General features: G+C 45.6%; 4 protein-coding genes across 7 annotated transcripts in view; 2 read left to right on the top strand and 2 right to left on the bottom strand.

Moving 5' to 3' along the window:
- Positions 1–24,777: 24,777 nt before the first annotated feature.
- On the top strand, positions 24,778–77,110 carry LOC310803191 (plexin-A2-like; the record flags this gene model as incomplete). The annotated part of the gene is made up of 31 exons (XM_083667880.1): positions 24,778–26,004; positions 27,776–27,958; positions 36,373–36,507; positions 41,583–41,683; positions 44,501–44,624; positions 45,002–45,155; positions 45,405–45,501; positions 46,463–46,577; positions 56,696–56,896; positions 58,159–58,255; positions 58,800–58,999; positions 60,496–60,647; positions 61,762–61,879; positions 62,368–62,504; positions 63,269–63,436; positions 65,212–65,305; positions 65,761–66,003; positions 67,087–67,230; positions 67,715–67,949; positions 68,534–68,676; positions 68,894–69,162; positions 70,569–70,635; positions 71,299–71,445; positions 72,231–72,390; positions 72,841–72,944; positions 74,419–74,515; positions 75,015–75,208; positions 75,455–75,624; positions 75,977–76,189; positions 76,411–76,561; positions 77,015–77,110. 31 exons carry the CDS (start codon positions 24,778–24,780, stop codon positions 77,108–77,110), a joined length of 5,736 nt encoding a protein of 1,911 aa, XP_083524006.1.
- An 11,967-nt stretch (positions 77,111–89,077) lies between these two features.
- Positions 89,078–107,127, top strand: LOC310804026 (hematopoietic progenitor cell antigen CD34; the record flags this gene model as incomplete). The annotated part of the gene is made up of 8 exons (XM_083669085.1): positions 89,078–89,165; positions 100,762–100,881; positions 101,001–101,248; positions 101,542–101,622; positions 103,962–104,082; positions 104,220–104,272; positions 105,214–105,366; positions 106,939–107,127. The coding sequence occupies 8 exons, from the start codon at positions 89,078–89,080 to the stop codon at positions 107,125–107,127; spliced, it is 1,053 nt and encodes a 350-aa protein (XP_083525211.1).
- A 20,787-nt stretch (positions 107,128–127,914) lies between these two features.
- Positions 127,915–132,820, bottom strand: LOC310803221 (complement decay-accelerating factor). 3 transcript variants are annotated; one of them, XM_083667916.1, is made up of 11 exons: positions 132,694–132,820; positions 132,319–132,504; positions 132,125–132,227; positions 131,926–131,999; positions 131,121–131,306; positions 129,939–130,070; positions 129,782–129,814; positions 129,653–129,694; positions 129,494–129,542; positions 128,296–128,382; positions 127,915–128,100 (listed from the first exon to the last, which is right to left on the bottom strand). In XM_083667916.1, the coding sequence occupies exons 1-10, from the start codon at positions 132,776–132,778 to the stop codon at positions 128,319–128,321; spliced, it is 954 nt and encodes a 317-aa protein (XP_083524042.1). In that variant the 5' UTR covers positions 132,779–132,820; the 3' UTR covers positions 127,915–128,100; positions 128,296–128,318. The 3 variants fall into 3 exon arrangements, with proteins under 3 accessions (XP_083524042.1, XP_083524043.1, XP_083524044.1); XM_083667917.1 differs by lacking the exon at positions 128,296–128,382; XM_083667918.1 differs by lacking the exons at positions 128,296–128,382; positions 129,494–129,542.
- A 7,116-nt stretch (positions 132,821–139,936) lies between these two features.
- LOC310803942 (membrane-associated guanylate kinase, WW and PDZ domain-containing protein 3-like) overlaps positions 139,937–144,179 on the bottom strand; it is a 103,584-nt gene continuing 99,341 nt past the window's right edge. For both annotated transcript variants that reach the window (XM_083668937.1, XM_083668938.1), the window contains exon 22: positions 139,937–144,179. This exon is cut by the window's right edge and continues 1,260 nt beyond it. The gene's annotated coding sequence lies outside the window, so the exon portion shown is untranslated.

The raw sequence follows: 144,179 nt of genomic DNA, 5'->3' as shown, positions 1-144,179 counted from the left end.
ATCCCAACATTCTGAAATTGGCAGTTGGGTTTCGAATGTTCCCACTAACCAAATGTCAACTGTACACTGACTCAACATTGACCACCACACAACAACTGCCTAGGGTCATAGTGGTGTACAGTTCCAGGAAACGAGTTGAGACTCCCCACCACTAACTCAACATTGACCAACACAACAGTTGCCGAGGACCCTCCAGGATCACCTTTAGGTAGTTATTGGAATCTCTCCTCTGTTGTGTTCTTCAGTCCAACAAACTCCCCACAGATAGGGCCATCTAATTATGTTGAGATTGTTACCATGAGGACAATAAGACAACAGGGTACTGGAGATTGAACCACTCCTTTTGGCGAGCATCTCTCTCTCTCTCTCTCTCTCTCTCTCTCTCTCTCTCTCTCTCTCTCTCTCTCTCTCTTTCTCTTTCTCTCCCTCCCTCCCTCCCTCTCTCTCTCTCTCTCTCTTTGTAAACAGAGTGGTGTGTAAATGGTATATTGTTTCAGGTTATACAATGAAATAACATTCAATGTGGTTGTGTTTTTTCTGTACCATTGGACTGTATGTGATGAGACTGTGTCATATCTTTGCAGTTCCAAAACGTTGCCATGGTGTTGCTGTGAATGTTAATCCTGCTCTGTGTCTGTCTCATTGATCAGCAGCCACCACAGTGATCCTACAAACAGATGAGTCTATACATTATTCAACACCGGGACTAGCGAGCCTTTAAAACCTACAGCAGGCAGTTGCCTCATCATTAATCTAATCTCTATTACATCACACTCTTAGGTTTACGTCAGGGGAGGCTGGTGGTGGTAGAAATCGGAGGACAGGTTCATGGTAACATGATCTTAAACCATTCCTGTACACCACTCCTCATTCCATTCCATGCATTACAATGCGCCCGTCCTCATTACAATTTCTACCTCCACCAGCCTGTTTTTTCTATTGGCCATTGGTCTGTAACGCCAAATAGTTCCTTCCATTACCAATGGAGCATGTTGCCAGGCAGCCGGTTGTTAGTCCAATATAAAAAATCTATATTGGGAAGTTTGACCAGCAAGCTATAAGGAACTTGTCGAAGCTCATTAACACCACTAGGTACAATTGTATTTGCCCTGGTTATGGCCGTTATCTTCTATTATGACATGTTGCCTATGTGTCACAACTATCTATAGCATCACACTACACAGAACCTTCACCACTGTTAGAATCTATTATTGTGTGGCAGTGTGAGTGTGGCTCAGTTCAGTACTGTATCTGCCCTGTCAAAGGCAATTATCCTCCAGCTAGACAGCACTTTCCAATGTGATAAAGATGTTTGAATATACCTCACATGGGTCGAAATCCCTACACTGTCAAATAACAGGGAGTCAGACAAACTCCTAACATATCTCTGAACCCATCTTATCTCTCACTAAAAAGTTGTACACCAAAAGTAGCTACAATGCATCATTTCAGACAGCGTTTTCCAGAATAAGGTACATGTTCAATACCACAAATGGTTTAAAATCCCAAAGCTGCCAAAAACCAGCTAAGAGTCAAACAAACCCCCAGACACATCAGGCACAAGTTGTGCACCAATGCGAAAATACTGTTCCACTGCATCTATGCAATAAAAAAAAACTGTTCAGTTTGAGGCAACATGATATGAATAGCATTACCACATGGAAATAAGTAATGACATGTTGCTTAGGTGTCATATCATCTAACATCAACCCCTTGCTGTGAAAAAATGCTACTCCATGCAATAGTACAGTACATTAGGAAAAGGTTACAAATAGGCTAATTTGTAGCTCTGACAGTGCTAGCGTTAGCGATGGGAAGCCTAATAGCTTCTGCAGCCTCGGTTCAGTGACCACTGTGATGAGAACTCCCCAGCAGGAAGAAGGTATAGGCCAGTTTCCACTGTATACCTTTGACAAATTAAAAACAGAAAACCTTTGACATTTATCATGCTAGGCGAACAGCAAAGGTCACTGCTGTTGTTGTTCCTTCCAATATCGGCTCTCATCCCCTCTAGACATGTTGTGTTGTGATAGCTTACTGCAGCAGCCAGGGAGCCATGACTCCAGGACAAACATATCACCACTATTTGAATGTGTGCTGCACTGTGCATACAACAAGGTTGACATAGAGATGAAAGATATATAGAGATGATGAGATCAAGAGGGGTCACAGGGATTGTAATGAGAAAGCAATACTGTAAAGTACAGTATACCGCAAAAATCAACGTGCTCATAACATCAACATCATAACATACTTTGAACAAGGCCTTCATGTTGTGCAAGTGAATGATCATCATAATCATGTATTTCTCAGGTTGCTTTATTCTCTGTGGTCTGTCTCTTTGTTAAGACAACTGCAATCGTTAACATAACATCTACATGTATAATTAATTAGAATACATACAGCATGTACTATTTATGAATCATTTATTATCCTAATCAATAACTTGATCTCTTGACTAATTATTTGTTATCACAATGTATGTGCTAATAACAGAAAACTGTGATTGTTGGCTTGCTAAGCAGATGAGCACGAAGGCAGCAGGTTTTGAGAGAGGATGTTTCTGTACAATGCATGAACAGTAAATGGAGGAGGTAAACAAAGTAATTTGTGATTTTATTGCCATATATCACTCCATGTCGTAAACACTGACAACGCATAATGCCGGCAGAGCATGACCGTCTCATTTAAATGTTAATATCATTCCCATTATTCATTACTCAATGTGGTCTCTGGCATTTTCTGTTCATCTAAGTAATATCTTACATGACAAGCCAATTTACAGCAGGCGATGCCCAAATTACTCAAGCACTGGAATGCTCACACTATGATGTACAGTACTCTCCATTCCGTCCCCAAGTCATAGTCAAAGTGATTCACATTCAGCACAGTATGTTTAATCTGTTCATTTGAATCACTAACGTCAGATTTGCAATATGACTTTTCCTTCTGAAGAACTGTGAAGGCCAGGATTTGAACCCTGGTCTCCCATGTGGAAGACACAAGCATCGACCATGAGGCCAAAAGGACAACCTCACAGTCCAAGGGTGACACAAATCATCTCCGCTACACAACTATAAAACCATTGAGCAGCTAATCACCACACCTAGAGAGTGCTTCTGAGACCCAGCATTAGACCAGTATGGGAGTCAACACAAACAGGGCGAGAAGCCAGTAAAATCCTTGGTGACAAATGCCTCTGACAGATGACATCTTTGAGAAGACAGAGATGTGCTGATATTAATGCTGGTATAAATGCTGGTATGAAGCTGGTATCTGTGTGACCTTTCCAGGAATCACCAGAGCACGGTGTGTCAGCTGTCACTGAGAGACACTGAGCTGAAGCTGCTGGTGGAGGTAGGAAATAGAGGACAGGCTCACGTGTTTGATACCATTCCTCATTCCGCTCCATGCACTACAATGAGCCCGTCCTCCGACTTCTACCTCCACCAGCCTCCCCTGACTCTAGAGAGGCCTCTGTCGTTCTGGGAGACAGACGGTAACTCCGACCCCTAGTGCCCCTATCTCCTCCATCTGACATGGGTACTGTATAACCAGCGACAGTAGCCTAATGATCCTCCCTGTTCTCATTAATGCATTGACATGGCTCCCTGTCGGGCGGCTGGCAGGTGTCCTAACCTTTGATGAGGTTTTGGATGATCTCAGCACAGAGCGTAAAGGGATTAGTTGACTCATGAAAGCCATTGTAGAGGAACAGCTGCATCAGAGGGCTGATCATTGTGTAGGTAGGGGATATGAACGAGGAAGGAACAAGCACCAGCACGAGGAGGGTGGCAGCGCGGAGAGGATTAATCTGACGTTAATGCGAATTTGCCTCATATGCTTAACAACAGCACACGTTGTATTATAGTTTGTCTCAGAGACAGGCTAGCTATTTCAAACCAGTTCCTTGTAAGTAACCTGCCCTAGGACCAAGGCCTCCATTAGCCAAAGGCTGAAGTAAAAGTAATCTAAGGCCAAAATGGTAATTTGGGTTAAAACCCTCCGGCTTTGAAACATCTTGGTGATGAAAGAATCATTTACTTAAAAGGCACCACACTGTGAGCAAGGCAACAACAAGCCTTCATACCGGGCTGCAGCCAAGGACTTCTACATGTCATACATATATTCATATGATGCCAACTTCATCGGCAGAAAAGGTACAAGTCTGAGGAAAGAGGACAGAGGAACTTCAAGGACCAAGTCTAGCAACAACAAAAAAGCAACCTTAGAAACTGTGTTGCAAAGTTTAAATAGCTGGCAAGTGGGGTTTAAAAATTTGTCTAATGGCTCCAAAGCAGAACAAAATGAAAAAATGCCTTTAATGACATCCAACACAAAACGCTGTTTTTCTCCCCCGGCAGATAGTTTCTCCCTAAAGGGAGGTTTTTAAAAATTCATGACAGCGATGCCTCTATGTTTCTCCCCCCATCGCCCTCCATATCTGGCGTCCTCCAGACACTCACCTCTGGAGAGATTGTGTTTTGAATGACAGATGAGAGGAAATGATTCATTAAACAGTGCCTAAGTCAAGTCAAGTCAAGTCCAAAGTTTATTGGTCATATGCACAGGATACAGTTGTAAAAATGAAATGCTTACTTTTGCATCTCAACAGTGAAAAGCTTACATTTCCGCTCAACAGAGTGTATGTGCATGTGTGTGTGTGTGCGTGTGTGCGTGCGTGTGTGCTTGTGTGTGGCCAGGCTGTTGCCAGGCTGTTCCCAGGTGCCTTGGTGATCAGATGCTTGATAATGTAACATTCTCCTCTGGCTAAGGGAGGAAGCTGTTAATAGGCCTGTCAATGGCGGCAAGCAGATCTCAACCCCATTCCTAGTTTATCATCCCTCCCCCCATCCCTCCATTCATCCCTCCATCCCTCCCTCCAGGTGGTAGCAAACACAAGCTGGCCGTCTTTGAAAAAGCAGGTGTCCTGTTCTCAGAGAATATCTGGTCATCCGTGCAGCCTAATTCAAGCATCAATCCAGGGCAAGGCGTAGACATGTTGGTGTGAAGAGCAAACAGGCCTGTCAGGACTGTAATTATTTGCTTGAGGAGGAAATATGTGTTTATTCCCAAGAGGGATTTTCTTTGTGCATGTGTAGGCTATCATCAAACCAATTGTGTAGAGGGAAACATTCTTTATGAAAACAGTTTTCAGTCCTGTGGACATATTATATCAGAGCTAACCGAAGGGGAAGTTATATGGCCAACATGGTGAACTGTCCATGGTGCTGAAATGGACCAGAACTGTGACCATCGCTCATGTTAGAAAAAGCACTTCTCTCTTCTCTTCTCTCTCTCTCTCTCTCTCTCTCTCTCTCTCCCCCTCCCTCTCCCTCTCTCTCTCTCCCCCTCTCTCTTGCTCTCTCTCTCTGTCTAGGCACGGACTCAAAGCTATGGAGCTATGGAGTCAAAATGTGATGTGAGACAGAGGCTCAAGGTGAAAGATGACAGACAGAAATCCAATCAGAGCCATATTCCGGAGAGGCTCCAGAGTGGCATTATGACAACGTACAGGTATGAATGCTTTACATAGCAGGCTCATCAGAGGTCTTGGTCACGCTCCCTTTCACATTGTACAAAATCACAATCTCCCACAACCTTCCCTGCTTTCAGATTTCTGTGGGCGACCTTTGGTACATTTGTAATGGAAAGGGAGATGGAGATTAGAGGAGCCTTTATAGAGGCTAGAACTATACATACATGGTAGAACGCCTCCTTCCTTCCAATATCCTTTCAACCAGAACATCCAGTCTCATCTCCGCGCTAGCATCCAGCCTCACATTTCACCATTTAAACCAGAGCACTGACCCTCACATTTCACCATTTAAACCAGAGCACTGACCCTCACATTTCACCATTTAAACCAGAGCACCCAGCCTCATCTTTCACTATATCTTTCAACCTCACATGTTACAAACACACACGGGTGCTGTTCACAAAAAGTACAGCTATTTTCTTTTATCCAAAAGGCAAGATGCAAATGAGCTCCAGTAAATAAGGTCAAACATATTCAAGTTTCTCCTCAAGCCTTCTTTCAAAAGGTTTAGATGTTGGTGTGTGATGAGACTACATCTGAAAGACTACATGAAACACATGACATGTGGCGTCTTTTTCAACATATGAACTGAATAGATAAAAGCTCAAGTTCAAGCCAAGTCTATCTGTATTATCCCATCGGGAAATCAATGCCACAAAAGTACATACAGTACAAAGATATTTAAAACATACTCAATAGATCTGGGATCTTTTCTTAAGCCTCTAATATGAAATAAACAGACCAAAAATGTATGCAATGGGCAGGACACCAAAACCATTTGGCATGTGAACACATCCTGCTCTCCAGGATGTGGAGATGTGCTGACTCCACTACTCTGGTCTGGCCCACCTGTTCACCAAGGGAATGACCTCCAGCCCCAGGTAGGGGTTTGGTCTGGTCCACCTGTTCACCAGGTAGGGAACCACAGCAGGACTGGTCTGTTCTGGGCCACCTGTTCACCTGGAGAATGACCTCTGGGTCAGGTAAGGAACAGTCACAGCAGGACAACTCTGGTCTGGCCAACCTGTTCACCAGGGGAATGACCTCTAGGTCAAGTAGGGAACAGTCACAGCAGGACAACTCTGGTCTGGCCAACCTGTTCACCTGGGGAATGACCTCCAGCTCCATTGGTCTGGCCCACCTGGCCCACTTGGGGAATGTAGAGGTCAGGTAGGGTTGGGTCACAGCAGGATGATCATGGCCCAAACCCAGCTTATGAAGATAGACAGAGGAGGAGAAGAAAAACGTGTGAAGAGAGGATAGAAATGGAGGTGAGGCAAAAAGCGAGTTGAGAAAGTTAAACCGACAAAAATATGTGTTTCGAATAATCTGTCAGGATCCTGATAGATTCAGGACTCAGACTCATTCAACCTGAGCTCAAATCGAGCCACGCCATTCTCAAAGTATTCTTGGTACACTTAGCCTGTGTTCAGCTATCCCCAAGATTTGGTGCATTCATGCAGTACCGTGGCAGGGGTTTGAATGTGAGGAAGAGAACACTGAGGCCGTTACTCTCTCCATTCATAAACATTAAACACAGCATGCATCTGCTGTCTCATTAGACTCCTCTACATCTTTGTTGTTTCTTCTCCCGACCACCAAATGTCAGCAAATGTCATCTGTTGAAAATGCATGAGTGATGGGGGAGAGCGCTGTGTTTGCATATCACATCCACACACAATTGGTTCTCTCTCTCTCTCTCTCTCTCTCTCTCTCTCTCTCTCTCTCTCTCTCTCTCTCTCTCTCTCTCTTTGTCTTGGTCGCTCTCTCTCTCTCTCTCTTTGTCTTGGTCGCTCTCTCTCTCTCTCTCTCTCTCTCTCTCTCTCCCTCTTTGTCTTGGTCGCTCTCTCTCTCTCTCTCTCTCTCTCTCTCTCTCTCTCTCTCTCTCTCACACACACACACTCACACACACACACACACACACACAAATTGCTTCCCCCTCTCTGAGTGAGGGTCACAGCCCCTGCAAATGGCTCCATACTCCCCGACGGGGATAATAACTTGAAGATGAATTTGATGCTGAAACCTGGGAGGGTAAATAGATGAACAGACTTCCATTACACACTGCTATAATTCAACATGATATGTTCATACAGTACAACAGTACTATATGGAGAGTGTCACCCTCCCACGCAATGCATTCAAACTATTACAACTATTACAAGTTTACCCACAAAGTGCCTTCACGCGTTATCATCTTTAGCAGGCCAAATCCTTGAACTGTATTATTGTAAATGTTAATGGCAATGTACAGCGTGTTCTCTATGTGCTGGATGTACAGTATATACAAGTTATGTTTCTGGTTTTCTCTCATTTTACCCTCCAGCTGGAGATCTCTGTGTCCCACCAGACAGCCTAATACATTTTTTAATATTACATGTTGCTTTAAATAATGCAAACCAAAAAACTACATTGCACATTCGAACTTGGCTTCACAACACTGACCGCTGGACGATCGTTTTCCAAACTGAGAGTACAAGTACTTATTTCTTCCTTTTCCTAAATGTTGTAAGTTGATCATTGTTAATTCAGTTAAGAAGCCTGCAGTAAATTCATTTCCAAGTCTAAGCACTTATGAATGACCAGAGATAATTGTTATCCAGCACATGTCTCATTATAATCCATAGATGATGGATGGGAAGTGAATGAAGTATGAAACTCATTCAGGGGTGTGGGTGTGTGTGTGTGTGAGAGCGCTTGTGTGTGTGTGTGTGTGTGTGTGTGTGTGTGTGTGTGTGTGTGTGTGTGTGTGTGTATGTGTGTGTGTGTGTGTGTGTGTACGTGTGTGTGTGAGAGCGCTTGTGTGTGTGTGAGAGCGCTTGTGTGTGTGTGTGTGTGTGTGTGTGTGTGTGTGTGTGTGTGTATGTGTGTGTTCAGGAGTTCATACAAGGTCTTCCTCTCAGTCTTATTCCGCTCCTAGTGAGCTGTAACAGGCACGCGGGCGTTCTAACAGGATTTGGTTGCTATTCTTCTATCTATTATGACAGCTTGATTGGACCAGCAGTCTGTTCATTACTACACCATTTGCATGCATTTCCCTCTGCTATTTTCTACAGTGTTGTGTTGTTAATGGTAATTTTCCATGCGGTAGATTGCATCTAAATGTTCTATCCTGGCTCTGTCTGTGAAAGAGGCCCCAAGCAAAGGCATAATGGCAGTAATGAACACATCTGAACAACGTTGTGTATGGCAGACACATCATCATCATCGTAACTGGTATGGCCTCCATGATTGCTTTGCCGAGTAACTGATTACTGATTACAATCCGTGATGAAGATGTTAACATATCGTTATAACGCGTTCTCTCATCCTTTGAGCACGATGATGATCTCCCAGATGCCATGATTGCTGTGGTGGTTTCTGATTTGGTGCGAGAATGCCTCTGGACAGACCCTAATGGCTTTCTAATGATGGTCAAATCAGGCACCGCATCTGTTTCGATCATGTGGTAATTTCAAAGGTTCACAGATTTAAAAAAGGTCTAGCCAGAGGTTCCTAGAGGATAATAAAAATAGATGCATATACAGTACCAGTCAAAGGTTTGGACACACATTCTCATTCAATGGTTTTTTTTATTATTTTCTACATTGTAGATTAATATTGAAGACATCAAAACTATGAAGGAACACATACGGAATTATGTAGTAAACAAAAAAGTGTTAAACAAACCAGAATATGTTTTATATTTTAGATTCTTCAAAGTAGCCACCTTTTGCTTTGATGACAGCTTTGCACACTCTTGGCAAGTTTGTGTCCAAACTTTTGAGTGGTACTGTACATATACATAGCAGTGGAGGCTGGTGGAGGTAGAATTACAATAACCCCGTCCTCTGATTTCTACCTCCACCAGCCTCCCCTGACAGAGTGACTGGGTAAGTGCTAATCCTGAATCTAATGGTTCTCAACGGCCAGCGGACAAAACTGACATTTCTCTCCTATATCCCACTACACTATATCTAGTGAATGCTGGTGGAGGGAGAGATTGCAGGACTGGCTCATTGTAATGCACGTGTTTGATGATACCATTCCACATTCTATTCCATGGATTACAATGAGCCCGTCCTCCGATTTCTACCCCCACCAGCCTCCACTGATTATACCGCTCAACACCCAGTAAGCCAGTTGCTCTGAGGAACTACAAGTTCATGCCGGAGTTGTTCCTGTATCTTCCTTCCACTCATTCCCTCTTCTGACACATCAGTGTTTTTCCAGGGTCCGATACTGTGTGTGTTTTCCTGTGTAATTGGGACTCATGACCGTCTCCCCTCAGGTGGGCTCGTTGGGGAGTACCTGACATCTGCCCAGGCCGGGGGGAGCCTGCTGGCGCTAGCTGGCCACCCCAGAGCAGCTCAGCCCCTAACAGGTATCAGGGCTGACATCTCCGCCCGCCAACCACGGGATAATGAGGAGCCAACAGCTGGTGGATGGGCCATGCTCTCTCCCCTCAGGAACACTGTCAAAAACGCCTTTGGAGCTTTTCAGCAATGTAAGCAGTTTCCCTGGAGGAAGTCAACTCTGCATTTGACTTTGAGGGGCATCTAGGACAGGCTACTATACTGTCTGTTTTGTAGAGACAGGATTCATTTTCTAACACACTGTGATTGAATCCTATGTTCACAATATTGTCTTAGTTTTCATTCGTATGGCTCTGTGTCTGCAGAGGAAAGCTGTAATCTAGAAGTATTCCATTTTCCACAATATTGGCCTGCAGTATAGACCTACGGTAAAAACCTCCTTCTCAAAATGAGGGATTTTCTGCATTTTTTTTTTCTGTTGTTTTATTTTCGACTTTCTGCTTTGCCTGACTTTAAGGAATACGGAAAAATGAGGGAGGCTAGCCAAATGAAGCAACCTTCAGTCTGCGGATGAATGAGACCAGAATAGTGTGGTTGCAGCAATTAACCGATAGATGTCAGTGTTTATAAGGGAAATTATATATTGCACTGGTCATACTATAGGCTACTAAAACTAATAACAAAGAAAATATAAAACAGTTAATCGTTTTTCATCAGAGCTGGGATCTTAAAATAATATATGTATATTCCCTTTCCCTGCTTAAAAATCATACTTACTTTAATAAAAGACACCCACATTGCAGAGCAGAGCATGGGATAACATAAAAAAAAGTATTCCCCTTAATAGACTAATATAATGATACAACGCAATGAGTAGCCTAAACACAGCGAGGAGCCAATAGATACCGATGTCGCAGTGGTCGTGGAGTGACTTTTTGATAGATGTCCACTCCACTGTCCAAGAAAAAAAGATTGGAATGAGCTCACGCCAAAGGATGACGCGATGGAGGCTGGCTTTAAACCGCACATTGTACGTGAGCTGCAAGTGAACTGATGCGACTTCATGTACCACCGGCACCCGAACGGGAGAGACTCTCTTATGGCAACCAGAGAAAATGTTCAGTCTTCAAATAGCGGCACTAGTTGGACACATCATTTGTTGATCATAGGTAAAATTGATTACCCTTATCTAAATGCGTGGACTGTAAGAGCTTAATTATATGAGAATCAATTAACGGCTTAACCTCAACGTTTCCCGCGGCATATTGGCATAGCTTGCCTCACAGTTGATTGTGCCACCATATATTTAGACCGGGACGTGGGACATTTACCAATCTCAAAGAGAGAACGGGCTCTGAATGCAGCGTGTAGGTTGTCCGTTCACACATCATGACTGAGCCTTTCTCCAGCTCAAGGTGAGTGCCCCATCACATTATTGCGGAGCATGATAGCGAACAGAATGGCAAAGTTGGGTTATTACTTTGCGCGCTCAGGACGCAGCAAAATACTCTAGGTGCGAGTTTTACGCGTATACGTGTGGAAATACAGAGATTGTAATTGTCTTAATGCAAAATGCATATTCAATATGTATGCTGAATTTAATCAGACCTATTGAAAAAATCTGAAACGAAGTCATGCTGAATTCTATTGCATTGATGGTTTCTCTTATCTAGTTTGTCACCCACGCAGAGACCAATTAACTGATAGGGACTATTGCATGTCGACTGATTACGCTCCAGGCTCCAGCTTCATGATTTCTTTATATTTGCGATACAGGATGTCAGATACGTATAGGAAGCAGAGATATGATATCTCTCCATTTGTCGTGATGCAAGATCATGAACAGACGTGTCACCAAGCTAAGACGTCTGTCAATATTGCCTTATGTGGCAGTGGCGCATTATCACTGGTGATAGACAGGTGTCAGCGATTCTGGGTAATCTACCAGACCCAGAAGACCCATTCATCAGACCTCTCATGGTCAGAAATCTATTACATTATTTGTTCCCACATCCTCACAGGAATATATGTGCACTGTATCTATCCATCAGCTGAGCCAAAAACAGCTGTGAAGACTGTAGACAGTTAATCCTATTGAGAGGTGTTTGCCCATCGCTTACACTGTAGCCAGTGGAAGCTGGTGGAGGTAGAAATCAGAGGATGGGCTCATTGTAATGCATGGAATGGAATGAGGAATCCATGTGTTTGATACCATTCCTCCTTCCCATTCCATGCATCACAATGAGCCCGTCCTCTGATTTCTACCTCCACCAGCCCCCTTTGACTGTAGCATCCCAACCCCATAGAGATCTATATATCCAACCCCATAGCCCATAGAGATCTATCTATCTATCTATCTGTGCCACAGTCTGGCTCCATCACTGAGAGAGGGAGAGAGTGGAACCCATTGGACTGATAATAAGACTCCAAGCGCAAAACTGTGAGGAACTGGAGCCTCTGAAGAGCTAAGCTAGTACATGCAGCTGCAGTGCCAACTGCCTAAACTGACAATGCTGTTGACCACCAAGCTCATCTTTGTTCTGCTCTGTCTGTGGTGATTGGGGACTGGGGGGGGGGGGGGTGTTGGGTGGGTCGGGGGTCGGGGGGGGGGGGCGGATTTGATTCTGGGCATTTGACTCTGTCTCACTCATGCAGACCAGATGAACCCTACTCTGTGCTCTCTGCTCTGTCTGCTCTCCTGCTTATCTGGCCGGCCAGTTGGACTGGCTTTTGTTCAGATGGTCCCACAAGAGCTGTTAATGCTGTTCAAAGAGAGGGAGATTGGTCTCTCTCTCTCTCTCTTGGTCTCACAGTTGGTTCTCTCTCTCTCCCTCTCTCCCTTTCTCTCTCTTTATCCCTCTCCCTCTTCCTCTCCCTCTCTCTCCCTCTCCCCCCCCCCCCCTCTCTCTCTCTCTCTCACATTATTGCTGATGACGCCTTTGGTTAATTGGAGGCTACAGTACATTCAGCAGCATTGTTCAACATCTATAGTCTATTGACCCTGATGCTGATAAATGGCAAATGCTGATATTTGTGTTAAGCCACGACTTAATTTCTTTTGATTCAACGTCAAAGCACTGGCTGATGCGATCTCTCCTGAAGGTCCAGCCCATGCCCCTCTCATGCAGGGATTATAGCCTTATACTGTAGAGATTACTGCGTATCAGATAAAGGGATCTCATAGCCTACTGTATGCAGTATCTCCAGTATCTCTCCAACAGAATGCTAGGGAGAGATCTCCTCAGCCACTGGTGACATATGCTGTTGTTGTGTGTTCCTAATACTGTATCATCAGGGGCAATATGGGTCATCTTCAAAGCCCTGCCCTCGTAGTTGCAGTAATAAGTCCGGCAAATGAGTGTATGTAAGACAATTACACGGTGTGTGACACAGCAGCGCGCTACCCAGAGCTGGAGACTTCCACCCCCCCCCCCTCCGTTGCCCACGGAGACACTGATTAAACACGACTGCTCAGATGCTACAGCCTGAGGATGAGGCCCCCCAATGAGTGTGTGTGTGTGTGTGTGTGTGTGTGTGTGTGTGTGTATGTGTGTGTGTGTATTATGTGCCTATGTATGTGTTTGTGTGTGTGTGTGTGTTTGTATGTGTGTGTGTGTGTGTGTGTGTGTGTGTGTGTGTACGTGCTTATGTGTGTGTGTGTGTGTGCTTGTGTGTGTGTGTGTGTGTGTGCGTGTGTGTGTGTACGTGCTTATGTGTGTGGTGTGTGTGTGTATGTGTGTGTGTGGAGTGTACGTGCGTGCTTATGTGTGTGTGCGTGCATGCGCAAGAGATACACAGACAATGAGAGACAAAGAGAGTATAAAATAGTCAAACTGAGAGGGATCGAGAGAAAAAAAACAAAAAACACTGGCCTCTAGCTGTTGTCCTTCCTCTCCTCTCCTCTCCTCTCCTCTGTCCTTCCTCGAGCACCTGTTTATTTTCTAGCGTAGAAGAGCCAGAGGGAGGTAGAGGTAGAGGTAGAGGGAGGTAGAGAGACTGTACGTTCAGAGCAGTGTGGTGAGAGAGGGAGGAGACATCCAGGAAGGGGACAGGGAGCTCACCTACCAGATGGCTCCTTTGGCAAGGACCCGCAGGTAGTGATTGCTATCTCACAATATGGCACGGTGCCTCCAGACTCTTAACACCATTGTTAAATGCCGCTGTCACAGTGCTACTGGTTGTTGTCCTACGCCGAGCTGGGTGCTTTGTTCATTTGTATTCCCTGGCACTTTCCGTGATTGGCACAGAATGAGATGGATGGATGGATGGATGCGAGCCATTGGAAATGGATGACAGAGAGGCGTTTTAGACAGGAGGTGAGATGTCCAGCTGGAGGAATGAGAGAAGACCTCAGGGGAGGCTGGTGGAGGTGGAAATCGGGGGACGAGCTCTTTGCACGTGTTTGATACCGTTCCTCATTCCATTCTATGCATTACAATGATATCATTTCTACCTCCACCAGCCTCCCCTGTTATAACTACAGTATGGATTTGTTAATGGGACCATAAACAGCCATATTAGAATAGAGATAAAGAGATATATACAACATACTTTAGTACAGTAGAAGAGTAGCTTAATGTTTGTGTTCCTTACACAGTTCTAGTAACTTGGGGCTTGGTGAAGTTTTGGGCTAGTAACTTAGGGCTTGGTGAAGTTTAGGGCTAGTAACTTAGGGCTTGGAGCTGAGTTTCAAAGAAGGTGGCTGTTAGGAGCAGGACAGACCCTGCAGAGCCTGGGGAGAAGCTAAGCTGTATGATCAGGTGCTTGTATTTGCACAGCTCTGCTCTGGGGGTCTCCTCTTCCCCCCCCACCCCCCCGGCTTTATTTACCTTGGGGATTAAATGAGAAATGGGTGTCGGAGCAGCCAGCGGCTACTCGGGGGTGGGAAGTTGTGCAATAGTACAAACCTGTGTTGTCTCTCCTCCTCTTTCCTGTTTTCTTTTTTGTGTTTCTTTCTCTTTCTCTCTCTCTCTCTTTATCCCTCTCCCTCTTCCCCTCTCTCCCTCTCCCTCTCTCTCTCTCTCTCTCTCTTTCTCTCTCTCTCTCTCTCTCTCTCTTTCTCGCGGCTCCCAGTGATTTGTCAGTAGTGAAGGTAGCAGCTGTTGTGTTTGCGTTGTAATTTCTTTGATGGTAATTATTTGTGCCAGCTACCTCCATAGTTGGCACAGACATACACCGCCATACGGACCAGAGGAGGAAAGCTGAGGAAAACACACACACTTGTTCTGAATCAGTTGTTGTTGGCTTTGTGTGTGTGTGTGTTCCCGTGTGTGTGTGTGTGTGTGTGTATGCGTGTGCGCGTGTGGGCGGGCGGGCGTGGACGTGGGCGTGTGTGTGTCTGGTGTATGTGTTTGCATGTGTGCGTGCATGTGTGTGTGTGTGTCTGTTCCAGTGTGTGTGTTCCACTGTGTGTGTTTGATTATTTTTCCCTTGTATACTTGGGAGTCTACTGTCTATCAGAAAGATACGCGGGGAAGTGCAGAACTAAATGATTGATGCTGACAAAGCCTACACAGTATTGCCTACCACTGTAACTGAGTTTGACTGAGCTGAATATAGTCGTCCTAGAGGGACTGTCTCCGTAGCTGTTTGATGTTGTGGGATATACAGAAAAAAACCACTCAGGCAATAGAAAGTAGCAGTAGAAACATTGTAACAAGACAAGTAACCATCTGGGCTGAATATCATACAGCGAGCAAGTGAATGAGTGAGCTGTAAAAACATTATCAAACAGAACTCTATACATACTGTAAATGTTCCTTCCTCTCCCTCTCCTTCTCCCTCTCCCTCTGTTTTTTCTTCTCCTTCTCCCTCTCTCTCCTTCTATTTTTTCTTCTCCATCTCCCTCTCCCTCTCCGTCTTCCCCTTCATTTCCCTATCCCTCTCCTTATCCCTCTTCCCCTCCCCCTCTCCCCCTCTCCCCCTCTCCCCCACTCCCTCTCCGCCTCTACATCTCCCTATCCCTGTCCCTCTCCTAACCTATATCGGAGCTGAGAGCTCACATTTCACTGGCCCTATTCCCCACGGAACACTTCCTAGCCTCGATCTCTCTCTCTTGTTTCTTCTCCTTGTAACGTCTCGTCCTGTTCCTTAGTTTATGTTTGTCTTTGTTTCATGTTATTCATTTATTGTTTCCTGTTTTGTGTTCCTCACCTTGTCTCTCGTTTCAGACACTTCACCACCTGCCCTTGTGTGTTTCCCACCTGTGTAATTGTCGACCCCGCCCTGATTGGCTTCACCTGTTCCTCATCATCCTTCCCTGTGTATTTAGTCTGTGTGTTCCCCTGTCTCTGTGCTAGTTCGTCTTTGTACCTTTGTGTCATATGTCCCAGCATTTCCTAGTGAGAAGTATTCTGACTTTGCCTTTTTGCCTACCCCTTTTCGGATTATCTGCCTGCCTTTTTGAACTGCCTACCTGTGTACCGAACCTTTCTGAAAGTAAAGACTATTCTATTGGATTTAACTTTTTGTCTCTGAGTCGTGCGTTTGAGTCCTTTGCCTGAGTACTCCTGCCATTACACTCCTAGTTACTTAAGTGTCAGTACCGCGGGGGGGCGGGGGGGGATTGTGGGGTGTGAGGGTGTTGTAGCGTGCCGTTGAGCACACAGACACACACTCTGTGGCTACAGCAGAACAGGGTAGAGTCTTCTCCCAGTCTTCTCCTCTGAACACTGAATTATAGAACACCTGGTATTGCACTTGGGCAGCAAGGGTTTTCATCAGCGCGATGGAGGTCACTGTGAGACTGTCCCCTCCATCCGTCCTCATCACATATGCAACATGAGAGTCGGAGAGAGTCCGTCAGAGAGCTTTCTTTCTTGAGGTCGCCATTAGCCCGGATGGAGAGAGAGAGAAAGAGAGGTTTTTTTTAGTAGACCCACGTTTCAATGTATGGAAGATGGTGGGAGAAGAAAAGGAAACAGATGGGTGGATGAATTCGGAATGTGGCACGATGGGGATGCTTTTTATTTGCAGAGCCAGCCTGTATGCGAACCAGTGTGAAAGCAATTTCAGATATCTCACAGTGCATTAATGCAATGCTTTGTTAGAGGTCACTGATAGTGGTTTGGCAATATGCTTGAGGAGGTTTTTCTCCCCCCACTGGCATATTGGTTACCCTATCCGGTGGCGGTTATGACCGGAACATTCTAGAATGATATAGTGTTGTTTTATGGTTCCCCCGTGGACATCCTGTGTGTGTGTGTGACCCACCGTCTACCGTCAGGCTTGCTGCTTGGCTTGAGAGTTTCTAAAGCTTGCAATCACTGAATTGATCCATAAACTGAACAATTGATATGGAACAAATAAAACATTCCATTATAATAATTGTTTTCAATGTCAAACAGTCTTTCCAATGTCAAAGGAAGGAAAGCAAATGAAACATGGAGCGAATGGTCAGTACATGGTGGAATCTACTGCTAGGATCTTAGTGATAATATGAAATGGTTTAAATGAACATTAGTAGTCATGTGGGGTCTGAATGTGTGTGTGTGTGTGTGGGGGGACGGGGGACGACGACAGTAAACCCCAGTACCAATAGCTTTAGGCTCCCCTCCTCTCCAACGAGGCCACAAACAAAACTAACACAGTGGACTAATCACATAACCAATGCTCTTACAACAAACCCCACAGGTCCCTCGTAATTAAATATGACATTCTATTAAAAGTCATCCTTAATAAAATCGGCATTTTCATGTCCTAATTCCTCCCTCCCTCCCTCCCCCCGTCAGTGTAGGTACCAGTGTCAGCCTCCGGCTCTGGCTCTCTCGCTCCACTCACCCCCCCCCCCCCCCCCCCCCCTCACCCCCATCTCTACGCTCTACGTTTGACCTACTTCTGTCTCTGGTACATTGTAAACAGATCTACTAATTGCCTTCACTTATTCATCTGGAAGTCAAGTTCTGTTGGGCCTGGCTTCCTCCCAGCTCATTCATGTGGAACGTGTATGTTTCTCCCCCCTGCCCCCCGCCCCCCAACGACCTCCGTCGTCCGTGTGGCTTTGTCGCAGACTCCCAGGACAAAGGCATCCCATCCGGCAGCTTTGTGGTTTATGAGCGATGATGAGATAAGTGTGAACAGCAATGTCCCGTTGTGCAAAAAGAATCTATAACTCTGGCACGTTACAGTGTTCATCAGCAAAGCGGCATGTAAAACAGCACAGTCATCGTGGCCCACAGGCTTTAGAAGTCATTTCAGGAGATGTGTGGGCTCTGTAAAGTGACATTGCCTCAACGGAGTCAAATCTAAGACACTGCTAATCTCCTCTTACAACAGTGGAGTGAGGGAACATTGTTGATCAATTACTTCACAAACAGTCCCGTCCCCGACGGCTCCATGCTGCGTTCTTATTGCTCCTGTTCAGCCTGAACCAAATCAAACCAGACCAACTGTTATCAGGCCATCTGAGGAGATGACAGGGCTCTGTTGTTGACTCAGTGTGAGAACAGTAATGTCTCCTGCAGCCTGGGAGATATCGTGTCACAGTTCACTGACTGTCTCTAATCCCACACATGTCTTAAACCGCGTCCAGATACAACCGCCGAGAGAAAGAAAAGGAGTTTTTTTTCTCTTTTTCTGAACTACCCAGTTTTAAAACATCTCCTGTCGGCTGTTGTCGTCTCCGAGATTCAGAGCCGGAGCTGTGACAGCAAATCTGTTAACAGTTTGTTAGCTTGTTATAACTAGCCTTGGGACAAGTTGGATTACTAAGCTAACAAGCTAAGCAAAAGTTTGTTGTTGTTTCTTTTAGGGAAATTCGACATATTCTACAGTTGTGATCAGAACTGTGTAGCTGCGTTTTATCACAATGCTCTACAACTGGACAGTTTGGTCTTGCCTCCTTTGGCTTTAAACCACAGGACCACGGCAGGGGAGGTAGGTGGAGGCAGAAATACACATGTGTTTGATACCATTCCTCATTCCATTCCATGCATTACAATGAGCCCGTCTTCCGATTTCTGCCTCCACCAGCCTCTCCTGGGCCACAGCTATAAAGCACCATAAGCAGTCTACATTATGTGCAGTGAGGGGGAGAAGGAGGCCTATATTTTTGATGGTCATGTTAGATCTTCTATGGTGAATACATACAAGGGTCAAACTTAATATAAAACGTACTCCTCTGTCCCTGCTAACCAATAAAACACTCTCAATGAGACGCTATATCAGCTGTGACTCAGACACACACACACACACACACACACACACACACACACACACACACACACACAGCCTCATGAATGATTTCTTAAACTGAGTCAGAAGGTCACGTCGTACATGGTGGCCTGTCTTTTAAGCGTTGTGATTGGTGCACACAGAAGCGTGTCGAACCCAGGGGTATGTGTGTGTGTGTGTGTGTGCGTGTGTGTGTGTGTGTGTGTGTGTGTGTGTGTGTGTGTGTGAGTGTGAATAAGTCACGTCTGGGAAGCAGCAGCATACAGCGGTAGCGTGTCTGACTGGCGAGGCAGTGTATTCAGCAGGGATGGCTACACAGGCCTAAGGGAGGAGAAGAGAGGAGAGGGGAGGAGAGGAGGAGCAGAAAGAGAGTAGAGGATAAGGGAGGAGGAGGAGAGGGAACATGAGAAGAGGGGAGGAGAGGACATAAGAAGAAATGAGAGGAGAGGAGAGGAGAGGAGAGGGGAGAAGAGTGGAGGGGAGGGGAGGAGAGGAGGGGAGAGGGGAGGAGAGGTGACTCTGGCTCTATAATCCAGGGTAAACACTGAGCAGCATGACTTGCCTCAGACGTGACCCAAGCCAGAGGAACCGAAATGGATGGGCTGCTGCTGCCTGCTGCCTGCTGCTTCCTGCTTTCTCTCTCTCTCTCTCTCTCTCTCTCTCTCTCACACACACACACACGCACGCACGCACTCACGCACGCACGCACGCACGCACGCACGCACGCACACACACACACACACACACACACACACACACACACACACATTCACAGGAACAGACACGCACGCGCACGCACACGCACGCACACACACACACACACACACATACACACACATTGTGACTCCCCCCAGAGGGTTTTGTTGGACTTATGATATTTGCGCTCAATCCTATTGTTTCACTGGAATTGAAGGCTTAGCGATCATCATTTTTATGCAGACACAGGCACAACACCTGAGGCGTGACTAAGATTGGAATGCAAATGACACAGAGGTTCATAACACCAAAGTTTGTTAGACGATTTGGATTGGAATGATTTACAAGAAAAGAGTGGATTTCTCAACCCAGTGAACACGGCTTGTCTCAAGGTGGTCCAACATGATACGGTAAACTGGGAGCTTAATATAGAGTTTGAAATGGGATGTGCTCCTCGGGGGATAAAGATTATTAGTGACAATCCATTTGCTTGGGCAACCTGATAATGGAATTTACTCTGCATGTACAACAATTAAACGCTGCACAGAGTCAGGCCAGATTACCCTGCAGCCATCATAAAACAGAGCCACGGAACGCATACACACACACACACACACACACACACACACACACACACACACACAGACACACAGACACACACACACACACACACACACACACACACCACACACACCACACACACACACACACACACACACACACACACACACACACACACACACACACCTCTGAACCATGTTACACTGCCTTAAGATTTCACTGTTCATTTTTTATCTTACTTCAAAGGCCAAATGAATAAAGCACATTATTGTATTAGCATGGGAACCAGCGTTTTCAGGGAGAGCGCATTTAATATCTTTGTTGAAATCAAAGGAGCTGGATAAAGAAGCTGGCTGTGCATGGTATAGGTGCTAATGCATCTCTGCTGCCTGCCTCTCTGTCTCTCCCTCACAGGGCTACTCTATGGCATCTACTCCTCATGCTTCTATTGCACAGAGCACAGAACAGAGCATCACCATGAGGAACACATACTGAGGAAGAAATAGAGAGTTTATTCTGATATTCTTTCTTAGATCCACACTGTACAACTTTTTGCTGGGAAATGTACAGTTATTTACTGTAGAAACTGTTTTCCACCTTCCATGCTGTACATTACATCTACTACCAAGGTAAGACTGAATCATGAAAGAGAGTGGCCACTGGGCAGGGATGCCAGTTTCAGAGGGTATCTTCTCACAGGCTCATTGTAATGCATTGAATGGAATGAGGAATGGTACCATTGTCCTCTGATTTCTACCTCCACCAGCCTCCTCTGCTTCTCAGTTTGAGACTCAGTAAATAATAGAAGGGCGTATTGGTACTGTACATTGTGATGGAAGAGCATATGATAATATATGCCATTTAGCTGACGGTTTTATCCAAAGCGACTTACATTGCAGGGAATGCATGCATTTTTCAGGATATATGGTCCCAGTGGGAAACAAACCCACAACCAAAGCATTGTTAGAGCCATGCTCTACCAATTGAGCCACAGAGGACCATGAAGAAGATAAAGACAGGCCTGCACACATTACTGTATATGGCAGCATTATATCCTGTGTGTGAGCATTTCTTTTCTTTATAGTATAGGGACCAAGAAGGACCAGGAAGGACCAGGAGGACGGGGGAGAGCCAGGGAGAACCAGGCCAGTGAGTGACTGCACCCCTGATGCAGGCAGGCAGGGAGACAGGCAGGCAGGCAGGGAGACAGGCAGGCAGAGAGACAGGCAGGCAGGGAGACAGACAGGCAGGCAGACAGGCAGGCAGGCAGGCAGGCAGACAGGGAGACAGGGAGGCAGGGAGACAGGCAGGCAGGGAGACAGACAGACAGACAAGCAGGCAGACAGGCAGGCAGACAGGCAGGCAGGCAGGCAGGCAGGCAGGCAGGCAGGGAGACAGGCAGGCAGGCAGGCAGGCAGGCAGGCATGGAGACAGGCAGGCAGGGAGACAGGCAGGCAGGCAGGCAGGCAGGCATGGAGACAGGCAGGCAGGCAGGCAGGCAGGCAGGGAGACAGGCAGGCAGGGAGACAGGCAGGCAGGCAGGCAGGGAGGCAGGCAGGGACAGATGGAGAGGAAACGCTGCAGTGGAGCTGGATTAGACCCAGGCTACTCTGTGTCAGTCCATCCGTCCATCCGTCCATCCGTCCGGCCGACTCATCCCTGGCTCTTACACAACAGTGCCGGACATCCTGTTAGCTGGCCAATGGAGCGCAGCCCTGATGTCCCCGCTGTGCTTCATTGGCCAGGGCAAACATGACACTCTTCATTTAACCTTTACTTAACTAAACAGGAAGTCAAGTTGAGATACAGAATCTATTTTCTAATATGGAAACCTGGCCAAGAAGTCAATTGCTGCTGAGTTAAAAGGTTGGCAGTTGGTTTAAAAAGGTTTTGTAGAAAAGCAGCAGAGCCCAGAGAGAGAGAGTGTGGTTGGTCTGGCAGCAGAAAGTGTGTGTGTGCGTGAGTGTGTGTGTATGTGTATGAGTGTGTGTGTGTGTGTGTGTGTGTGTGTGTGTGATTTGAGGCTTCACAGCCACACAGCCTCAGACCAGCAGAGCCTCAGAGCAGAGCCAGCTTGGCTAAGCCTTCAGAGCTGCTGGGACTGGGACAAAAGGAGGGGGTGCAAGCAGATGTGTGTGTGTGTGTGTGTGTCTGTGTGTGTAAAGTGTGTGCGTGCCTGCATGTGTGTGTGTGTGTGTGTGTGTGTGTGAGTGTGTGTACATTATGTGTGTGTGTGTGTATGCGTTTGTGTAGTGTGTATGTGTGTGAGTGTGTGTGTGTAAAGTGTGTGCGTGCCTGCATAAAGTGTGTGCGTGCCTGCATGTGTGTGTGTGTGTGTGTGTGTGTGTGTGTGTACAGTATGTGTGTGTGTATGCATTTGTGTAGTGTGAGTGTGTGAGTGTGTGAGTGTGTGAGTGTGTGTGTGGGGGGGTTATTAGACTAGTCAAAATGAGCTAGTGCAGGGAGATGTGGTGGGCTCCTAATTTACTGTCCTCCCCCCTGCGCATGGCACTTTTATTACTGCTATAATGTAGTGGGATGAAGTGGGTGCACGTACGGAGCCCCCAGTACCCCCTCAGCACCCCCTCAGCTCTGATCACTGTTCACTAGGCCACGTTAATAAGGAGTCATATAAAACGGGAGCGACCAGTCGGGGAGAGAGGAAAAACATCTAAAAATAGACTCTAAAGTCACTAAAATCGATACATATATAGAGTATATACATAGATCATACCTACAGAAATAGTATTAAATCTATATTTTATACAATGCATTCATGAGCCATTCCCTCATCCATCCATCTACCATCGATCCATCGATCCATCGATCCATCGATCCATCCATCCATCCATCCATCCATCCATCCATCCACCCGCCCATCCATCCATCCACCCGCCCATCCATCCATCCATCCATCCATCCATCCATCCATCCATCCATCCATCCATCCATCCATCCATCCATCCACCCATCCATCCTTGCAGTATTCTAGGGTCACTGTTTGTCTCCTGCCTGGAATATCTACATAAAATATGCTAATGAAATTAAACAGGGAAGTGTAAGGGTGGGTGCCGCCTGTCTCTGAATCCCTGATGACTCTCTGTCGTCCCTGGAAGGAGCCTGATTAATTTAGGAATGTCGGCTGCGCCGGAGAGTGATTAATTTCTCAAGGATTCGACCGTTTAGGAGAACAAGAGGGAGGAGAGAGAAGAGAAAACAGAGTGCCCAAAATATGGAGGCATAATTAATACATTTGGATCATATTTAATTAGCTGCCTCAACAGAGGGAAGGCACCGCCAGTGTTTGTCTCGGCTTTGTTCTGGTAATCGGATGCAGCTTCTAGCCCTCCCTTTAATAGCAGTCACAGGGAGATGGTAATGAGCCCCCGTAGATAGAGACTCACACCCTTCTGGTAGTCATGGCTGGGATGGGGAGACAGACAGGTTCACTGTGTCATGGCTGGGATGGGGAGACAGACAGGTTGGGATGGGGAGACAGACAGGTTCACTGTGTCATGGCTGGGATGGGGAGACAGACAGGTTCACTGTGTCATGGCTGGGATGGGGAGACAGACAGGTTGGGATGGGGAGACAGACAGGTTCACTGTGTCATGGCTGGGATGGGGAGACAGACAGGTTGGGATGGGGAGACAGACAGGTTCACTGTGTCATGGCTGGGATGGGGAGACAGACAGGTTCACTGTGTCATTGTTGGGAAGGAGAGACAGACAGGTTCACTGTGTCATGGTTGGGATGGGGAGACAGACAGGTTCATTCGGTCATAGTTGGAATGGGGAGACAGACAGGTTTACTCTGTCATGGTTGGGATGGGGAGACAGACAGGTTTACTCTGTCATGGTTGGGATGGGGAGACAGACAGGTTCACACGGCCTTTGTCTTGTGAGAACATGACTCACATGTTGCCTTGTAACTAACTGGATGACAAAGCTTAGTGGAGTCAAGACAACACTGAGTTCCAAATTGTGTGTCAGGTTTCTCAGTGACTCATGCCTTCCCTTGCTCCAGTCTTTTGTAAAACTGTAACTTCAAGACTTCATTTACAGTATGCTTTGTCGATTGACACTGCCAACATCTGTCGATTGAGTTTTGAGTTTTGCTGAGGGGTGTCACATACCTCCTGAACTTTGTTATGTCGCTGATGCCGCTATAGATCGTCAATGACAACGTGAGCAACATTTTTTTCGTCGATCAACACATATTAAAAAAGAGCCTTAAGCATGTATCATTTTTGGGAGATTGGGTCACACTTTATTTCGCTGCCCCTATACTTGTATAAAACTGTAATTACCCGAGGTACAACACTGTATTAAACATTGATATATCTAATAATCTCTATGGGATTAACAACTTTCACATTTCTCCTCTCTTTCAGAATGATGTGAAGACCATTGATGAGGGTATAAAGCACAGCCCAGCCTATCAGAATACAGCTCTCTTCCTTCCTCATATACAGCCTGGGACATTTGATTGGTCCTCTCTATCGTCTGACAACCAATGGGGATGGGGACGTGTTTGGATAAAGGCTGGATTTACTGTGAGCGCACTAAAGGTCAAGGGTCATGGTCTCTGGCCTGCTGGTGGCTATTGGCCCTGCTCTCTGTCACTCTAAAGACAGGCCACGCCCAATCCCTCAACACCTTCCAATCAGAGAGGACGGAATGGTCCCTCAACCAGCTGACCGTGCATCAGACCACCGGTGCGCTCTACGTAGGAGCAGTCAACCGCATCTACAAGCTGTCAGTCAACCTCACCCTCCTGGTCTCCCACGACACAGGGCCAGAGTACGACAACAAAGCCTGCTACCCTCCCCTGATTGTCCAGCCCTGCTCCGAGCCCCTGGCCTCCACCGACAACGTCAACAAGCTGCTGCTCATAGACTACTCCCACAACCGCCTGCTAGCCTGCGGTAGCCTCTACCAGGGCGTGTGTAAGCTGATGAGGCTGGATGACCTGTTTATCCTAGTGGAGCCCACTCACAAGAAAGAGCACTACCTCTCCAGCGTCAACCAGACAGGCACCATGTACGGGGTGATAGTGCCGTCCCAGGGCCAGGACGCCACCCTGTTCATAGGCACGGCCGTGGGGGGGAAGCAAGACTACTTTCCGACCATCTCCAGCCGTAAGCTTCCCCGCGACCCGGAGTCCTCCGCCATGCTGGACTACGAACTCCACACGGACTTCGTCTCGTCCCTCATCAAGATCCCGTCGGACACGCTGGCGCTCGTCCCTCGCTTTGACATCCACTACGTCTACGGCTTCTCCAGCGGCGGCTTCGTGTACTTCCTGACCGTGCAGCCCGAGACGCCGGAGAACGGCGTTCCCAACGGTGGCGGGTCGCCCGGCGACCTTTTCTACACCTCCCGCATCATACGCCTCTGCAAGGGAGACAAGAAGTTCCACTCCTATGTCTCGCTGCCCATTGGCTGCGTGCACAGAGGGGAGGAGTTCCGCCTCCTGCAGGCGGCCCACCTGTCCAAGGCTGGCCGGGTTCTGGCCCGGACTCTCAACGTCAGCGCCCAGGACGACGTCCTCTTCGCTGTGTTCTCGAAAGGCCAGAAGCAGTACCAGAACCACGGTCCTCTGGATCACTCGGCGCTCTGTGTGTTCACCATGAGAGACATCAACACTCGCATCAAGGAGCGGCTGCAGTCCTGCTACCAGGGGGAGGGCAACCTAGAGCTCAACTGGCTGCTGGGGAAGGACGTGCAGTGCACCAAGGCAGTATGTACCCCCAACACACACACACACATACACACATACACACATGCTCGCATGCACGCACACACACACACAAGCACACACACACACAAGCATTTAGCAGACGCCTTTATCCAAAGTGACTTACAACAAATGCATTTCTTTAAGTAAGTGAATCATCTATCCATCAGTCATCATAAGATAAAGTCATCAATGCTCAGACCAGGGGCCATAGGCAGTCACAATGCTAGAAGAAGGATTTATTTTATTTTTTTATTTTTTTTATTAACAGGAGAGAAACTTGTACAGGGGGGTAGTGGGGGTGAAGGGGTCTTTAGGAGGGACACACAAGCACGCACACACACACACACACACACACACACACACACACACACACACACACACACACACACACACACACAAGCATGTATGCACACATAGAACAAAGGCCTCCAGCCTTATATTGCCGTACCTGCCAGAGGAGCCAAATCACTGGTTGCCCCTCTAATGCACGTAGTTCACAGAGACACAGCGTTCAGGGAGTGATGTTAAGCTTACCACTTAGTGTAGAGGACTGGAGATTCAAGGCTGTTACAATGATTAACCCTAACCACACAGCCTTGATTACAGCAACAATAGCTGATAGGCAAGAAGCTAGCCTCCTGTAGAAGAGTCCCATTCAGGTTCTCAGTATAAGATGAGGGCAGAATCACTGGAGAAGGTTAATGCTGCAATGCTAACCACAGGAGTTCCGTATGCAGCTCTGATTTCATTCAGAGGCTGGGGAGGCTATTTCTCTCTGTCTTTCTCTGTCTCTCTACCTCTCTCTCACTCTCTCTCTCTCTCTTTCTCTCTCTCCCTCTCTCCGTCCCTCCCTCCCTCCCTCCCTCCCTCCCTCCCTCCCTCCCTCCCTCTCTCCTCTGCCGTGAAAGCTGCTTGTCCATTCTCCTCCAGCAGCTGTGTTTGAGCCCAGTGAGACCAGCTCTTGAGGGGGAGAGCAGGTTCTTCTCTTAAGTCCAAGCTCTCTGTCTTCTTTGGTTACTGTTTTGTGTTTTACAGACATGAGACTATTAGTGAACCAGAAAACAGGTTGTGGGTACAAACATCAATCACAAGGTCATTGTGCTGTAGATCTCACACAAGCCCTTTGATTCCAACAACAACACCTTTTCTGAACGTACTGCCTCTTACCCTCCTCATCTCTCATGTATTTCCACTGTAACAGAAAGCAGGAGGGGTGTTTTGAGAGGTGTGGGAGGAAATGAAAGAACAAATGTGTGTTGGCCTAAAAAGTGAGATTTATACTCTGCCTGACAGGCCATTAGAGTGGGTTTGAGATGGGTGGTGCTCGATGTAACAGGACTGCTTAGCATGCGCGCCTCTTTGATGCTAAATCAAAACCTGACTTCTCCCGGGCTGTGTGTTTGTGTGATGTCAGATCAAGCGATCTAAAATCACACGAACAGCCGCCAAAATACACGCCATTCTCCTATTTGCCATGAGTAATTACACTACTCACATACACACTCCTGGCACTGTTGACAAACTTAACAGCCCCAATATCTTTTGAAGTTGCGTGTTCCTAGCCCTGGCAACAATCATAATTGCATGTAGCAATGTAACATGTAAGGAATTCAAGTAGACATTTTGAGCTCTCTGTCTCACTGCCTCCTTCACTTGTTATCGATTTAACCCACACCCTCTCCCCCTCTCTCCTTCAAACTCTCTTTCTCCTTCAATCACTCTCTCTCTCTCTTTCTTTCTCTTCTTACTTCACTTCACTCTCTCTTTGCAGCCTGTGCCCATTGATGATCATTTCTGTGGGTTGGACATCAACCAGCCCCTGGGGGGCTCCCAGCTGGTGTCGGGGCGGACGGTGTACACCGAGGCCAGGGACAGGCTCACCTCCGTCACCTCCTATGTCTACGGTGGCCACAGTGTGGCCTTCATAGGCACCCGCAGCGGACGCCTCAAGAAGGTGAGAACAACAACAACAACAACAACAACAACAATGCACTGACATACCCCTGCCACCATTCCTTCATGGCCACCTCATCACCCCTGATTCCTACTGTCATTGGCGACAACAGCCGACAACAGCATTGTCATTGGCGACAACAGCCGACAACAGCATTGTCATTGGCGACAACAGCACTCGACAGGCTTCACACTCTTGACAGAGTCTGTCAAACATACAGTAGTTTGTTCAATGGTTACTGAGCAGGCAGAAGTGGGTTGGTGTTCAAAATTAAATTGCTGATGTAGGTCGTAACACCAATCTCAAGCAAGCCCAATATAAATATCACAAGTTTGAAACTTCAAACACGCTTTTTGTTTTTAGACTGTTTTACATCTCCATTGCTAACTTCTGACGACAGTCACTAGCTAGCTTATGTAAACAAATCTAGGGCGAAAATGAGAAAGATCCAATCACATTGGTTTTTTTATTTGAGTCTCCACCTCAGAATGTCAATATAAGGATAACAGGCGTTGTGTCAGAGATACATCGTCTGTGGAAAGAAGCTAGTCATTGTCATGATTCTCTCATCGGTCAGCTTTCAGGGGCACAATCAAAGTGGTTTACATGGTATGGGGGGAACTCACCTCATCCACTTCCAATGTGTAGCATCCACCGTGGTAACACCCAGGTGGCCGCTACAGTACACATTGGTAGTGGCGGAGGTGAGTTCCCCCCATACCATGTCAAGCAGAGGAGGCTGGTGGAGGTCGAAATCCAAGGATGCGTTCATTGTAATGCATGGAATGGAATGAGGAATTCCTCACATGTTTTACACCATTCCTCATTCCATTCCGTGCATTACCAGGCTCCACTGATGTAAAGTGCTTAGAGCACCTGTGTAACGTGGAAAGGTGCTATTGAAATCCGAAGCAATGAATAGACACTTATCTGAGGTTATTGTTAGGGCTATTCATTCAGCACAACCCTGACATACCCTTGACGTCATTTGTTCGCCACAACTCTTGTTCTTGTAAACCTTTGTCTCATCAGCATTCAGGGGAGGATATGTTTTTGAGGGAGATTCATCAGGTTCATCATTATGGAAATGTATTTTAATCAAGTCAATTTTCGTAACATAAAATATTCCATCCTCTTGACTGTGATCAAGGCTTATCTCTATGTGAAGACGAGAGACAGACTCATTTTGCCTGAACATTCTTTGATGTAACTTTATTGACATCAGATGACCGTAGGGGCCTGATTACTGTGAGATCTGATGGGACTGGTGTTAGTAATGTTGTGAGAGAGGAATGTGTGTTGTGACATCGGCCAGAGGGGTACAGCTGGGTGAGATTCACAGCCTCACACACAACACGTGCAGGGTTGGACTGGGGCCAGAGTCTCTGATAACCACACATCAGAGAAGAAAGGCTTTAGCGTGTGAGGAACAAGGAAAACACAGGGATTCAGCACCTCCTCTGATACCTCTTTGTGTGAGTGTGTGTGTGTATGTGTATGTGTGTGTGTGCGTGCGTGTGTGCGTGCATGTGAGGGAGAGTGAGAGAGAGAGAAAGTGGGGGAGGAGGGGGAGAGAGAGAGAGAGAGAGAGAGAGAGAGAGAGAGAGAGAGAGAGAGAGAGAGAGAGAGAGAGAGAGAGAGAGAGAGAGAGAGAGAGAGAGAGAGAGAGAGAGAGAGAGAGAGAGAGAGAGAGAGAGAGAGAGGTTCACAAGGTCCATTTATCATCATTGGTGTAAGTGTGGTCTATGTAAGGGCAGGTTTGGTCATTGGACTGACAGCACAGAGTGCGTGGGTATGATACACAGCCCCGGGAGTCTCTGAGGAGCAGCAGGTCACCAGGTTAACGTCTCCAATCCTATCCCATCCCATTCCTCCTCCTAGTCCATCATCCCAAATGGACGTACAGTGTGGAGGCGGGGCATGCCAGCAAATGCCATCAGTAGATCACTTAGGCAGCTAGCGAGGCCATTGGACAGGGGGAAAGGGGAAAGGCCAGGGAAGGTCACTGGGAGGTTATAGGGGTCAGCGTTCAGAGGGATAATTAACACTCTCATGGGTTGACCCAGGTCCTGCCTCTCAGAGAATGGACAGCGTCTGGGCATGTCACTCAGCACACTGATCACCAACCAATCACTGTGTCACACCACAGCGTCTCCCCCCGACCGTTACAGGTCATGGCTGGCTCTAATTGGCTAAACTAGGTGGCAATGGCAATCTAACTGACAATGTTTCTGTTGGTTTAGAAACAATGTTTCTGTTGGTTTCTTGTGTTCTTCTGGGTCACGTCCTTCCCAGTCTCAACACACACACACACACACACACACACACACACACACACACACACACACACACACACACACACACACACACACACCCACACCCACACACACACACCCACACACACACTCAAACACACACACAAAGCCTCTAACACACCAATAGTAATCCCACATCAATATACTGTGCTAGAGTGATAGTGAGGTTTAATCACATTAAATAGTAGGGGCTGTAATGCACCAGTGTCAGCAAGTTAGGGCTTATGTTGGCATGGCTTTACACTCAACATGGGAAGGACATAGAGTAGAGTAAGCCTTTGTGGTGAAATGTAAGGTTTAGTAGTTTAATCGTGAATGACCTCTGAATGACCTCTGTTGTTGTTTACCTCAGTGGTTATAATCACTTAGCGGAGTACTTTCCGTTCACTGCAAACAACTCTCACAAATGCTCTGATATGGAAATACTGCATTGATTGAAGCTCTCTCTTGAGGAAATTCTCCAATCTGTAGTTAAATGATTTGAGCTTTTCAAAGACATAGCTTCAGAGTGGACAGGAAGGAGATATTTGGTGATTTAAGCCATTAGGCAGACAACTCTGAGCGGAAGAAGGACGCAGGCATCCTAGGTGTGTTTGAAGGCAAATTGAAACGATTTTCGTAACTGCATGCTGGGAGCATAATGTTTCACAGCGCATAAATGTTTGACCATAGATGAAGCTCTAAATGGCATTAAATGAAAACATTTACTGATGGTTTTTGTCTAAAATGCAAACAATCTCTAACTCTCTCTCTCTCACTCGCACGCACCCATGTGCTCACGCACCCATGTGCTCACGCACGCACGCACGCACGCACGCACGCACGCACGCACGCACGCACGCACACACACACACAGACGCACACACAGTGCATATAGAGGGTGCAACCAGTGAATTGTGGTTAGGAAAATGAAGACCAGACGAACGTATGAATCGCTCCACTGTCCTTCCCCCACAGTATTTTCTGGTTTGCCCTGGGAACCCCCAAAACAATAAGAATGGAGGGATGGATGGAGGGGTGGGGAGGGAGGTATGTAGGAGGACAGGAAGGAGAGAACAGGAAACAGGGCCCTTAAGGAGTCAGGAAAGGAGAGTTTGCAGCTCTGAGGGGGAGACCTAGAGACTTAGAGGAGTCTGTGGTCATGTTGTAGAAATTATACTATGGGAGCTTGGAAGCTAGCCACACAGCTGAATGCTAGTTTCCTCTATATGAGTGAAGGTCTGTTTTTGTATGAGAAACTATCTGAATCATACACGGACACAACAATGCACATTGGCAGACTTTGACTGACAAGACTGTGCCTAATGAAGATTCTACACACACACACACACACACACACACACACACACACACACACACACACACACACACACAACCACAACCAAGCTTTCACCCTCATTCGTTGTAATCAGGTTTGGTAATGGCATTGGCTAACATACAGCTCGTTCAGTGGCTAGTGATCAATAGTGGCAGTAATGTGATGGCTGAATGATTAGAGCAGTACAAACCTCCACCTCTGCCGCCCCCTCACTAAACGCTTTTCCCTGTCATTAGGCTCAATCTGTCAGTCTGTCTGTCTGCGTGTCTGCCTGCCTATCTGTTTGTCTGTCTTAAGAGGACAGACAGCCCGCCCTCCTAATCAGCATTCACACAGCACTGATGGATCTATGGGTTAATCAGCGTCCACTCTCCAGTCTGTCAGCTAGAAGCTGCCCAAACACACCGCCAGGCTACCCAACCCTAAAGGTTGCCAGTTGGGCTGGCCTTCTGTCACTGTATTCTCAGACTCTTATAGAGTCTGGAATATGAGATTTTTTATTTTATTTTATTTTTTCATATGGGTCAGCTTTGTTTATAGATGTATTTATCTCAAACACACAGAAGCAGCTTGCGAGTACTTGAGAGATTCTGTCGGCTGAACGGTTTGTATGATTTGAAGACGGAACAGAAGGTGAAGCAATGTATTTGTGGAACACAGGCACCTCAGTTGCCAGTTTTTAAATGCTAATACTGTTTGAAGTTCTAGCATACTTATAATATAATAATGTAGTCAAATGTTTGTTTGTAAAAGGACACACCGTTGGTTGTCAGCAAACAATTAGGCCTATAGCCACTCTCAGAAAAAGGGTTCCAAAAGGGTTCTTCAGAAGGGTTCTCCCACAGAGACAGACGAAGAACAATTGTTGGTTCTATGTACGGTACAGTGGAACCTTTTGTTCTAAGAATGGTATGTACCAGAGTCATGATAGGGAAGTGTGGTTGAGTGTTAGTGTGGTGGAACCAGCCCAATCACGCAAGCTCACATTCTGTTTCACTCGAAACTAAATGTGAAAGTCAATCTGTTTGATCAGGCTTGTTCATACGATGACCCTACCGAACAGCGTCTGTACCATTGGAAGTAAGAGAGACTGGCTCCTCTCTGGCTAGGTGGCAGGTTGAAACTGATTGGCTGAAGAGCGTCCCAGTGCGTGATCCATATGTTTGGATGCAGTACCCCACTGGGCGCAGACTGGCCACATATGGACATGTTATGGAAGATTGGTTTGTCAGTACCATCATGTAAACAACGTAACCATCTTTCAAAGATATCCACTTCTTACAAAGTGGAAAGACGACATTTGCATGATGTTGCCTTCCTCTATTACATTTCACAAATGATTGCCTAGACTTAAATTACCTCAAAATCAGTTCCACATGTAAATAATTGATGAAAGAGAAATGTATGCAAAGCTTGTACTGGGAAGCTGTCTGGCATCTGTACAACTGACCTGACAGTACTTAGGCTGTCTCCGACTGAAATCTTCTAGGTTTGTGTCTTGTTTTTGTTGGCATTTAAAGGATGGAAGTACAGAAAGACTAGCAACCAGGATACAAACAGATCTGTGGGAGCAGGTTGTTTTCATTAAATCCATTCTAAGAACACACAGCATCATACGAGGGCCTAATAGCTGTTTGTGTGGTAATACAGAAAGAAGGTTTTGTTTGTATAAAATGCTGGGAGGCAATTTCCTTTTATTCTGAGAGTCAGGAAGCAAAACACTTATGTAGGGTAAATACCATTCATAGGTGAATTAGTCTCATCTGTCTTGCACAACCCTTGCTTACTCTTCTCCTGGTCGTTCCTGCAAAAGAGAGCATCCTCTTGGTCAACTTACCTCATAAAATAAGTGCTAATTAATAATAATTAAAAAACAAACTAAGATCCTACAAACAATGCATTTATCTAAATCATTAGTTTCCATCATACCCGGTGAACTGGACCCAAAGAGATTGAGCAAATATATAGCAGTACATACACTGTAAGAGCCTCAGAAGTTCACTGTGGTTTGTGGTTCATATGTTTTGGACCGCGTAATGCTGTTTCCTACTTATATAACATGACATGTTCATCATGAGCTTCATTAACTAAGGTTGATGGCATAGCAGGCATGCATTGAACCTCGTTAAATACTGACCACCTTTCATCATTCACTTACTAACCACCGACAGTACTTCAACTCTACCACCACAGATTCTGGCTGAACTAGAGCAGCACGGCGATACTGTGTGTACAGTAGGTGTGTGTGTGTATGTGTGTGTATGTGCGTGTGTGTGTGTGTGTGTGTGTATGCTGTGCACGTCAGCAGCTAGCTAAGACCAGACTCATTATAAAACCAATTAAACCCTCCTCCCTTCATCACGGGCCCGTGCAGCTTAAACCTAGATTGAGGACCTGTTGTTCCCCCAAAGGACCGCAGACCTGGCAACCCTGTTTTAGATTATAAAACCATGTTTAAACGTGCTGAAATCAAACTCCCAGCGGGGTCAAAAGGTCACAGTTTCCTCTGAGCTCAGCCATTGGACCTTAGCCACCATAGTGTGGTCGTCGTAATGCCCCAGCTAAATACCCTTGGCAGAATATCTCTCTGGGCAATTTGGGTTTTATTTTGCATCTCATTTCTTGCTGCTGGAGGACGCACAAGCTCTGGTTTCTATTTATGAACTATGGAGTGTGGGAAATGGAATGGAAGCTGACTCTGACTCTCTGCGTGGGATTGTGGTACTGTTAGAGACATGGGGGGGGAGGAGGAGGTGGGAGAGACAGAGGATAAGAGAGAAATCATACAAGATGATGTGTTAGAGGTTTAGTAGAAAGATGTTGTATTGAGTGACTGGTTAAGGGGATAGCATTGTCATTGATAAGTACAGTGTTGTTTAATAACAAAATGAGCAGTATAGACAGAGTTATCCTCTGGGCCTAGTATTTCAAAATGTTTAATCTGGACCAGAATGATGCAGATTATTGTTTGCTATCCAGGATCAGATCGAGCTGGCTGATTTCCCCTATACGACTCAATATCTGACATATAAATCTGATCCTGGATAGCAAAAAAGATTCTGGAACACTCTGATCTAGATTAAACGTTTTGAAATACTGGGCCCTGGTGGTCCTGTTGACAGAATCTCCCATGTCTCTAAAGGACTGTATAGGTTTGTGTCTGGTTGGCGTTGCGAGACCTTTGGTGGCTAGTTCTACATAGGGATTCTCCAATAGGATTTTCCCCTCCTGTCCATACCCAGGGGATGTTTGTCACTGCTGTCCCCGTCACTCCTGGTGAGGAGCCGCTGACTGGAGGGCCCTGCAGGCCTGATTGATCGGTGCAGTTTTAGAGCCCAGCGGATCCAATCATGTAATCAGTTTGTATTGATTGCTGCTGTGTCTATTGAGAGGCTGGGTTTGGTCTGCCACTGTCTGTGTGAGCTGCCTGGCAGACAGGGAAGGCAAACTGGCTGCAGTCCAACCTGGTTCTGGTGGTGGGGAATCAAGAGAATAAATAGAATAAAATAGAATTGAGTCGAATTGAATAGTATGGATGCTAATTATCAGGGCGTTCGGAAATGTGTCTTGCAACATACAGGCAGATATCAGAAATCAGAATGTATGATTATATAGTGGGGTCCTCACGTGTACACACACATGACTGATGATCTCAGATACCCAACCCTGTGCTTAGTCTCCATACAGAACCTTATACTTATTTAGATTAGATGTTGGGCTTTTTCTGCTAAAGTATTTAACCACAAAGTTATTGTCGTTCACTTCATCAGTTTAACCCAACTAATGATATCATCTTTCTGAATTATAAGCGCTTGTTAAACCATTGAGGATCGTTTCTAATGAGGATCGTTTCTCTCGGTTGTCAACATGCATTCAGTTTATTTATTGAACCTGTCAAGAGTCTCAAGGTATCAATTTGCCTTGCAGATGCATTAATAATGTGTTATTACTGTTTGAAGGCATTGTGATTTGTGATAAAAAACTAATGCAGGGAGCCGAGTGAGTGTTGTCTCTTATTTGGTTCCACATCTGAACACTGGGCAGAGAGAGAGACACACAGACCCAGGGGGTAGGATTGAGTTATCTATTTTCTTTCTGTGAACTTTTAATTATTTTTGTTGTGTTTTTGCGTGTGATGTGTGTTGGGGTGTCTGTTGTAAGCCATGGAAGCTGGAATACAAATGTCCATTTTTTTTCCTCTTCAAATGGACAATAAAGCTTTTGAACTTGAACATGTTTTCTCTCTGTGGCAGTGGGTGTCGGTTCTGCATGGCTGCATTTAATGAGCCCCAAAAGATTGTGGTTTGAAAGTCATGCCAAAGTCATATTAATCTTCAGAGCCTGAAAACAGTAAGGAGACATGCCACTGGCAACAGCATGAACCAGCCCTAGGCTAAGAGGCTCAGGGCAGCACAGCGGCCAAGCTACAGTACCGCTACATCAGGGCTTTATCTAGTTGAATCCAACCATTTTAATGCATTCAGTCATTCCATCTCATTTGATTTCCAAGCAAGCAGATAAACAGATTTCATTCCCTAGAAGGCTCGTGGCAAAACGGTGTCCAACATTTTCAAAACTGTACCTTCTCTTGTATAAAACGATTGCTGTCTTGACAGTAGAAATGTTATGTTATTTCTTTCATGATAATCATATTCTTGAAGTTGTAATCACTCATGATTATTTAAATTTTTTTATGGTAAATGTATCTCCAGTCCCAACATTTTGCAAATGTATATACTGTATAGCGTTTTGTAATAAACTCTCTCTCTCTCTCCCCACAGATCAGAGTGGATGGGGCGACCCTGGGGGGGGTGCAGTACGAGACCCTGACTGTGATGGCTGACGGCAGCCCTATCCTCCGCGACATGGCCTTCTCTCTGGACCGCAGCTCTCTCTACGTCATGTCTGAGAACCAGGTGAGGAACCTCCCTCATCACCAATGGTAACCCTGCTGGTCCAGACACCAACGTCCAGGTTTCCATCTGAGATGATTTGCTGTGTACTGTACCTGAGTGTGACCGGGTCGTGGGTTTGAACCTGGGTGTTTAGCGTGGACATGCACAAACTCGCTAAGCTAAAGCCTAGGTATTAGCGTGAGGAGCCAGTGTTTGTATTCCAGTTTCTCTTACCTTAGTAACGTGTGGTCCAGGGGAGGCTTGGTGGAGGGACAAATCGGAGGACTGGCTCATTGGAATGCATGGAATGGAATGAGGAATGCTATCAGATAACATTGCTCATTCCATTCCATGCATTACAATGAGCTCGTCTTCTGATTTCTCCCTCCACCAGCCTCCCCTGGTGTGATCCCTCTTATCTCCTCAGTTAAATGAGCGTACTGGTGTATGGGTTCTACACAGAAAGAGGAGAAAGAAACAGATGATTAAAGACCTTTATTTTGATTGGGGAGATTATTTCTTATCTTTTTTTTATTTTTTTTTACAAGAACTGAGAATTGTACTTTAAGTAGATTAACTAGGAATCAAACACATTTCACATCACACAATCTCACAGAACCCGTTAGGTCCAATTCACGTTTCTCTGATGCAACTCACACTGCGTGAGTCTTTGAGAGTGTAAAATATGCAAGGAACGTACCGATGGAATGGCGACTGCTCTAATTACTCGTTCACGCGTACGGACGTTACACGCATGTTAGAATATACTGTATGTGCCGCCCCCCATCCAATAGAAAACCATCAGCAGATTCCCTTGTCTTTCTCTCTGGCTGTGGATGTTGTGATGGAAATCTTTCAGTGAACAACAATAATTTCATATATGACTTAAGCAAAATAGTACAAATATATTTTTTGCCATTACAATGTGGATGTGGATGTTCTCTGGTCCATGTTCTCCAGTTTGGACTGCATCACAGGAGCCAGCAGACAGTTGTTGTTGGCTGATATCCTCTGGACTCGTAGGGAGATAAGAGAAAACAGTGGTAATCTCATTCAACTGCCATCAAGTGATTCATTTGGCGCATGGCACCAACTGTTTGTAATGGGATTAATCCTCGGAGCAGCCAAAAAGCCCATATCACTGCACTCACTTGTCTTAGTTCCCGCTTGTCGGAATGTATTTTTAAAACCCCCCCCAAAAAATGACAGAGGACGAAGAAGTTAGGGCAGAGGGCGTTTGGACGATCCGGGAGATCCGAATAATAATTCAACATGCTTAGGAAACAATCTATTAATGTCAAGTAGTAAAGAGGGAGAATGGTTTTTTCTTTGAGGGATGAGGGAGAGTGGGGAGTGGGGTATTGTACTGAAGTGTCTCTTAATCCAAATCAAAGGCAGCTCCTCGATACCGGAGTGTGATGGAGTGGAAGAGACAGGCCATCCCTTATTGATGAGCCCTGGTTGTTCAAGGAGACACACATGCTTCCATCAAGAAGATCCTCTCCTCACTCTCCTCTACCTCCTTCTCCTCTATCTCTCTCCTCTCCTCTCCTCTCCTCTCTATCCTCCCTCCTCTCCTCTCTTCTCTATCCTCCCTCCTCTCCTTCTCCTCTCTCTCTTTGACAATATTAGAGCTACTGTACACAGTGGCTTGTGGCTTTGTCTCTGTGGCCCTTAGGAGCCGAGAGCAGCAGCAGTAATGTAAAGCCTTCCCTCTCTCTCTGTCTCTCTTTCTCTCCATTCCAATCAGGCCCCCCAGGGCTTTAGAGAGGGATTCCAGCAGGAGAGGGGGGTTGCTGGGTTGCACTAGCAGACGTACTGTATTTCCAGCAGATCCCAGAGAAGGGGGGATTTTTGGATTTCTGTGAGCCAAACAATAGAGAAATGATGTGGAATGAGGAGCGAGGCACGGACAGATTTGGCTGAGATCAGGCGACCCTCGCAGAATAACAATGAGCCTCTCTGTCTCCTGCCGAGCGCCGCGCAGCACAGCACACAGGCCGAGCATGATGATGCAGAGAGGAGAGGAGAGCGCGCACGCGTGTGTGTGTGTGTGTGTGTGCACGGATGTGTGTGTGTGTGTGTGTGTGCGGTTGCCTTTGTATGTGCAACAAATAAAACCTGATGCAGTATTATTGTAAGATGTCGCATCAATGATTAGAAATTATTTTATTATTCTAATAAATGGCTTTATAAAAGTTTATCTGATATTCTCGCTTTGATTATTCCTGGAGAAATCTAGACATGCATTATGCTGATATAGTCCTATCCTAATAGACACTGTGTGTGTGTGTGTGTGTGTGCGTGTGCATGTGCGTATGTGTGTGTATGTGTGTGCGCGCTTGTGAGTGTGTGTTCCAATTCACCCCATTGAATTATTGAATGGTAATGGTCTGCCTGCCTGCATGCAGCATGAGGACTAGAGCTTTACCTGCACCATACAGTACCAGCAGTATTTTACTGTGTGTGTGTGTGTGTGTGTGTGTGTGTGAGAGAGAGAGCTTTATCGGCACTATACCAACAGTATTACAGTGTGTGCGTACGTGTGTGTGTGTGTGTGTGTGTGTGTGTGTGTGTGTGTGTGTGAGAGAGAGAGAGAGCTTTACCTGTACCATACCAGCAGTATTATAGTTGTTCATTCAGAGGGAAGAGAGCGAGAACCTGCTGTCTGTGTTTGTTAGCTACAAGGCAATCTCTCAAAGTGCTTTACTGTGAAATGTCAAATCCTTGCTTGAATTCCTCCCCATCGCCGCCCCCGATACACACATTCACATTTGCAGTTGTTTTTTGTGAGTGTAATTCCATTTCTGAAAATAGCACTTTTCAGGACATACTGTGTTAGATAACGCATTTCATCTAAATGAGTGTACAGTAATGGAACTGGAGGTTATTACTGTAACAGGTTAGTTAGTGTCGCATACAGGTTATTAATAGTCAGATCAATGGACTGCCACATGCACTTTATATAAAGTAGCACTGTGCATTTTAAGTAGTCCACAGTAAGCCCATGAGGTGATGATGATGATGGTGATGATGATGGTGAAGGGAGGGCTAAGCTCCCCCATAACAAATCAGGGCCCCCATGAAATATCAATGTGGGGCCCCCCTAAGTCTTTCTGCCCCCCCCCCCAAATGTGTCTGACATACACAGTGATGGGTATGGCCACTTCTATTCATATGTATTCAACGCTGGTCTTCCCAGAGCCAGACTAAGTCAGGGTCTCCATCCTAAGTGCATTGTAGTCCAGGACAGGAGTACGGATTAACCTGGGTTAGAGACACCGAACGACAGGCACGGACAGTAACCACGGCGATGAGCGAAGGGGAAAACACAGTTCCAGAAAAACAGCGTTAGAAACAGGCTCAGCCATGCTTTTAGAGTGTGTCTATACCGTAGTAGGAAACGCTACGGGAATTGAGAACAAAAAGGCACTAAGCTGAAAAAAACCCTCTAAAGTTCCAGTGAACCTGGATGACAGCGGTAACGTGGCCCGGAAACCATAAGCTTTCTTCCAACATCCGAGGGAGAGCAACACAGATGAAAGCTCAAATGAGATATAGACATTGTGTAATGCCCCGTAGAGATGACAGCATCTGATGTGGATGACTGTATGACCCCATTGCCCACATGACGATAGCATAAACACAACCATCACGTGGGACAACGTCTGCTTCTGCTGGCTTTACCCGGTATTTTTTTGTTTGTAGTTCTTTGAAGATCCATATGCTTGAAAAAAAAAATCTATATAGCTTTCCTCATAAATGATTTTTTTTTGCTTCTCTGTGGCTAATAAAGGCTTTCTATAAAAGCAGGGACTTCTGAGAGTGACATTTAAAAGAGAGTGATTACCTGCGGCTCCAGAGTGAGGCCAGATTGCGCACATCAAACAAGAACGTCGTGCCTTTCATTTGCATGTCGTTGGGATTCACTGTGGTGCCTGCTCTGCTCGCATGTTCAGGTAAAATACACTCACACGTGAGCTGCACATCTGATCAGTGAGCCTCAAAGGAGGCCTATGAAGGCCCAGAGACGGCCCAAAGTAAAGGTGTTTCTGCCTGTACCTCCCCTTCAGAGAGGTACAGGCATTGTAACGCATGGAATGGAATAAGGAATGGTATCAAACACAATCAGCCCGTCCTCCAATGTCTACCTCCACCAGCCTCCCCTGGGTCTCCCTCCTGTGTGAACTCAGGAGAGTATGTTGTGCTGCTGGTGTTGTGGATTAATCTTCCTGCGTCAGATTTGGGATTTATTTGAGCTCGCTGTTCCCCCCTCCCTCTAAAAAAAATCATTTTCCTAATGGAATGCACTGAATTTGTTCTGAACTCAACCCCCCCCAAAAAAAGAAAAAAGTCATTTTGCAGGGAGCGGCAGATAATCCGTTTTGCCAACACAGACCTGGGAGAGAACCCACTTACGTTATCAAGAGCTCCCGAGACGCGCTAATCCATAATCCACTCCTCATTTGTGATTGCTTACATCAGGAAATTGCTTTGCATGGTCCGCCAATGGCTGGAAGAATAAGGAAAGAATAAAACAGTGTTAGAGCATCAACCTGTTTGTGTATGCAGGGGGCTGCGGACGCAGGCTGCCCACTCAACAGCAGCGTCTGTCACTACGACTAATGGAGAGCGTATGCTTTGCCAAGCGTCCTCACTTCGCGGAGAGGTGGCGGGGTGTGTGTTTGTGTGTGAGGGGGAGGAATGTGTGTGAGCGTGTGTGTGTTTGCGTGCGTTTGTGCACGCACGCCTGCGTGTGTTTGTGTGCGTGTGTGTTTGTGTGTGTGTGGGTGTGGGTGTGGGGGGGGGGGGCTTATTCAGCACATTCACGGAAGACAGATCTATCAGCCTGCTTGCTAGACCCTGTACAGCACTTCTCTGAAATAGATTCCCCAGACTCCCTTTTTCCAATTTCTTAGATCATCTGTAAAACAGCCTAAGATGACTCAGAAAGCAACAGCATAGAGCCAATTTACACAGGACTTATGCTGCACACATCTGTATGTATATATTAATGTTGAACCTGCGATATATGCTGCATCTTAATGCTTATTGTGTGTGTGTGTGTGTGTGTGTGTGTGTGTGCGTGTGTGTAGGTGGCCCAGGTCCCAGTGGAGGCGTGTGACCAGTATGGGACATGTGGACAGTGTCTGAGCTCTGGAGATCCTCACTGTGGCTGGTGTGTCCTCCTCAACACGTGAGTCCACCACTGCCACCATTTACTCTGTCTGTCTGTCTATCAGTCTGTCTGTCTGTCTCTGTCTGTCTATCATTCTGTCTGTCTGCCTGTCTGTCTGTCATTCTGTCTGTCTCCCCCCCCCCCCCCCCCCCCCCCCTCTCTCTCACACACACACACACACACACACACACACACACACACAAAGCCATAATAGCCATGGTTTAAAACCCCAACAAACCAACAAAAGTAGTGAACAAAAGTAGTGAAAGAAGATTCCCATCTGATCCAGTGGAGGCTGGAGAAATCTGAGGATGGGCTTTATATTTACATTTATGGCATTTAGCAGCCGCCTTTATCCAAAGCGACGTACAACAAATACATTTGTTTAAGTAAGTGAATCATCTATCCAACAGTCATCATAACACAAAGTAATCAATGCTCAGACCAGGGGCCATTGGCAGTCGTAATGCTAGTAGGCTAATTATTATTATTATTTTTAAATATATTTTATTAGCAGGAGAGAACTTGTACAGGGGGGTAACAGGGGAGAAGAGGGGTTAGGGTTAGTATAGGGGGGGTAGTGAGGGTGAAGCGGTCTTTAGGAGGGAGGAGGGCTCATTGTAATGCATGGAATGGAATGATAAATGATCAAACACACCTGTCCTCTGATTTCTACCTCCACCAGCCTCCACTGTATCATTGGTACAGAGGGATTAGCCAGCTAGACTAGGGCAGAGTGCACTGTATTCCAGCAGCAGGGTTGATCAGGGTGAGAGAAACCGAACTCTGTCTCTCTCTCTTCCCCTCTCCGTCACAAAAAACAAAAACATGATAGCGTTGGGTTTAAAACCCCAATCCCATATTGACCAACAGCTGGCTCAAGAAGAGTGAACTCCACTAAGTAGTCCTATGACGCTTCTAGAAGGGTACTGTCCCCAACTCCCCCCCCCCCCTCCTCGTGAACCCTGTGAGAGCCCAGGGGGAGAGAGCAGGGGAGCTGGGGATGATAGTCCCCGAGGGGATTAGCCTGATAGACGTGCTCAGACTACAGCAGCCCACTGGTACGCCACAGTAGCAGCCTGTCTCCCTGGGAACATTGTGGATTTTGAGAGAGTGGGCTTATCTCTCCCATCTTAATGATCTGACCCGCAGGTTAGCTTACGCAACATAGGCGACACGTTAGCCGCTAGCTGCTAGCAGAGCAGAAGGGATTGAGAAGCTTACAAACTGCTGTCGCCTTTCTGAACGGCAGACTGAAACAGACCCTTCCCGAAAAGGGGTTTTATGTGCTGTCATGTGATATTTGCATTTTTTAGCAAATTTCACTATGATCGTCGTTATCTAAATTGCGGCTCTCTATGTTATTGGCCTGCTGGAATAGCCGAACAAAAACAGAACGTATTTATTATAATTACTTTTATTCAACATGGATGTTTTATTTCAGTGATTTCATTGCTGCACCAAGTCCCATCTCTCTTACTGTATCAGGGGAGGCTGGTGGAGGTAGAAATCGGAGGACGGGCTCATTGTAATACATGGAATGGAATGAGGAATGATATGTTTGATGTTTGATACCATTCCTCATTCCAGCCTATGTATTACAATGAGCCCGTCCTCCGATTTCTACCACCAGCCTCCCCTGAAATGTATAAATGCCACTCTCAATTTGATGGATGGCAGCCTGAAGTGAATTGTGAGCTCCCACATGTCGTCACGAAGATGTTTTTCCTGTCAGCCCATTCTCTCCCAGTGGGAATACTCAACCAGCCGCTGGATGGTTTTAAGACTCAGTGATCCAGTAGGAACAGCATCCAATAACTGCAAGTCCTTTGAACCTGGCAAGGCAACACACATGCCTTACAGGGGAGGATGTCTGTGTGTGTGTGTGTGTGTGTGCGCGCGTCTGTGTGTGTGTTTGTGTGTGCTGTGTGCATCTGCATCTGTGTCTGTGTATGTGTGTGTGTTTGTGAATGTTTAAAAAGGCTCGGATCAGATCAGGCAGAACATGCAGGAGGAGATGAAATAAAAAGAGGATGAAACAACCGTCTGGGATGAAATGCTTTCTGGGAGGTACTTCAACTGATGAGAGGCCAGGAGGTGACTGTCTATCCTCACATAGAGATGGGCCGCATCAAGGAGCCAGGGCCAACCACAGCCCTCAGCCACGTCTCTATCCTGCTTTTACTGTGCTGTAATTACAGCTGGGGTCTCTCTGCTCTTGGAAGGCTCTCAAGAGATGTCAACTTGACCAGCTCCTGAGAGTCCATTAAAGCCCCCAGTCTCATCTCGTCTCATCGCTCATCAGCCGTGTGCATTACAGATGTAAAAGTGAGACGCACCGAGAGTCAGATCCTTGTCAAATGGAGGGGCTTCTCACCCGGCAATTCTGCGTTGAAAGCCTCTCATTATCTGTCTCAAGTGCAATGCTTATGTTTGTGTAATTGTGTGTGTGTGTGTGTGTGTGTGTGTGTGTGTGTGCATGTGTGTGTATGTGAGCCTGTGTGTCTGAGTCTGTGTTTCTATATTTATAGCTGAACATCTCAAGCTTCTACAATCTCTTTTTAAAGAGACCAGTCTCATTTAACCACAAAAACAAAACACTCACGGCTCTTAGACCGTTCAATCCCATGTCCCATAAGAACCATCCAACCTAGTTGATAACAACTCGTCAAATTGCTTCGACTTTGATTGAATGAGTTAATGTTTGTTGACACTAATGTTATGTTAGCTTGTAATGTAATGTAATGTTAACTTGTCATATTGCTAAGACGTTCCTTAAACATTGTTCTTCGTAAGTGCTCTTCATAAAGTCTCTACCTCTCTTGCGGTCCGCAGGTGCGCCCGGAGAAACCGGTGTGACAGGGCGGACGAGGCCTTCCGCTTCGCCACGGATATTGAACGTTGTGTGAAGGTTATCGCTCACCCGAACAGCATCGCTGTGTCAGCAGACAGCGTGCCTGTGAGTCTGCTCGTCCTCCACCAATCACCGGAGAGTCAGTCTACCAGGAGAGGCTAGTGGAGGTAGAAATCGGAGGACGAACGGGCTCATTGTAATGCATGGAATGGAATAGGGAATGGTATCATTCCTCATTCCATTCCATGCATTACAATGAGCCCATCCTCCGATTTCTACCTCCACCAGCCTCCACTGCAGTCCTTGCATAGTTACAACAACATGTATCTCTAAACAACCACTAAATGCTGGTCATAATATGCTGTTGTATAGTACATTAGTAATAGCTTTGTTATTGCATAGGAATGAATTGTTCCTTATTCCACCTTTATAATAATATAAACTTCTTCATGCCCCCCCCCCCCTCCTCTCCTCTCCTCTAGCTCCTGCTGGAGGTGAGTAATGTTCCAGACCTCTCTGCTGGGATCACCTGTTCCTTTGGAGAGCAGGCGGAGGTGGAGGGGCACGTCAACGGCAACAGAGTCATGTGTCTGTCGCCGTCTGGGAAGGAGGTCCCGCATATCCCTCAGGGCCAAGGTGAGCCTACTATAGGACCCATGGGAGGCCGGTGGAGGTAGAAATAGAGGACGGGCTCATAATAATACGGGCTCGTAATACATTACGGGCTCGTAATGCATGGATAGGACCTGTCTCTCAATTTACAGTCCTACTGGTTGTGTCTTCTTTCACAGGACTGTTAAAAATCACACCAAATCTTAAAATGCATCCCTCTCCCACTCTCTCTCTCTCTCTCTTTCTCTTTCACACACTCTCTCTCTCTGTCAGACTGGTCTGGTGTGGAGCTGCGTCTCAACTCTAAGGAGACTGGTCGCATGCTGGCCAGCACAGAGGTCAAGTTCTACAACTGCAGTATGCATAACACGTGAGTGCGACACACACACACACACAGCCACAAACAGTCCCGCCCCCGCATATGTACACACACAGACACGCACGCACGCATGCACACGCACACATTCCCTCCCTCTCCATCTGATCCACTCAGTAGATAGCAGGGCACAACCCCATTTAGGGCATTGATGTTGGCAACCCCACTGAAGATGGGACAGACAGATACACCCTAAGATTACATTACCTGTTTCTTTTGATTGAAGTCAACCTGACAGCATTCGGCTTACTTGGTTTCCTAGAAACAATATACAGTATGTACTCATCTATACATAGCTGTAAGGTGCATCTGGGGCCACCAGATGAACACAACAGAAATACACAACGATGCCGTTGTGTATTTCTGTTGTGTTCATCTGGTGGCCCCAGATGCACCTTACAGCTATGTATAGATGAGTACATATGTCGTCATGTCTGTTTCTTCCAAATATGGACTCCATTAATGGCAATGCGGCAATCTGTATACGCCATGCTGATTAATATTTCAGTCTAAACGGGCTTGAAACTTCCTCCTCCCCACTTTCTCTGCGCATGCATGGGCATGCACACACACACACACCTCCCAGTCACAAACACACGCATGCACGCACACACACACACCATCAAATCAGCATCACATCAGACTGCATAATTAATTATCCTGTGTCTGAAGAGTCCTGGCTGGCCAATGCTATTAATACAGAGTGCCTTGTGTGTGTGTGTGTGTGTGTCTGCTGTAGCCAAGCTATGCTCTCGCTACCATGTCGTACATCAGTATGTTATATTCCAGGGGCCATGGGTCATTGGCTTTTGGAAGGTGTGTGGCCTGTGAGGTGGTGATATCATATGACATGTTATATGACCATCTGTCCCCCACCCTCCTTCCCTCCCTCACTCACTCCCTCTCTCACTCCTCCTCCACCCCTCCCTCTCTCCATCCCTCCGTCCCCTGGCAGGTGTCTCTCCTGTGTGAACAGCACATTCCGCTGCCACTGGTGTAAATACCGTAACCTGTGTACCCACGACCCTGTCAGCTGCTCCTTCCTGGAGGGACGCGTCAACGGCTCTGAGGTACATCAACACCACAAGGCTGTGGTCACGCTCTCATACACATGCGCACACACACGCGCGCGCACGCACACACACACACACACACACACACACCAGCATTAGGGGTTTATCCCTATCGAGCAGTGGTTCTCAAAGTGGGGTCCTGGCGACCCATAGCTAGAGGGTCCGCGAAATAATTTGCTATGAATTATATTCATAGCAAATTATGTGCTGTATCATTAAAAAGTGCATATCTACAGATGGGGACCATTTGCGCCAAGCTGTGCAATAAAACAAGCATATTGTGTCCATTAAGTTACTCCTACGTTAGCTTTGTGTCAATAGAAACTCTGGTGTGATTGACACTTCACGTCAATCTGTCATGAATCACTGACTTCACTCAGGGCGCAACGAACCGTTCCTGCCGCTGTTTAATTTGGCTTATTAGCCAGCTAGCTAGCTGGCGAGTATGGAGAAATATTTGAGTCAGTCCACATCGTCAAGTGATGCTGAGCCCAAACTAGCTAAATTGAGAAAACATGACGACAGTTATATCGAGTTTGGTTTTAATGAGAACAGCGACGGGAGACCAAAATGCACCATGTGTCTTCAGGTGCTAGCGAACGAAGCCATGAATCCAGCCAAGCTAACGGGACATCTGATTACAAAGCACCCGGAATATCAGGGGAAAATAAAATAATGTTTCCGTCGAAAAAGCGAGAAATACACCCGCCAGAAAACACGGATGGTGAACCTGGCCACAACTTCAGAGAAAACACAGAAGGTTTGTTATTTGGTGGCTCAACGGATGAGTAAAAGTAAGAAGCCACCCACAATTGGAGAAGAACTCCTACTTCCAGCAGCGTGAAGTTGTGCTTTGTCAAATTGAGTCCAAATGCAATTAGAATAAAATGACCCTCTGTTTAAAAGTATATAAGTGGTATTAACATGATTCAAATTGAAATGTGTTTCTGTTTATCACTATGTGAAACAGGTCTGAGGTATTTCGGTTGAAAATGTTCAAATACAAATAGTTCCAATGGCATCTAAGGTGGTAAGCATATGCTTAATCGGTGTTACGATTATGAGGGGGTTCCTTGGAAAATGTTCTCCTCTGTAAGGGGTCCCTGGCTCCAAAAGGTTTGAGATCCCCTGCACTAGACTGTCCATGGCAAAAAAAAAGGTAATCAGGTGAGCAATAAAGAGATTGAGGACTAGACCAGAAACAGACATAGAATACATTATACATTACGCACACATTGATTTAGTTTGGATACAGTACAGTGTGTTTGTGCACATTGCTCTTGGTCAATTTAAAAAACAATTGACATTTCCAAAGAATCAAATACAATGTTCAAGACAGCTTCTTATTACATATTTGTTATTGTGATGCTTGTAAAACATGCCCTGTATCTCATCATCTCTCAACAGTGTACAGTAGCTACACCAGAAGTGTCTGGAAACCAAGTCAGTAGTTGATATACTCCCTCCAGGGCCAATTATTGTATTGGTTACTCTGGATTGGAAGTGTAGTCTCCCTGGCCAATCAAATGGATAGCAGCTAAACTCAGGATTACGTCCCTTTCTTGTGTATTTTCTAGCCTGAGCACATTTTAATTATGGAGAAGAATGTGTCAAAATGTATTGCCAATGAGTGGTGAATAAGAGTGGAGTGGATACACAAAATCAAAGGATGTTGATATTCCCCAGAGTGGAGTTATCCAAATGAACTCTCATACAGTGTTTGAATGTTACGGTATATACAGTAGGCAGTCAAGGACTTTGCCACAAATAGGCCTATTTCTATGTAACAGCACTGTAATAAGGACAGCGCTATGCGCAATCATGATGCTCAATATTTTTTATAGTTTTCTTTTGAATGCAATAATAGGCTTAGGGTAGATGACATCAGGGTAGATGGCATCAGTCAGAGAGGGTCTTCCTCTTGGACTCCCTGGTCCTCTTGCAGGGGGGTCCATCTCTGTCCATGTCTGCCTCTGTGTCCTTCATCACACTTCCCCTCCGGCTCCTCTTTCGGGACGGACCCTCTTGCTCCTTGCCAAGGGTGTGGCTAGAGGAACTCAGTCTGGCGCCCATAGCTCCAGGGCTCAGGTCCTGGCTACAGTCCCCCACCAGTGAGGGGCTAAGTCTGTCAGGGGTAGGAGGCAGGAAATGGGTCGCATCCAAGGGCACTCCCTCGCCTGAAAATTGAATAATCAGACTCTTCAGACTCTTGTCAATCTTCTGAGCCTTAATTTTTTTGCTGCAGCTTGGCCCATCATCATCATGCGCTGCGTTGTCTTCCTCACGACAACGTTTTGACACCAAGGACAACGTGTCAGAAGTGCTGTGCCTGTGGTATGAAGTTGGGTCCCTGGCAGCCAGTTTGGGGAATATGTTGCTGGTGTGGCGGGCCACAGGCCTCCTAATGAGAGGCATCACCAGCTCTTCAGCTTGGTGGAGACAGGGGCTCTGGCTATCCTGGGGACCCAGAAATGTGGTCCCAGGCCCGGGTAGGGGGCCCTGGATATCCTGGGGACCCAGAGATGTTGTGTCAGACTCGCTGAATGGGGACCCAAGTGAGTTGAGCTCCTCGAGGCAGTCCAAGTAGGCAGAGAGAAGGTAGACACTTCCTTCCTCCTCTTCCTCTTCCTCTTCCTCACCACTGTCATCCAGGGAGGCACCAGACGGGGAGACTCTGAGGCCGTCCTCTGGGGCCGATGTGGAAGGAGAGAGACCGTCATGGAGACAGGGGCTCTGGCTATCCTGGGGACCCAGAAATGTGGTCCCAGGCCCGGGTAGGGGGCCCTGGCTATCCTGGGGAGCCAGAGATGTGATCCCTGGCCCGGGTAGGGAGCTCTGGCTATCCTGGGGACCCAACGATATGGTCTCAGGTCCCGGTAGGGTGCTCTGGCTGTCCTGGCGACCCAGAAATGTTGTGTCAGACTCGCTGAATGGGGACCCAAGTGAGTTGAGCTCCTCGAGGCAGTCCAAGTAGGCCGAGAGAAGGTAGACACTTCCTTCCTCCTCTTCCTCTTCCTCTTCCCCTTCCTCACCACTGTCATCCAGGGAGGCACCAGACGGGGAGACTCTGAGGCCGTCCTCTGGGGCCGATGTGGAAGGAGAGAGACCGTCATGGAGACAGGGGCTCTGGCTATCCTGGGGACCCAGAAATGTGGTCCCAGGCCCGGGTAGGGGGCCCTGGCTATCCTGGGGAGCCAGAGATGTGATCCCTGGCCCGGGTAGGGAGCTCTGGCTATCCTGGGGACCCAACGATATGGTCTCAGGTCCCGGTAGGGTGCTCTGGCTGTCCTGGCGACCCAGAAATGTTGTGTCAGACTCGCTGAATGGGGACCCAAGTGAGTTGAGCTCCTCGAGGCAGTCCAAGTAGGCCGAGAGAAGGTAGACACTTCCTTCCTCCTCTTCCTCTTCCTCTTCCCCTTCCTCACCACTGTCATCCAGGGAGGCACCAGACGGGGAGACTCTGAGGCCGTCCTCTGGGGCCGATGTGGAGGGAGAGAGACCGTCATTGTCCTCCCCCTGAGGAGCTAGAGGATACTCTGCCCATTTGGAGATCCTAGGGGACTGCATATACCAGGGGTCCGAGGAGGGGAGGTTGTACGAGTTCTCACTGTTCAGGTCGTAGAAAGAGGCTGAAGCACTCAGTTCAAAGAGTCTGTCTGTGGAGAGCAGGGCAGAATGAGGGGCTTCGAGCCCTGGACGTATCTCCTCCTCCACAGGTGAGCTGATGTCTGTTGACGTTTCCTGGGTTGTCTGGTCAGTTGGTGCTGCTGATGTGCTGCACCCTGGCTGGTGGTCTTTGGGAGACTCACGAGCATGCTTGTAACACAGGCCATAATATGATTCTAAATCATGGCTCTGTGTTTGAGTTTGTGTATCAGGCCTGCATTCTGCAAACGTACAAAAGAGTGATCAGTTGTGAGTAGAGTAGAGGAGAGTTGTATTTTATTCATACCAAAGGTTAAATTCACTTTCAACAGCAGATACACAGACATCACAAATTAGACAAAACATATACACAGTAGACATTAATCAATGAGTATACACAGTTATTGGTTTCATTTGTGCATTTTCATGTTTCAATGAAAACCTGTTTTGTATTAGATGAATAATTGCAAGGCAAAGCAGCTTTAGTATCAGGACAGAGAATCCACCTGCATGATCATTTAGGGCTCAGTAAGGGATTCCAAGACTCTAAATGGATTATGCAATAATAGACATTTCAAACTTAAAAGATTCTGTGGCTGTACTTACTTGGGCAAGCCACCCGGTGAAGCCGAATGACAGGGATCATTCTTGAAGAGTTCTCACCAGTTTGATACCTCTATCTTTAGTTGTTACTTTTAATTTAAACCTCTCAAAGCATGACAGTCTTGGAAAGCCCAAAAGTGAAATGATGATATCCTTGGAGAAGGTAGAGCTATGATATGCTTTAGTTATTGCATCATAATGTCACCCTGATTATGACGTCATCCAGACACCAGCCTCCTGGTGTCAATGCTGCATTACTGTCTACCTGGCCCTGATAATGAAGTTATAGTAAATAGTTGAATATCAAATCCAACCTGTGATGATATGGGATATTTAGAGCACAATGTTATGGCATATTGTGTGGGTTACAACCCTGAATAGCAGGGTATTTATTTGTTTGAAATAAATTCTGATTTAAAATGTCTGATTTACATTTGATAGAAATACATGTCTGTTTTTTCATTATTGTCATTTGTCACTGATAATCCATTCATAAGATATCATAAAGAGGTCATATCATATCAGATATAAGCCCATTGATAGAAATAAAGTTAGAGGGAAGACAATCTGAAATGAGCCAGAAGTGTAGAACAACATATAACATATCATAAAAAGGTATAATTCCATTATTTCCTGTGGCTGAATCCACAAGACCAGTGGTTCTCAAAGTAGAGTCCAGGGGTCCGCGAAATAATTAACTATAGATTATAAAATTGTGCTGTATCATTAAAAAATGCATATCTACAGATGATGACTATCTGCGCCAAGCTGTGCAATAAAACAAGCATATTGTGTCCATTAAGTTACTCCCACGTTAGCTTTGTGTCAATAGAAACTCTGGTGTGATTGACACTTCACGTCAATCTGTCATGAATCACTGACTTCACTCAGGGCGCAACGAACCGTTCCTGCCGCTGTTTAATTTGGCTTATTAGCCAGCTAGCTAGCTGGCGAGCGTGGAGAAATATTTGAGTCAGTCCACATCGTCAAGTGATGCTGAGCCCAAACTAGCTAAATTGAGAAAACATGACGACAGTTATATCGAGTTTGGTTTTTATGAGAACAGCGACGGGAGACCAAAATGCACCATGTGTCTTCAGGTGCTAGCGAACGAAGCCATGAATCCAGCCAAGCTAACGGGACATCTGATTACAAAGCACACGGAATGTCAGGGGAAAATAAAAGAATGTTTCCGTCGAAAAAGGGAGGAATACACCCGCCAGAAAACACGGATGGTGAACCTGGCCACAACTTCAGAGAAAACACAGAAGGCTTGTTATTTGGTGGCTCAACGGATGAGTAAAAGTAAGAAGCCACCCACAATTGGAGAAGAACTACTTCCAGCGGCGTGAAGTTGTGCTTTGTCAAATTGAGTCCAAATGCAATTAGAATAAAATGACCCTCTGTTTAAAAGTATATAAGTGGTATTAACATGATTCAAATTGAAATGTGTTTCTGTTTATCACTATGTGAAACAGGTCTGAGGTATTTCGGTTGAAAATGTTTAAATACAAATAGTTCCAATGGCATCTAAGGTGGTAAGCATATGCTTAATCGGTGTTACGATTTTGAGGGGGGTCCTTGGAAAATGTTCTCCCCTGTAAGGGGTCCCTGGCTCCAAAAGGTTTGAGATCCCCTGCACTAGACTGTCCCTGTAGTCCATGGCAAAAAAAAGGTAATCAGGTGAGCAATAAAGAGATTGAGGACTAGACCAGAAACAGACATAGAATACATTATACATTACGCACACATTGATTTAGTTTGGATACAGTACAGTGTGTTTGTGCACATTGCTCTTGGTCAATTTAAAAAACAATTGACATTTCCAAAGAATCAAATACAATGTTCAAGACAGCTTCTTATTACATATTTGTTATTGTGATGCTTGTAAAACATGCCCTGTATCTCATCATCTCTCAACAGTGTACAGTAGCTACACCAAAAGTGTCTGGAAACCAAGTCAGTAGTTGATATACTCCCTCCAGGGCCAATTATTGTATTGGTTACTCTGGATTGGAAGTGTAGTCTCCCTGGCCAATCAAATGGATAGCAGCTAAACTCAGGATTACGTCCCTTTCTTGTGTATTTTCTAGCCTGAGCACATTTTAATTATGGAGAAGAATGTGTCAAAATGTATTGCCAATGAGTGGTGAATAAGAGTGGAGTGGATACACAAAATCAAAGGATGTTGATATTCCCCAGAGTGGAGTTATCCAAATGAACTCTCATACAGTGTTTGAATGTTACGGTATATACAGTAGGCAGTCTAGGACTTTGCCACAAATAGGCCTATTTCTATGTAACAGCACTGTAATAAGGACAGCGCTATGCGCAATCATGATGCTCAATATTTTTTATTGTTTTCTTTTGAGTGCAATAATAGGCTTAGGGTAGATGACATCAGGGTAGATGACATCAGTCAGAGAGGGTCTTCCTCTTGGACTCCCTGGTCCTCTTGCAGGGGGGTCCATCTCTGTACATGTCTGCCTCTGTGTCCTTCATCACACTTCCCCTCCGGCTCCTCTTTCGGGACGGACCCTCTTGCTCCTTGCCAAGGGTGTGGCTAGAGGAACTCAGTCTGGCGCCCATAGCTCCAGGGCTCAGGTCCTGGCTACAGTCCCCCACCAGTGAGGGGCTAAGTCTGTCAGGGGTAGGAGGCAGGAAATGGGTCGCATCCAAGGGCACTCCCTCGCCTGAAAATTGAATAATCAGACTCTTCAGACTCTTGTCAATCTTCTGAGCCTTAATTTTTTTGCTGCAGCTTGGCCCATCATCATCATGCGCTGCGTTGTCTTCCTCACGACAACGTTTTGACACCAAGGACAACGTGTCAGAAGTGCTGTGCCTGTGGTATGAAGTTGGGTCCCTGGCAGCCAGTTTAGGGAATATGTTGCTGGTGTGGCGGGCCACAGGCCTCCTAATGAGAGGCATCACCAGCTCTTCAGCTTGGTGGAGACAGGGGCTCTGGCTATCCTGGGGACCCAGAAATGTGGTCCCAGGCCCGGGTAGGGGGCCCTGGATATCCTGGGGACCCAGAGATGTTGTGTCAGACTCGCTGAATGGGGACCCAAGTGAGTTGAGCTCCTCGAGGCAGTCCAAGTAGGCAGAGAGAAGGTAGACACTTCCTTCCTCCTCTTCCTCTTCCTCACCACTGTCATCCAGGGAGGCACCAGACGGGGAGACTCTGAGGCCGTCCTCTGGGGCCGATGTGGAGGGAGAGAGACCATCATGGAGACAGGGGCTCTGGCTATCCTGGGGACCCAGAAATGTGGTCCCAGGCCCGGGTAGGGGGCCCTGGCTACCCTGGGGAGCCAGAGATGTGATCCCTGGCCCGGGTAGGGAGCTCTGGCTATCCTGGGGACCCAGAGATATGGTCTCAGGTCCAGGTAGAGGGCTCTGGCTGTCCTGGCGACCCAGAAATGTTGTGTCAGACTCGCTGAATGGGGACCCAAGTGAGTTGAGCTCCTCGAGGCAGTCCAAGTAGGCCGAGAGAAGGTAGACACTTCCTTCCTCCTCTTCCTCTTCCTCTTCCCCTTCCTCACCACTGTCATCCAGGGAGGCACCAGACGGGGAGACTCTGAGGCCGTCCTCTGGGGCCGATGTGGAGGGAGAGAGACCGTCATTGTCCTCCCCCTGAGGAGCTAGAGGATGCTCTGCCCATTTGGAGATCCTAGGGGACTGCATATACCAGGGGTCCGAGGAGGGGAGGTTGTACGAGTTCTCACTGTTCAGGTCGTAGAAAGAGGCTGAAGCACTCAGTTCAAAGAGTCTGTCTGTGGAGAGCAGGGCAGAATGAGGGGCTTCGAGCCCTGGACGTATCTCCTCCTCCACAGGTGAGCTGATATCTGTTGACGTTTCCTGGGTTGTCTGGTCAGTTGGTGCTGCTGATGTGCTGCACCCTGGCTGGTGGTCTTTGGGAGACTCACGAGCATGCTTGTAACACAGGCCATAATATGATTCTAAATCATGGCTCTGTGTTTGAGTTTGTGTATCAGGCCTGCATTCTGCAAACGTACAAAAGAGTGATCAGTTGTGAGTAGAGTAGAGGAGAGTTGTATTTTATTCATCCCAAAGGTTAAATTCACTTTCAGCAGCAGATACACAGACATCACAAATTAGACAAAACATATACACAGTAGACATTAATCAATGAGTATACACAAGTTATTGGTTTCATTTGTGCATTTTCATGTTTCAATGAAAACCTGTTTTGTATTAGATGAATAATTGCAAGGCAAAGCAGCTTTAGTATCAGGACAGAGAATCCACCTGCATGATCATTTAGGGCTCAGTAAGGGATTCCAAGACTCTAAATGGATTATGCAATAATAGACATTTCAAACTTAAAAGATTCTGTGGCTGTACTTACTTGGGCAAGCCACCCGGTGAAGCCGAATGACAGGGATCATTCTTGAAGAGTTCTCACCAGTTTGATACCTCTATCTTTAGTTGTTACTTTTAATTTAAACCTCTCAAAGCGTGACAGTCTTGGAAAGCCCAAAAGTGAAATGATGATATCCTTGGACAAGGTAGAGCTTTGATATGCCTTAGTGATGACATCATAATGTCACCCTGATTATGACGTCATCCAGACACCAGCCTCCTGGTGTCAATGCTGCATTACTGTCTACATGGCCCTGATAATGAAGTTATAGTAAATAGTTGAATATCAAATCCAACCTGTGATGATATGGGATATTTAGAGCACAATGTTATGGCATATTGTGTGGGTTACGACCCTGAATAGCAGGGTATTTATTTGTTTGAAATAAATTCTGATTTAAAATGTCTGATTTACATTTGATAGAAATACGTATGTTTTTTCATTATCGTCATTTGTCACTGATAATCCATTCATAAGATATCATAAAGAGGTCAAGTGATGCTGAGCCCAAACTAGCTAAATTGAGAAAACATGACGACAGTTATATCGAGTTTGGTTTTTATGAGAACAGCGACGGGAGACCAAAATGCGCCATGTGTCTTCAGGTGCTAGCGAACGAAGCCATGAATCCAGCCAAGCTAAAGGGACATCTGATTACAAAGCACCCGGAATATCAGGGGAAAATAAAATAATGTTTCCGTCGAAAGAGCGAGGAATACACCCGCCAGAAAACACAGAAGGCTTGTTATTTGGTGGCTCAACGGATGAGTAAAAGTAAGAAGCCACCCACAATTGGAGAAGAACTACTTCCAGCGGCGTGAAGTTGTGCTTTGTCAAGTTGAGTTCAAATGCAATTAGAATAAAATGACCCTCTGTTTAAAAGTATATAAGTGGTATTAACATGATTCAAATTGAAATGTGCTTCTGTTTATCACTATGAAACAGGTCTGAGGTGTTTAGGTTGCAAAGTTTGAGAATACAAATAGTTCCAATGGCATCTAAGAGTACAAATGTGGTGGTAAGCATATGCTTAATCGGTGTTAGGATTATGAGGGGGTCCTTGGAAAACGTTCTCCCCTGGAACGGGTCCCTGGTTCCAAAAAGTTTGAGAACCCCTGTTATAGAGGTATATTAACACTTCAAGGCTAAGGTCACTGTCTCTCTCTCTCTCACACACACACACACACACACACACACACACACACACAGACACACACAAACACACCAGCATTAAGGGCTTTATCTCCATAGAGGTACAGTAACACTACAAACTTATCCCACATAGTATACTGTCAGCACAGCATAGGGTTTTATGTCAATCTTATCACACATTGAAAATCCAGCTTTCAACCTATGAGTGTGTGTATGCGTGCGTGCGTGCGCGTGCATGCATGCCTCCGTGTGTGTGTGTGTGTGAACCTCTTTGTGATGATGAGACCTTCCCTGACCTCTGCCCCCTAACCTTTGGTTGTACTGTATCCAGGACTGCCCACAGCTGACCCACTCAGGGGAGATCCTGATCCCAGCCGGGGAGGTGAGGCCCATCACCCTGCGGGCCAGGAACCTTCCCCAGCCTCAGTCTGGACAGCGGGGGTACGAGTGTGTCCTCCAGGTCCAGGGGGTCAGCCACAGGGTCACCGCCCTGCGCTTCAACAGCTCCAGCGTGCAGTGTCAGAACAGCTCGGTAGGCTACCACCTACTGTACACACACTAACAGAGACACACACACTAACAGAGACACACACGCTAACAGAGACACACACACTAACAGAGACACACACAATAACAGACACACACACGCTAACAGAGACACACACACACTAACAGAGACACACACACGCTAACAGACACACACACACACACACACACACACACACACACACACACACACACACACCTGCCCTCTGGGACCATACAGTAAAGGCAGGGACATTACATTTTAAACAAAGTCTGAGTTGGATTCTTTGGGGAATAGAAACCGAATATGATATCATGACTGAGATGTAGACTGTAGATTTGTGATCCAATGAAAAATGGAGAGGAGGCTGTCATCAGTGGAATGACAGAAGGGAACGCCTTTAGAACAGGAACATGTCAACAATGTCATTCAGACCAACATCAGGGTCCTCGTCATAGGATAGGATGAAATGTATCTCTCCAAGAGGTTGAATGCTCTTATTCCATTCTGTACTATTCCTCATTCCATTCTACGCATTACAATGAGCCCGACCTCCGATTTCTACCTCCACCAGCCTCCACTGGCTAAACGTTTTCAAAAAAGTTGACGTTGAAGATGACTCAGACAGACAGACAGACAGACAGACAGACAGGGCTGTACAGACAGATAGATTGACAGGGCTGTACAGACAGACAGACAGACAGACAGACAGACAGACAGACAGACAGACAGGACTCAAACAGAGGACATGTCTATTTGTAATGCCACACGTCGCTCCACTCTCACGCCAAGCGAACAGCCCATTTTCCTCAGATGTGGATGGACGGCCTCCCCTCAGAATCCTGTCCTCAACATGTGGCAGTGCAGAAGAAAGGAGAGGAGATGAGAGCCGAGGAGATGAGGGGACGGGAGAGGAGGGGACGGGAGAGGAGGGATGTGGTAGAAGAGAAGAGGGCAGGAGATGAGAGGAGAGGAGGCCAGGGGATAGGAGAGGAGAGGAGGGAAGAGGAGAGGAGGGGATTGGAGAGGAGATGAGATGAGAGGAGAGTAGGGGATGGGAGAGGAGAGGAAAGTAGGGGATGGGAGATGAGAGGAGTGGAGAGGAGGGAAGAAGAGGGGATGGGAGATGAGAGGAGAGGGGGAGAGAAGCAGACAGACAGACAGATATGATGATAGAAATGACAGTTTGTTAAAAGCCTCGTCTCTCTAACCCCATCACCCCCACCCCTCTCTCTCTCTCTCTCTCTCTCTCTCTCTCTCTCTGACAGTACATCTATGAGGGGGCGAGGATCAGTGACCTGGCAGTGGACCTCTCCATTGTGTGGAACGGAAATTTCACCATCGACAATCCCGAGAAGATTAAAGGTGCCTCTGTCATCCCTGCCAGGGCTGGGGAACTGTAAAGCACTCACTCTGCTTGGATGGATTGACACACACACACACACACACACACACACACACACACACACACACACACACACACACACACACACACACTCTCACACTCTGAGGGGATTGATGGATGGGGACTAGAGCATGTCAAGGCTTTCACACAGCCTTGAGAGAAAGTTCACAATGACAGCCTCCATTCTAGCCCCCCTTAGCTAATCAGCTGTGCTGTTGTAGGGGGGCAGAGGGGGGGTGAAGCCCCCTGTGTTCATCTTACTCTCTCCCTCTTGACTATCAGGTCTGTTCCCCTCTTCAAGAGTGTGTCTGTATCAGTGGTTATTCAACTGTGCCGTCCACATATTGAGGAATAAAGCATGTAGAATATCAGTGACGTGACGCATCACATCCCACCTTCAGGAATATTTGTAATCACAATGTGAAATCACACAAGAAGAGCGATGAATGTCACTGAACCGTTCCTGTCTCCTCCTCCTCCTCCTCCTCCTCCCCTATCCCACAGTGCACCTGTACAAGTGTGGCGCCCAGCGTGACAGCTGTGGGATGTGCCTGCGGGCGGAGAGGAAGTTCGGGTGCGGCTGGTGCAGCGGCGAGGGGCGCTGCACCATGAAGCAGCACTGCCCGCCCCTCACGCCGTACGCCAGCCGCTGGCTCCACCTGTCAGCCAGGAACGTCAAGTGCACCAACCCACGCATCACTGAGGTTGGTTGGTTGGCGGTCCCGGTCCCACGTGTCCTGCTAACACATATATAGACACACGCGCACACACCTCTCCTCCTCCCTCTCCCTTTCTTATTCTCCCTCCCTTTCCTTCTCTCTACCTCTCCTCCTCTCTCCGTCTCCCTCTCCTCCTCCCTCTCCTTCTCTCACTCTCTTTCCTCATCCCTCTCCTCCTCCTCCTCCTCCCTCTCCCTCTTCCCTATTCCTCTTCTCCCTCTCTCGACCTCTCTCTCTCCTCCTCCCTCTACTTCTCCTTCTCCTTCTCCCTCTCCTTCTCCCTCTCCTTCTCCCTCTTCTCCTCCCTCTCTCGACCTCTCCTCCCTCTCCTTCTCCTTCTCCCTCTTCTTCTCCTCCTCCCTCTCCTTCTCCTCCTCCTCTCCTCCTCCCTCTCTTTCTCCCTCTCCCTCTCCTTCTCCCTCTCCCTCCACCTCTCCCCCAGCCAGTACAACAAACTAACCATTGACTGATAATCTCATATGACGATGGCATACTGACAACACTAAACTACTACTGCAACCAAATTCATTTAGCTCTTTTTTCGGTGAGTAACGGCTTTGAGGGTCTTTTTTAGTCCCGAACTCCTGTTAATTCTCCCGAATGAGACACAGTGGGTCAGAGGCTCAGAGAGGGGCGCCCACTTCAAAGAGCCGTAAGCCTTTGAAGTCCCAGTCATATTATTAGTGTTTGAGCAGCAGCAGCAGCAGCAGCAACAGTAGCGGCAGCCTGCTGGATTAATAGAGCCAGGCCTTACACGGGCGCACGGGCGCGCACACACACACACACACACACACACACACACACACACACACACAGAGACACACAGAGACACACACACACACACATACACACATATACACACACACACACATATACACACACACACACACACACAGAGACACACACAGAGATACACACACAGCGAGACACACACACACACACACACACACTGCTCCACAGGTCTGGAGGGCCCTTCAGTGGTCAAGCAATTAGAGACCCTGTATGAATACTCAACCTACTCAACCTTCCTGCCTTGAATAAATCACTGATTTGACATAATATGATTGGTGAAAGCAATGTAAGTGAAAAGCATGCTTTCACCAATCCAATCATGTTAAATCAGTGATGCCCTGAAGGAAAAGAAGAAGGAAGGATGTATTTTGAGAGTATTGGAACAGGGCTTTCAGAGCTTCTGAATAGTCCTGTAAGAACATCGTAGTGGTGCGATGCCTCACTCATTGACATGTATTGGAAATATGATGATTGCTGTGTTTCTATCATAAGTCTGAACATGGTACTAAAGTTTTTCACACAACTCATATTGTCCATGAATGTACATAATTTCTGCTTTTCCTGTTTTGTACGACAGTATTTTCATCCTCAAAAAGAGCTTTAAAACACTATTATACGATTTACAGAGAATGCATTGACACAGAATCCTAACACCCCCCCCCCCCCCCCCCCCCCCCCCATCCCTGTAGGTGAGCCCAGTGGCAGGGCCTCCAGAGGGGGGTACTCTGGTCACCATCCAGGGTTTGAACTTGGGTCTCTCCTTCTCTGAGCTGGAGGGCAACGTGGAGGTGGCTGGGGTGCAGTGCACCCCACGGGAGGAGGGCTACATCACGGCAGAACAGTAAGCGAGCCAGCCAACACACACACACACACACACACACACACACACACACACACACACACACACACACACACACACACACACACACACACACTGAACATAACAGATGTTTGCTGTAATGTAGCCTACCGAGGAGCCAGAGAAGAGCTGGTTATTTGTGTGTTTTGGTGTGGGTGGGTGGGTGGTTGAGGAACAAGAGAAGACCTGAGTGTTGTATGTGTGTGTGTGTGTGTGTGTGTGTGAGTGTGGGTGGCTGGCTGAGAAGCCAGAGAAGACCTGTGTGTTGTGTGTGTCGTGGGGGCTGATGGCGCAGGGCAGCCAGCTATAATTGAAATGCTCTGCCATGTCAGTGAGTGACTGGAGGGACAATCTGTTAGCCATGTGTCCTCTCACAGCCATGCCATTCCATTGGCCCACGGCTACAGCAACTTTATTTATGTCCTTGTAAAGAAAAAAAAACACAGAACATGCCAGCAGAAAATTGGAAAACTCTGTCGACACAGAAAAGGGGTGTCCGGAAGGAGGATTCATCGGGTGGTGTTATAGTAGGGGTGAAAGGTTTAAGACTTAGCTATATATTTCAGACGGGGGTATTTATTTAGCCCCCCCCCCCAAGAGACACACACACAGACTGCTTTGGTTTAGTACATGGCGTTACACCTGTTACAACCATTAGTTTGGCCGTAGGTCGCTCTCAATAATGACTTATTCACGGCCCAGTTTTTCGTATTGACCTGACACCTATCGTCATTTATCGCGCGGGTGGCGACGGGGCGACACAGCCGCTGTTGCCATGGTAACGGAAGTAATGGTGGGTGGTGGTGGTTCTGCTGGAGATGGGGTGGGGGTGGGGGCGGCGGGGCGGTGGGGGTAGTTTATCATTGCTGTTATTGGTTTTCCATTTGGAAGAAAGATGGCCCTCTGTATTGACCTACCACTGCTTCAATCACATTGGTCGGAGAGCGAGCAAGGAAAATAGCTTCTTCTTTTTTGTTTACAATAATTGTCTTGTGTGGTATGTGGTCTGTGTGTGTGTGTGTGTGTGTGTGTGTGTGTGTGTGTGTGTGTGTGTGTGTGTGTGTGTGTGTGTGTGTGTGTGTGTGTGTCCTGACAGGATTGTGTGTGAGATGGCTGCCACACCCAGAGGGAGTGCGCCCGGTCCTGTGCAGCTGTGTGTCGGCGAATGTCGACCAGAACTGCGCACCCAATCCTCCCAGCTCTACTCGTTTGTGGTAAACAAACCCAACACTTTGAAACACGTCACGCCTCCTTTCACTTCCCGTCCGTCTTTTACCGTATCTGTCCTCTGCAGCAAACACAGCTTCACACGCTGCACAACAAGACGTATGTGCAGCGATGCCTGTCTGTTGTTGCCCGCTCCAAAAACACACACAGCACAGCTCAGCACACCAGCAGATTAGAAAACTGTCCGACTAGAATCAATCAGAATTTCTAGTGCCGCTCGTTATATTTGGCGAAGGCGCCGCGCCCATATCTGCGAGCGACGCGCAAGTGGAGCGCGGCGGTGTTTGCGCACCATTTCATCACTTTCGGAAAAAGAAAGTTAGGCTCAAACCTCCGATTACGCTCGCGTGTCTGTCCGAAAATCACCCTGTTCTTCTCAGATGATTGGCGAGGCAGGCATAGGCGTATTTCATGAAATACCTTGCCAAATGAAACATGAATGAAACATGCTCCCCCCCCCCCCCCCCTTCCCCAGACCCCTACAATGGTAGGTCTGACTCCTGGGCGGGGACCTGAATCGGGAGGTACCAAGGTCACCATCATGGGGGACAACCTGGGTGCTGGGAGCAGTGTGAACGTCCGCTTCGGTAACCAGACTTGTGAACTGTATCGGTGAGTGGCCAATCCAATCGCCCCATCCACCTCCACAAGACATAGCCTAGAGGGACAGAAGTCGGGTGTTCAATGAAGGCGCCTTTGGGGGAGGTGGAGAGCCAGGACTGTGCATTGTTCTCCTCATACTTCTAGATATCTATTTAAAGATCAAAAAGGCCCTCGTTGGAAGAGTCAGGAGGGTGAAGAAGAGACACCATAAGCTAGAAATCGTCTAATTACCACGTTTCATCTCTGACATGCGTGTGGCGAGGGTGGGGGAGAGGGAAAGAGGGATAGGGGTGGAGAAGGGAGAGAGAGAGAGAGAGAGAGGAAGGGTCTGGGAGAGTGAGAGAGAGAGGGAGAGACGGAGAGGGATGGAGAGGGAGGGAAAGGGAGTCAGGGAATGGGAGAGGGAAAGAGGGAGAGGAGTCAGGGAGTGGGAGTGGGAGAGGGGGGAGTGGGAGAGGGAAGGGGAAGGATAGGGAGAGACAGGGAGTGGGAGTGGGAGAGAAATGGGGAGGGAGAGGAAGACGAAGGGAGAGGGAATCAGGGAATGGGAGAGGGAGGGAGAGTGAGATGCAGGGCTGGTAGTCACGCAGGCTTGCCCCTCATGTTAATGTTAACTCATTGTGTACAGTGAGGATTCCTAGCTAGGCTGAAAGCCACTGCAGTATAAGAGCAGTCAGAGACAGAATGAATGGAATGAGACTGTTGGTTTTCCCAGAAGACTAAACCTCTGGTATTGGTATTCCCTGTTGGAATGTCGGTGTTCACATTCCCAGGAGGACGATGTCGGAGATCGTGTGCTTCTCGGCGCCATCTGTGACGGGCGCAGGCCTGGTCCAGGTGAGCCTGAGTGTGGACCAGGCCGAGGTGCCAGGAAGCCTGGGCTTCGAGTACATCGAGGACCCCACGGTCCAGCGCATCGAACCAGAGTGGAGCATCACCAGGTAACCCCCCCCCCCCCCACCACACACACACACACACCCCACCTCATCACCCCACCTCCCTAGATATGAATTTGCTTATGCAAAATAATAAAGTGTTTAGCATGGCCTCACAACATCCTATTGGGCCCAAATTCTGCTTTAATTTGATTATTAATTTGATTATTGTTTACTTTATCTCCTTGTCATGTGTAGTATGTTATTCTGAACTATGATCTGAACATATCCACACAAAACTACAAGGTTTTACCTACCTGGCATCCTGCTTTTGCATCATAGCTGATCATCATATGTCCAATGTTATAAGCAGTTTAGTTTGGGTCTGGTTTTGAGGCGGAAATTCGTCAAATGGGCCATGGAGCTTAAGAGGAAAGAGACAAGTAAGGTGCAACAGCAGCACACTAGCCTTTTAAACTAGAATATGTATGATGGTGCAAGGCTGGGCTGGATGTCAGATAGACAGATAGAGGACAAGGAGACGGGAAGGAAACCGGTGCATTGGAGAGGCTCTCCACCCAGTCTACTGACAGACAGACAGACAGGCAGGCAGGCAAGCAGATAGGCAGGCAGACAGACAGACAGACATGTTCTCTGGACCTGTAATCACGTCTTCTATAGTCTCATCATGGGTGTGCAGTCACAGCATGTGGCCATATAAGCTGAGCTAGCCTTTGAAGTGGAGCGAGGATTGAATCCGTCTCAAGCTGACTAGTCAGGTCTGCCGCATTCCCATTTACTTGACTCACTCTGTCTCTCTGTCTCTATATATATTGTTCTCTTTCTCTCTCTTGTTCTCTCTCTCTCTCTTGTTCTGTCTCTTGTTCTCTCTCTCTCTCTCTCTCTCTCTTTCTCTCTCTCTCTCTCTCTCTCTCTCTCTCTCTCTCTCTCTCTCTCTCTCTCCATTCTAAAGTCGTCTCTAAGCTGGACATGTCGTCCAGAGAACATCGAGAGTAGAGATTGTTTGTGTTAATCACATCCAACACGATCATGTTAACGAGCGTCATTCATGCGGTGCCAGTCTGAGGGAGCCCACGGATGGATAGAACACAGCAGCCAGCTGGTTGGCCCGCTTCTCTCTGGCTCTGCTCTGCTCACAACACACAACTGGTACCATGGCACTAAAGTGAACCGCTTCAAAGGAAATAGGATGCTTTTGCTCTTTTTTTCTTCAGCAAAAGCATCAGCTATCCTTTGAAGGAGTGTATCTTTGGTGGCATGCAGTGCATCTTTGGTGCCTTGATAACAGTTCTGTGTTGTTTACTCGAAAACAAAACAACTTAAAGCAAAACTGTGGAGAGAGTTTGTTCCTCACTGACTGAAAGTTATGAGAAGGTGAAGAGTATAAAGGTGTCATATGAAGGTGTCATAGGAAGGTTTATGATGGTGTCATATGAAGGTGTATGATGGTGTCATAGGAAGGTTTATGAAGGTGTCATATGAAGGTTTATGATGGTGTCATATAAAGGTGTGTGAAGGTGTCATATGAAGGTGTATGATGGTGTCATATGAAGGTGTGTGATGGTGTCATATGAAGGTGTATGATGGTGTCATATGAAGGTGTGTGATGGTGTCATATGAAGGTGTATGATGGTGTCATATGAAGGTGTGTGATGGTGTCATATGAAGGTGTATGATGGTGTCATATGAAGGTGTATGATGGTGTCATATGAAGGTGTGTGATGGTGTCATATGAAGGTGTATGATGGTGTCATATGAAGGTGTATGATGGTGTCATATGAAGGAGTGTGACGGTTGTATTTCTGTCTGGTCGTCCCTAGCGGCCACACCACCCTGACAGTGACTGGCACCAACCTGGACGTGGTGCAGGAGCCCAGGGTCAGAGTCAAGTACGCTGGCCACGAGTCTGTCAACGTAAGTCTGTTCACTGGTTACATACGTGTACACCACACATGTCCCCTGACAACATACGTGTTCACGTGTCCACTGCTAACATACTGTACCTCTAACCTCTGACCATGTGCTGGACTATACAGTATACTGACCACGAGAGCCAAAGCTGTCACATTTCTTGGGTTTGAAGAGACACATTTATGAAACAATTTATGACACCTTTTATTCAGCGTTATCAAGTGTCACTGGTTATGGAACTCTTACTGACTACTAAAATGTCTCCTTCCTCTGTCTCTTTCTTTCTCCACCTCCGTTTCTCTCTCTCTCTCTTTCTGCTTATCTCTCTCCCCCCTCCTTCTCTCTCACTCTATACCCCTCCTCCCTCTCTCTCTCTCTCTCTCTCCTTCTCTCTCACCCTGTACCTCTCCTCCTCCTCCTCCTCCTTCTCTCTCTCCTCCACCTCCCCCTCTCCGCAGGTGTGTAAGGTGCTCAACACCACGACCATCAGCTGCTTCGCCCCGTCCCTGAAGGCAGAGTACACCCCCGACCACCAGGAGGCAGTCAAGCACGTGGAGGAGTTTGGGTTTGTCTTCAACAACGTGCAGGCCCTGCTCACCTACAACAGCACCAGCTTCATCTACTACCCCAACCCCTACCTGGAGCCTCTCAGCCTGTCTGGAGTACTGGAGCAGAAGCCTGGCTCGCCCATCATCCTCAAGGTAGGGACAGACCAACACACACACGCATGCACACAAGCACACAAGCACACACACACCCACCCATCCACCCACACACACACACACAACCTGCGGCACTGTAGCACAAGCTTCTGTCAGATGTTCAAATCTCAACCTTTCATTATGGTCCACTGCTATTGTGGTTGAATGTGATATATTATATAACCTTATGCTCGATGATATAACTGGATGATTCTTGAACAGCTGCTCTAGTCAGCTAAATATGTTAACGGTTATATCACGGTTGTCATCTGGATGAATTGTTCTGAGCTCAGACAGACCGGTATACAGACCGGTATCCCTTCTCTCCTTCTTATCTAAAACCCTTGAATGTGCTGTCTCTAACCAACTGTCTAACTACCTCCTTCAAAACAACTTTCTTGACCCTCACCAATCCGGCTTTAAAGCTGGGCACTCTACTTAAACTGCTCTACTTGCTGTCACGGAGGCCCTCTACTCCGCTCAAGCTTCCTCCCTCTCCTCTGTTCTCATTCTTCTGGACCTGTCTGCTGCATTTGACACAGTAAACCACCCAATCCTTCTCTCCACCCTCTCAGAATTGGGCATCTCTGGCTCTGCACTCTCCTTGTTTGCATCCTACCTGGCCGATTGCTCCTACCAGGTGACGTGGAGAGGATCGCTGTCCTCTCCACGACCCCTCACCACTGGGGTCCCCCAGGGCTCTGTCCTTGGGCCTTTACTGTTCTCTCTCTATACCAAATCTCTCGGCTGCCCACCTGGCACCGCCGCCTCTACGTGGATGCAGTGGCCGCGCTACTCGGTCACGGCTTTTCACTGTCCTGTATAAGTTCTCTCCTGCTAATAAAATATATTAAAAAAAACAAAAAAAAAACTAGCCTACTGGCATTACGACTGCCAATGGCCCCTGGTGTGAGCATTGATTATTTTGTTTTATGATGATGTTGAATAGATGATTCACTTACTTAAACAAATGTATTTGTTGTACGTCGCTTTGGATAAAGACGTCTGCTAAATGCCATAAATGTAAATGTAAAAAGCTCGCTGAGCTAAGGACTGTGTGGGGTTTCCCTGTGCGTGTTGCAGGGGCGTAACCTGGTGCCGTCAGCGTCTGGCGGGGCGAGGCTGAACTACACGGTGCTGATCGGGGACACGCCCTGCTCCCTCACCGTCTCTGACACACAGCTCCTCTGTGAGCCTCCTAACCTGACGGGCCAGCACAAAGTCCTGGTCAGTCTAGCATACCTCTGTCTGTCTGTCTGTTTATCTATCTATTTGTCTGTCTGTCTGTCTGTGTCTGTGTGTCTCTTTATCTGTGTGCCTGTTTATCTGTCTGTCTGTCTGCCTATCTATCACTCTGTCTGTCTGTGTCTCTTTGTCTGTCTATCTGTCTGTGTCTGTCTGTCTGTCTCTCTCTCTCTCTCTGTCTACTTTCTGTCTGCATGCCTGCCCATCTGTCTACCTGTCTGCCTGTCTGTGTCTATCTCTCTGTCTATCTGCCTGTCTGCTTGTCTGTCTGTGTGGAACTCTTGCACAGATTCCAGGTAAAAGTACTCAATACATGTCATTATAGTCAGATGGAGATACAGTCATGACAGTGTTACTCCACAGGTATAGCGAATGACCGTGTTACTATGTGTGTGTGTGTTAGGTCTATGTGCATGCGTGTTAACGCTGATCCGCGCGCGCGTGTGTGTTTTCTGTCTGTATTCAGGTTCAGGTTGGGGGTCTCCACATCTCTCCCGGTGCCATCCACATCCGGTCTGACACCCTGCTCACACTGCCGGCCATCTTCAGCATCACGGCCGGGGGCGGCCTCCTCTTCATCATCGTCATCATCGTCCTGCTGGCCTACAGGCGCAAGTCGCACGAGAACGACCTCACTCTGAAGCGGCTGCAGATGCAGATGGACAACCTGGAGTCCCGGGTGGCGCTGGAGTGCAAGGAGGGTGAGTCTGACCCACAGAATCATAAGAAAAACCACAAAAAACAAACGCTTGCAGGGAGAAGGGTTTCGAAAGCCGCAAAAAGACAGGAGATTAAAAATAAGCAGTTTAGTTTAATAGTTCTGTGGTCTGGCCAGCCTGAGAGAAGGAGTAACCATAACTACTCCCACTACATGTCAAACTACAGCATCTGAACAACGTCATTCATATGATAAAGGAGTTCAAACTGCTCCTAACTGTAATTAATCAGTTAGAAGCAGACAGAAAGCTTTGTCTGGACCCTGGCAACTGAAAGCTTTACCTCCTGGAAGCTCTGTGCTCAACTCCACACAGGACCAATATAATACTAATGACTCACAATCAAGCTGGAGCTCTCACCACCCCTCTGTGTGTGTGTGTGTGTGTGTGTGTGTGTGTGTGTGCATGTATGTGTGTGTCTCTGTGTGTGTGTGTGTGTGTGCGCATGTATGTGTGTGTGTCTCTGTGTGTGTGTGTGTGTGTGTGTGTGTGCGTGTGTGTGTGTGTATGTATGCGTGTCTGTGTGTGTGTGTGTGTGTGTGTGTGTGTGTGTGCGTGTGTGTGTCCAGCCTTCGCTGAGCTGCAGACAGACATCAACGAGCTGACCAGTGATCTGGACCGGGCTGGTATCCCTCACCTGGACTACCGTACCTACACGATGCGGGTGCTGTTCCCTGGCATAGACGACCACCCTGTACTCAGGGAACTGGAGGTGAGGCCGTATAACAGGCAGTGCTACCTCATCACGTGTGTGTGTGTGTGTGTGTGAGAATGTGTATGCGTGTGTGTGTGTGTGTGTGAGAGAGAGAGAAAGAATGGAAGAATGTGTATGCATGTATGCATGCATGTTTGTGTGTTCATCTGTGTGTGTGTGTGTGTGTGTGTGTGTGTGTGTGTGTGTGTGTGTGTGTGTGTGTGTGTGTGTGTAGATCCCAGGCAGGGGCCAGGAGAGTGTGGAGAAGGCCCTGAAGCAGTTTGCCGGGCTGGTGAACAACAAGGTGTTCCTGCTGACGTTCATCCGGACTCTGGAGCTGCAGCGCTCCTTCTCCATGCGCGACCGCGGCTACGTAGCCTCGCTCATCATGACGGCGCTGCAGGGCCGCCTGGAGTACGCCACCGACGTGCTCAAACACCTGCTCTCCGACCTCATCGAACGCAACCTGGAGAGCAAGAACCACCCCAAGCTGCTGCTGCGGAGGTAGAGGGAGAGAGAGAGAGGGGTGGGGTGGGGTGGAGGAGTAGAGAAAGAGAGAGAGAGAGAGAGAGAGCAGACAGGAAAAGAGTGAACGCGAGAGAGAGAGAGACAGACAGAGAGAGAGAGAGACAGAGAGAGAGAGACAGACAGAGAGAGAGAGACAGAGAGAGAGAGAGAGACAGACAGAGAGAGAGAGACAGACAGAGAGAGAGAGAGACAGAGAGAGAGAGAGAGACAGACAGAGAGAGAGAGAGAGAGACAGAGAGAGAGAGAGAGACAGACAGAGAGAGAGAGAGAGTAAAAAGCTGAGTGCTGCAGAGCGGCCATTGTCAGCGTGGCTTATCCTCTGTATGCCACTCATGAAACATTCAGCCTGAGTAGTTCTCCTCCTCCTCCACCTCTCTTTATCTGCACATTGTTTTCCCAGGGCAGAGAGAGAGAGAGAGAGAGAGAGAGAGAGGAGCCTGCTGAATCTTTTATGAGGTGTTTTGGGGGTTGGGGTGTGGGTTAGTGGGGTGAGGTTGGTGGGGGGGGGGGGGGGGGGGGGGGGGCACTCACTCTTAGACACACTCATTAGACACAGGGATGAGTTTAACATGGGAGCCAGTACAAGACTGACCTTGTTAGGCTGCTGCTTTGAAGGAAAACACACCCAACCTTAATGTGATGCAAGGCGAAGGGAGGTAGAGAGGTGACCGGTAAACAAGGGTGACGGGAGGGAAGAGAACACAGTCATGTTAGAAAAGAAGAGCGACTTTGTTCGGGGGGGGGGGGGGGAGTAAATGCATCGATTTATCTTTAACTTGAAAGAAAGAAAAAGGACCGACGTTCAACACCGATAGAAGTAATATGATGTCTGTTCAATGTTGGATACGCTTCATGGTTTTTAAGCCACCAGCGCGTGAGTTGACTCTCAGATAAGTGCTGACACAGTGACACGGTCCGGAAGAGATGGAAGTGAAAGGAGAGGAAGAGATGGAGTGAAAGGAGAGGAAGAGATGGAGTGAAAGGAGAGGAAGAGATGGAGTGAAAGGAGAGGAAGAGATGGAGTGAAAGGAGAGGAAGAGATGGAGTGAAAGGAGAGGAAGAGATGGGAGTGAAAGGAGAGGAAGGAAGAGATGGAGTGAAAGGAGAGATAGTGGACATAAAGTAGCTTTTGACCCAAATACTGTAGGAAAACAGCAGCACTCGACTTCTAGACGAGGAGTCCTCTGAGACCACTCAGACTAGGGACGCTCCTTTTACTTTTGTCTTAACCACTAAAACAACAACAACAACAGCACACCCACAGCACGGTACCTCTCTTCGTCATAAAAGAATCATCAGACCACTCTATTTACCGCTATTTGGGGCATCTACCCCCTTTCGCAAATATTTGAAAAGAAAAGTTATCTTCCCTTGTCTTGCAGGACAGAGTCGGTCGCCGAGAAGATGCTGACAAATTGGTTCGCGTTCCTGCTCCAGAAGTTCCTCAAGGTAATACGAACGGCTCGGGGGGACCTCATCAACCACATGTGTCACTATGATACATCACTGCAATACCTTCAAGTGATTATTATCGATTTGATAGCAAATGGGTTTCTACGTGCGTTGGGGATTGCACCGCTACTTTTATAGTGGCTGATTATTTTTGGGGTGGATATTTTATCGTGTGTGATATCGATGTGTTTTATGAACAATGTAGAACGATAATATTCACCTCAGAGGTCAAGGAAGCGTCTCTGGCGTCGACAAGTCAAAGCTGTGCAAGCTGGCGCTCATTATGTCACATGAGTCATGCTCTGCTGATCGCCTGACTGTGGCCCAGTGTATGGAGGCGCGTAGCTCACAGACATCTCTCTTTCTCTCTCTCTCTCTCGCCTCTCCTCTCCTCTGCTCTCATCCCTCCTTTCCTCTCTCTCCCTCTCCCCCCCTCTCTCCCTTCTTCTCCGCTCTCCCACACCTTCCTTATCTCATTCCTCCTTTCCCCTCTCTCTCTCTCTCCCCCTCCTCTCTCTCTCTCTCTTTTTCCCTTTCTCTCGCCTCTTCTCCACTCTCATCCCTCCTTTCATCTTGCTCTCTCCCCTCCCCCCCTCTCTCTTCTCCACCTCTCCCACACCTTCCTTCTCTCATCCCTCCTTTTCCCCCTGCTGAATAAAGGAGTGTGCTGGCGAGCCCCTGTTCATGCTGTACTGCGCCATCAAGCAGCAAATGGAGAAGGGTCCCATTGACTCCATCACAGGGGAGGCCCGTTACTCCCTGAGCGAGGACAAACTCATCCGACAACAGATTGAATACAAAACCCTGGTGAGCCCAGATAAGACTTTGCAGTCAACAGACTTCCGCGTCACATTCTATAGAAACCTTATAGAATGTGCTTGTTAATCGTTGTTTACAGCGTGTTAGTGGTGGGAGGCACCCTGCCTTCATCTCGTCTTTTGATGAAATGTTCGTGGGCAACATCCTGTGTGTGTGTGTGTGTGTGTGTGTGCGCGTGCTTCTGTCAATAAAAGGGTGCCCTAGAGCACCGATTCGTTCAGACTCCTAAATAAACAAGAATGAATTAAGACGGATCATAAAAAGCCAGTGAAGACATGACAGGAATTACATACAGGATGGCATTTAAATGCGAAGCAATAAACACACTGTAGCCAGGAGTTGAAAATAGTATTGTAACTGTATCCCAATTCTAGTTTCACGATACAGAAGGAAACCAGCCAAACCAGCTAAAACAGAAACACAGTGTGTGCCCCCTCCCTGTGTGAGGCCCCCCCCCTCGGGCATAAGCCTGTGAGGCAGAGAGACCCAGTGACAGGATAACACCTCCCTGATCGCCCTGTCAGAGAGGCTGTGTCTCATTACCCATCTAATGCCCCACCAGGGCTGGAGAACCAGCGCCCTGCTCCGCGTCCTGCTGGAAGTGTGAAATTACATTTCTGGCCAAGCCTCAACTCCCAGCAGCCAGTGGGCCAATTTAAAGAGAAGGGAACTGTGGGTAATAACAACACCTCTTCTCTGCCTCTCTGCTCCCCTCTCCTCTCCTCTCCCCCTCTCCTCTCCTCTCCGCTCCACTCCCCTCCTCCCCTCCTCAGACGCTGAGCTGTGTGAGCCCAGACAATGAGAACAGTCCAGAGATCCCTGTGAAGGTGCTGAACTGTGACACCATCACCCAGGTGAAGGAGAAGATCCTGGACATCGTCTATAAGAACATGCCCTTCTCACAGCGCCCCCTAGCAGCCGATATGGACCTGGGTGAGACATACGCATTCTACTGCAGACTATGACATCAGGGGAGGCTGGTGGAGTTAGAAATCGGAGGACGGGCTCATTGTAATGCACGGGGTAACAGAATGGGGAATGGTATCAAACACACATGTTTTCCTGCCCAAAGGGTTCTTCCGCTGTCCCTGTGGCAGAACCCTTTGAAGAACACTTTTGGGACTCCAATGTAGAACTACATGATCAACATGGTACCCAAAAGGGTTCTACATGGAACCCAAACAGGTTCTTCAGGTCTACAGGGACAGCTGAATAACCCTTTCGGGTTACCATCATGTAGATCATGTGTCGGTGTACACTCTGAATACACTCATTCTTCTCATGCCTTACTTATTGACAAGAAGAAATGAATGAATAGCCATTCAACCATGGTGGGTAGGAAGTGTCTTATGGACATATATGTGTTTGTTGCCCCCCTTACAGAGTGGCGACAGGGGAGGACGGCCCGCGTGGTCCTGCAGGACGAGGACATCACCACCAAGATAGAGAGTGATTGGAAGAGGCTCAACACACTCATGCACTACCAGGTCAACACACACAGTCTCCCTATCAGGCTGTTCATACTGACACTGTGTGTGTGTGTGTGTGTGTGTGTGTGTGTGTGTGTGTGTGTGTGTGTGTGTGTGTGTGTGTGTGTGTGTGTGTGTGTGTGTGTTGACTACTGTCTCTGTACACAGCAGGGTTGGGGTCAATACATTTTTTTTGTTCATTCAATGCAAAAAACGTGGATTTCAATAACCCCCACAGAAAACAGCATGCAATTCTCAATTAACAAATACAATTTCACCTCAGAAAAGTGAACTAGAATATGCCTTTCCCCAGACTTGACGACCCCCCCCCCCCCCCCTTTGTTACAGAGAAGTAGACTAGCTTGCTCTCTCCTTTCCCCTGCGTGACTCACCATGCTCCTACTGCAGACAGATCGTGGCTGGTGTGTTCTAGTCACGTCTTATCAGCTGCAGATACAGAACCACACGGAAGACGCATTCCAATCAATCCCGCTACAAGCTCACGTCTATCTGTCTGTGGAGCTGGGGTTTTTAAACAGGGCTGGGATGAAGAGAGACAAAGCCAAAAACAATCCCGCTTTGTCACCCAGGAGGGGGAGTTCCTAATTAAGACGGAGCCTTAATGTGTTGATACAAATCTATTAAGGAAATGAACATTTTGCTCCCGTCACGTTGAGCCTCTCCAGAGGAGAATGGAAACGTTCCCCCCCTCTCTCTCTGTAGCTGTAGGTCCGCACTCTTTCTCTTTCCTTCTCACTCTGCAGGTTTATCTGACTGTTTATTCTTTCATGCTCACCTTGCTTTGTGGCTGCTCAGTCTGCGGCCCGTAGACAACGGGAGCAGTGTGACATCTGGTTAACGCGGTGGCTGAGAGCCTGCTGTACCGCAACAGGCATGGCCACGGCAAACGGTAGCGCCAGACTCAATAGCAACAGCACAGCATGACACAGGCTCAGGCAGGCAGCTCAGTGTTCTATTTTAAATTAGATTGAACAGTCGAGCGTCTCTTCACACCAGCAGAGGAAGGTGGAGGCAGACTGTCTGCGGACGGGGCACATTGTAATGCATGGAACGGAATTAGGAACGGTATCAAACACAACATCCACCAGCCTCCACTGTTCGACAAGCTGTGTTATCAAGCCCAGGTGTGACGTATGTCTCTGACTAGGAGCACAAATGTCTAGTTTTGGGGGGAGAAGCTTGGCGATTGGGGTTCTCTTCCTTTTCAATTCAGTCAAATTCAGGGAGTAAACTTAATTTCCCGATTCCATTACAAAAATGTTGGGAATTGGAATTGGAATCTTAGTTAACTTCCTAAATTGACTGAATTGAAATGCAGGTGACTCCCACCCTGGTGGAAAATACTGTAACCCAGTGTTGGTTCCCATGATAATTCGGGCCCAACTGACCCTGATAGAACGTGTGTGTGTGTGTGTGTGTGTGTGTGTGTGTGTGTGTGTGTGTGTGTGTGTGTGGTGTGTGTCTCCTGCAGGTGTCAGACCGCTGTGTGGTGGCGCTGGTTCCCAAGCAGATGTCCTCCTACAACCTCCCCGCCTCGGCTAGCTTCCCCCGCAGCATCAGCAGATACGGTCCGTCCTTCCTTCTGCCACCTCTAGCACCCTCTAACACACTCACACACACACACACAACACTATCTATAGCACACACACACACACACACAACCAACACTATCTATAGCACACACACACACACACACACACAACCAACACTTCTATAGCACACTCACGCTCTCACACACAACCAACACTTCTATAGCACACTCACGCTCTCACACACAATCAACAGTCAATCATTTATTCATGACTCATTATGTATTCATGGCGATTCATTGATGAGGAAACAGCCTTGTGTTATGACCTCTGTGTGACCGTCACACGTAACATGAAGCTGCCTCTGAACCTACGTTGTAACTCTGTTGTAACAACATTGTGCTACATTGGAGTCAAGCAGCTTGTGTTAATGACACAAATGGAATAAGCCAGAACACAAACCACTCAATACTATGTAACATTATGGGAATACAATGTTGTTACCACAGTAATTACCCCCGCCCCCCCCCCAATGCAGATGCGACCTTCCGCTCCACCCCCACCAGCCCAGACAGCCCCCACTCCCGGGTGCCTATGTTGACCCCGGATATGGAGAGCGGGGTCAAGGTGTGGCACCTGGTCAAGAACCACGAGCACGGAGACCAGAAGGAGGGCGAGCGTGGCAGCAAGATGGTGTCTGAGATCTACCTGACCAGGCTACTGGCTACCAAGGTACAGTCTTAGCAATGACCAGGGTTTGAATTACACGTTCACTTTTTTTTTGGCGGGAAGGGGGGGGGCAACGTAAATCATTTTGTCATTTTTGAGGGGCCCACATTGAAATATCAATTCTTATGGGGAGGGGGGGGGGGGGGGCGCGAGGAATCCCAGAAAGCCTTTTGAGACTCAGCCTATAAGGACGAGTGTGTGTGTGTGTGTGTGTGTGTTCTAAACGTTGCTGTGATGTGCTCTCCTCAGGGCACGCTGCAGAAGTTTGTGGACGACCTGTTTGAGACGTTGTTTAGCACCGTGTGTCGGGGGACCGCTCTGCCCCTCGCCATCAAGTACATGTTTGACTTCCTGGACGAGCAGGCCGACAAGCACGGCATCCATGACACGGATGTACGGCACACATGGAAGAGCAACTGGTGAGAGGGAGTGGATCAGTGACCAGCTTTAATGTTTAATGCCGAGTTTCAAGGTCGCGTAGGCAAGACAAATCTGCTATAAAAGATCATTTATCCCGAGCGCAATACCTATTTTAAAGTCATCAAACGAAGAGGGGGGGGGGGGGGGGGGTGGCACTGAGGATGGGCACTAATGGACTCTTAACTGCCTGGACTAGGCACATAGATTTTTTTTAAGACCATTTGTCAAATACGTATCACACATCTAACCCTAATGTGCTTTCATTCATTCCTTTCGTGGCAAGCAATGCTTTTTTCTCTTCTTTTTTTTTACCGTCTATAAAGTGTATTTCTCTGCCTCTCTCTGCCCCAGCCTGCCTCTGCGTTTCTGGGTGAACGTGATCAAGAACCCCCAGTTTGTGTTCGACATCCACAAGAGCAGCATCACGGACGCCTGTCTGTCCGTGGTGGCCCAGACCTTCATGGACTCCTGCTCCACCTCGGAGCACCGCCTGGGCAAAGACTCTCCCTCCACCAAGCTGCTCTACGCCAAGGACATCCCCAACTACAAGAGCTGGGTGGAGAGGTAACGTTACTATTTGTATGTGTAGAATCTGTCTGTGTATGTTTGTAAATGACACTACTGAACTGCTCACAGGCACACTCACTCACACGCATACATACACACACACACACACACACACACACACACACACACACACACACACACACACACACACACACACACACACACAAACCTCCCTCCAGGGCTACTTGATGGCAGCTGCCGTGTCTCTCTCCCCTCAGGTACTACGCAGACATCAACCGGCTTCCCGCCATCAGTGACCAGGACATGAGCGCCTACCTGGCTGAGCAGGCTCGCCTTCACTCCAACGAGTTCAACGTGCTCAGTGCTCTCCACGAGATCTACGTCTACGTCACCAAGTACAGCCAAGAGGTGAGCCGCTCTCACCTCAATATCTGTACTTCTAACTCAATATCTATACTTCTTTGGCTTTGTCTAACACACACACACACACACACACACACACACACACACACACACACACACACACACACACACACACACACACACACACACACACACACAGAGGAGGGGTATATACTGGTAAGAAGGGTTCGAATTACACATTGACTCTTGGGGGGGGTGCCCAACAAACATAATAGTGACTTTTTAAGGGGGGCCCTCATTGATATTTCAATTCTTATGGGGTCCCTGATTTGTTATGGGGGAGCTTAGCCCCCCAAACCCCCCCTGTAATTACAACCATCCCTTCACCTGTCCATCTCAAGTACCTAGGATATGGTACAAGTTACAGTACACACGCCCTTGTGTTTCCCTGCCTGCCTTGCTGATGTGAAGTGATGTCCGGCTGTTTGTGTTGTTCAGGTCATCGGGGCCCTGGAGCAGGATGAGCAGGCCCAGAAACAGAAGCTGGCGTACAAGCTGGAGCAGGTCATCTCTGCCATGGCTGTGGAGAGCTGAGAGACCGGACAGATAGGACAGACAGACAGACAGAGAGACACACGGACAACAAGGCCCAGGACTCAGGCCACACCACCAGCAGAGCATACAGCCCCAATGCAGGGCTTTTGGAGTCTAAATTTAGTTTAAAAAAAATAAAAATAAAAAAAAACATTTTCAACAGGCATTCTGCAGCTTCTCAGATGCTCCAGTGTGGTGGTGATCGGATAGTTGGAGCTACCCTGGTGACAGTGGGGGCAGCAGAACCAACACCTGCCCACTGGGTAGGTAGTTGTGGTGATCATGTTGAACGAGTGGACGTGTGGGTGGACCTTTGAAGGGAACTGCCCTTTTTACAGAAGAATTCAGTACTAAACATGGAACAGTGCCAGGAGAGAAAGCTCAGTCATCAAGTAATACTATCCCCCTGCTCCTGGACCACGTGAAGAGAAAAGAGAAAAATGACTTTGTTTTTACAATGTAAACAAATGACATTCAGACAGTATGATCTAACGGCATGCATATCATATCCCTGAGCTTGGACCGATGTTTTGAGTAGAGGAGTATAACGTTGACAGGAAGCCTTTGCTATAGCCTTATAAAGGTCTACGGTGAGTGTACTCTGAGATTGGATGGCCGTAAAACATTCTCCTACATCTCCATTTCATTTTGCCTAACATACCAGAAGACTTCTGTTTGGTGATGATTCTGAGCGTCCCACCAAGACCTATGTCGGGTTTTGTGGTGAGCTCACTATTGGCGAATCCAGAGGTAGGTCAGAGTGTGAGACTCAGAGCTTTCAGAGCGAGTTAATGAGTCGGAAATGTCCAAGTTTCCTATTTCTGAACATTAGTCCTGACCCACACTCAACCCACACAGCTCTGGACTAACCAGGCAAGGGGGGGTCAATTCCATGACGACTCAGATAACTCAGATAACTCAGTGAAATTTCAAAGACAATTTATCAATTCATCAACTAACATTTTAATGAATCAATTCAGCCTGATGACTGCATCCCTGACTTTTCGTGCCAAATGTAATATTACTCATGTTTCAAACATGTAAAATGCCCTGTAGAGAGTAGGAATCAAAGCATTGTTGAAAAATACGCTCTGAGGTAATGGTGCATTCAAGTGCTCCTTGGAAGCTCTGAGCTTCCCACCAAGATTTTGCATATACAGTGCGTTCGGAAAGTATTCAGACCCCTACACTTTTTCCACATTTTGTTGTGTTTTAGACTCAATTTAAAATGGATTAAATTAAAAGAATTTGCCATCAATCCACACACAATACCCCAGAATGACAAAGCGAAAACAGGTTTTTAGAAATTTCAGTAAATTTATTAAAATTGAAATACAGAAATACCTCATGTGCAAGGATAATTGCTCTTGTAATTTTGGAATTAATATAATTGTTTTTATAGGGTCTCTGATTTGCATAAGAATCAATTACACACTGTGTGGATCAGGTTGTCATTACAAACTGAGAAAATTGAGAGGAACAAAACTGCTCAGGAATGCGACCCTGAGGCCTGGGGAGACTTGCAAAAATCTACAAAGTTGAATGGTGGAGAGGAAAAAGCACAGTCGATGGGACAACATTATCTCAGCCACTCTACAAAATTGGTCTATAACCAAGTGGCCAAAAGGAATCCCTCCATGGAAAATAATCTCATATCCATAATTGTGTTTGCAACAATGAATTCAAGTGATACAGCAAAGAAAGTGGCTGGAAATGTGTTTATTTGGTTTTACGACAAAGCATTAAGTTTGGTGCAAATCCAGCACATGCAATGCAGTTTCCGCACCATCTCTCGTGTGAAGAATAGTGGTAGCTGCATTAAGTTATGGGTATGTTTGTCACTGGCAGGGACTGGGGAGTTTGTCAGGATCAAGAGAAAATTATGAAATTTGCTGAGTTGGTAGTGACATCCTAATCTACACAGTGTGTAATTGATTCCTATGCAAATCAGAGACCCTAACAAAACAAAGATATTAATTCCAAAATTACATGAACTGCATTAAGACGGACTCAATTCAACTTATTGAGTGATTTGTTGATGACATTTTTGCATTTGAGCTAATTTTAAGAGTGGCATTGCAAAGCGTCTGAATACTTATATACATGAGGTGTTTTATGTATATCAATTTGAATAAATTTACTGAAATTGAAATGAAAAAAACATTTTTTCGCTTTGTCATTCGGGGGTATTGTGTGTGGATTGATGGCAAATTCTTTTCATTTAATCCATTTTAAATTGAGTCAAAAACACAACAAAATGTGGAAAAAGTGAAGGGGTCTGAATACTTTCCGAAGGCACTGTAACTCCCTATTGGCTAATTCTGAGATAGCTTCAAGTGGGATCCTCTGAGAACTCAGAGGTACACACGTTGCTGAGGAGGAAATGCCCTATTTCCGAAGAGCACTTGAATGCAGCATTAGGATCAGAGAGAATGGAGGGTTATGGGTCTCTCTAGACAACCATAGGATAGTGGAGAGAGCAAGGTAGCCAGGTATGATTAATGACAAGTCATCACAAATCACTTACTGTGGGATTAGAATATATTCATCATGGTTTACTACTGAGCCTCTCAGTTCATCGGTCATTGTTTACATTTAACATGATACTTGAAATACCGTAGATTCATCTTGTGTGATATATCTCCATGTGGATCCTCAAGTTTCCTCATAAGATGTGTTGTTCTTGTTGAGTATCAGACAGACTGTGCTACCTTCCCTTTACATACAGTAGAGGTCTTTACAGAATTATAAAACAACGTTATTCTATGACTGGTTTCATTTGAACATTATTATATTTCAATGTATTACTGTATTTTCTACCTGCAGATACATGTTTACACTTCTAGAACCAAAAAGGGTTCTTTGGCTGTCCATGTGGGGGAACCCTTTAGAGAACCCTTTTACCCTTTTGAGTTACATAACTGAAGGGTTCTACATGGCACCCAAAAGGGTTCTTCAAAGGATTCTCCCACAGGGACAGCCGAAGAACCCTTTTGGAACCCTTTTGTGCTAAGAGTGTAGACAGTGCATTGTCTATAAATATCTGTTGTGTTTTGCTGCTGCATTCATAGAGTGCAAAACTAGGTGATTTCTTTTATTCAGGGTTTTAAGGGCACTGTAGCAATTATATTTTGTTTATCGTTCACCTGCAATGAAGAATTTTATTAAGCCCTTGAGGATATCTCAATTATTGTACCGTCAACATGACCAGTTATAATTAATATCTGCTTGGTCATTTTGGAAAGCTGCTCATTTCACCGTTTCAGTATTAGCTGGGGGGGGGGTAACCCTCCAAGGACCTTCAATCATGTTAATATTGTAGAGTTAAAGAAAAAAAAAAGTGTTAAAGTGTAAAAATATTACAAAGAACCCCACCCTCTATTATACACTGTCTCATTTGTGTTTTGATGATGATTATTTATAAATGTGTTGTGCAATAAACTGTCAAACATGTAATCTTTTTTTTTTTTTTAAACGATATATTATTGTATAAATATTGTACATAGAAAACACTCCTATTTTGCAAGCAAATGATTCACTTTGTACCGTTGTTATAAATTAAAAACTCAGCTGATAGAAATACATTTGTCTGGATTCTTCTTTTATAACGGTAATCCATTTTGAATACATAGTTATTGAGTTGGCATAAACAACAGCTTTGCTTTAAGTGACTGCCAAAATGTGTAGATATCATGGTATACACGTGCAGCCTAGCCTGCGGGAATTTCAGATGACTAATAAATATAGTTTTGAACAGCATTTCAGACACAAACAGAATAGATGCCCTTGACTTTCACTTGGCATGTCTCCCAGCAACACTTAATGCAGTGAATTGTCCACTGAAGCGTCATGATTCATAATTCATGTCGGCACAGATACTGTACGTGTTCCCAATCCAACAGTGCAGTTATTGTCTGATGCTGTTACTGGAGCGACCATAATATCCTCCAGCCCAATCAGCATCACCAGACCAGACACAACCCAGCCCTGTAGGCTACTAATCATGCTGGAGCTACATTAACATGCTAATTGAATCAAATGGTCAATTGTATTGGTTTTGCCTGGAGTGAGCAGCTAGCAATCCAAACAAACTCTTTCAGTCTGATGTCATCAGAGAGAGACAGTGATCGAAAGGAGATAGGCCAACTGCTCTTCATTAATCTGGGTAATTGCTATCATTGATCAGGCTGTTTCCATTACAGATAAGCCTGCTGTAAACCTCAGGAACAGGAGTCCAACAGAATGGGTTGGAACAAGTAAACAACGACTTCAGATCTGTCCTGTTTCCTAAATGCTCTTGGATACACAGTCATATATGGATACTATTGCATCTCACTAACACAATATGTTTGCGAGATACCGTTTGCAGAATGGGTGAAACAAAGGAACGACGGCATTCAAACAGGCTAGGAAACTCAGTCACATACTGGGAGCACATCTGAGCCGGCACACAGAGCTGAGGACGCATGGAAAGAGATGAGTGACTGTGGAACAATCAAGTAGAATCTAGCGTTCCCATCAAGGTATAGATCTGGCCTCCTAGATCCTTTACATGGACAGTCATTTATTATTAATGTTTAACCCTGTGGGCTCTCTCTGCATGAAGAGGGGGTGTGTGTGTGTGTGTGTGTGTGTGTGTGTGGGGGGGGGGGGGGGGGGGGGGTACTGTATACCTGTCAGATCCAGATCCAAGCTTCAGCAGCCTGTGGAGGGGAGGGGCGGGGGGGATTTTATAGCCTGTCACAATGAGCACTCTGCTCACCTCTCCCTCTCTCACACGCACACACACACACACACACACACACACACACACACACACACACACACACACACACACACACACACACACACCTCTCTCTCCTTATCTCCTTCTCACTCTCTTCCTCCATCCCTGAGAATAAACATGGAGAAGAGGATCATTATGGCACCGTCTCCACTGACTGACAGACAGCTGAGCAGGCCAGGAGAAGTCCTGTTTGATATGCGTGCGGTTGGTGAATAACACACCGGATTTAAAGTGCCCTGAGAAACCCTTAGTGGTTATTTCATCCCAACCCAACAACCTCCATATATATCTAAAGGTACATTCCCATCTGCTTGATGGGAACGCTGTACATGATTTTCGTTCTACAATCCCAATCTGCCTGTTTCCATTCTTCTCCAGCCCTCTGTTCTCCCTTGCCTACAGTATGCCCAGGCATGTTTGAGACACGGAAGGCAAGACCTTACTACTCACACTCACTTGGATCTTGGAGAATAATTTAAGTCTTGGCTGTTACTGTGCAGTGAATACTAAATGTGAAAGACCTTGGAGTCTCTTTGGATCCTAAGCTACACATCGTAGAGTCAACAGTGAGTGTAGCCAGACATTCGCTACTCTACAATGAAACACACAGAGTAGTCTCTTTCAATCTTTCAGTCTCTCATCGTTTTACTCACCCAGTATATGCACACACATACACACAGAGCACACACATACACACACAGAACACACTCACACACACACACGGACGCACACACGCGCGCGCACGCACGCACACACACACACACACACACACACACACACACACACACACACACACACACACACACACACACACACACACACACACACACACACACACACACACACACACACAACAATCCTGGAGGTATGAGAACATATGGTATTGTGGTAGTATGACCATATTTGGACTTATTGGATGGCTAATGAGTCTTTCATTAGCAGCCTGTTCTCATACAGATCAATTTAACATGAAGATCATATTCACCTGTATGACAAGGGAAAGACTAAGGGGACTGCAAACCCATGTAGAATTTCCAAATTGGTTAAAATGTGGTTAAGGTTAGGGTTAAGGTTAGATTATGTTTGTGGTTAGGGTAAGGGTTAATGGGATGCTGGTCAGTTTTCTGTAGTCAGACGTTCCACTGGATGCCCCTAGAGGGCAGCATTGAGCATACAGGCTCGAGTGAGAGATGAGATCTGCTTCAGAAGCAGTGTTCATCAAAGTCTGAAATATGACGTAGCTTCATCAGAGTGCACTTATCAACAGTCATTGATCCGCAATAAGAGCAAACCAAAGGAAGCAGAATTGTAATTTACTTAATGATGTCATGGTTCTAGTCTTTCCACCTTTCATTACCCCTACCAAATCCAGAAGCATTTGGAGATGCAATGATTCTCTCCATTACCCAATGTTGAGGGAAAATGTCCCATCCCCCCAGAGACAACAAGTATTTAATAACGCAGTGCCCTGTGGTATTATAAACTAAACACATTTCATCATTGACTGTGGAACAGTCTGATGGCGCCATCTACTGGCAAAATTGTGGCTATTGTCACACCCTTTCCAACAGTTAGTCAATGCTCAAGTTGACTACTACCTTGAGCGTAGTGAAACTAAACTTTTAACTCTATAGTTCAATGGTCTTTTAATCCAGTTAATGATAATAATGTATATGTATCTGTGTTCATTTAGATATAATTGTGTGTGTGTGTGTGTGTGTGTGTGTGTGTGTGTATGTGCATGTGTGTGTGCACATGTGTGTGTGTGTGTTTGTGCGCGTATGTGTGTGTGTGTGTGTGTGTGTGTGCCTATGTGCGTGTATGCATGTGTGTGCCATCATTGGTATGTAAGAAAGTGTCTGTCTCATAACTGTTGCCTGAGGGTGTAGGGGGGCGGCAGGGGGGCAGGAGGGGGGAGTCGGGGTGCAGGAGGGGGAAGTAGGGGGGCAGGAGGCGGGAGAAGGGGGGGAGGAGTGGGGAGGAGGGGGGAGTAGGGGCGGAGGAGGGGGGAGTTGGGGGGCAGGAGGTGGGAGTAAGGGGGGAGGAGGGGGGAGGGAGAGGAGTAGGGGCAGAGAAGGGGGGAGTAGGGGTGAAGGAGGGGGGAGTAGGGGGGCAGGAGGCGAGAGTAGGGGGGGAGGCGGGGCGAGTAGGGGCAGAGGAGGGGGGAGTAGGGGCGGAGGAGGGGGGAGTAGGGGGGCAGGAGGGGGGAGTAGGGGGGCAGGAGGGGGGATACAGCTGTTGAGCTGCAGGAGGGGAGAGTTGGGGGGAGTCGGGGGGCAGGAGGGTGGAGTGGGGGGGGGGGAGGGGCAGGAGGGGGGAGTAGGGGGGCAGGAGGGGGGATACAGCTGCTGAGCTGCTCAGGGTCACAGAGTCAGGGGGCCCTGAAGGCCACAAAGCCCATGGCGTGGTAGCGATCCCCAGACCAACACAATCCTCTCAGGGACTTCCTCAACTCAACAACCATTTTGTTTTGAGAAAGTCACTGTATCCAGCCTTTCCATCCCTCTCTCCTTCTCCTTTCCTTCCTTCCTTCTCCTTCAACCCCTCCTCATCACACTGTGGCCGATAGGTTGGGGCTTGGCCTCCCACAGATCCAACTTTCAACGACTCAGTTTTGAATGAAAGCCCTCCCACTCCTATAACCCTTTTGTCCCCTCCCAGCCTCCCTCCCTCCCTCCCTCCCCCCCTCCCTCACTCCCTACAAGCACTCTACACCAAAATCACTTCAAGACAGGCTCCCTCCATCACAGCCAATCAGACAGGATCATAGGATTTATGGTTCCCGCTTTCAGGACTCCATAAAATGTGTGTGTGTGTGTGTGTGTGTGCCTGTGTCTGTGTGTGTGTGTGTGTGTGTGTGTGTGTGTGTGTGTGTGTGTGTGCATACGTGTGTGTGTGTGTGTGCGCACATGCTTGTGTGTGCATACATGCGTGTGTGTGTGTGTGTGTGTGTGTGTGTGCATGTGGGAGAAAAAGGGAGAAAAAAAGATCTTAGGATCCTCATCTGTGTACATTCTTCAACTTCAAATGTTCATTTTACACAACAACCTTTTTAATCGAAGCTTTCCTTCATACAAACAAAACACACACTCATACCCACACGCGATGAGGAGTGTAAAAGAAACGTTAACAGTTAGGAGGATCAATCATTTTTGTGAATTGCTCGTTTTGTTTTCATATGTCACTGGTCCTGACCAGGTCATGAATCACTCCAGCCTGTTGGTAGTAACGGACGGCCAAGAATCTCTCTCACCACAAAAGGACGTCACATTAGGAAAGAGTCCTCGTTTACAACTTCCTGTGGATTCAAACTTTTGCCTCGGGCTTTTCCACCGACAATTCACTCACGGGTAAAAGTTATCTCTGTCACAGGAGAGAGAAACTCCAGAACGCCATCAATACAACGCCACCATTATTCACGTTTCATTTGAACATTTGAACATTCTACCTCATCTAAATTCACTATTTTTTTTGCAGTTTGTTTTAATATGAGGTGAGCTCTTAGGAGGCAGCAAATCAACTCTAAATCCATATCTTAAATAAGCAGTGTACCTGGAATCTCGTTCAAAACATTGTGAATAAGCCTTGACATTATCCCAACAACACATAGTGTCAGCTTAGCCCCCTCCCTGCAGTGAGAGGTCTATCTCATTAAAAACGTCTGCTCCTATTTCTAAATCCCATCACTGATTTGTCAGCCTTCTGACTTGTGCTGCTGCTAGGCTAATTAGCAGCTGAAACATCCCTCTCTAGAGATAACATGCTTGTGGAGTCAGTGTTGACCTTTTCTGCCACCCAGACCAGAGAAAGAACGTGCACACACACACACACACACACTCACACACACACACACCAGTCGTATGACATCACTGTCAGCACAGAGGCGATTAATGCTTTACCTTTTAGATACTGTTCCAAAAATACAGTCTGTGTCTTACAGAAATAACCAAAAGATCCCCTATTCACTTTGACGGATTATTGTTGGATTGTGGATTATTGGATGAACGTGGATTATTGTTGCTTGACTGACTATGCCCTAATTGCCCCTTGGGGATTCATGAAGTCATAATGGATTGAATGTAATGTTCTATGCAGGTTAAGGCAGCACTGGGGAGTGGTGAGAAAAAATTAGCTAGTGTGTTTCTATTGCCTGTATGAGATTAGAAACAGGTGTGTACGTGCAAATGTGTGTGTGGATGTGTGTGTGTGTGTGTGGAGGGGGGGGTGGGTGTATGTGTATGTGGATGTGTATGTGCAAATGCGTGTGTGTGGGTGTGTGTGTGTGTGTGTGTGTGTGTGTGTGTGTGTGTGTGTGTGTGTAAGATAGTTGGCAACTGTTCCAGAGTTTGTGGTCTTTTGAGTAGAGGGTGCATCTAAAGGGGACTCCTCATGAGAAAAGCAGAAAGTTACTATTTTTAAAATCAGATCCAGCTGTACCCTCATCCTTCATCCCTGCACCACTCCCACCCCTGGTCCGTTTCATCCATACACACGCTCAAAGGTACAACACAGGAACCTAAAAACACAACCTTGAAATCTGGCTACGTACACACACACACACACACACACACACACACACACACACACACACACACACACACACACACACACACACACACACACACACACACACACACACACACACACACACACACACACACACACACACACACACACACACACACACACACACACACACACACACGGCTGTCAGAAATCATCTGCAACATAGATGACCAGATATATGGCGTTTTTCACTGTGGTGTTACTGTAGAAATATTGACACGGCTAAAGGAACAGAGGCGGCCTTCTCAAACTCCCTAAACTACAACAGATGTGGCCAACAGTCAACATACTGTAAACAAATAAAAGCTGTATGAAGCCTATAGGCTTTTATCACAGAAGAAATGCCAGGAGGAGAAATGTCTTCCAGATTGGCTTTCTCACGGGCCAGGGAGGAATGTATACGCTGTCTGTGTTGGTTTCCTGGGCTGGGACGATGACAGGGCCAGGGCATGCAGCATGGGCATGAGGAAGAAAGAGAGGAGGGGAGGGAGAGATGGAGGGAGAGGGGGGGAGAGAGAGAGGGATGGAGAGGGAGAGAGAGAGAGAGGGATGGAGGGAGAGAATGAGAGGGAGTGAGAGAGAATGAGAGAGAGAGAGAGAGAGAGAGAGAGAGAGAGAGAGAGAGAGAGAGAGAGAGAGAGAGAGAGAGAGAGAGAGGAATTTGCCCTGGCTCTTCCCCATGTCCTAAAAAAGACTATTCTATGCATTTACTGCCATCTCAGAGGAAGTCATGATTCACTGGGACCCCAGCAGCAGAAATGCCTAACTAGTTAAATAGCTAACAGACTAATGAATGTTTTACTGCTGTGACATGATGACCATGATGACCCCCCACCACCACCACCACCACCACCACCACCACACTGCCCCACCAACCCCCCTCCACCCCCAGTCCCCCTCCACCCCTCTGCCCCACCAACCTCCAGTCTCCCTCCACCCCTCTGCCCCACCAACCCCCCTCCATCCCTCCACCCCACCAACCCCCCTGCCCCACCAACCCCCCTCCACCCCACCAACCCCCAACCACCCCATCAACCCCCAACCCCTCTGCCCCACCAACCCTCCTCCCTGAGCCCCAGCACCAGAGCAGAGCTCCCCCTGGGAAGCAGCAAGGGGCCAATGGCCCACCTCAACGTCCTGCTGCTTTAATTGAATGTCACTGATAGGGGTTCGGGGAAGGGGGGGAGGGGAGGGGGGGAGAGAGGAAATGGGGTGAGGGGAGGAGGGGTGGTGGGGAGGAGGGGTGGAGGAGGCCGAGGCAGGGACAGGGGACCGTGGGGCAGCAGTGGGACAGGCATCAGGTTACAACAGTACTGGTTCTCAGGCAACAAAAAAAATAAATAGAATTTTAAGGCTTGTAAGTCTCCAACACTGGTTCATTTCAACTGCCCTCAACTGGTTTGTTGTTGCTATTTTTTGTAGTAGAGTGTGTGTGTGTGTGGGGGGGGGGTTTACGAGCATTTAGCATACCTTAGCCAGTGGTTCCAGATGGTGGATGTACACGACTAGACTATATATGAGAAGAGAGAGGAGCAGAACTAACAAACAGCAATGCCATAAACACTCACATGGTGAGCCAGGGGGGAGGAGAGAGGGAGGGGGGATGGGGGGGGGGTTAGTTGATAGTTGTGTACTCCTATGTAGGTGTGAAAGCTGGAAGCCACTGCTCCTACGGTGTCTCTACTGCTCTCTTTAGCCGGCACTGATTAAGTGAGGGGGGGGGGGGTGATTGGGGGGGGGGGCTCTACAGCTAGGGCTGGCTAGGATGGATTATGGATCAGCTAAAAAGGCGTTAGCATCACAGCGGATCACACCTTTGTCTCGACTGACGCGGGTACCTTTACCACGATACATCTACATAAGCCCATTAGGGGCAAATGGTGCACGGTCCTTTGTCCTCTTTTACCTTCCATTGTGTGCAGATTTGGTGCTGCCCTCCAGGCTTTGAGGAGTGGACAGAGTGGTTCCGGATCAGAGACTCTGTGAACAACTCCTCACATGGAACGTAGAGGTAAAGTAATGGCCACTGATGATTTCATACTCATAAAGCCCGAAAGTAAACTAATTATGAACAGAACACACGAAACCCTCTACTTTGGCGTCATCAGTAGACAACATAATGTCTGGATTGAAACACAGAATAACTATATTTGGATGTAAGGGTTTGTGCACTTAAAACCAGAATTTTGAATGACTTTGAACATACACAGTAGTGCACAAGTTCAGAAACACACAAATACACCAATATCAACGATCCCGTTCTCCTCTCTTTTACCTCCTTCTACTTTCCCTCCTTCCCCTCTTCAGCCCATGTTCACAGTGGGGAGGGAGGTCTGGGAGGGGGGGGGCACAGAGGAAGGGTTAGAGTAACCAGTGAGAGAAGGGGTGTGGGGTTGGGCCTCAGCGTGTGTGTGTGTGTGTGTGTGTGTGTGTGGGGGGGGGGGGGCGGGCGTATAAAACTGCCAGAGCACAAGTGGTGCTTTATCCAGCAGCCCGTCCCGCTCCCGCTCAAGGCAAGAGGAAACCCTAAACTGGTCTGACCCACCGGCACTCCCCTTCTCTCACACACACCCTGACACCCTCTCTCTGGACCCACACGCACGACCTGAAGGACAATGGCCGCAGCAGCATCCGCACGGAGAATGAATGAGACCCACAAAATGCTGGCTTTCGCATTGCTTCTGGTCGCCACACTATTTCACGGTAGGTGAAACCTTTTAAAACAGCCCGTCAGGCTCCTCAGGCTGAACTTGATACAAAGCATGGACCTCTGCATGGGAAGGGTGGGTCAGGGAGGTGGGGGTCGGGGTGGGGTTAAGGGGTGTTTCTGTTGCTGCTCTTTTCTATGGGGGGGCTGAACACAGAGACTGTTTGCCTTATAACCTTTCTAAAATGGTATCAAAAATGATTTTCTCCTTTGTAAAAGTAAACCCATAGTTTATTCGTTTGTGAGGTTTTACTAATGTGGGACAATTCCTTGAAAAGGGCTTTTTTGATGATGCTGAGAGGGAACAGTTACTTGTAAACACACCCTGGCAGACAAAGGGGGCAGTTTGGAGAAGAGACTTAGTCATGGTACAATCTTTTGTGATTCAGAGGACGACTGTAACTAAAAAGATGTGTCACTAGCTTTGTTTAGTAGCTGTGGGAACCCTCACAATCATCCCCTTACAGTTCTCAACTATTTACCGCTCCGGAGTGCTGGAGCACATGGAGGGCTTACTCTGCTGTGTGTGTGTGTGTGTGTGTGTGGGTGTGGGTGTGGGTGTGTGTAAGGCTGTGTGTGTGCATGCGTGCGTATGTGACTGTAAGGCTGTGTGTGTGTGTGTGTGTGTGTGTGTGTATGTGTAAGGCTATGTGTGTGTGTGTGCGTGTGTGTGTGTGTGTGTGTGTGTGTATGTGTAAGGCTGTGTGTGTGTGTAAGGCTTTGTGTGTGTATGTGTGTGTGTGTGTGTGTGTATGTGACTGTAAGTCTGTGTTTGTGTTTGTGTGTGTGTGTGTGTGTGTGTGTGTGTGCGTGTGTACGTGCGTGTGTGTGTGTATTTATAATTAGCAGGTGGTGTTGGTTGCATGTGGATGTTTAGGGTGGAGGTTGCGTGAGGAGTTGTTGGATGTTCATGTGGGTGGTAGTAGTGGTTGTGTTGATACAGCAGGCATTGTAACAAAGCACCTAGGGTTGAAACTGTGTCAGAGTAAAGACCCAGATCAACTCCTACTGATCACAGTAAACACTGGAGCTCACCGAGTGCTCAGATTAAGCTCCACAATATCCTTATTTTTAGATTTCCAGCAAAGTAACATGACTTTTGTTTCTAATTCCATGACAAACCCAAAGCTCCCACGATCGTGTTTAGAACTGCAATGTTTACTGCATTCCGCATCAAAGAGAAAAACCTTGGTATCTTACAGAATTTAGTATTGTAAGATTATACACTAGGCCTACTTCCACATATTCATAGAGGAGATACTGGTGGTATGAGGGATTATCCCCAACAGGCAACAACTGTAGCCTGTTATGATCAAATAAGTGTTTATTTTCACCTATTGGTAATTATTGGACATGGAGTCATAAGTGTTTGAATGTGTCAACTCCCCTTGACTCACATTTACTACCCAGCCTGTATCGGTGCACAGTTTGTGTTGGTCAGGGCAGATGCACTTTGCGGTGACAGTGAAATACCAAAACGGTCCCTGCACATGGTTCTGGTTCTGTGCAGCACTCTTTAGCAGAAGCAAATTGGAGCCCCAAGACAATTAAGTTAACTTTAATGTCATAAGGAAAAAATACTGTTGATGTGGTAGGGGATGACACATCCATGCACTAAATGGCTTAATTCAAAACTCATGTCTTGTACTGGGTATCATGGCCAATGATGTCATAGGTAGAGGAAGGCAATTGGTTCTGCTTTGAAATAAGGAACTGGGGAACACCAGTGTAGATTCATATCAACAAACAAAATGTAAAGTTTTTTTTTTATTTGTATATATTTAAATAGATATAGATATAGATGTAGATAGATAGATAGATAGATATAGAGATAGAGATATAGATAGATGGATAGATAGATAGATAGATAGATAAGATATTTTATCTATAGAAAATATATGCTCACTTAAGAGTGGAATGCAAGATATAGCTAGACCATCCAGTGCAAAGCTAGATACAGCTTCAGTCAAAATGTATTTATTTTAATTTTTTATCTGAAGTGACTGTCTAACAGTTGTCCCTAATAGTGTGAGGGGGGATGTAAGATGAGATGCTGTTACAGAGAGAGAGAGAGAGAGAGAGAGAAGGGAGGGAAAAGAACAAGGCACTCGCTAGTGCGTTTTAAGTCTGTATTTCCTGACCAGAGTCAAGTATTTATCTTTTACAGTAAAACAACGTCCCACTCATGCCATTTGCTTTACAGCCGGATACTCCTGTCAACTTAAGTGATGGGGAAGAGAGGGCTGCATTATGTAAGCAGAGTAGTTAACTTACTGTAGTACTAAGTCAAAGCTGAAACACAGATGTTGGCATTGCGGTACAGCAGCCAGTATGGGGGGGAGGGGCTAGTGGAATTCAATAGGAGCCACAACTAGTCAGCATAATGGGGAGGGGCTACTGGGGTCTCCTAAACTCCTATCAACTCATGTAGTTACCATATACCAGGGGAGGCCCGTGGAGGTAGAAATCGGAGGACGGGCTCATTGTAATGCACGGTTGACACCATTCCTCATTCCAATCCATGCATTACAATGAGCCCATCATCTACTTCCACCAGCCTCCCCAGCTATGTACAGTTTATACCAATGAGAATTACTCTACAAGTTGAAATAGACTGGGGTCTTCTTACCTCAAGGAACAACTCCCTCAGCTCTAAATGTGAAAGTTATACAATCCTGAGTAAAGGTAGACCCCATCTGTAGTCTCTCAACCATCATCATGTGAAGAGAATGTACCGCTCTGTGTAGTTTACCAGCATCTGTAACTCCATTTCTAGAGACTGTATTTGTAAACATACAGTTAGAAGACCTCAAGCCATTTACGTTTCATTGGTTGTAGGAGGCTTTTTGTTGGAGACAGACTAAACCTCAGTGCCAACCTCAGAGTCTGTAATTACATGAATCAGAGGTATTGTTTTAGTAATGTCCACTGACACACAGGAACATACCTAACAACAAAACAACCACTTGTTTTACATTTTTAGTAATTTAGAAGATGCTTTTATCCAGAGAGACTTAAGTACATTCGTCTAAAGTAAGTCATAACAAGTAAGACTTTCTATAAGGATAAGTACCACAAGCAGTCACAGTGCTAGAGAAATGGAGGGAAACTATTGTTAGTTAGTTAGTTAGAAAAAAAAATTATAACGCTGGAAACCATTCCAGTCTCAATATCAGAGCCATGCATACAAACATCACACTAGCAGAACAAAGCTTAAATCTCAAAGACCACTCTATTCACTTCTGATGACAACTTTATGCTGTTCTTAATGATAAGCAGGCTGCTTCACACAGTCTTTTCAACTGTACTCACAGATCCTTTGAACTGTTTCCAGCTTCAACACTTAGTTATTATAATGAGGCCGTCCTCTGATTTCTCCCTCCTCCAGCCTCCACTGGGTGAGGGCCTCTGGGCTGGGCAGCCATGGGACGGATGTAGGGCTGCTGGGGCCTGATTGAAAACATGAGATGCCTCCCAACCCATTCCTGTTATGTCTTTCATGCCAGCGACAGAGAGAGAGAGAGAGAGAGAGAAAGAGAGAAATGGAGGGAAAAGAACAAGGCTCTCTTTAGTGCGTTTTAAAGTCTGTATTTCTTGAGCAGAGTCAAGTATTTATCGAAAAGTGAGCGAAAGAGAGCGGAATTGGGCTGGGTTCTGCTATCAATCGCTGAGAGGGAGACAGAAGCGGAGGGTCAGGGTATCAGGGCAGGAGTCTGCTGTTTCAAAGAGGCTAGAGTTGCAGAGCATGTTTAACCCCCTCAGGGACCAGGGTCCAATGTCACATTCCTCAGTCACTCGCATACTGCACTTTCAGCCTCACAATTCCTCAAGCCCATAGGGACAGTTCCCCTACAGTCACACACATCATAAGAGCGACCTGAAAAGTAGTTTTCCAACTGAAGAATTTGTGAGTGCTTTGGGTGTCTAGAAAGGCGCTAATGAATGCAATCCAATTATAATTAGTGTATCTAGTCATCATTAATTGATAGCGTCAACAAACAAACTAAACATTCTGAGAGCAGTTTGATGAAAGGGGAATTCCGTAATAAGCGGTGAGTGAAGTTTTAATTGAACATTGAAACAACTTACTGAGAATGGGTCATCAAAACTAAGCACACAGGGGGAGAAGCCCAGCTATATGGTAAAGGGAAAGTAGCTGGTCACCCCAAAAACAAACAAAGTACTGTCCCTGGTAATGTTGCCCCTGGGCTTCAGTGTCAACATGCTGACATGTATACTGATAGCTCTGGGCTGGGGAGGTCAGAGGAGTGTTATGTCAGACACAGAAGGAAGGGTGTGTGTGCGTGCGTGCGTGTGTGGGTGTGTGTGTATAATCAGGGTCTTACACGCAGGACCACCCTGTGCCCCCTCCGACACCCCCTTTCTCATTCCTGACTGAGCCTCCCTTCACATGTATCCTGTTGGAGGATGTGAGGAACATTCCCAACCTGTATCGCTGACGCAAAAAACACGAGATATTTCAGTTACAGTTTATTGAACCTGTCTTGCTTGGACGCACTCCCCAACATTCGAGACGTATAGTGTGCATTTACCTCGGCTTATAGCCGGGCGGAAAAAAAGACTTTGGCTGATACTGTGTTCCACCGTTTGTGGAATCGGGAAGATTAATGAGACAGTTTGATTTGGAGTGTGTGTGTGTGTCTGGCCTCCCTGTGCAAACACTGTGTGATGTGGTAACCCGTAGCACGCTGTGTGTGAAGGGAGGGGAGGGTACTGCTAGTTTTAGGGGGTTTTGGGGGTTTGGCAATGGTGGTCCACTGGCGCCTGTAGGCCATAACCACCTCTACTGAGACCCGTGCCACGGCCCATGGGGCTGCACCCTGATCAGCACACACAGAGAGAGAGAGAGAGAGAGAGAGAGAGACAGAGGGGCAGAGGGCCAACCAGGGAAACAGGGCCAAAGCCCAGTGTTTACAACCCGGTCCACTAGTCCCCAGTATGGAGTGTGGTCATGTTTGGTATGGTGTCTCACTGGTGTCTTTCAGTGTACCATACACCTACCTATGCCACTGCAGCAGGAAACAGGGCCAGGGTCCAGCTCAGGGCTGTCCTGACTGCTTCAGCATTACAGAGGGCCAGGGAGAAAGGGCCACAGCCCAGGGCCTACACCAGCAAGCAGGGCCAGGGTCTAAGGAGAGATGGGCAGAGGCAAGGGAGAGACTGTGGGGGCACAGGAGGTTACATTGCCTGCCTTGGAGGTGTGCAGGCGAACGTTCACGTATCACCTCTAAAGATCCTGGGGATTAGCCGGGCGTGACATGTGGAGGGTGGGGGAGGGAGGGGACGGGGACGGGACGGGACGGGTGGAGGGTTGCCGGCTTGTCCTCCTCCTCTAGGGCTGCCACATTCCTCCCATCCGGAAGTCCCTGGAGAAGTTGGGAAAGCCGGAGGATATCCAGACCCCAGCCGTCTCCCCAACCAATCTGGTGGGAAAATCTCAGAGAGCAGGGAGAGTCAGGGGCCGGATCGGAATAACATCTGGAGCAGAGTGGCTGAAGAGGGTTGCGGGGTCAGGGTGTGTGCTTGTGATAGAGAGGGGGTATGGGGTGTGTGTGTGTGTGGGGGGGGGGGGGCATGACTCAGATGACTCGGGGCTATAGACATGAATTATCTTCACAACACGTAGCAAAAAGAGACGTGGTGGTGGGGGGGGGGGCAGATAGAAAGGCCTGTTGAAGTATTAGTTATGGTAAATCACAGCAGGGTTAGTTATGGCTATGAGGCTCCCCCTGCCTAACCTCAAGGAGGGCAGAGAACAGCGGGGCTGGAGAGGGAGGGTCAGAGGTCACCCGGAGAGGAAGTGTGCTGAATGATATGACTCACCTCTCGTGCTCAGTGGAGAACAGCAGGGCGGCTGACTCTGGGACACCTTACTATATCAATTACAGCACAACGGTTAAGGTCACAACCACAAACACCGTCCCCTGTTCCTCTGCAGCAGTAAAGGTTATTTACACTCTCCCATGCTGTTCCATACAGAGGACATCAATAAGGGCGGGAGACACTAGTGAGGATGAATGGCTAGGATATAAGACAGCATTATTAGCCTTCAATGTGGCGCCAGCGTTTGTCTGACTTTTACAATAGCAGCCACACAATCCAATGAAAACCAATGGAGCACTTCACAAATGAAAACAAAACAAATGGTGGTTATATTATGTTTTCAGTAAACATTGTGGGTAATAATGAGGTAATTGCTATGTTGAGGTGCGATTCGAGTCGGTCAGCCCCAGGGGAGTGTGTGTGTGTGTGTGTGTGTATGTGTGTGTGTAGAACATGACTGATGGCTGGTCAGTGGTTAAAGCTGTTGAGAGTTTACGGGACATGCTGGCCGGGTTGCTATACAACACCCTGTGTGTGCGTTTGGTCATGTTTTAAAATAAACAAGCAAGCTCCACTTACCAAATCTGGCAACCAGGTTTTACGAGCGTGCTCCCGGTGCCATGACTCATCATTAATGTGACGCCAGTAAAATAGACTCACATTGTTGAGTTTCAAGCTAAAAAACCCAGCCTTAGTGTACAGGTTAAAGTCTCCAAAAATCCTATTCACGTGGATTCAAACTAGAACAAATCAAATTAATAAATTCAAACGAGCACATGACAGCAACATAACATGGCTACTGTACATCCTTTTGCATAGAAGGACAAATCCTAAAGAGTAGTGAAACTAAAGAAATAGAACAAGTAGAACACACACTCTCCCTCGGACCATGCCAATTTGGCTAGTACACCCAAGATGGCTGACAAGGAATTCTAAGACATAATCGCCAGGGTAACCATTAGGCTGCGGATACCTTGCCATTTATGTTCCATTGATGGAGAGCCAGACATTCTCATCACATGCTCTCCTCACCCCCCGTGACTGGAGGTGGTCTCTACACCCCCCCCCCCCCCCCCCACGCCCTCTGCTCTGTTGCACTTGTGTGTGTCACACTTGTATAAAGAAAACTTGATTTATTGCCCACCGTCTTTCCCATTCTGGTCTCCCATCCTGTCACAAACTGTAAACAGAGAGGAGAGACCACCCAGAGATATGAGTGATTGCAGCTGCAGGCGGAGGGAGAGCAGGGTCTGCTGAGAGAGACAAGGTTAGGGCGTCCTTGACCTGTCACTGCCCAAGGCCTGATCCCTATGTTGCCCCACAACGGTCGGTGAAAGACTGGGTAAGGGGAGTGGAGCTGTGTGGGGTACAGGGGCAGTGACAGACCCAACAGTGAGTGTTGTTGTGGGGCTGGGTGTGTGGGGTACAGGGGTAGTAGGGCAGTGGAGGGGGGGGGGTCTACACTATTTCATTTATTCCACAATTTAGTTAACAGGGACAGTACACGTTAATCAACATATCAGTTTACACACCAATGTAAATGTGTCGCAGTTAGCTAGAAGAGCTCATCTAAATCTGTCGTCCCAGTAGTGGGAGACACATTCATGGGCTGGCTGTGTGGGGTGTTGGTTGTTCCCCTGGGGCCTCAGAGGTTGAGACAGCAAGTTGCACCATGCACATAAATGCTTTACAGTGAGAGAGGAAGAGAGTAAAACTGGATGTCTAAAATTGTCATAGAATAGCAGGACAACACCAACACAGGGGGCAGCTGGTGTGGACAGTTGCTATCCTAAGTATACCGGTGCGTGACACCTCCCCTCCAGGCTGTTGACACACCTGTTAACACGGTGCGCTCAGCGCTGGACCTACACTTGTGGCACCTGCTTGACATACTGATTTAGCCGGGCCAATCCATGGACAGTTAACACACTGCTTCAACGTGTGTCTGTGTCTCAATGTGGTCTGTGTTCAGCTTGGAGACCGCACGCACAGTGGGCTGCAGAGACTGTCGAGAGAGTTAGTGGTAGTTACAGACCATGACTAAGGCAATAAAGTAGAATATAATTATATAGTACAATACCATACAACAATATAAGCTTTAAAGCAATAGGCAAATGTGAAATGGAGCAGCACTGACATTACAAAATAATGAGAGAGGATGAGAGAGAGAGAGAGAGAGAGAAGAGAGAGAGAGACCTGATGATAAGTATCCTACCCCTCCCAATTATGCAACAAACATTTATTTTTTCCTCTGCCACTTTGAACCAGAAAACAACAAAGTGTATTTGCCAGCATGCCAGGGGAACTGACAGGGAGGAGGAGAGGCTCGTAACCATGGAGAAATGACAGGGGGGAGGAGAGGCACGTAACGAGATATGCAGCATTATGGGAATGCCTGGGACTTGAGGTCATGCAGTTGTGAGAGAGGAGGAGAGGAGAGGAGGAGAGGAGAGGAGGAGAGAGGGTAACACGGGTACTTTGGGGCTCACAGGAGGAGGGAGGACTGAGAGAAGGAGAGGAGGAGGAGAGAGGGTAGGAGAGGAGGAGAGAAGCTGAGAGGAGAGGAGGAGGAGAGAGGGTAGGAGAGGAGGAGAGAGGCTGAGAGGAGAGGAGGAGAGAGGGTAGGAGAGGAGAGAGAGGCTCAGAGGAGAGCAGGAGGAGAGAGGGTAGGAGAGGAGGAGAGAGGCTGAGAGGAGGAGGAGAGAGGGTAGGAGAGGAGGAGAGAGGCTGAAAGGAGAGGAGGAGGAGAGAGGGTAGGAGAGGAGGAGAGAGGCTGAAAGGAGAGGAGGAGGAGAGAGGGTAGGAGAGGAGAAGAGAGGGTAGGAGAGGAGGAGAGAGGGCTGAGAGAAGGGGTGAGGTTAGGAGAGGGGGCCACAGGGGGGGCTGTACTTCACTGCTTTCCCAGTTGCTTTCTTGGTTGCCATTAGCACCTCAGTAAACATGTTCAATCTCAGGAAAAAGGGAGTCAGAGTCTGAGTCGGGGCTTATTAACATGTTTATTATACCCGCCTGATCTATGCCCAGATTAGTCTATTAAACACATCCTGCAACGTCTCCAACAGCATTAGCACTGCCCACATGACATAGTTTAGATCAGTGGTCGACAAGACCAACATAAACAATACACACGATAACAGCTCGGCACTTCATTTCACCTATTCAATCTACCGAATGTCCTCAACATCAAAACGATGGTGTCCCTTAAGCCAGATTTTAAAACAATCTTTTACCACAGTAGAGCTATCGGAAAGAATTATGTATTCAACATCCTCTTCAGCCAACCACTTCGGTAAGCAGTATATTTCATCAGGGTGTTCAGCTTTTGGAAACACAATTATGGAACTATGAACATAATGGAAACATCATTCACCCAAATGACTTTAGGACTCTGTATCCCACTGGCGAAGGAGGTTAATTACTCCAGTTGAGTCCCTCCTCCCTACCTGGCACTGAGAGGCCATGGGAGGCACAGGAGCTTTTGTCTCCATCTTAAAGCTGAGATTGAGATGGCTTACGTATCAAAGCACATCAGACTCAGCACGGGTGTCCCCCGAAGACAGACTATCAGTTAAAACAAATTCCACTGAAAAAAACCTTGGTTGCGTGGCAATAAATGGATCTTGTATCATACCTATTAAGATCCACAGACAAAGGCCATTCTTAATGACCACCAGGCACAGGGGACTTATATTTCACATTAAAACCAACATGATGTCTGTGAGCTTTCACACTGTGTGACTGCATCACTGCACTGCAGGATAATGGTGTGATGATCACACACAGGGGAGGTATCCTGATCCTTTTAGCTGTCTGATTAACCTCTCCTATTGGATGACCTATTGGATGGAGATTCTAGTGGCTTGTAGAGAGACTCCATCTTTCGGATGATTGGATATCGAATGTTTCTAGAACTGAGGTCAACAATTTCTAAAATCGAAATTTGAGTCTTTAAGGTTCAACAAATGTCATATTCAGCCACAAAAGTGATTATGAAGAAGTATGACTTGCGTCCCTCTCTGCCCAGATGCATCACTGGATGTGAGGATATACACTCATTGGGCACTTCATTAGGAACACTATACTAATACTGGGTAGGGCTTCCCTTTGCTCTCAAAACAGCCTCAATTCTTTGTGGCATTGATTCCACAAGATGTTGGAAACATTCATTTGAGATTCTGGTCCATGATGACATGACTGCATCACGCAATTCCTGTAGATTTTTCAGGTGCACTTTCAAGCTGTGAATCTCCCGTTCTACCACATCCCAGCGGTGTTCTATTGGATTCAGATCCGGTGACTGGGAAAGCCACTGAAGAACACTGAACTCATTGTCATGTTCATGAAACCAGTTTGAGACGACTTTTGCTTTGTGACATGGTGCATTATCATGCTGGAAGCAGCCATTAGAAGATGGGTAAATTGTGGCCATGAAGGGCATTCAAGTCAAAATCATTGATTGGTATTAACGGGCCCAAAGTGTGCCCAAGAAAACATTTCCCACACCATTCCCTCCACCATGAGAAGGTGTACAGGTGTTCCTAATAAAGTGTTCAGTGGGTATATAATAGACTCACTATAAAGAATGTGATGAGGTTTAATGGAGATCCAATTGCCACTAAATCCTAATTCACACTACAGAGCCAAACCAACCTGAACCATGCTGAGCTGTATTGGGTTGGCCTGGTTACACATCCACCACAGTTGTTGAAACAGTGCTGGAAAGAACCATACAAAAGGATATTAACCAAGCCAGCACAGTATGGTTTAGTTTGAGTCGACCCTGTCCTGTTCATTAAAGACCCTAAACACATGGCGGTTGAAGTAGGCATATAAACCTTGCTTGCATAGCTCACAGTATGTCTGTCATTAGACCCAGAGGAGGTTTCCTCTGGGGGGTCTCCTAGCCACTGTCCCAGTGGGAGTGTGTCAATCAGGGGTCAGACCCCATGCCTGGCGGGGACAGTGGAAGGTTTATTTGCACAGCCTGTACTCAGGAGTTATCCCACCACTAGGTTGTTAATGACAGCCTGTTCCTGAGTACTGCGGAGCCCTAATTGATTTCAGGTCAGGCCCTGGGTAGGGCCTATTAGAGAGAGACTCCACAGCCCCAACACAAACATCTCACTCCAGATCAAGTTCACAGCCAATGAGATCCCCACCCCCTTACATGGGTGTGGTTGGATGGCTATCAGTTCTGCAAGTCTAGGTGCTAAGTCAGGGCTGTTTATTCACATGCTGTCAGTGGTTTTAAGACCAGACCATAACAGCCCTCGAATCAGTTGAACATTCTTCAAATTCATCCACATTGAAGTCGGAGAGGAAGGTGCGGAGAGCATTCTAATGACAGGAGGTCATGAGAATAACAACCACCAAGCTTAGCTACAAGATCCTTTGTTAGCCACACACATAACTGAGGTCGGTGGAGCATGGTGGCATGACATATACAGCAATGAGACAAGATGATCAAGCAGTGGTCTTTCTACTCTTTCTGAAATGAACACGTTGTTGTGATGGTAACTATACATGTATGTTCGTGTATTCGAGGAGATTTGGAATCACGCTTTTGGGAAGAGGTAGCCTTGCTTGAGACATATAAAACTCAAATGTCGCCCACGGACCATGGGTATCCCCTCTTGGCCTAATGGTAGACGCTTGGGTCTTCCATGTGGGTGACCAGGGTTCAATCCCTGCCTGATGTCAGTAATATACAGTAGGTCATGTCTAAATGCCTTCCTTGCTCTCGAACAGATGGTGTAGCAGCAGATGATGATGAGGTCCTCACGGCGTCCACACCGGCTCTGGAGACCGCTGCGTTCATCCGTGGAGATATGATCGAAGAAGAGGCCACACTCCCAACAGAAAACACAGGTAACACCCTGATCCGTTAAGTCCAAGAAGCTAATCATATTCAGTTGTTCTTCTCACCAATTCAATGTTGTACAGAGGAGTCTAAAACTCAAACAAAACCATTCTGTCGTCTTCTTCAGAGTCGGAGACACCAGGAGTCCAGATCATTGTGTATCCCAGCATCCCCAGCTTTGACTTGACGGAGCTCTTCCCAGACCAGACGGCAGTTCCCACTGTGACAGAGGGGGATGAAGCTGCTCTCACCACCGACATGGCCACCGGGGAGGCAGAGACCACCACCCCCCAAGTGGACCAGCCAGAGTCAGAGACCCTCGTTCCCCAGCAGGTCCTCACCTCCCTGGCCAGTGACACCGTCCTCATCCCAGAGGTGAGTCATCACAACACCATCAATAATTATCACTGTCAGACCAAACTGGCTACAAAACAGATATACGTAGGTGACCTGTGACCTCCAGTTCAGATCCCGGACCCTTGGATTTTAAAATAAAAAAACGCTTGTAAAAAAAGTATTTTGTATTTCATATGTCGTGAATACCTCATATGAAACCTAAACTGTTATTTGGTTGTTGTGATAATGGCAGAGCTGGTCATGATGAAGTGTGTGACAGCCATTCCAGACTTACTGAGGTGGTGTCTCTCTCTCTCCCTCCCTCCCTCCAGGCTGATGTGATGTGTGTTGACAAAGAGGCCGTCCAGGACAGAGATGCAATCAGTCTGAAGCTGAAGGTCTCCTCCAGCTGTGTAAGTACTGACATAACTGATGCTGCATTCAGGTGCTACTCAGAAATAGGTAACAACTTGGAATGTCTGTGCTCAAACTGATCTGAAAACTGACAGTATCTAGTGCTGAAGTAGAAAACAAGATCTTTTTGAGCACTGCCTGAAATAATAGAGGAGAGAGCAGCAAAGGAGTGCAACCTGAGGTATTTACAATACATGAGAGGAAGATATAAAAGCCTAAAGGAAAGCCAAGTTAACCCACAAGGTTATCCATTACACACACACACACACACACACACACACACACACAACACACACACACACACACACACACACACACACACACACACACACACACACACGCCTCACTACAGGAAAAGGCACCTCAGTTCACACGCACATGCACGCACACACACACACACACACACACGCACACAAGTGAGTGAGTCCCAGGGCTGGGAACGTCAGCGGAAGGCAGCTAAGCTCAGAGAGCCAGTGTAAGATCTCAGATGACCAGCACCCGAGGCCAACGCCATCACAGGGACAAAAGGAAGAGAGGTTGTTTACAGAGATGCCACCTTCTATTTACCCTGGCCCTCATCAGCCTTCTGCACATGACCTCAGCAGGAAATACCTCTTCATTAAGCAGGGGGTGATTAAAACATCTCTGATGGGCACTGAACAAGGAAACTGTAATAGAACCCCACCAGTGCTCTCCTCCTCCTCCTCTTCCTCTTAGCCTTGTCTGCCAAGTGAGGAGGGGAGTCAAAGGGGTTTCTCTTGTGTCTCAAAGCAAGCCTACAGCAGTGAGGTGCAGGGAGGGAGAGAGAGAGGGGAGAGTGTGTGGAAAGGTTTGATGTGAAGGTTGACGGTGCCTGGGCGGTGGTAGGGTTGCTGCTGCTGCTGTAGTGTGTACATATCAACGGGATTCCTCAGCGTCTTGGCTGGGGCAGTGGCTGCAAGGCTAACAGGAATCTGGCCCAGTACAGGGCTACCGTCCTCCCCTCTCCTCTCTTCTCATCTGGCCTTCCTCTGGTCTCAGCTGAAGAACTCTATTAGACAGTCTGATAGTCTATTAGAGTCAGATATTAATCATTTAGGAGATATCTCACTCACACCCTTCCCTGATTAATTTAGTTTCTGAGGATCTCTGTTAGGATTCAAATGTGGCTAATCTTCCAAGAGGGAAGACTTCCAGGCGTCGACTGTTAGGCCAAGCAGGGCTAACTCATCACGAGAGCGTGACTCAATATCACCTCCACTACACTCCCTCTTTCTCCACTGCACCTGGGGGGGCGTCCCTGTAGCATGGCGTGAAATCTCCTGGGATGAGGTTTCATGGCATGGAGCTGATCAGTGACATGTTCTACTTAAGACCCCCCTTTGAAATGAGATATATGTTCATAACAGGCGTACTTGTATCTATAATCTTATAAAGAGAAAAAGGATGGTGGTCGACGATTATATAGAGTTTGATAAAAATTACAATTGACTGATGATAAATATCGGACAACTGATTCTATACTCTATACTCTCTCATTGACTCTTAATGTCATATCAGGGCTGAACGCATGCGCGCATGACTAACATTAAAATAATATAAACTTTCTGTACATCATATCAGTACATTCCGAAATGATGACATAAAGTACATGAACTACACATGACCTAATATAGAATAATAATAATAATAATATAGTCATTCTATCTCACAGAACGTAACTAGCGCTTCGTAGACTGAAAAAAATGGTTGCTTGCAACAGGGATTGAAAAAGGATGAAAAACAACACACCCACCCATGCACTGTATTCAACCTAAACATGAAAGTCACAACAAAGTCCAACCTACACTTAGTGCCAGAACAGATGAGGCCTTGAAGGGCGGTCTCTAGTTCCTGGCACGGTGCCTTTGTAACCCCGCCAGCTGTCCTCTCTGGGGCGGGGAGATCAAGGGGCTGCGCTGAGCCTTCTGTGGGGGCCTGAGACTCTCTCTCTGGATCAGATTACATAGAGGGGAGGGTCACACAAGGTTGTGATATCATTTATTAGGTTAAGGGGGCGGGGAGAGGGAGGCGGAGGAGGGGAGTGGGGGAGGAGGGGAGTTGGGGGGTGGGGGGTGGAGGGGGGGGGGGGGGGGGTGGAGGAGCCTAACCAGGGTGTACAATGTTAAACAATCCCCTGGTATGTACTGTACTTATGAGTGGAGGCTGGTGGAACAGAATGCATGGAACGGAATGAGGAATGGTATCAAACACACTTCAGCTGCTTCAGTTACCTAAGCATGAGTTAAAAGGATGAGCACCAGAGTTCAGTCCATCACGTGTAAAAGCTGTTACTAACCCAACCCTGATCTCTCCACAGGAGGCCACCAGGACTAAGATCCAGAGTGTTCTGGAACACCTGTGTGGGGAAGACTGTAAACTGGAGGTGTACCAGGAGGACAACACCAACGAGATCCTCATCTCTGGACAATACATAGAAGGTTGGTCTCCGTTCCTTCCTTATGCACGTTCAATAAAGCTGGACTTGACATGAAAAACGTAACGATGGTTCTACAGGTTGCCTGGTTGTGAAAAAGCACATAATCATATAATTCATTACTTTTTCCTTCACTTGCAGCTGATGCTCAAGGAATGGCCAACAAGTTCAACAATGACAACATAAAAGACAAGGTAAAGAATCACTGATGTCTCGTCTATAGCTGCTAAAAATACCAACAACACAGAGGAGAATTCTCTTTCTCTCACAGGCATCTAAAGTTCACCCAGTTCATTCACACACCCCAACATTCCGTTCTGGGAGTCATGAGGGAGACATTAAGGCAAGGGCTCACCACTGTCTCACCTATAATAAAGAGGTTTAATTTGTGGTGGAGAGAGAGAGAGAGAGAGAGAGAGAGAGAGAGAGAGAGAGAGAGAGGCGAAACCACACTGATGATCTGCAATCTGACGGGAAGATAAAGCTCTATGACAAACAAACAAACAAAACTCCCACAAACTATTCTCCTGTCAGCTGGAAGTCATTTGTGTTCCCAATGGGAATAGGCAGAGTTGAGTGGTGTTGGGAGTTTCCTCACTCTGCTCCATCCCAGCATGCCTCTTTCTGCCATTTGTAATACTCTGTGCTTCATCCCCTATACCCAGCCGTATAACTCCTTAACTCCTACCTCATTAAATACTTAACTGTGCTGCGCCCAGCCACCCTCTTCTCATTATGCTGGTCAGAGGCAGTTCAAAAGCACCTTTGTGTTCAAACACTGCCCTGGTGGTTTGAGAGATACGACCCACTCTCCAGATGTAGCTCTATAGCTTTATGCTAGGCTAGCCAATACTCTCTACAGCTTTATGCTAGGCTAGCCCATTCATCTCTATAGCTTTATGCTAGGCTAGCCCAATACTCTCTACAGCTTTATGCTAGGCTAACCCATTCCTCTCTAGAGCTTTATGCTAGGTGATCCATGCAATATCAAGCCCATAGCTCTCATCATCCACCCAGTCTGTGAGTTAGTGAGTCTCACTAGGGTTAGGGTTAGGAATTCCTGATGTTAATTGTTGATTATGAATTATCTATTACTATCTTGTATTAATGTCTCTATGTTTGTATCTCTTGTCAGATCGATGTAGAAGAGGCTGTTCCTCGCTGGGGGAAGAACTCCAAGGTGGTTCTGGTCTCCCTGCTGCTCACTGGGCTGTTGCTGGCTGCCTTGCTCATCGCTGGTTATTACCTGAAGACCCAGCGGGGCAAGAGCGCCAAGGGAATCCGACTGGTGAGTTATTAAAAATACATGAGAGGAAGATATAAAAGAGCCATCTAAAAATATATTAAGATAAATATATCATAATATATATATATATAAAAAAGATGGCCAAGTAAACCCACAAAGTTATACATTACACACTCAATTACACACTCAACACAAACACACACACACACACACACACACACACACACACACACACACACACACACACACACACACGGGCTTGGATTGGTCTAGCTAGCACATAAGTGTCGCCTCAAGTACATGTTGCTGTCTCCGTGTCCCACCACACTTCTGACACACACTTCCTGAGAATTAAAAAACAAAATAGTCAGAATTCCCACTGGTCATAGTCAGACTGCTAAGTGGCAGCTTTGTCAGGCTGTCAGGAAACCCCACATCAAACTAAAGAAACTGTCATACTGTCTACCCAGAACACCGGGGAGATTGTTTGGTGACTCACCACTTGCTTGTTTATACAAAACGTTATAACTAGACTTGAGGTAAAGATTGTGGTTATCCTTAAGGTCAGTTCCTCACTCAAACCGTCTGGCTGACTCACATGTTTTAGACCACACGCGCACACACACAGACACACACACACACACAGACACACACACACACACACACACACACACACACACACACACACACACACACACACACACACACACACACACACACACACACACACACACACACACACACCAGGGCAACTATAAGTCTCCTCTGCTGTTTCTAAGTCAACCAGGGGGCCACAGATGTTTTCAGTGTTTTTCTTCTTCTCCTTATCCAAAGCTCATGACATCATCTGAAAGCGCTTTCATATGGGTCACACCCAAGTGCTGGTTTGGAGAGGGGCATGTGTAACTGCCTTCCTGGCTTCTTCTTGTTTTGTCATTCATAAACAGTTCAGTCACAGACGTTATTGTATGTATGAGTTAACCTCAAACTCCTCATCCCACTAACACAAACACCACAGAGAAAAGGCACTTCAAATTTCCTCATCCAAGGTGACACGACACGTTGTCTCCACGATATCAGAGAGAGAGAGAAGAGACAACTTCACTTTAGTAACAGCACAACTATTTACTGCCACTCCACCGGGACTGAGTAGTACACAGCTGCAAGCTCATAAACTATGTTTAAAAATAACTGAATTAATTTGGTTTTCTGAACAGCATACACAAAATTTAATATTTAGCCAATACAATAAAATAGCCTATAAAATAGCCTATACAAAATAATGTACAGTAGCCCATTTCTGTCTGAATTGTAATAAGCCCTAAGGTGTTATACCTTTAGTTGAATTTGTATTACCATATGCTTCCATCTGCGTGGTAGATTTGAGCTCTAGTGGTTGGTGTGTTATGTTTGGTAGGTCATGTCCCCAGATTGAGTTCTTCCAGATGGAAAATAGAATGTATTTCGTTTTCTGAACAACACACATAAAACAAAATAATAGTACCACCAATACAACATCACCATTTCTGTGAATTATTAAAGACCTCAATATCAGTAGTGGTAAGTAGTGAATTTGAGCTGTAACTCCAGTATGTGTTCTTGTCATATGTGCAGGCAGAGTCCTTCCAGGTGGATGAGGAGAACCAGGCCAACACCCTGGTGTCAGTGGCCCCCCTGAACCCCCCGGAGCCCCAAGACAAGCCCACCGTCAATGGGGAGACCCCCGAGGATGGGAAGAGCCAGCCACCCCCCACCAACGGGCACTCCGCCACTCAGACCCCCGTGGCCGACACAGAGATGTGAACGAGCTATGACACCTCAACCTCAACAACCCCTCCCCTCCCCCACTCTCCTCCCCCTCCCCCCACCACTCTCCCATTGACCCCACTCCCCTCCCTCAGACACACTCCAGAAGCTGTCACAACATTCAACATCCACCCCTATCTGACCCTACCCAACCCCTAACCCCCCCCTCCTCTCCTGAAGGATGATGACAATGATGAAGCGGATGACTATGATGACAATGATAACGATGAAGATGATGCCTGTAATGTGAAGAAGAGATTGTGATCACTGGCCTCTGCTAGGTGGTCCCAGTGGTGACGATGAGACGCGAGAGACCCAAGGCTGAGTTTGGGGGGCCTGCACCGCAGGGCACTGGGCTCTGATCAACAGCACAAGCTGTTGACTGCAGTCTAGAAACTATCATGGCTGCAAAAAGAAGATTACAACAACTCACCAATTTCATGTTCATGTCAGGGTTCTGTTGTTGTTCCCTGAGGCAAAGAATAATATTGCAACCTGCAAGCTATGACACACTTGTAGATATGCGATGAACTCAGTTGAACCAAGCAGTGGAGAAGGATTCTGTCTGTTAGTGTCACACTTGTGTAAAGTCGTGACATTGACGGCTTGCTTTCTTTGTCTGTGCGATCTAGAGACTGTCTGCTTATGTAACTGGCCTGTTTTGGGTATCATTTGGGTAAGAAGTGGTTTAAAAGAAGGGGCGGGACGAAAAATGAAGGGATGTCTTAATTGTTCTACTGCGGATTGTCAACCAATATTTAATTGGCGGAGATTCTTTTAACCATTGAAGAGACTCGAACAGGCGGCTTTTAGGAGAAGCAATACGATTAGCTGGTGCTGAGATCTACATTTAATCATGTTGCCTTTTATCAAGGCCCATCAGAAACGTTGTGCGGGTTAGGCTGACTTGTGTTTGTTTTGTCATTTTTGTAGTGTGTTGCGATATCCATCATGACATCAACTTTCTATTGTACAGTTTCTTAAAATTGTATTTTTCTTTTTTCATACTGTATGTACCGACTGTTACCACTGCGTCTTTGGGAATGTTGAACCACAGAATATCATTTCTAGCCTAGCTGAAGGTATACCAATGTGGTACGCAGCGAACGCTGCACACATTGGTCTCGAAACCCTCCTTTCCTCACTCATTACCTCCAATGTTAAGCGGTCCATATTCGAGCCGGCTTCTAAACGCATTGATTGATTCTCACGTATTTAGCATTTCGGCGAGGCATCTCGTTACTTGCTCCTTTCGTTGGAGCGAAAAAGTGATGAGGCGGTTTTTTAAAAGAAATACATCTCCTGGTTCGTTCAATTAAAAAAGATACAAGATAAAAGACACAGGTGGTACACCAACCAGCGTAGGGCACAGCCCCTTCATTATGGATGCATCATCCGACCCAGACTCTGAAGTCCCTCCCCCCCCCCCCCCCCCCCCAAAAAGAGAAAAACAGGTTAAAGGTTCAGTGTGGCCAATTAATTAAGTTGATTAATAAATTGTGCCTTCTAATGGTAAACTGACGAGACATTTCTACAAAACAGCGAATAACATGTTCAACATTCCAAAGGCAACTTTTATTTCCTCTATAAATCTGTTCATTATGAAACATTGTTTCTGTTTTACATGGATGAAAGTAAACGTGTATTTTAGCTATTATGTTTTTGAATGACTGACTGTTTTCATTAAGTACTGCATGTGTAAATAAGCCTGCTCTTTTTTGTTAGTAATACCTGTGTGCCTCATAAACTGTGATTGTGTCAATACTCTGGCTGTTTCTTTGTCTTTCTAACCATTCTAGACCACACACACACATACAGATTCATCTATTCATGGATATGAAACGATTTGACTGTGAACAAGTCACACAACATTGCTAGATGAACGAATCCTGTAGTTGGTATTCTGTTGGTCATTTGACTCTCTTGACAGTGAATGCTAGCTATGCATATGGATGCTAGGAATATCCCTCTACTACGTGATCATATAGCAGCCAGACACACTAGACCAAGGTCGTAAAGATTCCATGCGTTGATGACTCCCTTCACATGTCCACAGATGAATTGAACCGCAGTCATTTTAGATGATAGAAGAAAAAGAAATCGACACAAATGCTAAGACAGAAAACACTTATACCTTCAAGCACTCTAAGATATTTTTTTTTCAATGAAATGGAAAGAAAAGATCAGCGCTGTTGCTGCTCAATCCACACAAAAATAGAGCTAAGTGTGTCTGGACAGGAAGCCAAATGACCAGTATGTGAAGCACGTGGAGAGAGCATGAGGGTTCGCAGAACTGCTCTCGTTGTCCCGTAAAACTTTTTACATCAGACTTTTAAGTGGATCCATATGGTGGTGTGATCAACGTTGGGCGTTGTGTTTAAATCACCAGGGAGCTCTATGCTGAGCGAATAACCACTACACACACTATACAGTGGGAGGGGTTTAGGCCGGGGTTAGGGCGGAGAGGAAGGAGGGGGTGCTCAGCTCAGATAGCAGACAGTGCTGGAGTTGACTTTCATAAGATGTTATGTTTTGGACTTCAACATCACTGTGCCATACCCCACCGGGCTAACTGGGGCAGAATGCTGCTAACTATCCGACTTGTGATAAACCTATATGTTGCAGTGTGCCATCCAGATAGGTATTTCACCACAGAATTCTAGCTGGAGGGAAGGTTTCCTGCTTTAACTTAATACATCTAATCCATCATGGTATGATTCATGGGGCGTTGTCAGATGTGGGTCTGTTCCCCACCCAGCTCCATGAAAAATAAAATGAGGTTTTATTAAAAAGGACAGCGCAAATGGATTATTGTCATTGCGGTATGATTTCCAACACAAATCACTTGTCATGTCATTGGAAGTAATCAGACATGGAGCGCTCCGATTTGATTGAGCTAATCGTGCTGAGCAGAGAAAAAATGACCGAACGACTTAAGAGAATACTCTCTCTTTTAAAAAAAATTGATTATTCAGCCATCGTTAACGGTCTGAAATGCATTGCACACCATGCAAACGCCATTTGCATGATGTCTCATCGCGTCCATTGCAAATGTTACAGCTAAGATGGCTGACTTTTCTCACATTTTGGCACTTCTTTGCTCATGCAAATTGGAGCCCAATTACATTGGAAACACTATGAGGAGTAGCGGGTGGCACTCGGGTGGCACTGACAGAACTATCATAATAAGTAATATTTCATCTCCCCCATATCCTATGTGTAGGCACAGCACAGACAGAGATTGCTAAAATGTTTCATGTCAAGTTATCATCAGATCCATTTATTTATGAGAAACTGTCAAATGCACATTTGAAATGTCTCTACATCTTAAGGTGAGTTACGTAAGTTACAGCTCAATGAATGGTTGTACTATCCAAGCCTTCTTAGCCAGGAGTTTGAATGTACAGCAAGAAGAAGCAAATATGGGAAGCAAAACATGGCATTAACGATGTGCCTGAAGTGATGTTAATGGTGTAGAACAGTGCCTTCTCAATCGCCTGAGACACACATGCAGATGTGAGGAGAGAGGAGCAGACTCTAATAGAGCTCAGCTTCACATGAAAACAAGCTGATCTTAGTCTCCCTACTGTGAACAAGCTAATATTCTACACATGTTTAAGAACAAGCAGTGTCTTCATAGGTTTACACATTCTCACATTGAAACTGGTATGGGAAACGCGTCATTGCAGCAAGATTTGAACCGTAATCGGTATTCTTTCTCTGACACACTGTTACAGCAAAACCGTCCATGTGGATTCAGTCTGTTTTAGATGTTTACATTCAGAAAAGAGGAAAAAAGTCTTTATCATAGGATTTTCTAGCATTGTTTCTACAACATGGATATTAGGAAGTGGGGGTAGTTCTGGAGCTTTATTTCCGAAACCATCCTAACTGTGGATTTGGCTGCTGAATATGATCATCACTTCAAGGGTCCTTTGGTATGACTATGACACTATACGATTAGAAGCAATTGGTAAGACTGTTCCCATTTTCAAAACCACAGCATACAACCCCTTACCCCCTCTCTCTCTACCTCACTGTCAGGGTGGAGGGTCTACATCGAGGAAAATCAGGACCCCTCCCTCTAACCCTGCCCCGTTCCCCCGTTCCCCCCTTCCTTCCGTTAGGGTGACCCCCCTCCCAGCACACACCGGGTTCCCAGTCATCGCATGACAAATAGCAGGCCCTCCCACTGGCATGCCATTAAATCCCTCTGGATGATAAATATGATAGGGCGCCGTTTAAAATGGAACGAAAAGCTTCAACACAGACGTTTTCAATCCGATATGAATCACTTTACTTCACCACTCCCACTGCGTCTCATAGTAGAACTATTGCATTTACCACATCTCTTTTGTAAAGGTATTCCATATATTTGCAGGTTGGAAAAAGCAAACCTAAAAGGTCATGCTATTCTTTAGAAAGTACTCCGATCACGTCCCCACACTATTCTGTAAAAGGGTTCCATTGGAAGAACCGTGAATGCATGATTGAGATGTCACGCAAAGCCATAGAGATTCAAAAGAGAACATAAAACCAGACATCAAATTATATAGTACATTTCAAACATGGACGCAATACAATGCACTTTACAGGAGAAAATGAATAAAAATGTTATTAAAAAATAGAACAGAAAGAGGAAGAAAAGACAAACACACAAGCGGATAATAGAAGTATTATAGATATGGGAGTTAAAAATGAAAAGCAGAAAACAAGTGAGACTGTAGAAGTGTAGAGACTAATGCTGGGTAGATAGTAAAAGCTCAAATATAATTTAAAAAAAAAGGTTGAGCTAAAAGAACTGAATGACTAAAAGACTAAAAGCACCCTTAGTAAAAGCAAGGCTGAAAAGGCAGGTTTTTAAGACAACATGACTCTTCTAAAGACAAATGAAACCGATCACAGAGCTACTCTCACAATGGCTTGTAGCTGCTCAGGTCACACTACTATGGAACTGGTCAGGGTATTAGCTTTCTTAGTGTCATACTACCACCTGCTGCATTTAAAAAGTCATTACAGTTCATTCGAAGGACATCATTTGTCTCTCCCTCTGGCCCATCAGACATGTCGAGGCGGGAATGACTAACATGTCTATACAGTTCATACTGATTTATAAAAAGGCAGTGTCTAATATTTGAAATTATATTGTTTTAACCCTCCTGTTATGTTGCGGGTCAAATTGACCCATTTTAGAGTTTTACATCACAGAAATGTTATTTAACCAGATGTTTTCAGTATGAGCCTTCATCTGATCCTCTAGATAGGGGTAATGAACATGAACATGTCAAATATCTAGTTATTTGTATAATCATATGCGAGTGAATTGATGATCATTAAGGGAAAATACATTTTTGGGGGGGTAATTACTATTTTGAGATGATTATAAAGCACTGGGTTAATTTGACCCAGAACACAAAGCGTGTACAGCAGGAAGGTTAAACCACACAACAGTCCGCAACATTTTCACAATTGGTAAGACTGTTCTCTCGTCATCCCCCATTTTCAATACAGCATACAACCCCTTACCCCCTCTCTCTCTACCTCACTGTCAGGGTGGAGGGTCTACATCAAGGAAAATCAGGACCCCTCCCTCTAACCCTGCCCCCCCCCCCTTCCTTCCTTCCTTCCGTTAGGGTGACCCCCCTCCCAGCACACACTTCCCAGCACATCCCAGAACAGCATCATGTCCAGTAATCCCATTGGACATAGTAGGCCTATAGTTAGGAGAAATCACAATAAAAATGCTATAAGAGGGCATATTGGGTTCACTTCCCTGGGCAGACCATTGCGAATAAATATATATCTATATATATATCTATATACAGTACATCATTTTTGAGATGCTATTATGACTTTCTATCTGCATTTCGAATGTCTGATGATGGGATTATGAAACCCCTGTACAATTGGAACGATTAGATGCGTCATGTCGAGTGGTTTACGGTAAACTGGTCCTCTTTACCATGTGATCTCACCCAATGTTTGTAAACATGCGTCAACCACATGTGATTCTGACGGAGACTAAATAATTTACCACGGTCTGGCCAATAAGAAAACGGGGGAGTGTCAGGGGCGTGGTTCGCGTGTTGCGCTATAGAAAAATCGATAGGGATACTGTAATCATCCGAGGGGTGCTTCAAGATAAAAATAATGACAATAGTCTCAGAGAAACAGGTGACCACCCCAAATGAAGACTTTATCTGGCTGACGGTGTAGCAACGGGAGGAGAGAACACGCACTTCCAGGACATCGACGTAAGTCATTTATTCTTGGTATTATTACAGGACCAGCAAGAACACTACGTATTTTAACATATATTAATACAACTAACGACACACTTATCTGAAAGGTTATCCGAAATAAATAAGGAAAACAAGCCACGGTACCTGGAATAAAGTGAAAAAGAGCCTTCTCGATGTTGATTCCTCTTAAAATGTTTAGGAACAATGATATTCGTCGACAATAGCCATAACAGTAGCAGTGAACTAATCAAGTATACCTATCATGTTTAACCCCATCATTATCATCCAAATTATTATAGCTAAATCTGACTGCGTCAGAGCGAGCGAGCGACAAGCGCAATGGAACCTTATGGGAATTGTAGCCTACCCGCAGAAGAGACTGGTAAGCGCACACAACAATAACATGCCTTTAGGGCGATTAATAATAACTCTACATATTTGATTTCGAAGGAAGTCTTTTAGGTAAACAAAGCGTGCTGCGACGGAGATGGCGTGTGAAGTGAGGGGTTGGAATAGGATGCTGCGCAGGCGATGGAGTTGCGCGTAAATGATCCTGCCGTGGGAGAGGAGGATGTTACGCAGTTCATATTGGCATGGTCACTTATTTCCTCATGGCCTTATTTACAAACACAGTCAAACACAAACCTCAAGAATAACACTATAACTGTAATAAAAACCGTAACCGTATCTGAATATAGAGACTTCTTTCAACATTGCTGTTCCAATGCATGTTTTGAAAATAGGTCGACATGTTAAAAGTAGACTATACACTAATATCATGTTACCATTTGAATATAATTTCTATTGTACGTAGATCAAAGCTATAATGACAGATTTGCTATGCAGATTGACAGTGCGCACTTGATAAAATGTAAACAAACCATAACATGCTTTCCAAACATAGGGGGCGCTGTTGACGCAATAGTTCCACTGACTGTGTGACTGACTTTTCCCACATCCATTGATTATTGTCATCCTCAGCTCTCTGTTTGCCTCAGGCTTCATGTTTTCATATTGCGTCTTCATTAAGTCTCTTCTATAATACTGTTATCATTTACAGATATACAAATAACTAACTGAGGGGCAATGTAAAATTAGTAAAAACATGCAACAATCAGTGTTAAAGGCCCTCTCCCCCGTGAGTTGGCATAATAACAGTGGCAGAGTAAGGAAGTCATTTATCGGGGCTTGGCTCTATTTGCAGCAAATTGAAACCTACACCTTCAGAGAGGCCATCTCACAATAGGAGTTTAACACACCTGTTGTGATGCCACTGTTGTTGTTGACAGTGAAGCCGTAAGCTTCTCACTGCTGCCTAATGACCTGAGCGATCGAAGGCGGGATACACCCCACTGCTAACCTCTGGGGGTCCGGCCATGAAACACTCACCACCTACGGCTTCAGAGGTGAAAATGACGCTCACAGCCATCTCTGCCCCCGCCAAGTGGATCTGTTCAGGCTCAGTCAATGAAAGTGTCAGCAGTAGGGTATGCTTCATGTCTGGGCTAGGCACGAACCACCCCTGGCGAGAGATCTAGAATACAGAGAGGAAGAATGTTCCATTCTGAATAGAAACAAGATACTAGAGAGGAAACATGATCATGATAATCTGGAACAAACTAAGTCATACATGATGATAACGTGGGGTAGGTAAATAATAAGTCATGTTGAAGATGGTGATTTTAAACTGGTGAAAATGTGAACATTTCATCTTTTGTATTTTAAACATATCATAAATGCTTTACCTGCTACGTCTCTATATTATAACAGACCCAGTGAAGGCTGTTATGATGTTACAGATGACATATCATAACCATATTTTATAACCTTATTGCAAAAGCCCAATGGCAAGATTCAGGTAGCTAGAACGACTTAGCATAGCAGCATAGCCTGGCCTTGAGTGACGACTTAAGCCCTTCACAGAGGCTGTTTACCACACCCTCCCTCCTCGGACTAGTGTAAAAACTAACCCACTTTACGAGACAAGAAAATATGTGACCTCAATAAAGCTTTTGCGATTCTACTGGGAAGGTACCGTTCCAGACAAACAAACAGACAGACAGAACAGGAGCGGACAGCCCAAACACGAACAAACATAACTACTCATCATTCAGAATGAACTATGTTGATACTGACACATAGTTGTTATTGTTGAGGACTATGAAACAAAAACATCATGTTCTACTTAGTTTAATTCAATTCAGTATCGGTAGAAGCAGATGCTATCTTAGTCTGGGCCGACACTTAGTCATAGAGACGAAGAAGCAGAGAAGGAAGTCTCTGAAGAGAGTCAAGAGAGGCTGAGGGGATAATATGGATGTGGTGTTTACTGCTGGATCAGCCTGACCTGTAAACACACACACACATCGGGAGAAAGTGGCGACCCCTTTCCTCTTTAAACTGAGCACTCCTACATGGAGATTAAGTGGAAAACTGCCGAGAGATGACGGAGCTAAAATTAAACCCCACAGCCTGGTGGATGGTGATGTATAAATAGACAAGTGGGAAGCGGTGTTCGCAGGCATCATTAGCGATTCTGCACCTGAAGAGCTGCTGAGGGGAGAAAGCCATATTCGATTTGTACCACTTTCCCTGTGGTCCTCGTTCACAGCGTTTATGACCAATGTCACTGAGACATACAACATAATTTCATTACTGTTCATCTGTGCAAAAACGGCAGTCATTTTCATGACCTCTTGGTGAGCTTGTGGATTCTAACGAACACTGAGAAGGGTGATTGTAGCCTAAATGGTCTCAGATGCAAAAACTGAACATCTTCCAAACACTCTGTCAGTGTCATTTGTCTTTCTCCAACTTACAAAGAAGCTTTGATGATCTCAAGTGGATTTCCCTACTGGGCGACAGAGAGAGCAAGAGGTGGAACAGACTACCACTGGGAGCGACAACACCAACTCCTCCATCAATAGCCTCCAACTTAACCCCACCCTTTTGCCAGGGAAACAGGAAAAAAACTGATCAGCAAACAGATGTTGAATTCCCGAATTGGTGAACATTTACTTAAAGGGATAGATCGATTTGTACAACTTATAGTCAGATGGTTCCTTACCCAGAAAGTAGTGTATGGGTCAGGGATTCATGGTTCACAGTTGTTTAAATAGCCTCTACTAACCTCAGCTAACTTTAGCCACCACTTACAAAGTGGAGTGATCGGGGCAAGTAGGCAAAGTACATAATTCCACGGCCAAATCAACTCAAATGAACTTTCTGACTTTGAGGTGAGATGGCCACACATATTGAACTTTATTTACTTGCCTCCATCAAACAACTATCACCATATTTGTTTTGTTAGCGGTTAGCTGAAGTTATTAGTGGCCGTTTAAACAACCATGGATTACGGTTACGGAACCATCAGGGTACGGAACCATCTGACTATAAGGTGTAAAAAAGTGAACTATCCCTTTAAGGTTAGACTCAGTTTTAGATTTTGACCTAGACGGCTGAGAATGGGATGCTGGTCAGGAAGGTCCCTTTAGTCTCTCTCTAGGGAAACACAGATGCTCATCAGCACCTCGATCAGGTTGCCCAGAGTCAGATCTCATCTCACATCTCAGAGAATATCTCCATTTGTTGACTCCAGAGACCCCGGGGAAGGTGGAGCAATGTGGAAGAAAATTCCCACACTTCTCTGCCCTTTGCATCTCAACAAAGATGTCAACAGAGCTTTGCTACACACAACTCCATCCTTACTGGAGAGTGGTTTATAATATCCTTCTTTCGGATGAGACGTTAAATCCAGGTCCCGACTCCCGAGCCGTGAACGATCTAATGGCAATTATCGCAAGAGTAGGCATGTTAACGCCGGTGTCCTGACTAAATTCCCAATCTGTCCCTCGTACTATCATGGCCACCTAATCATCCCCTGCTTTTGATTGGCTCATTCATCCCCTCTTCTCTCCCCTGCAACTTCCCCAGGGCGCTGCTACAAATGAGAATATGTTCTCAGTCAACTTTTGTAAAATAAGGGTGAGAAACAAACAAAATAAAACAGCTAAATAAATGGCTACAAGCTGCTCTTTGAGTTGAGTCCTACTACAACTTTATCCACATCATCTCCTTCCAGGTTGTTCTACAAGCTACATTAGCGTGCGCACTTATTAACTTAACCTACAATATCAATATTTATCCCCCCCACTCCCTCTTTTTAGGACACAAACATAGAGTAAATTAGGACACAGTATATACAAACCTCTAACCTTCATCATAGGATTAATCCTGTCCCTTGAATGTACAAGTGTGATGCTACATTTAGAGATGAGGGTTTTTCTACCTTCATTATGTCAATGAATGTGCCCCCTCCCAGTCCTGATAAATTAGGACGTCTAATCTGTAAGAGGATTACCAACCTGTCTATGCTCTTTTGTCACCTGCCCCCACCCTCCTCCCCCCTAACCCCCCCTCTCACTCCACTCCTGCATGTTACGTCAGGAGCCAATGCAAATTACCTAGCCTTGAATGAACTGCGCCAGTGCCTCTCTCCTCCCCCTCCCTCCCTCTGTGTATGAGCCAATGGCACAGGCCGCTCCTGCCTGGTGCATCATGGGATATGTTATCGTCTGCTAGCATCAGCAAAGATAGATAGATGGCTCATAGAACAATGTACGTTTTGTACACTTCCCATCAAAGGAGTAAAAACAACTCGTACATAAATCAAAAGCAAACTTATTTTCTCAGGTTTCTCATTGCAGTAGGAAATGAGCTTGAGAAATAAACTGAATGTAAAGGGGAGAGCCGAGTCAATACAGTCTATAAATAAGTGGGTTAACAGAGACAAGGGCCACACAGAACACTCCTGAGCCTTTGTTTTGGTTTAAAAGGGACCGATGCGCCTTTAAAAGCAGTAGACAGTCAGGTGACTTGGAAAGCAGAAGCGAACTCAGCTCTGAAGCAGAAAACAGCAACTGCCAGCATTAAACAGATCAAGAGAGAGGGACACACACACACACACAGAGAGAGAGAGAGAGAGAGAGGTCTATGTTTAGGAGAGGGAGGGAAGAGAGGAGCAAAAACAGAGGAGAGGAGAGGAGAGGAGAGGAGAGGAGAGGAGAGAAATAAAGAAAGAGGAGGAGCTTGCCGTGGCCCTCAAACTAGCTTGTCGTTCCAGCAGAGAGACTGAGCCTGCCTGCTGAGTTGTTAAAGAAGCTGTGATTGTATTTAGGTTAACAGGGAGGGCGGCTGGGCTGGAGAGAGGAGCGCTGCATCACACCAGTGGAGAGATTGTGAGCTTCCTCGTTTTGGTTGAAAGTGCATGTTTGTGAGTGAGGCCCGCCGGTCTGTCTATCTGTCCGTCTGTCTGAACCTGCGTTGTCAATGTCAGATAAAGAACAAAACTGACTGGAGCAGCCGGTCAGTGCACTGGAGAGTATTGTACGGACAGGGGACGGGAGACAGGGAAATTAAAAACGATGATGGAGACTGAAGAGAGGTTTGATTCGTTGCTACGTCACCTTTTTCATGTCGACGGCAAGAGCAGCATCTTAGCTTTCAAGAAGCCAGGATAATGTCCGGAGTCCAGAGATCAGACAGACGTTTAAAGTCCGTTTACCTTGTCCTCCGTCTTATCCTTATGCTGTTCCTGCTCATCACCTCGGTCTTCTACGGCGTGGACATTTCAGAGGCTCCGTATACGGCAGGGGATATGGAGGATGAGTACCGGCGTGCTAAAGACGGGATGTTCATCCACTTGGTAGGAGCCAGGTGTTCAGACGCCGGTGTTGGGGGGGGGGGGGGGGGGGGTGTTGGGGGGCAACATGCAAGACCTGAGCAGAGGAGTGTTTCTGGAAGGCTCTGTTCTACAGAGATGGATCAGAGTGATGAAACATTAGCGTGCGATGAACTAGTTCTTACTCGGGAGTAGTGGCCGGTTGGTTGTTGCAGCGTACGTGCTGTATATACTGTAGGCCTATGAGGACCCTGTGCATGCACACCCGTTCTGAAAACTAACCAATGGCATACATACACTTAATCAAGTGTCTGTTTTCATTGTAGCTCTTGTGGACTCATAGTAATACTGTAATGCTATCTAGGGATGTGTATTCTAACAGTAATTGATCACTGTTTTCTACTTTGTTTTGTTTCTGTACCTGCAGTTATACTCCTGTTGGGCTACAGGACCGGATGCATGTCTGAGAGAGGGAGGCCCGGGGGACGACACCAGGCATGGAATGGAATTAGGAACGGCGGTATCGAATGGAATAAGAGCATTCAACCTTCTGGAGAGATACGTTTCATCCTATGACGAGGACCCTCATTCCATTCCACGCCTTAAAATGAGCCCGTCCTCTGATTTCTACCTCCTCCACAGCTTCCCCTGATCTATACTGTACATGCTTAGGACAGGAAGTGAGAGGGAGACCAGAGAGAGAGTGATGTCTAGGGCCCAATAGTCTCTCGTCGATTCCTCGCATCCTCCTTCCTCGCTTCCTTCACTAAATGCATTGGAGGAGAACATCCAAGGTTCCTCCTTATTTTATATTCTCCTTCAATGCTCCTCCAAGGTGGCGAGGAGAGAGGATGCAAGGAATAGAGAATCCACTATTGGGACGCAACCACACAAATCACTCTTCCTTTGGCCAGGGTTCATCTGCGGTGCCAGTCAGCCAGCCAGATGCTTCCCCCTTTCCTGTCCTGCCCGGGCTGCCTGTCCTGCAGTGAGCTCTGGGTGGTGTGGCGCACTTCTCCTGCCAGGAAATTAGCTGCTGTGTCGCTCTCAGAGGCACAGGCCTTGACGCAGTGATCTCTATTTCTCCCCTCCGCTATGTGCCAGCAGAGGCACTACACCAGCTGGATCTGTGCCTCTCTCTCCCGCCTCTCGCTCTCACTCTCTCTCTCTCTCTCCAACTGTTCCTATCTCTCTCCCCCTCTCTTTCTCCGCCCCCCCCCCCTCCTCCCAAACTGTCTCTCTCTCTGTCTGTCATATTCTCTCTCCCTCCCTCTCTCTCTGTACCTCTGTATCTCTATCTCAGCAGCATCAGAGCGTCATGGTTCCTGATCAGAGCAGAGAGTGTTTAACCTTCCTCAATTGGTGACTCAGTACTGGCAACAGCTTTAATCCAATGTGATACTTTCTCATGCGCAACTAAGTGGATGCATTTGTCTCCTATTTGTCTGTAGGGAGTAGCCTGTATCCTCTCATTGGATAAGGACCAGGAAACAAGTCCGGAGAACGCCCCTGATTGGCTTAAGAGGCGCTGTTGTTGTCTGGGAAAGGTCAATCTGGTTTCTTTGCTCAATATTATCAACCCATGCTTCCACTCCCAACTATCAACAGAACATTTTATTAACTTGTTGACACTGTGACCCATGCCTCTGAAAAAAACACATTCAGTCAAACAGAGAAAATGACTCTCATTTATCTTATGGTGCCCTTTTTGCAGTGCTGTGAGCGGCCCATTCCCAGAACCCCATGACGGGGCCTGGAGAGATTGGATGGATCCCAGAGTGCTATTAAGGGGAGGGACGGGTCATTGGGTTGCCTCTACTTTTCTCTACTTGACAACAGGCATCTATCTATAAAAGGTAATCAAATGTTCTTTCACACAAACACAAACACAGAGCTGAAATCAAATTCATCCTTTTGGGCCCTCTACACAATCTGCCCGGCCACGAACCTCTGAAATGTAGTTAAGTAACTCTACTTGGTCTTTAGAAGTGGATTGGCTAAGTTGTCCCTTGTGTTTCTCATCCTATGTTTGCTTTGCTTTAATATTGATTTATTCAAAATTGATGTATTCATCATGATCAGATAGACCCCCTGAGCTTGTTACTTTTAAATGTCCCATGGGTGTCTACCATTTGGGAACAACTGCTCTTAGTTAATGTGCTCCTCAGACATGGAATGATCTTCAGGGTAGACTGAGGTTGGAGCACTTGGTCCCATACATTGGTTTTAGGTCCTTGGTTAGGGACCAGCTCACAGAGACATGCTCGTTTTGATGAATTAATGTGTGTATTTAGTATTTTATTGTGTTGTGTTTTAATGAAGGAAGGAAGGAAAAAAGTCATGGGTGGTGTATGGTATATATATGTTGATGGGTACAGTAGGCTGCCTATGCAAGGGGTGAGGGGTGGGGGGTTTTAGTAACCTAACCTGCTTAATTGTTGACATTGGGCAGCTTCCAGTGAGGTATCCATGGTGACTCTGGTCCATGGTCCTGCTGCCTGCTAAGGGTTTGGTACCATCCTGCAAATAAATAGACATCTTAAATCATCCCAAACCTGTTTAATACTTTAAAAAAAAAACTTCAAAACTACTTTTCTTCTGAAACAATTACAGGGCTGAAGACCGATATAACCGAGGTGGAGAGATGGAGGCAGGCAGGATTCTGACAACTTCCCCTGGAAACTGGTTTCACATGGTGTCTTAGAGTAATATGTATAACATATCTAGCACCATTTGAAATCAGTGTTCCCGGGGTGGGAAGGACACCCATTACAGCCACACAGGACGGAGGAAGGCACCATTATTGTTTACTATATGTTACTGTCTCTCACACAACATGTTTGAGTAGGCCAGGCTGTGAGAAATGAGAAGACGGGACACGCCTGACTAGCAAATTGATGTTCAGTTCAGAATTGGTTCAAATATGTCTACGGTTAGAGTTAGGGTTAAGGTATGTAAGGTAGGTTTAAGGATATTATTACAAGCTGAGGCTTGGCAGGGTCAATTTTACTTTGACACATGACAAAGTCTCTGACTCTATCTGCCCATAGTATAGAGGAGGATGCTAACCGGCTAGGATTAAGGTTAGGGTTAAGGTTAAGGGTTTGGTGAACGTTAGGGTTTATTTAGGGTTAGTTTTAGGTTTTGAACTCCTTGGGATGTCAAAGGGATGTTGGACAGGAAGGTCCCTTTAATCTCATCTGTTAGATATGAACATTGACCTCATTAGCTGATTGGATAGAACTTGATAAAACATGTCCCAGTGTCCAATGATGCAGCTGTCATAGTCCCAACACTGGAAACATGCTGTTCTCAGGATCAATTCCATCGGCGGGGCGCCACCTATTGGCTGATCCTGCAGGATTATTGAGCTTCAACCCTGCATCATTACCCCTCTCACCAAGGCTGACCGTTTTCTTCTGGTGTTCAGAGTCTCACCCTTGTCTAGCACCATTTGAAATCGGTTACAATGTAGGGGGAATATCATCGAAACCGAAGAAACTTTCCGCGAACTTTCCAAATACTCTGTTTGCGCTAGGCTATACATTAGATATAGTGTTTTTTTTAGAAAGTTAACATGTTTTGTATTTCATTGAGGACTACATCATCACTACAAAATATACGTTTCGCTAGACCATACCATGTTGACCCCAGACGACGTAATGGTGAGCTTATTGCTAAACTGTGCGACTCTTCTTCATTGGAATAGTTTGCTTACCACAGACATGCCGATGCAGATGAGAGACTATTTTGAGGCTGTTATTTAGGCCGCATAATAGCATAATAGTTTATTATATGATATGATATATCAATAAAGACAATTACACTATGAAACCTTCTATTGCATTGCATTCCTAACGCCGTCCGTCCGCAGTCTGCGTTCTCAAGGGGCATTTTCGACGGTGGGGCTTTGCGCACCTGCTACCACTTTGTCACCTGTAACCTCCCAATGTGCAAACGCTGGAACCAGCCAAGACTGCCTAGTAGGCCTATTATAGTATAGGACCTTTCCTTTCCATATTAGGTTATAGGTCATACTGAATGAAAATGTGCACAGTTCGGGGTGTAAATCGGAGGCGGCTGTAAGTGTAATGCAAGTATTTGGTTCTCGCCTGCCCTCTAACAGACGGACGAGGAGTGGATCTACTTATCATACCCGTTGGAAGCTTGCGGCAGCATCACACAGGTAGTCCTGTTGACGGCAGAAGAACAGGGTGCGATGTGATAATAGCTCACCTTTGATTTGATTTAATTGTGTCAAAATAATCTAAAAAGTTATCTTCCAAATAATAAGCAATTTCCAAACAATCTCTGATTGGTATGGCAATAAAGTCTTGAATGTTAGAATCTTGAAGATGGTGTGATGTAAAGGTGTGGTGTTGAGGATCACTAAGGTCAAGGGCCATATTGTCTCAATGCCCAAAAGGGATTGTAATGTAATGCCAACCTAGCTTGTGCCCCTAAACCTGTGCTACTTAGAGATACCGCTAGGTGGCAGCCTTGCGCCACCAACATCCATTTAAAGCGAGAGGAAATTGAAGGAACCTCAGTTCAAACCAGCCATGCAGGTCCTTGGAAAAACATTCACTCCAGTGAACAGTGTGTCTACACCTGTACAAACGTATGTGTCTTCAGACATTAACTTGTCAAAATAGCTTCATTTGTAGATTCATTTATAGATTCATTTGTTCAATAACAAATACAACTTAAAAAAAAAAAAAAAAAAACATTTCTAAGCCACCCTTCTCAATTGCTGCTATGCAGTGAGTGTCCCACAGTCTATTCAACAGTGGAGGTCAACCGTCACTTCTCACGTTGTTTCCCCTCCCTTACCCCCACCTCCCTCCCTTTTTCAAGATGACAAAGGAGGAGTCTATTTACTCCAACACACTGCACTACCGCTCCAGCAGTCTGGAGGTTATTGTGCGTATCATCCAAGCCCAGCTGCCTGTGGTCAGGTACTTTCCCTTGACTACACAGGGACTGGAAAACAAAGAAGTAGGGAGTGGTTGTTTTGCTACTCCAGGGTTATCTCACAGTTGTACTGTATGTATGACAAGATAACATGTACCTAACAGTGACCATCTTTTCCTTCAACAAACTGAAAGTACAGATTCAATTCATTAGAGCACAAACATACAATTGTGAGGAGGTGACTGAAAACGACACAGTGCTCAAATTAACTGCAGTCACCCCCCCCCCCCCAAAAAAACCTTATTCCGGCTGGACTATTTTAGCTCATGGATGATGGCTATCAAATTCAAATTCATCAAATCAGACCATATTTATAGAGACACTCCAAGTGTAACAAGGAGTGAAAGGGGAAAGGTTAACTTTCATTTTCCCATCTTTTCCCCCTAACGGTTCTCCTCACAGGAGGGTGGGGGTCTCGAGCCCACCCTCTCTGGTTTCCAGCATGAGAGCCCAGGCCTGTCTGACCTTCTCGCTCCATTTACTTTCAGTTCTGTCACTGTCTGTGCACATTTATCATTCGATTCAATGGCACAGAAAGCACTATCAACATTTGAAGGTCCCCAATTGTAAAGCCTTGTCTTACAGATGACTGGAACACAAAGAGGGAGACATATCTCTTCACTCTTGACAACTCTATTTACATCTGTGAACGGCCATGCTGGCAAAGGGTTGCGGATATTTTTGGACAACTGTGTCGCCATGCCAACTGCAAACAAGAACATGCCCACTCAGTGTTGCTTCATTTCTGAGCACGGGTGAGTCTCCCACAGTAGGGAGAGGAGCACACGTGAATAGTTCCCCATCAATGTCAATGTTTTGACAAAGCATAGTTGCTTGCTTGTCTGTGACGTGGACAAGTTTCTCTCCAGTTGTTTTGTAGATGGTGAAATGGAGGGGTCCCTGTCTGATTCAAGCATTCCCATAGACGACAACAACACTCTGCAGAGACTCCTAGATGCCTTCCGCTTCCAGAAAATAGATACATATCTACTTACCTACATCTACTCTTATAACAAGTCATACTATAGTTGAAATTACTTGGGGGTTCAGGGATGCTGAGCCCCCCCCCCCATAATAAATCAAGGCCATCACATACAAATTTCAATTTCAATATGGGCCCACCCAAAATAATGTCACCTGTTGCCTTGTTGTTGTGTTATAGGTCTATATTCATTGTACCCTGACAGCTCTTGCTACTAGTCCTGTAACCGCCATCAACAAAGCCTGAACATACGACCAGTCTACTTCCATGTGAGGGGGCAGATTCAATCCACTACTTCATTGGCCCCAGTCTGGCACATCGCCATAGTGACATTGTACGTCCTGTTTTCTTCTGGTAGAAATAGCTTTGTATGCTTCTTCTAGCTGGCTTTAGGTCTCACTCAGAGACATACTGTATAGTAGCTAGGTAGCTAGTAGCTAGCCTACGTTACATGATTGATAACAGGAAATGAGGGACATAACTTCTATTCAAAAGGTTAAAATTGTAGATAGGCCTATGTTGACAACAACAAGAGGAAAACACCTCCTTGATGTAGTCGGGAGGAAGGACATCCATGCCATTTCCTGTCATAGTTTAAAGGTGCAATCCGTAAGAGCTGCAACCCCAGCGGCCACCAACCTACTTGTTTTGTGGAATGAAAACAACCAGTTAGAAGCAAAACATGAATGGTAGCTCGCTGGCCCGGGGCCAGTGAACAGATCCAGTGTGCCTGCTCAGTTACGTATTGCTTTCAAGCACTTTCAGGAAGACACAAGCCCTGTGACGCGCATGGCACAACTCACACAGTAAATCTAAATCAGAGCGCAGATGACTGTCAACCACAAGTTGTCTTGGGCAAAAATAGCTTAGTTCACTTCCTGAGTTGACTTTTTTAACTTGACATGAAATGGAAGCATTTCATGTAAGCTAAGCAATAGGTTTGAATTGAAAGCAACACAACACACAACACAAAAAAAGCAGAGAAAAAAAGCCAAATCTGATATCATTCCACCAGATTTGGCTTTTTTTCTCTGCTTTTTTAGTGTTGTTCTAATGCAAACAAAATATATAAACATGTGAATACCAAAGCATTTGTAATTGCAACAATTGTCTGGGAGAAGTGGTGCATTATCTGAAAGAAGTGCAGGGGTGCCAATATTTTTGGCCATGACTGTACTTTAATATGTAGGCTAACAGCAATGCCTTTCTCAATGCGAAGTTACAGTATCCTGCCAATCAATCAGAGCAGGGTCCTGTTGCCTCTATGTGACTAATGGACTTCGAACCCGGGAACACTTGAGTTTACATGCAGGGCTACCTCATCACCAGTGCATGATCCCAAATCACCTCCACTACATCAATTCCCACAGAGGGCTGTCTGTCTGTGGACAGGTTCTGGCAGCCGGAGTGACAGCAGTCACATGCCCCATCACCTCTAAGGACTAGAAGGGGCACCTCGGAGGGCAAGTTAAGTTATTCTAATGGCATAATATGTATCATTTTCAGTCTTAGCCTTGAAATAAATATGTAGCTGTGCTAATGAAGTGCTTATAACTATCTTTTTTTTTTTTTTTACTTTATTGCTGAACTCTGAACAGCATGTACTAGAGATTGCTGCTCCTTGTCCTCTATTCACAATGGCTGGCAAATAAGCAGCTGGTAACGACAGTGTTTCGGAAATATTAGTGTAATTACGTTAGTGTGACAATTTCCTCTTTTTCCTCAATGTCTCCATTGCATTAGAAACCAGAAGCCTTCTCTTGTGCCATCTGATCACAAGAGACACAGCTGTAGCCACAGAGACACAATGGAACAGTGTAGGCAACATAGCGTAGAGAGTAGCTTTTCTGTGCATGAGTTCATGGTAGGTTGAAATGAGATAACAGTTCAGTTCTTCCCAGTTCTCATGATTGAGAATGTATCCACTGAGTTTTCTCTGTTTAGTTTACTGGGATGGTAACCTCGATATGGCTACTTTGTTAAGACTGGTCTACAATCTGTCATGACGTACTCTCGAGCGATTAAATATCTTCTTAAAACACATTTAATAAAAGGATAATCTGTATGTAAATACAGTGTCACTAGCATGTTCATTGACCCATCATACGGTACAGTTTGATCACTGCTATGGTCTACACAATGTTGTTTTTACATTTAAGGTGATCTCTGCAACATCGACTGTCATTTTTGCAAGTCTTATCAGAGTGCTGTTACTCTTTCCAGATCCCAAGAAGACTGTATACAGCAGCTTGGCTCAGTTGACAGATCCCAAGAAGACTGTATACAGCAGCTTGGCTCAGTTGACAGCATCACTCATGGCCACTTATGTCCTACTCAGTGTCGTACTCAGTGTTCTCAAAATGTAATTCACTCTTTCTTAAACACATCCCAGTAGCTCAGTTGGTTTAGTTATTTGTGTTGATGATGGAGCAAACAAAAATCACTATTCATTTAAAACAATTGAAAAGCCACAAGGAGAACGAAAAATTGACATAAAAAGATGTATTACATTTTGATTTCTGAAACCACACAATACAATCAAGTATCAAACCACACAATACAAGTATGAATTACTGTTTTTGTGGTGATTTTCCTGTGAATCACAATCAGTCTGCCCACATTTGGGAATGGTCAATCATTATCAGCCTGGGAATTTCCTCAAGTGTAACTGTAGTCTTCCGTTTGGTGAAACTGCAGTGCATTGCTCTTATTACTGGAGATCCTGACCACACTACACAATAGACTGGTAGACTGAAAACAATAGATAATACAATGTGCTGCAAATATATTGTATTATCATGCTTCCTTCAGTTTTCAACATACATAAATAATACAATTAAATATCCGTCTAAGAGCATTCGAGTAAATCATTTACAATGTGGTGACATCACAAATAGTGTCACACATTTCTTTTTTCAATTTATATACAAAGTGTAAATTTGTACATTCTTCCATTCGTTTATGCCACATGAAGCCGTTTATTCCATGGCATGGTTGGAGAATCAATGCTACAGTTCAGCTGGGCGCTGGCACATCCTCTCAAGCTCACAGATGTCCACTAGCAGATAGGAGATGTCCCATCAGGAGCCCTGCTGTTGAAAGCACATGACAGCTCACAGTTAAGGCACAGCTTGAACTCAATAGAGCAGATAGTGGAACAGAATACTGAATAGTTCCACTAATGCCATAGATTATTCCTACTTAAAAACATCTACATGCACAGTATTATTAAGTAGGATGTGGAGGTGGAATAACAGGTGACAAATAATGCAGGAATTGGTAAATACCTTCGGCAGGCATTTGATTTGACTTATTTATTTTGAAATTGTAACAACTCCTCTTTTGGCCTCAGGTCTTCTCCCGTCTGGTATGAGCTATGTGGCATTTATAAATAAGGAAGTTTGGTCAGGATTATAATTCTTACATGTATGATAAAATAGTTTAGTGTGTTAATAATATGCTGCATGCCAACCTCAGCATTTTAAGGAAGTTTAGTCAGGATTGTCATATACTGTGTGCTGCATGCTGATCTCAGCATTTTTGTCAGGATTATCATGTTTACATGTAGAATAGATGTGTGTTAATAATATGCTTCATGCCGATCAGCAATAGGGGTATTTAGTTATTTGTTTTGCGCCCGGTGGAGCAGGCAGTTAGTCAGCTGGTCATCTTAGTCAACAGAATACATCTGCGACAGATTGAGACCTGTTGTTTGATTCAAATGATTTGATCTAATCTGAATTAATTTCTGATTATTCCTAATCCATAAAATGAAATCTACATAACTGACTGAGACAAACTCATATTTTGGAGCTCGTGACCCCCACAGCCATCCCAAGAGACTCATTCTTTTTTCTAGTGCCAGTAACTCTGTCAGAGTGGGCCTTAACCAAGGATTTCCTGACTCACATTTTTCAACACCCCGCAGGAAAACGGAATGCTTTTTTGTCTTAAAGCAGGCAACAAGCAATCACAACATAGCAAGCGGTGACAGTAGAGAAAAGGCAGTGATATTAGCTGGCAGGAATATGTTTGTGATAGCTCTGTGATGCAAAGACTATTAGCCTCACAGGGAGAGGTTCAGTTAAAGCCAAGCCTAGGCTTTGTGAATCCCCTGTTAGTTATCAGACCCACCACCCTTCAATCTGTTGGGTCTACAGTGTATTGAGAAAGGTCACATTTACAGAGTAATTGACTGAATAAGAGAGTTCAATGTATTAAGGCTTGTGGGACTATAATCCCAGTACCAGTGGTGATTGTGTTGATTTTCACATAACACTTCAAAGAGTGCAAATATCCAGATAACTTGTTCTAGCAAAATGATAGTGCTCTGGTTTGTAAAACAGCAGCAACGACGGTATATGCATCAACAGTGAAAGAAAACATTAGCTGTGTAGACCTTAGTGACAGATTTAGTAGCAGCCAGATCCATCATGCACTCTAGACTTTAGTGGTTAAGGCAAAACATAACAAGTAGGTTCTCACCCTTTCCTCTTAGAAAAACGGTAAAATATGAATATAACGATAAGTAAAACTGTAAAGATAAAAAGAAGCAATAATGACAATCATGAGTCCACCGCTGCATGCTTTTCAAATCAGTTCCATCCTGACACCTCCAGTTCCATCCTGACAAGGATTTCTTACCTACGACTGTGCCTATCACACTTCCCACAACTGCTGCTTTTCCTGAAAGAGAAATTCATGAATGAATTGTTTTTAAGCACTAAACACATTTCCCACCAAATCTCTTATCAATCAACAATAATAACTCACCATTGGGTGCTTCGTCACCTTCACCGAGTCTTCCTGTCAATACAAAGTATGGAATTATCAGTGCAATGCAACAATGTCAATAAATGTCAAGGCCTGAGAGACACAGTCATCCCATTGTAGCAAACCATCACTGTGGAGAAACAATGAACAGCTGTACCTCCTATTATGATAGTCGATGTTGCTGTTGTTGTTTTTGTTGTTGTTGTTGTTGTTGTTGCTGCTGCTGCTGTTGTTGTTGTTGTTGTTGTTGCTGCTGCTGCTGTTGTTGTTGAAGCTTTATCATTGAATTCTATGAATAACACAATTCTTATTCAAGAGACAGTAAAACAAATGTACATAACATCCTCATTCTGGAACTGATTCATGCATTATACTCTGATGAACCATTAGAAGCATAAGAAATTACAATATTTACCATAAGTTTTTTACTAAAACACTACACTTTTATGTGTGGACTGAGAGTAGTAGACACTTTCTAGAATAATTAAGGCATACAATTCAATGTTTCCCCCAGATGTTTTCTTCGGCAGGGTAAAGAGGGCCCATAGATCAGCATCCAGGCTTGCCATTGCCAGCATGTTCTATGTAAGCTTCAATCTTTTAGACAGGGCAAAGGAGATCCAGATTGGTGACCGCTTATTCAATGGTAGGGGAAACACTTGATAGAATGAATAGGTCTAGGATACTGTTTAACTGTAAAGCAATACTGGTATGTTGCCAAGAAGGAGACCATCACAATCTGGAATCTAATCTTCAGTGCAAGAAGGAAATGGGGAGGACCATCCATTTAGTTCACAAACCAGGTCTGCTGTGCCTTCCATTGTGTAGCCATCCATGCATTTATAGGAGGCTTTGCTTTTGTAGGAAAATGGTGGTACATCACCAGTCAGAGTACTAAATGGTATGTGAGGAGCAGGACATGATATAACTAAAAACAAAATATAAACAACTGAAATTGGGTTGTGGAATGTCAGAAATGCAGATTGACGTAACGTTGTAACCGAACCCGCTTGCCTCCCAGGGTCAGTCAGTCTTGAGGTTTAAAGAGACAATGACCCAGTCTTTTCAAGGAACCCCCTGAATGCTACAGTATGTTGATAGTCCCAGAATATAATCAGAATACTAGAATCAACACTGATGGAACTAGAATGGAAAGATTACATATTATACTATAAGAAGGATGTTAGAGAGGGAAGTTCCATGTTGTTCCTTGGTAAGGCAAAATCTTTAGATGTGTGTGAACATGACCATATTGAACCTAAACCAGCAGGTAAACTTATTGATACGCTTACTTGTATGTGTATCATACCCAAAATAAATACAAAATAAATCCATATACCTTCACATTCAGGAGGTGATGAATCAAATTGTCCAGTTGCATGGCACACAATGGATTTCTTCCCAATGAGCGTGTAACCTTCATTACAGGAGTACTGTATAACATCTTTATACTCTGGGAATTCTTTGTGAGGCTCCTCTGAGATAATGCCATTTGTGATGTTAGAAGGCTTGTCACAAGTTACAACTGAGGAAGAAAGTCAGATTAGACAGATCAGCATTATTTTTTATGTCTATAACACTTAATATTATAACACACCATACTGTACAGTATGTGCCCGAAATGAAATGTGGTATATAAATAAAATTGTATTGAATATGATTTGATTAGAATGTGAACTCAATGTCCAAGAGATGTCTTGGCCGAATGTTTTTCTCGCATGAGACTACGGAAGCCCTAAAAGGCCATGATATTCTCAGTATATCTCAAGATATTTATGTCATTATCTCGAGATAACAAACATTATTTTCCAGAGATAACACGATAATTTTCTTGAGATCTCAAGAAAACAAAGTAATGGGCACGAAATGTTGTTTTCCTGAGATAACAAATAAATGTAACGTGAGATTTCCAATTGCATCACATGCTGATTGACGGATGACCTGAACACGGTAAGCCCACTTTTTGCTTTTCTTCAGGGTGAAAGTTATATTCGAAATGATTTTTTTGCATTTTTGAATGAATTATTGAACGTTAAAAATTGTGTCATGAGAAAACAAAGAAAATTAACTTGTTATGATGGGAAAACTGAGTAAAAACAATGTATGAATATCATGGACTTTTAGGGCTTCTGTAGTTTACCAACCTATACACCTCTGTGTTCTTCCACTCCAACCTGTAGAATAACACTGTCTGGTACTTCGGCCCTGAAGTTTATAGCTTGAGAGAGACAGAAGGGGAGAGGGGGGGGTTAAGGGGATTCCAAGGCATAAAGGTTATAACTAGTGATTGATTACTGACGTGTAATGTATGCAAGCATAGTTAATAAGTTAATAAAGACTCACCCTGTATCACAAACTGCTTTTACTGTCGCAGCAAATAGTGTCCCATCTTCACCAAACTCATACTTCAAATTTGGCACCGCCCTTGGGGGACCACAATCCATCTCTGAAACGTGCAGACAACAATGAAGTAGGCAATACTCTCTGAATACTAAAGGTAATAAATAACATTGCATTTGAGAAACAGGAAAACATACTTTTACAGGTTAATTCCAGCATGCTCCATTTTCCATGTGAGCATGTAACGGCCTCAGATCCATTCTCTCTGAGGTAGCCGTTGGCACACTCGAAAGTGGCTTCAGAACCCTCCGGAAAATTGTTCTTGAGGAGAGCTTCATTAGTGAGGACAACGTTTCCCTGCTCTTCAGGTTTCGGGCACTCCGCTATGGGACCAGGACATGTCAACTTCACACCGGCGCGACACCAAAGAGCTGCACTACATGGCAATTTAGCTAGGAAACTTGTGAAAACATTACATACATATGAAATACATCATAAATACTCTCTAATTCAACCAGTTAGGTTGGGGGTTCATTTGGCTGGCTAACTCGAAACGTTGTTTAAAGACTCACCTTTTCCACTTGTTATAAAGATAACGCCTATTATCCATAAATTCGTCAGTGACCGACAGGAGGGCTGCTTCTTGGTGAGTTTCATGATAGGCTAAGTGACCGTAACGAGTTCGTTGTCCCAAAGTTGAGCCTCAGTCAGTAGGCGACTTGAAAACGAGTGAGTGACAAAGTGACAAGAGAGACAGTTAAGAGAGAGAATCTGTTGACCACTCCCGGCACGCGCAGACAGAGAACCTGCACCCTTCTCGAGAAGTGACGTAGATATTTGGACCCCTCCCCTCTCTGTAGCACAATGACAACATCTCATCTGTCAACCACAGCCTACCTCAGATTAAATACCCTAGGCGAACTAAAGTAGACACGTGTTTCACAAACATTACACTTTATCTTTCGGTTGGGTACATTACATTACACGCTAACAATATGGTTTCATAGGTTCCTGCTTGGGCCAGACTGGAGCCTTGACTTGCATATTTGAGGATGTGGATCAGATCTGTGGATCAGTGGGATCCGCCCTCATACTGGTGGAGATGTCTCCAAAAAAATGAGCACAGTTGTTGCCATGGTAAGCACGTTGATGAAATATCATTGGCAGGAAACTCAGGGTGTGTTTTAAAAAAAAAGTACTGTATTACGTACTCTAGAGTAGTTACTCACAGAGTGTACCCCGGTGATACTCTAAAATAAGGACTAATATACGTCTGATAGCTGAATTATTGTGTTGTTAATGTGTCCACCAACTTAAATGGGCCATAGATATGGTCCCTGGGTTCTATGTGTAAATTGAGAAGCGGTTAGAGAAATCCAATTATTTCACAGGGTGTGGGGACCATCATGCAGAGAAAGAATGCCAACAATTTAATCCAAACAAATGATCTATCCCATACATGCCAAAGAAACCCAAAAAGCAACATATACATATGGAAAAGATATATATATGGAAAAACTTTAATTAAAAAGTTAATTAGAAACATGTCCACAACGGTTATGGGACACTCCAACCTCAATGTAATTACTTACTAAATTAGGAATATTCATGAAACTATAAACACAAGTATTCAATAGGACTATCCTTTGTGAGTGAGCCACTCTTCGAGGATGTGGGTTCCATTGTCATGGGAACATTCCATCGTTTACACTAACATGACGTTCGGGCCTTGCGGTCTAAGAGAGACTGGGGTAATTTCAATGGGCGTTTACCCCTGACTCATAGCACCCATTAAAACCTGGGTTAGGGTTAGACTGTTGACATCTGCCTCCTTTTCAACACTTAGAGTTGCCTGAGAAACTTGGCTCAAGTATAGTTGATACAGTGAGGAACTGTTTGTGATGCTTTTATCTATGTGTGTCATATGAGCTGTGTTTGTGGTCTAACAGACTAGATGAGTAAAGGCAGTTGGACAATATGTATGCCAATTCATCTCAAGTTAGGACTTGACAAGCTCATGCTTATTCTAAGTCTGTCTCTCTGTCTCTCTCAACAGCTTAAGCTTCACCATCCAACACATTTTTGCTGCCAGAATAAACTCTTCACAGTAAAAGAGAAAGCAGGCATCGTCCCATTTACTTCCCCAGAAATGTTGAAACCTTTAGTAGCTGACCGTCCATTTCCGCCACACCTACCCATGACCCACCACTTCCCCCCATCTTCTAATATGGTCCTCTGTTGTCACCATCAGGGGAGGCTTGTAAAGGGAGAAATCAGAGGACGGGCTCATTGTAATGCATGGAATGAAATGAGGAATGGTATCAAACACGTGTCTCCAAACAGCAATATCTGTTTTAAAACTGTGACATGCGGTGCCCCATAGAGCTGTGGCATACTGTGCTTATCTCCACACACACTCTGTCCATATTCTCAGGAACTGTCAGTCCCCTCCTTGCTCTGACTCTGAGGTCTAGGCCTGCTCCTCCTTATTTCTGGTGAAGTAGGCAGTTCACAGCCAACACAAACAGTTACACTAATCTACTGTAGACTACACCTGATTTACTCACACTCAGGCATGCCAAGGATGTAGAGTATTTGCTAATGTTTATTTTGGGGACTGACAGATCCCACGATGGAAAAGACAACTCTCTGAACCCACCATCCTGTTCAGGTTTTGTTAATGTATGGATTTCTTTCTGTGACACATCAACTTCAATTTTACATTTGTTGAAGTTCTATTATGAGAATCCTTTGATAAATTCTGTTTTGATCATCTCGCTGACATGTGCTTGTCTCCCTCCTATTTTTGTTATACAATATTTATAGGTTGAGTTATAAAAGTATCTTATAAGGCATTGGTAATACTTGAAAGCAATTCTTGAAAGTTCACTTATACGATTTGTAGTGACATCTGGTGGTATGAAATGAAAGCAAATATAGAGTATCTGTACTGTACCTGTGGTGATAGTGATGGCTAGTGGTTTTAATATCCTTACAAACACCTAATATATGTATGTCTGTACATCAATTGAATAAACATTTACTTTTGGTTTCCATGTTGAATATTCACGTGTTTAATCTTTTTCTGTGGGAGTTTCCTCTAGCCCCTATATCAAGAGGAAATGTCAGTGGAACTATACTATCTTTTCGACAAGAGAAAGTCTTGCCTATAGTTCTATTACCATCAGGCTTATTTTTGGACATGTCAAGAGTCAGCATGAATAATTTCAACGTATGCTTCCGTTGCTCTGTGACTTTGAGTTCCCTCTGCTAGAGATCTGATAATGAGTACTTCACACTGAAATGCTATATCACTCTCTCAATGTGCTTACTCAGCTCCCCCACCACAAGTTTCAACTTGAACTAATTAAATTAGATATTCATTATTGAGATGATCTGAGTCTGAGTTCATCTGTGTTGTGTGACTGTTCACTTGGGCACTTGGGAGTTTTCAGTCCCTAAGGCAGATAATCTTAATTAAAAACCCAAATGCTTAAACATTGAGATTTTCAAAAAGAATTTAAAGTGTACACATATTCATTAAGATAACATCATCATATTAAACATTTCAAGGGTTGAATTCAGGCCACAAAGGGTATAGTAATAAAACCCATTTAAAAACATTTCAAACACAGCTACGCTATGCCTCATCTGTAAACAGCATGACACCATGTTACCTAAGTCTACATGGGTGTAGTAATAATATTTCTGTAAAATGAGTTTGCATAATACTTTTCATATAGAGACCTTAGGACACTGCATCAACAGACCAGATCATTTCTGTGACCCTTCCCCCTTAGCAACCAGACAGGAGAGACAATCAGAAATATTGGTTTCTGAAAACTTTCTCAATTGTTAGAAACTTGATTGCTCGCACCTCTCCTCTGTCCTCCACTTGCATCCTTCTCATAAAGCATTGGAGGAGAATGTCTAAGGGGAAGAACCTCGGTCTTCTCCTCCAATGTGTTTTGAGTAAGAAGCGAGTGGAGGACGGAGGAGAGGGCGTGAGGAATCAAATTCCTAATTGAAGAAAGGGACCACAGACCTGGAGATGCATTAAAGAAAAACACCCTGTCCTACCACGAGAGGGACACCCAACCCTGTCATATCTCATAGTGGTGAACCAGGTCTCTGCTGTTCTATGATACCAGCTAGTTCATGAGAGGTGAACACGAGAATGACCTTTTTGTGTGACATATTAATCACAAAACATCAGACTATACCAGTAGAGGATGGGTATGTGACTGGATTGCCCGTGGTTAATAATAGATTACTATAAAACATTATGTGTACCTCTATAGTAATGCATGTACTAAATCCAGTAATAAATGCTGCATATTTATGATATCTGCCAACCATTAATCCATACTAATATAATCAATAATTGAACATCTTTGCAGAGTAGCATCCTATGTGACAAGATTGACTACCTCTCAATATATGCCAGTTCTACCATTAATATTCACTTCTGATGGAATCTGAAAAATTAATTAACTTTTCAGCAGTTTTAATGTGATTTTGAATTAGATATTCCTGCTGCTCAACCCTTATTTAATACATGAATCTCTGTGAGCCTGGTTAGGACATATATCATATATCTAGTCATAGATAGATGGCTGGAGTACTCTGAGAACATTCTTCTGATTTCCTTTTCAAATTTAACTTGAGAGAACTAAAAATATGAAACACAAAACATAAAAACCAGTTGGTGTCAAAGTCAAAGAGCAAATGTGTGGAATTCATGAAGGCTACATCTTGAAGGCTACATACGAATTTCAATCGAGTCATTGGTTTCACCCCTTATGAAACCTTTCCGAGTGAACACTCTATTTCAAAATCTCTATTTCAATGAGCGGGCCTCAAATAGTATCCTCTTTATATCCTCACTCTAAATAAGACACTTGTGAATCAAGCCGCCCTTTGAGACAATGACCTAGACTATGGGCACCGTCCGAAGCGAGCGTAAGCACTCTTTGAGCTCTCCGCTGCACCAACGGCAAAGCAGCATCCCAGCATCCCATTCCAGTCATATCGCCAAGGCTGACGGCTGCCATGACAACTGGAGCTCTGCCATGGTAACAGCAGGATGTGTATCCTCCATGGTAATAAGGTGGGGGGCAGTATGTTGGACGGTGGTATAACATGTAGCCTATGTGTAATGTTAGTTGGGGGTTCATCTACAGCACGGGAGGCTGGTGGAGGTAGAAATCGGAGGACGGGCTCATTGTAATGCATGGAACAGAAAGAGGGATGGAATCAAACACACGTCCTGTTGACAAAACACATGCATGAACATGAGCACAGACATAATACAGTTAGAATCAAACAAGAACCAACATCACAGGTATATCGGTTAGTGAGATAATACAACACAAAGAATGGAATTTCATAATTACAGTACCCACAATTCCCTAGCAAAAGAAGGGAGCAATGTAGCACGTTTTCTAGGGGATTGTGGTTAACTGTGAATTTTCATTCTTTATGTTGTAACATCTCACTAACCAATGTACCTGTGTTGGCTCTTGTTTGATTCTAACTGTATTACATTTGTGCTCGTGTTCATGTAACATCTCAACTTCAAACAGGTGCCTTGCGTGGAATGAGATAGGCAAAAAGAAATGAAACAATTGAGATGCAATTGAAGTGCAGACTTTCAGCTTTAATTCAAGGGGTTGAACAAAAACATTGTATGAAACGTTTAGGAATTGCAACCATTTTTATACACAGTCCACTATTTTCAGGGGCTCAAATGTAAGTGGACAAATTAACATAATCATGAATAAAATGTTCATTTTTAATATGTTGTCGAGAACCCTTTGCAGGGAATGACGGCCTGAAGTCTGGAACCCATGGACATCACCAAATGCTGGGTTTCCTCCTTTCTGATGCTTTGCCAGGCCTTTACTGCAGCTGTCTTCAGTTGTTGTTTGGTCGTGGGTCCTTCTGCCTTTAGTTTTGTCTTCAGCAAGAGAAATGCATGCTCGATCGGGTTGAGATCAGGTGATTGACTCGGCAAATTGCAGAATATTCCACTTCTTTGCCTTAAAAAAAACTCCTGGATTGCTTTCGCAGTATGTTTTGGGTCATTGTCCATCTGTACTGTGAAGCGCCATCCAATCAGCTTTGTGAATTTGGCTGAATCTGAGCAGACAGTATTTCCCTAAACACTTCAGAATTCATCCGGCTGCTTCTGTCACATCATCAATAAACACTAGTGACCCAGTGCCATTCGAAGCCATGCAGGCTCATGCCATCACACTGCCTCCACCGTGTTTTACAGATGATGTGGTATGCTTTGGATCATGAGCGTTCCAAGCCTTCTCCATACTTTTTTCTTCCCATCATTCTGGTACAGGTTGATCTTAGTTTCATCTGTCCAAAGAATGCTGTTCCAGAACTGGGCTGGCTTTTTTAGATGTTTTTTTGGCAAAGTCTAATCTGGCCTTTCTATTCTTGAGGCTGATGAATGGTTTGCACCTTGTGGTGAAACTCTGTATTTGCTCTTGTGAAGTCTTCTCTTTATGGTAGACTTGGATAATGATATGCCTACCTCCTGGGGAGTGTTCTTCACTTGGCTGGATGTTGTGAAGGGGTTTTTCTTTACCATGTGAAGGATCCTGCGTTCATCCACCACCGTGGACGTCCAGGCCTTTTTGTGTTGCTGAGCTCACCAGTGCGTTCTTTTTTTTCAGAGTGTACCAAACTGTTGACTCCTAATGTTGCCGCTATCTCTCTGATGGATTTTTGTTGTTTTTGCAGCCTAAGGATGGCCTGTTTCACTTGCATTGAGAGCTCCTTTGACCGCATGTTGTGCATTCACAGCAACAGCTTCCAAATGCAAACGCCACATTTGGAATCAACTCAGACCCTTTACCTGCTTAATTGATAAAGAAATAACGAAGGAATAGCCCACACCTGTCCATGGAACAGCTTTTGAGTCAATTGTCCAATTACAATTGTCCCTTTAACTCACATTAAAGCTGAGAGTCTGCACTTTAAGCCCATGTTCATTATATAACTGTAACTTGAATATGTTTTGGTAAACATCTAAAATAACACAAATTGTGTCAGAGTCCAAATATATATGGACCTAACTGTATCTCTACCTTTCAGCTTTTACAGTATTTTTCAAGGAAGAAAAACAACCTTGTGTCTGCAAAGTAAAAGCTCTCCTCCGACACATTGGTTTATTTCCACTTCTGTGTTACTGTGTTTGCCTATTTGTGTTTCTACCACAGTTTTAAATTAGGAGTAATATGACAAGAAGCAGCAGTGTGAATTCAGCTGAATTGTGACTATAGAGGACACTCTAATGAATATCTTCTGCTTCTTGTCATTGTACTCCTAATTAAAACAAAGTGAAAATGCAGTTCTTTTAGCTAAACCTGTAACGTCCCGCCCTGTTCCTTAGTTTATGTTTGTCTTTGTTTCATGTTATTTAATTTATTGTATCCTGTTTATTTCTTTTTTGGATTATCTGCCTGCCTTTTTGAACTGCCTACCTGTGTACCAAACCCTGCTTTGCCTACTCCCTTCCTGGATTATCTGCATACCCATTGACTGCCTACCTGTGTACCAAACCTTTTTTGATAGTAAAGACTATTCTATTGGATTTAAGTTTTTGTTTCCGAGTCGTGCATTTGAGTCCTCTGCCTAAGTACTCCAGTCATTACAAAACCAAACCAAAAAGGTTTCTTAAAGGGTTCTCCCACAGGGACAGCCAAAGAACCCATTTGGAACCTAGTGTAGGAACATGAGGGTAACCATAGGTATATGAACCAGTCTGTACTGTATGAAAATGTTTTCAGTAAAACTTTATTTTTCAGTGCATGAACAGAACACCATGTCAAGATCTTTTCATCTTTAATCCATTTTAAATCCTCTTTTTTTTTTACATACAAAAATAATGGAGCGATTTATATATCTCTACTTTTTCTCCCCCAGAAAGAGCACTCAGCAAGTATTTATAAAGGTGCTGTACAATATATAATATAAACATTTACAACTACTGTACCCACAGGATGTAGAGACCACAAGGATTATTTTTTCTAATGAAGCAACGCAACGCAAGGCCACATGATGTTATAGAAGGGAGTGAAGAAGGGGACATACTGGACTGGACCTGCAAACCTTTACCAAACCCTTAACCCTAACCCTAACCACCTTAACCAAACCCTTAACCCTTACCCTAACCCTAACCGTAACCACATTTTAACCAATTCGGAAATTCCACCTGGGTTTGCAGGCCCAGAAAGTCCCCTTAGTTGCTCCTTGATACAGAGACAAGATATGGTACATGGCCATGGGTAAAACCAAACGTGAGAGGGCATACGACAGTGCAGAAGACATACAGTGCTACTTGAAAGTTTGTGAACCCTACAGGGATGGTCATTATTTTTGGATAAAATATTCAAATATTTCTTAATACTTTAACTTTTACTTATAAAATCTTTATCTAAACCCCAATTTGTAATAAAGACATTTCAAATAAAGTAAGTGGTTAATTTAACAAAAACTCATGTGATTTCATGTGTGCAAGAATAAGTGAACCTCTTCAGTCAATAGCTTCTGGCACCTCCATTAGCAGCGATAACTTGGAGTAAATGTCTTGTATAGCCACTAATCAGTCTCTGACATCTGTTTTGAGGGATTTTTGCCCCCTCCTCCTTACAAAACTCAACTAATTGAGTGAGCTTCAGGTCCTGTCACAGCATTAGGTCAGAACTTTGACTTGGCCAATCCAAAACACAAATCTTCTTTCTCCAGAGCCATTCTTTGGTAAATTTGCTTGAATGCTTTGGGTCGTTATTTGTTGGAAGACCCATTTTTAGCCCAGCTTTAGCTCCTTGACTGGTGGCTTGATGTTCTGCTCAAGAATCTCCTAGTATACCTCATGGTTACCATAATGATGTGGAGTCATCCAGGTCCAGAGGAGGAAAAGCAGCCCCAGATCTTGACATTCCCACCACCATGCTTGACTGTTGGGATAAGGTTCTTTTGGTGGTAGGCAGTGTTGTTTTTTTGCCAAACATAGTGGTTTTGATTGTGACCAAAAAGGTAAATTTTGGACTCATCTGTCCAGAGAACGGACTTCCAGAAACCTTCAGGCTTGTCCAGCTGGTCTCTGGCAAAGTTAAGACTGCAGTTTGGTTCTTTTTTGACAGCAGAGGCTTCTTCCTAGCAACCCTCCCATGAATGCCATTATGATTCAGTGTTCTTCTTATTGTTGAAACATGTACAGTTACCTGAGATGCAGCAAGGGAGGTCCGCAAATCTCTAGATATTATGTTTGGGTTGGCTTTTACCTGATTAATTATTTTTCTTGTGGCTCAAATCTTGTTGAGATGATTTTATAACCTTCCCCAGACTGATGTGCTCTGAGATCTCCTTTCCTCTCGACATGGTGTGTTTTGCATTCACCTGTATGGGTAACAGAAAACTGACCAGGTTTCTTATCTCTATTTATCAGAGTCCCGCCCAAACGCTTTCCTAAAGATCGTTCCTTTGATTGGTTAATTTGGTACCCAATTATTTACTCACCTGATTCTACTTACCGACTTGATTTAACCAATGCAACTTGGGGTTCACTTATTTTTGCACCTGCACAAATTTCTTTATAATTTAGTTTTTCTACTACACACATGATTTCCTCTAAACCAACATATGGAATTGGTAAATATAAACCTGTTTTGTCAGATAAAAAAGGTTCTGATTAAATAAAGATTTCATGGTAAAAACTAAAATAATAAGGGGTTCACATACTTTCAAGCAGCACTGTATGCATCATAAAACTTGATCTGATTCTGAACAACAAACGGTAGATGCTAAGTGGGATCCTTGGGCTGACCTTACCCTAAACTCTAACCCCAACCTTGACTCTAACCCTAACCCAACCTTAACCTTAACCCTTACCTAATCCTAACCTTAACACTAACTGTAACCATTCAAACCATTTAAATCTTCAATGGGGTGACATCAGAGTCGGGCCATCCCAAGCATCCCACTTAGCATTTACCACAAACATACTGTTAACCCTGCCACTGGTGGTTGGACGTGCTCATTCGTTCAACCAACAATCTATTGCACAGAACACGCCAATGATTGGCTTATAGTGTGTGTGTGTGTGTGTGTGTGTGTGTGCATCCTCTCAATGTGAGTGAGTGTGTGTGTGTGTGTGTGTGTGTGTGTATGTGTGTGTGCATCCTCTCAATGTGAGTGTGTGTGTGTGTGTGTGTGTGTGGATCCTCTCATTGGCCAAGGGATTCTGAGTCTGTGCTTAATATACGATTGAGGAAAAAACCCATTGTATAATCACACACAGAGCCAATTCAGAGCTCTGTTGATATTAATCCCTTGCCCCTGAAAGCTGGCTCTGTTAAATCTCTACTTTATCACACATTATCATTTGCTACTTTATTGCATTCCCTGAGCTCAGTTATAAACATCTTCATCTAGACTGCCGACCAATGCTGATGTTTCACACAGTCACAAGCAGAATTCTTTACAAAAGCCCTACGGTGGAAAATAATTTTCTTGGCCACAGTAATGAACCTCATCAAGGGGAATGCGTCTGATCTTGTATTAAATCAATTGACAATTATTTTGGCCTTTAACAGTGAAGGTTTTGCAGAAAAAGAACTATAGCTTTTATCAAAATCCTTTGTGATAGTACTGTCATATACTGTATATTACATGTATTGGCAACAATTTCCTACATCCCCAACAATGTAATTGTTTTCAGAAGGAGTCAAGATTGTAAGAGAACAGTAAGCACTCACGGTCATACTGTAATGCTACGAGGAAAGGTGTAGTGCAATGGAAATTCATATCAGTAAACACCTACATGTTAGATTCTGTAAAACCTGACAGATTTTCACAAGTTTTTCCACAATAAAACACATTTGGAGCAATTTTGAGCAAACTTGATACACATGGCAGTTTGCCTGCACTAGCCTACTATCTATATTTCATGAACGATGAAGACCCTTGGTAGTCACTACCACAAAAATGCATCGGAAGGATGGTGCAATATCAGATCATTCAGGATGAACCTTTATACTCTATATCAAAATGTGAAATGGCTCAGTACGGCTACATATACATATATATTAATCTATCATTTTAATAAGTTACACATAGGTTATCATACACGTGGTAAACAATATCTCAACCCACAAGTTTCTGGTCTTTTGTTATGATATAGTATTTTGTATTCAGGAATCATGTCTATTGTTTTAGAACAGTCTAAAAATCCTTGGTAAAGCGAACACTCTCTGGTTCAAATCTGAAACCTGTACACGACCTTCAGATCAGAACTTGAGCATCGGTATTTATACATTTAGAAGAAAGGATCAACGTCAGTGGTGTCTAGAAGGCGTGCAATAAAAACAAAGTAAAGAGCGGCATGCAGTTGAGCAAATCCATTGGAAAAAGTACGCCAAGTCGAAACGCCAATCCCAAGATGATTCTGTACATAGCAGTGGAGGCTGGTGGAGGGAGACATCGGAGGACAGGGTCATTGTAATGCATGGAATGGAATGAGGAACGGTATCATTGTAACACACGTGTTTGATACCATTCCTTATTCCATTCCATGCATTACAATGAGCCCATCCTTTGATGTCTACCTCAGTCAGCCTCCACTGGTAGATAGATACCCAAACCGGAAAAATAAACCCATTGACCTAAGCCACAGCCACCCTTCAGAGAACTTTCTCCTCAGTTGCATATGGGATAATGTGTATTGGAGTGAGGCATGGTTGAGTATTCGTTCCACAGGTAGTCCCCATATAATTGGCACGTAATCACATTTTTTTTTTGGAGTGTCACTGCCTTGCAGTCATGCCATGTCATGCCATGCATATGGCCCGGGTGGATCACAGCCCTCTGGAGCAGCACACCAGGCAGAGAGACTGAGAGTTAGGAGCATTGGCGCTAGGCTAAAGTAGCTACATGCTATGAAACATTGGCGCTAGGCTACAGTAGCTACAAGCCACAAACCAAGTCAAGAGAGGCCAATAAAGGTTGGAAAAAAAGGATCCCTAATGACTCATCATGG

Source organism: Argentina silus (assembly GCF_951799395.1).
Source record: "Argentina silus genome assembly, chromosome: 4".
NCBI classification, from domain to species: Eukaryota; Metazoa; Chordata; class Actinopteri; order Argentiniformes; family Argentinidae; genus Argentina; species Argentina silus.
This window is presented reverse-complemented; position numbering and strand designations above follow the sequence as displayed.

Coding starts and splice junctions, on each gene's coding strand:
- LOC310803221 (XM_083667916.1), bottom strand. CDS start 132,778: ATGAAACTCACCAAGAAGCAGCCCTCCTGTCGGTCACTGACGAATTTA. Junction 132,505..132,693: donor CTTTATAACAAGTGGAAAAG/GTGAGTCTTTAA, acceptor CTGGTCCCATAG/CGGAGTGCCCGAAACCTGAA. Junction 132,000..132,124: donor AAAGCAGTTTGTGATACAGG/GTGAGTCTTTAT, acceptor GTCTCTCTCAAG/CTATAAACTTCAGGGCCGAA.